The sequence below is a fragment of the Lathyrus oleraceus genome, chromosome 5 (assembly GCF_024323335.1).
Source record: "Lathyrus oleraceus cultivar Zhongwan6 chromosome 5, CAAS_Psat_ZW6_1.0, whole genome shotgun sequence".
NCBI classification, from domain to species: Eukaryota; Viridiplantae; Streptophyta; class Magnoliopsida; order Fabales; family Fabaceae; genus Lathyrus; species Lathyrus oleraceus.
This window is the reverse complement of record NC_066583.1, coordinates 361810926-361955104: the sequence shown is the minus strand read 5'-3', so window position 1 is coordinate 361955104 and position 144179 is coordinate 361810926. Positions and strand designations below refer to the sequence as shown.

At 33.3% G+C, this 144179-nt stretch overlaps 11 protein-coding genes and 9 pseudogenes across 11 annotated transcripts; 1 reads left to right on the top strand and 19 right to left on the bottom strand.

Annotated features, from left to right (window-relative positions):
- Nucleotides 1-9311: 9311 nt before the first annotated feature.
- On the top strand, nucleotides 9312-10465 carry LOC127080714 (F-box protein SKIP23-like; annotated as a pseudogene).
- A 6460-nt stretch (nucleotides 10466-16925) lies between these two features.
- Nucleotides 16926-19289, bottom strand: LOC127079147 (altered inheritance of mitochondria protein 3-like). The gene is made up of 3 exons (XM_051019566.1): nucleotides 19123-19289; nucleotides 18137-19021; nucleotides 16926-18052 (listed from the first exon to the last, which is right to left on the bottom strand). Exons 2-3 carry the CDS (start codon nucleotides 18209-18211, stop codon nucleotides 16979-16981), a joined length of 1149 nt encoding a protein of 382 aa, XP_050875523.1. The 5' UTR covers nucleotides 18212-19021; nucleotides 19123-19289; the 3' UTR covers nucleotides 16926-16978.
- A 12803-nt stretch (nucleotides 19290-32092) lies between these two features.
- Nucleotides 32093-33244, bottom strand: LOC127080713 (F-box protein SKIP23-like; annotated as a pseudogene).
- Nucleotides 33245-40443: 7199 nt separating this feature from the next.
- On the bottom strand, nucleotides 40444-48860 carry LOC127080712 (F-box protein At4g35733-like). Its single transcript, XM_051021014.1, has 2 exons — nucleotides 48837-48860; nucleotides 40444-41577 (listed from the first exon to the last, which is right to left on the bottom strand). The coding sequence occupies exons 1-2, from the start codon at nucleotides 48858-48860 to the stop codon at nucleotides 40444-40446; spliced, it is 1158 nt and encodes a 385-aa protein (XP_050876971.1).
- Nucleotides 48861-49275: 415 nt separating this feature from the next.
- Nucleotides 49276-50436, bottom strand: LOC127080711 (F-box protein SKIP23-like; the record flags this gene model as incomplete). Its single annotated transcript, XM_051021013.1, has 1 exon — nucleotides 49276-50436. A coding segment is annotated over one exon (1161 nt), but the record flags the coding sequence as incomplete, so codon positions are not given.
- A 2410-nt stretch (nucleotides 50437-52846) lies between these two features.
- On the bottom strand, nucleotides 52847-54007 carry LOC127080710 (F-box protein SKIP23-like; the record flags this gene model as incomplete). The annotated part of the gene is made up of 1 exon (XM_051021012.1): nucleotides 52847-54007. A coding segment is annotated over one exon (1161 nt), but the record flags the coding sequence as incomplete, so codon positions are not given.
- Nucleotides 54008-56418: 2411 nt separating this feature from the next.
- On the bottom strand, nucleotides 56419-57572 carry LOC127080709 (F-box protein SKIP23-like; annotated as a pseudogene).
- Nucleotides 57573-59987: 2415 nt separating this feature from the next.
- LOC127080708 (F-box protein SKIP23-like) lies at nucleotides 59988-61148 on the bottom strand (the record flags this gene model as incomplete). The annotated part of the gene is made up of 1 exon (XM_051021010.1): nucleotides 59988-61148. A coding segment is annotated over one exon (1161 nt), but the record flags the coding sequence as incomplete, so codon positions are not given.
- A 2410-nt stretch (nucleotides 61149-63558) lies between these two features.
- LOC127080707 (F-box protein SKIP23-like) lies at nucleotides 63559-76945 on the bottom strand (annotated as a pseudogene).
- A 2412-nt stretch (nucleotides 76946-79357) lies between these two features.
- On the bottom strand, nucleotides 79358-80512 carry LOC127080705 (F-box protein SKIP23-like; the record flags this gene model as incomplete). Its single annotated transcript, XM_051021008.1, has 1 exon — nucleotides 79358-80512. A coding segment is annotated over one exon (1155 nt), but the record flags the coding sequence as incomplete, so codon positions are not given.
- Nucleotides 80513-82930: 2418 nt separating this feature from the next.
- On the bottom strand, nucleotides 82931-84085 carry LOC127080704 (F-box protein SKIP23-like; the record flags this gene model as incomplete). Its single annotated transcript, XM_051021007.1, has 1 exon — nucleotides 82931-84085. A coding segment is annotated over one exon (1155 nt), but the record flags the coding sequence as incomplete, so codon positions are not given.
- Nucleotides 84086-86505: 2420 nt separating this feature from the next.
- Nucleotides 86506-87666, bottom strand: LOC127080703 (F-box protein SKIP23-like; the record flags this gene model as incomplete). Its single annotated transcript, XM_051021006.1, has 1 exon — nucleotides 86506-87666. A coding segment is annotated over one exon (1161 nt), but the record flags the coding sequence as incomplete, so codon positions are not given.
- A 2410-nt stretch (nucleotides 87667-90076) lies between these two features.
- On the bottom strand, nucleotides 90077-91230 carry LOC127080702 (F-box protein SKIP23-like; annotated as a pseudogene).
- A 2414-nt stretch (nucleotides 91231-93644) lies between these two features.
- LOC127080701 (F-box protein SKIP23-like) lies at nucleotides 93645-94798 on the bottom strand (annotated as a pseudogene).
- Nucleotides 94799-97243: 2445 nt separating this feature from the next.
- LOC127080700 (F-box protein SKIP23-like) lies at nucleotides 97244-98404 on the bottom strand (annotated as a pseudogene).
- Nucleotides 98405-100814: 2410 nt separating this feature from the next.
- LOC127080699 (F-box protein SKIP23-like) lies at nucleotides 100815-101975 on the bottom strand (the record flags this gene model as incomplete). The annotated part of the gene is made up of 1 exon (XM_051021005.1): nucleotides 100815-101975. A coding segment is annotated over one exon (1161 nt), but the record flags the coding sequence as incomplete, so codon positions are not given.
- A 2448-nt stretch (nucleotides 101976-104423) lies between these two features.
- Nucleotides 104424-105584, bottom strand: LOC127080698 (F-box protein SKIP23-like; the record flags this gene model as incomplete). Its single annotated transcript, XM_051021003.1, has 1 exon — nucleotides 104424-105584. A coding segment is annotated over one exon (1161 nt), but the record flags the coding sequence as incomplete, so codon positions are not given.
- A 2410-nt stretch (nucleotides 105585-107994) lies between these two features.
- On the bottom strand, nucleotides 107995-109151 carry LOC127080697 (F-box protein SKIP23-like; the record flags this gene model as incomplete). Its single annotated transcript, XM_051021002.1, is given in 2 exon segments — nucleotides 107995-108926; nucleotides 108929-109151. Coding segments are annotated over 2 exon segments (1155 nt in total), but the record flags the coding sequence as incomplete, so codon positions are not given.
- Nucleotides 109152-116732: 7581 nt separating this feature from the next.
- On the bottom strand, nucleotides 116733-117900 carry LOC127080696 (F-box protein SKIP23-like; annotated as a pseudogene).
- A 2419-nt stretch (nucleotides 117901-120319) lies between these two features.
- Nucleotides 120320-121479, bottom strand: LOC127080694 (F-box protein SKIP23-like; annotated as a pseudogene).
- Nucleotides 121480-144179: the final 22700 nt, after the last annotated feature.

Sequence of the window (144179 nt, the reverse complement as noted above, 5' to 3'; positions counted from 1 at the left end):
AAATAAGTGCATTAATAAAATTTAAAAATGACAAACAAAAGGTCATGTCAAATCTTAAAAAGGCAACAGGACTATAGACAATTGTTAATTTTTTTTATAAAAAATAATGGAATAAACTATTTAGACTAAACGACATGACTTTAAGGGACAACATTGTAACAATTTTTAATTAAAAGATTAAAGCGAAACAAGAAATTAACTTAAGAGATTAACAAATGAATTAAGTCTTTAATCAAATATTTCTCTCATGAATTCATAAGAATTTATTTCTACATAATTGTGTAAATAAGGTACAAAGTAAAACATATATGGCATAATTGTATGCCAAAAAGTGTCTAATTTATAAATTGATAAGAAATGTTTTTGTAAATATCTATCAATTTTTTTTGGCTTAAATACATTTTTTATTTTTACAGAGTGTAAATTTATGTTTGACTTTAATTTTTCTTTTTAAAAAAATTTAATTAATCAATTTTTTTAAAACAAACTAGACTTATTAGCCCATAGTCTTTCTAAATCATTTCAATTCTTTATCTTATACATGAATAAATTTTATAAACACTAAAGATTATTTTAAAAAAACGATGTGGGACTCTATCATTATGAAACTTTAGTATCACTGGAAATTTGCAAGATGTAGTTTTGTGAAATACTATGATATCAACACAACTTACTATGGCTATTGTAAAGAAGCAGTTGTTGAACTGTAATTCCTTGTGTCGAAGCAGGTTGCTCGACAGAACAAGGAAGTATCGAACCACCTAGTGTGTTAAGTTATGTTAGTGTATCGAAGTGTCGAAGCATGTTGCTTCACACATGATTTCGACTTATGCCTATTTTAGTAATGTTAGCTATTTTGAGCTTTTATAGTTTTGGGCTTTGCCTTGAGGTCCAAGTTAACCTAAATCTATAAATAGATGGAGTAACCCTTATTTTTATAATGAAGTGAATAAAGTATTCATAACACTTATAATTCACAGTGTTTTGCAGTTGCAAAGTGAATAAGAAGTTTTCCACAGTTTGTGGGCAGAGAGAAACTCTGCAGAATTCTAATTCTTCTCCTCCTTCATCGTTCTTTACACTCTTTCTTTATCCATTATTCTTTTCTTTTCATTGATATAGTATGGATGATGATAATCTTGTTCATCAAGATTGATTGAAATTCTCCATAGGTTTTGAGGGATTTCCAACATCTGGTATCAAGAGCTCCGGCTAATCGATTCGTTGGAAGAAAATCACCATGGCAATGAATCATCCAAACGGGCATTTTCCAGCAAATCTTCTGATTCTCAAGAATAACAATTATGAGAATTGGTGCAAGCAGATAAAGGTTGTGTTATGTTATCAAGATCTTTGGGGTCTTTTGAAGGAAGGAGTAGCAATGCTTGCAGAAGACGCGACAGATCAAGAAAAGGCTGCACATAGAGAATTGAAGAAGAAAGATTATAAATCTCTCTTTATAATCCATAAATGTGTTGATGCAGATAACTTTGAAAATGTTAGTGATTCAGAGTCAACGAAAAAAGCATGGAAAATTCTGGAGAAAACGTTTGGAGGCGCGGAGAAGGTGAAAGAGGTGAGCTTACAAACTTACAAAAGAACGTATGAATTACTTCAGATGGAAGACAATGAAAGCATAACTGATTTCTTCACCAAGGTTACGAAACTGGTGAATCAAATGAAGGTATGTGGAGAAGTGTTGACATCAAGATCTGTTGTTGGAAAGATCTTGAGGTCGTTGGCTCCAAAGTTCGACCACGTGGTAGTAGCCATAGAAGAGTCGAAAGATTTGTCAAAACTGACAAATGAAGAGCTTCAAGGGACACTTGAATCTCATGAACAAAGAATGGCTGAAAGAGTTGCAGGAAAGTCGAAGAGTGATATGGCTTTGCAGGCGCAATCAGTAAAAGAAAGAAAAGGAAAAGGAAGCTGGAATCGTAATAAAGGCAGAGGAGGCTATAATAGTTCGACTGGTCGAAATCAGTAAGAAGGAAACTGGTCGAATCCGAGAAAACCCTGGAACCAAGGCAACTAAAGAGGTGGTGTTGCAGGTAGAGGAAGATGTGGTGGTCAAAAGCCATGCAAGAGTCACATTCAGTGTTACGATTGTCAGAAGTATGGTCATATTCTAGTGATTATCTAGAAAGGCAGAAGAATCAAGAAACTTATGCAAAGCTGGCGAAACATGAAGAAGAAGAGACATTGTTGATGGTTACAACAAGAGATGAATAAAGATTCAATGATCAATGGTACCTGGACTCAGGATGCTCATCACACATGTCTGGAAGAAAAGATTGGTTTGTCAACATAAAGCCCTCAATGAAGAACATGGTGAAATTCACAAATGACAACATTCTAGCAGCTGAAGGTGTTGGTGATGTCCTGATTATGAGGAAAGATGGCAAGAGGTCAGTAATTTCAAATGTGTTGTACATACCAGGCATGAAGAGCAATTTTCTCAGCATAGGGCAGTTAGTCGAAAAGAACTACAAGGTGTCGATCGAAGACAAGATGATGAAAGTTCTCGACTCAAATGGAAGGTTGATCTTGAAGGCTCCAATGTCTCAGAATAGAACCTTCAAGATTAAACTAAATGTGATGGAGCATAAGTGCCTTGCAATAGGAGCCAGCAGAGATGAATGGATATGGAATTACAGACTTGGCCATCTAAATTTCAAAGACATCCTATATTTAAAGAGAAGAAATATGGTTTCAGGATTACCAGAAATTGACATTCCAAACGAAGTGTGTGAAGAATGTGTGCAGGCGAAGCAGCATAAGAACAACTTTAGTAAGGATGCAGGAAGCAGGTCGAAGGAAATTCTTTAAGTCATATACTCTGATGTACCTGGTCCTCTCCAGGTGGATTCGATTGGAGGTAACAAATACTTTGTTACATTCATAGATGATTTCAGTCGAAAACTGTGGTCTTACCTGATCCAGAAGAAAAGTGAAGTGATCGAGGTATTTTCAAAGTTTAAATCTATGGTCGAAAGACAGAGCGGTCGAAAGATCAAGATTTTGAGAACTGATGGTGGTGGAGAATATATGTTGAAAAACTTCGATGCATTATGTGTGAAAGAAGGGATTGTTCATGAGGTGGTGGAACCCTACACTCCACAGCATAATGGAATCGCAGAAAGGAAGATAGAACCATTATGAATATGGTTAGAAGTATATTAAAAGGCAAGCATCTATCCGAAGAATTACGGGGAGAAGCTGTGTCGATTGCGACATATATCCTAAACAGATGTCCGACGAAGAAGCTAGAAGGAATCACGCCAGAAGAATGTTGGTCTGGTGTCAAGCCTAGCTTGAGTCATCTGAAGCTGTTTGGATCTATAGCATATAGACATGTTCCAGATCAGTTGAGAAGAAAACTTGATGACAAGTCGAATCAGATGATCCTGATAGGATATCATTCGACTGGAGGATACAAGTTGTTTGACTCAGTGAATAAGCAAGTGGTGATCAGCAGGGACGTCATCATAGATGAGTCTAAAGAATGGGATTGGACTATGAATGTCAAGGAAGATTCAGTGAGAATCTTTTATGATGAACCAACTAGTGAAGTCGAAAGAGAAGTTCGACAGGAAGAAGTCAGAGGTGAACCGGGCCCAAGCAAACCTCAAAGGACAAGACACATGCCTACAAGGTTGCAAGAATGTGTGATTACATCATATGATATAGTCAATGAAGAAGGTGAGCTGGTACACTATGCTTTCTACATAGATGTCGAACCTGTCAATGTAAATGAGGCATTGAAAGATTCGAAGTGGATGAAAGAAATGGACGACGAGCTGAAGCCAATCGAAGTCAACAACACTTGGTCACTTGTCGAATTTCCCCAAGACAAGAAGGTAATCGATGTAAAATGGGTATACAAGGTGAAGTTGAATCCCATAGGATAAGTGACTCGACACAAGGCGAGACTTGTGGCGAAAGGATTTCTTCAAAAAGAAGGAATCGACTTCGATGAAGTTTTTGCACCTGTTACTAGGATCGAAACAATCAGGTTGATTGTTAGTCTAGCAAACATGAACAACTGGAAGATGTGTCAGATGGATGTGAAATGTGCATTCCTTAATGGCCCCTTAGAAGAAGAAGTTTATGTTGCACAACCAGCTGGGTTTGTGAAACATGACGAAGAAAGAAAGGTGTACATGCTGCATAAAGCCCTGTACGGACTTAAACAAGCTCCAAGAGCTTGGAACAAGAAGATAAATGACTTTCTAAGGGAGAAGGAATTTATGAAGTGCACAAGTGAACATGGAGTATATGTAAGAAGAAGCAAGAATGAATTGCTTATACTATGTATCTATGTCGATGACTTGTTGATAATAGGTAGCTGCAAGAAGGAGATCGAAGACTTCAAAGGTGATCTCAACAAGGAATTCGAAATGTCAAACCTGGGTGACATTTCATATTTCCTTGGCATCGAATTCTACAAGAGTGGTAGAGGTTTGATGATGCATCAAAGAAGGTATGCAAGCGAAATACTCAAGAAATTTGAGATGCAAGATTGCAACCCAACTTCGACTCCAACTGAGCCCAGATTACAACTGTCGAAAGATTCAGATGAAGATGATGTCGATCCAAACTAATATAGAAGACTTATTAGGTCACTTCGATACCTTTGTCATACAAGGCCCGACTTAGCATACAGTGTAGGTATGGTGAGTAGGTTCATGCAGAAGCCAAAGGTATCACATCTAGCAGCGGCAAAGAGGATACTAAGGTATCTGAAAGGAACTCTTGACTATGACATTTTATTTCCTGCAACTAATGAAGGAAAAAAATGCAAATTAGTGGGATACATAGACTCAAGTTTGTGTAGTGATGCTGAGGATCGAAAAACCACAATTGGCTATGTGTTTATGCTAGGTGGTGCACCAATTACTTGGAGTTTGAGAAAAGAGCCAGTAGTGGCATTATCATGGTGCGAAGCAGAATACATAGTTGTTTCTCTTTATGCATGTCAAACAACGTAGATGGTGAACCTGGTCGAAGACATAACATCAAAGAGTCATTGAGCAATTACCATGAAGATCGACAACATGTCAGCTATCAATTTGGCAAAGAATCTGATAGCACATGGTTGAAGCAAACACATCGAAATGAGGTTCCATTATCTTCGAGAGTATGTAGCAGATGAGAAGATGAATGTGGAATACTACAGAACTGAGAATCAGATTGCAGACATCATGACAAAAGGAGTGCAGGTGAAAGTGTTAAGAAGACTAAGAGCAATGATGAATGTAGATAACTTAGACCCAATGAATTAGGTGGTGTGTTGAACTGTAATTCCTTGTGTCGAAGTAGGTTGCTTGACAGAACAAGGAAGTGTTGAACCACCTAGTGTGCTAAGTTGTGTTAGTGTGTCGAAGTGTCGAAGCATGTTGCTTCACACAGGATTTCGACTTATGTCTATTTTAGTAGTGTTAGCTATTTTGGACTTGTAGAGTTTTGGGTTTTGCCTTGAGGTCCAAGTTAACCTAAATCTATAAATAGATGGAGTAACCCTTATTTTTGTAATGAAGTGAATAGAGTATTCATAGCACTTGTAATTCACAGTATTTTGCAGTTGCAAAGTGAATAAGAAGTTTTCCACTGTGGGCAGAGAGAAACTCTGCAAAATTCTAATTGTTCTTCTCCTTCATCGTTCTTTACACTCTTTCTTTCTCCATTGTTCTTTTCTTTTTATTGTTATAGTGTGGGTAATAACAATCTTGTTCATCAAGATTGATTCAAATTCTCCATAAATTTTGAGAGATTTCCAATAGCAGTTACGATGTTCAATAATATACTGAAATTAGGAGTGAATCAAAATATAACCATCTTTGTTGCCACTCTAAATGCTTGTAGTCACTCTGGCCTTGTTCATGAAGGGCTTCAGCTTTTTAAGTCCATGAATAACGAGCATGATGGATTGTAAACCAGGTACAATGTTTGGTATTCTTTTCTTGGTGTTTGTAGATTGAGTGGAAGTATACGACTCTGAATTCCTTATTAAATGACAACCACAATCATCTGCCACTTGTTCATGAAGGGTCTTTCTTTTTAATGATCTCGATGGAATGGATCAAATTGTTGAAACAATGAAGGCTCAGTTGGACTTACACAGAGAACCATGTCCACATCGTTTTCTATATAATTTTTAGACAAGCTTTTATAAATATGAAACAAACAACTTCTCCCACTTAAGTGAATTGGTATGATATTTTGGCTTTAGGCCCAAATGTAACATATTAACAAAGAATGCCACGTTTGCAAATTTGATTTGAAGGGTCAAAATTTCAAGCGAAATAAAATTAAAGGATAAAAAAAGTTGATTTTTAAAATGAAGAGAATAAAATTAAAAAACATTAAAATAAAGAAACTAAAAATCAAAATTGCATTTAAAAAAAATTGTTAGTTATAATGAATAAAAATTATGCAATTTTAATAGTTATTGGTTGTCCTCTATTATTAAAATTAGATTATGAAATTATTTTAATAAATTATTAATCATAACCTTAATACAATATTTCAATTTATAAATCATATTTTATTTAGTACAACTAAAATATAATTTTTAATCATATTATTTATTATTTATTTTACAAATAATTATTTCTTTAGTGAAATAAATAAAATACCTCTAAATATATCAATTTTCACACTTATTTTTATTTTTATTTTATGGCATCTTTCTTAATAACTTTCTTCTTAATAATAAAGTTATGTTTTTGTTACCTTGACTTGAATCAGCTTTAAAAAATTAATTCAAAATTCTCGGATATAGGTGATTTTCATAAAAGAGAGTTCAAATATATTTAATATTATTTGATTTTTGTGGTTTTCGATTTTTTTAAATATGTTTGCGGTTACTATTTAGATTAGTTTGAATTTAACCACTCTAATCTATATTATAAGAACTTTTTAAAAAAAAAATAATGATAAACTGATTGATATATAGATTAAATATATTAATTATTAAAAAACTTAAAAACTAAATTTTTTCTTATAATAAAAATTAAAAGAAAGATGCTTTTGAATCAATTTTAAATAAAATTTTAACTTAACTCAATTGTTTTTTTCTTGTCAGTTACCTTTGGATTCCTTAGCAGAAAAATAGAGTAAAATGACAAAAAAAAATCATTCTACAATTTTATTACAAAAAAGAAAAAAGAATCAGAAATAAAATACAAGTGAAAAAATCAGATTTTTTTATTCTATATTTTCTGCTTTATAAACGAAAACTAAAAGATAATTGTGTTCCACCATGATTTATCTTTTACTATAAAATTCTTAATATTTAACATATCATACGGCAGCAACAACTAGAATCTCTTTTATATATATTTTAAGAGAAAAAAATCATAATTAAATTTTAAAAATTAAAAATATTTGTTAATTAAATAACTGAAGTAAATAAATAATAATTGAATTCTATGAGTAGTTATTACTAAAGTCAAAATAAATTGTTTGAAGAATATTAAAATGATACTATCGATAATTATAAAAGAAAAGTAAACATCCGGTCATGTCACACATCCAAACTCAAAACCAAGAATCAAAAGCTAACTACTAACAACCATACGCAGCGACCACAACAGTCTATACCCCAAATGAGTCATACAATTCAGCGTCATGCCATCGTATCCTCCCACGAATGAACATCCAAACATCTCATTGCCACAATACCCAACCATTGTTTGATTATAGTACACCCCGAGAACCATTGTTTCGTTTCCAAACCGATTCAATATCTCAATTTAGGCAACCATACTGTCCACAATTCACTCAACCACAACGACCCAACTACCACGACATGGACATCAAACTCAATTAGGGAAGCGTCGTTGGCGACAATCCCCCAACTATTGGGGACAAATGATGACACATCTATCAAATACCGCTGGACCTTCCACCAGACCTTCACAACAGCCACCATTGGATCATATCAACACTCAATGACCCCAAACACCTAGAAAAATCGTGAGAGACCTCGAAGACAGACTAATGCATCTGGGTGTGGAACATTGAGCGTTTCAATTAGGGGTCATTGAATTTTTTGTCTATTCTATGTAATTTTTTATTATAATATAATATAATTGTTATTTTCAGTATTTCATTTAATTAATTAAAATTATAACATTTACAATTAAAATATATGAAAGGAGCATGCGTCACATGCATTGTCGCATACATTGTGTAGTATATGCATGCGCCAATGCATGTGGCATCAAGGCATGCATGTGGCGCTTACATGCATTGACTTTGGATGCATGCGCCCAGAGCCTTAGCGCCTCCTATGTATGTTAGTTTGATGCGTCAGTTCAACCGGAACATCAGTAGAAAAAAGTGGTTATTTTGATATATTTTTTTAAATTTTGATTATTTTAAGATTTTATTTAAAAAAATTGGTTATTTTTATAAAAAAAATTCTAATAATTGAATTCTACGAATAGTTATTGATAAAGTCAAAATAATTTTTTTGAAGAATATCTAAACAAAACTATTGATATTATTAATGAGTGAGGAAATATCTTTTTAATAAGAAAGTTACAAGTATATATATTATTATCTCTAATAATTTATATTTTTAATAGATTAAAGAAAAGGTGAAAATAAAGTTTAATTAAATTTTTTGTGAATAGTCATTATCAATTAAGTCAAAAAGAAGATTTATTACAGAATACTTAAATAAGAAAGAATGATAACAAAAATTTAAATATTAAAGAAAAAAATAAAGATGGTTGAATAAAAAAACTCGTGGCAATAAGTTATAGTTTTTTTAGAAATATTTGTTTTACAGCAGTTTTTTTCGAAATATATAGTACAGTAGTTTGACTATTTAGTTAAATATTGGGAGTAAGGCTTTCCTTTTGTTTAGGAAAGTTTGGCTTTTTAGAGGAGAAAGTTTTCTTTGATTACAAACAAATGTTAATAAAATAATAAAAATAAATAAATAAATAAATGATATAGCTAAATCTAAAACATAGTAGTGAATGGTTTAAAAAAGTATTTATTTTTTTATTTTTTAAACATAATTATATTTTGAAATGTTAAAAAATATATATTTTTCGTATCTTTAACTTTATAAGAAAATTTAAAACATAATTATATTTTGAGTATTTGATTTGATGTGATTGATCCAAGCATAGAAACCCCTAGGAATTGCAAAGATTTTCTCTTGATTTTAAGTCAGACTAAGATGATAAAAATTGGAATATTTTAATATAAATATATGAAACAGCAACAACAATGTACAATTTAATTTTCTACTCTTTTTTCTTATTTTCTAAAGATACTTGTTTTGAATATTGTCCATGAAGATAGATTGGAAGAACTTAGAAGCACTTCCTTTAAGTATAATTTTTGATAAGTTAGTAGAACGTATAGATCACATCTATTTTAGCGGCGTATGCAAGAATTGGTATTCTATTGCAAAGTTTAATTATCAAAATCGACAAATACATAATAATGTATTGCCCATGTTTATGGTTCCCACAAAAGGATGCAGAAAGAAGTGAAGTTTATATGGGATTTCATTAAAAAAAACTACAACTTCATACTACCAGTACCTTGTAAAAAAAGGTTTTGTGGTTCAAGTCATGGTTGGCTAGGCAAGGTGGATTATAGTTCTAAAGTTACCCTTATAACACTCATCAATCCTTTTAAAGATGCGATTTTCATCACTTTACCACCCATCTGTTTCATGGATAGGTATAGAAGAAGTGTTCATTCTGAATATGATGTGCATAAGGTTGTTTTATCTACTAATCCTATATTTAAGCCACACGATTATGTAGTTGTGGCCATTTATAGTATGCATCAATGTCTTGCATTCCTAAAAGCTGGACAAAAAACATGGATTTATATAGATGATATTCATTGTCTCTTCAACGATGTTATATTCTACAAAGGTTTAGTCTATGCCGTGGGACTATTGAATAACATTGTCTAGTTTGATTTATCTTATTTAAAGGATGAAAAGGTGATTCCTAAAGTTGTTTCTTTGGACGGGGATGATTATGCTGATCGGGTTTATCTTGTAAAATCATTGGAAGGAGACTTATGGCTCGTTAGAAAATTTATTGATTTTCCCGAAGGTGAAGATAATATTGATCCTAGTAGAGGTACAAAAAGATTCGAAGTATATAATTTAGAATTGGATTTTCAAACGGGTGAATTTATACAAATGTTAGAAATTGATAGTTTGGGAGATAATGTTTTATTTGTGGGTGATAGTGATTCTGTTGCTGTATCAGCTTCATATTTCTCTAATTATCTTCAAAAAGATTCAATTTATTATACAGATGATTTTTACGGAGATACACCACCATATCTTAATGGAGTGTTTGATATGAAAATCTACAATGTAAAAGAGAAAAAGTTTAGACAAGGCTGCCCTTATTACCATTGGTTTAAAGGAATGCCACCTGCATTATGGGTTATTCCGCCATTTCAATGGGATTGACAATTTCAACTTAAAATATATTGTTTTGTTTCATTTTAGTTTTTTTTTTCACTTCCAAATTTGTTTGTTTAGTTAAGTAAATAGAAAGTAATTTATTTAATTCCTTTACATTGCGATTAATATACATCTCTATTCCAATTTTGCAATTTTAATTTTCGGTATCGTATCAAATAGAAGGAATGAGTTATGCATGTTACAATTTTGAATCTGTTAGACTGTCATTCTAATTTCAGAAATTTTAGGTATGGTTTAAATTAGATTATACTTATAAATCTCAATCTTAAAATTTGAATTGTGAATATTAATTTTCTCTAGTTTTTGATGTTGATTATCACATACACAATTTGAGTATCTCTGCAACAATAGATGCCACCGCATAATTAGAATCACCATTAAAATCAAAGAATGTGAATTGATATGAATAAGGATTTAAAATTTAAGGTATTTTAAATTATAGTACTATAAAAAATATCAAATTATACAAATGTATCAAACTTAATAACATAACATCTTCAATAATTTTTTACCACATATCCGTATAATAAAATCTATCTTTGGATTGTAATGTATTATCATATAGAGTATCTCTATAAAATTTAGCTTCAATAGAAATTCATTTGATATGTTAAGAGAAATATTAAAATTATTTGTTAAAATTTGTAAGACGTTAATTTGTATGCATCAATTGACATATCAAATGATTTTCGATTGATATTCAATTTTATAGAAATGATCTCTATGATAAAAGTTTTCAATCCAACGGTGAATATTATTATACAGATGTGTGGTAAAGAGTTCTCAGAGATGTCATATTACTAAGCTGTACATCTTGATGTTATTTGATCTTGATTATATATATATATATATATATATATATATATATATATATATATATATATATATATATATATATATATATATATATATATATATATATATATATATATATATATATATATATATATATATATATATATATATATATATATATATATAAAAGAAAAAGGAGAAGGAGAGAAAGAGTAAGAAACTCAAGGAATAAGAAAAAAAAACTCATGGAATCATCATTAGCATCATAATCGTCAACTTCATCTTGGTCTCATCAAAGTGGGTTCTTAGTTAGTTTTAATTTTCGGATAAAATTGCATGAAATTGGATTTTAGGTTTTTATGATTTCTTGCTTTGGTTGTGAAATTGGTATTTAATATACGCTTCTTGCTATGTTTTATATTATTGTTGTTCCTAATCCATGAAATTATATTTTATTGATCTTGTATGGATGTTGTGTTGTTGATTGTATTCATGCTTTTGTCATAAACATTGTGTGTGTTCATGTTTTGTTTTTATGATGTGTGTGGATGTTATATTAGTAATTTTGTTAATTTTTTTTATATGTGTCTAATGATAGTGTAATATTACTATATTGTATTGTTAAACACTTTATGTTCTAATTGTGTTATGTGTTGTATAATAATGTGATGCATGTAAAGCAACTCTACTGTGAGTGTACACATTCATGTCGGTCTATCATATTGTCGGTCTCATGTGTTTTGTCATCCTAATGTGCAATGTTAGCCATGGTTTTATTATGATATTATATATTTGTCATATTTTATACAATATTTTTAGCTGATTTCATATTACCTGTGATTTGAATTATTCTATATGTATTCATGTTGTAATGGTTTTGTATATTTGTAACTAAATGTGTAGTATTGTCTATGTATATATTGACCATGTGTGTTATTATTCAATATGTGTAGCGTCAATTGTGAGTTGTTATAATTAACATCTTATGCATGTCATGTGTCATACATTTAGTGTGGTCGTGCTTTGGTGATATGGCATGCTAATGTGTTCATGGTTTAAGGTTTTATACGGTATGTGAAATTCATGTATAATGCAATATGTTATTGTTATTGTAGTTTATATGCAATGTATCGGACTTATACATGTATGTTTATGATTTGTTTTCTTGTTTCCACCATAAAATAGGATCTGTAACTCCGATTGACATGAGATCGGATATATTGAAAATGGAGTCCAATGCTTTATCTTTTGGTAAATAGACACCATGTTTATGTTTCAATTATTAGTTGGATATTTGATGAGGAACCTTTCTTTTAAAAGTCATATGTTGTGAGAACTTTTGTTCTGAAAGTCTTATTTGATGAGGAATCTTTGTTCTAAAAGTCCTATTAGTAATAACTATTATGTGTGCTATATGTATGATATTATGATGTGTATGTTATAAACTACACTATGATTTGTTTGCTTGTGTATATGTATTAAATCATTAAAATCTTGATGATGGTTCAGGTTAAACCTAGGGTTTGTAATTGGGTGAATGGACTAGTAAGAATAATCTAGGCTATGAAAAATGACTTAGATGACAATATTCGGACGTGAAGGTACCTCGATGTGTATCATGGAGGAGTAGTCACTAGAATTGTAGCTTAGTCACGAACTAATATGCTTTCTATGGAACATGAGTTGATGCTACGAGATTTGGTGAATATGATCACCTAGTGATTGACGAGTAAAATCATGTTGTGATTGATGAATTAGTCATGTATTTAAAGAAAACCAATGTCATGTCAGTCCCAAATTATGATGCTTATGAAAAGTAAGAATTTGGATATATATAATATTTCTTCGCATCTATAGAATATATTTTTTGTTACCGCCGTTTCTAAAGTTACACACCAAAAAACAAACTTTCAATTGAGAGTTAATCCAAACAAAAGAAGAAAGGAAGAAAAAATAGAGAGGAACAAGTGAGAGAAGAAGAGGATTATTGAGGTGGGAGAAAAGTAAGGACAACATGTAATTGATGGAGTCAATTGAGAAAGTAGTTGTTGTTTGTATATCATAGAGTGATGTGTTTTATGACATTTATATTGAAGTGTTTTTTTGTAAAATTCAAGTTCTAATATGTTATTTGATGCAATTTCTAGCATTATTCAAGTTTTTATTCTAATTGTAATTAAGATATTATTTATTTCATGTTTTAAAGAATAAAAATGTGTGTTTGATTTCTCACTATATACGTAGATATAATGCAGAGAGGTAACAATATAGTAATCAGGGCCGACTCTGTGCAAGTGCTGCAGTACAGGACCCCAAGTTTTAAAGGGCTCCAAAATTTAAAATTAATTTTTTTATAAGTATTAATAAAAATAATTAAAATGTTATTAAAAAAAAATCAATAATTAAAAAAAATTATGATAAAAACTCAATAAATACAAAAATTAAGGTTGATTAAAACTCAAATTAGTTATAATTAAATTAAATTTTTATTAATATATAATTATATTTTTGATATTTTATTTTTAAATTATTATAATTGTATTTTATTAAAAAATTTGGCCCCATTTTTGAAATTAGAACAGGTCTCCAAGATGATTCGGACGACCCTGATTTAAATAAGATTATATTTATAAATCTCTTTCTCTAGTTTTTGATGTTGATTATCACATACACAATTTGAATATTTAAAATTTAAGGTATTTTAAATCATAGTACTATAAAAAAAATATCAAATTATACAAAGGTATCAAACTTAATAATATAACATCTTCAATAATTTTTTTATAACATATCCGTATAATAAAATCTATTGTTGGATTGTAATGTATTATCATATAGAGTATCTCTATAAAATTTAATATTAATAGAAATTCATTTGATATGTTAAAAAAAATATTAAAATTATTTGTTAAAATTTGTAAGACGTTAACTTGTATGCATCAGTTGACATACCAAATGATCTTCGATTGATATTCAATTTTATAGAAATGATCTCTATAATAAAATATATTATTTTGTTTCATTTTAATTTATTTATTTTCATTTCCAAATTTGTTTGTTTAGTTAAGTAAATAGAAAGTAATTTATTTAATTCCTTTACATTTCTATTAATATATATCTCTATTCCAATTTTGCAATTTTAATTTTCAGAATCATATCAAATACGAGGAATGAGTTATGCATGTTACAATTTTGAATCGGTTAGATTGTCATTCTAATTTCAAAAAATTTAGGTATGGCTTAAATAAGATTATACTTGTGAATCTCAATCTTAAAATTTGAATCCATGAATATTAATTTTCTCTAATTTTTTATGCTGATTATCACATACACAATTTGAATCCGCTGCAATCTCTGGTTTGTAATTGGATGAATGGATTAGTAAGAATAATCTTGATGATGGATGACGTTAAACCCATGATTTGTAATTGGATGAATGGATTAGTAAGAATAATCTAGATTATGACAATGCATTTTGCTACTAGACTGAGTTTGCGGGTTCGATCTGCATCTGTGATTTTAATCTTTATTTTAATAAAATTTATAAAAGCACAAATAACCAACATAATAAAAATATTATTTTATATGTAATGATTTTATTCAATATCTTATATATAAAATTAAACTTTATTTTAATAAAATTTATAAAAATACAAATAACCAACATAGCTAAAAATATTCTTTTATATTTAATAATTTTATTCTATATTGTATATATAAAAATTGTTAAATCACTTAATAATTTTTGGCGTCAAAATGAATGATATATTTATAATTCTAATATATTTATTTATATTTATCTTGGCGTCAAAATGAAGGATATATTTGTAATTCTAATATATTTATTTATATTAATTTTTTTAATATATAATTTTTAAATATAAAAGTTGTTAATCTTATATATTATATTATTAATTAATAATATTGATCCAACTAACTCTTTATTTTATTTATTAACTAATTTAATAATTAATAATTAAATATAAATAAAATTTCATGCCACTAACTACTTATCCATATCACTATACAAATTTATTTTAAATCTCATGTTACCATGACGGATAGTTTCACTTTTCTCTCATTCAACTTTTTTTTTTTTAATTCTTATTGCCTTCTCCCATTATTCTCTGATTCATTTATTTGGATTTTTTACTAATATAACCCAACTTTTTAAATTATTTCCCAAAATAACCCAAGTTTCAAAAAATTTCCCAATCTACCCCACCTTTAATAGGGAGGCGCCAATTGGATTGGCGCCCCCTCTTAAAAATTACAAGGAGGCGCCAATTGGATTGGCTAGGGCAGGTGCCCTAGCCAATCCAATTGGTGCCTGTGTGTATTTTTTAAGAGGGGGCGCCAATCCAATTGGCGACTCCCTTAAAAAAGCCTCAAATGAAAAAACTTCCAACATGAAAGTTGTAGATCTTTTCAAAACAATGAATTTGGATATAAATTTTGCAACATTTGGATTTTTTTTGAGAAAGTTATGGGCAGTTGAAGTTGGACTTCTGAGTTTTTCAACTGTTATCTGACCTATAATGTTTTGTATTATTGCATGTGTTTCTTTTAGGAATATGAATTTTTGTCCAACATAACATTTGAAGTAGACATCTTAAATTTTGCAATGCACTTGGTCCCACCTCAAAATAATTAAAAATGAGTGAGTTATGTCCCTGCGAACTTGACCCAAAATTAGGGTTTCTGTCAAAACAAGTGTATGTGAACTTTGCCAAAAGGGACCAACTTCAAGCCCTTTAGTATGAATGATAAAAGCCTCAAATGACAAAACCTTTAACATAAAAGTTGTATATCTTTTCAAGATAATGAATTTGGACTAAAGGTTTGCATCATTTGCAGCTTTTATGAGAAAGGTATGGGCACCTGAACTTGGACTCTTTGACATTATAACTGTTATCTGACCTATAATGTTTTGTATTATTGCATGTGTTTCTTTTAGGAATATGAATTTTTGTCCAACATAACATTTTAAGTAGACATCTTAAATTTTGCAATGCACTTGGTCCCACCTAAAAATAATTAAAAATGAGTGAGTTATGTCCCTGCGAACTTGACCCAAAATTAGGGTTTCTGTCAAAACAAGTGTATGTGAACTTTGCCAAAAGGGACCAACTTCAAGCCCTTTAGTATGAATGATAGAAGCCTCAAATGACAAAACCTTTAACATAAAAGTTGTATATCTTTTCAAGATAATGAATTTGGACTAAAGGTTTGCATCATTTGCAGCTTTTATGAGAAAGGTATGGGCACCTGAACTTGGACTCTTTGACATTATAACTGTTATCTGAGTCATAATGTTTTGTATTATTGCATGTGTTTCTTTTAGGAATATGAATTTTTGTCCAACATAACATTTGAAGTAGACATCTTAAATTTTGCAATGCACTTGGTCCCACCTCAAAATAATTAAAAATGAGTGAGTTATGTCCCTGCGAACTTGACCCAAAATTAGGGTTTCTGTCAAAACAAGTGTATGTGAACTTTGCTAAAAGGGACCAACTTCAAGCCCTTCAACATAACAATAACAAGTCCTTGAATTAGGGTTTTTGACTTATAAATTTTTGTTTTATGATATGTGTTTATTTAAGAATTATGAAAGAAACTTAATGTTTGGAGAATACACAAAGATAAATTTGACATAATACGAATTGATATTAATAAAATTTGGATTTTACACAATGAATCCTAATGGTGATGACCGGGATCACCTAACCGACCTCCGGTCCCACATCCCCTAGCTATCCTAACCCTTGGCCCTAACCCACGTTGACGATTCTGAACCGGTGTTTGTTCATCTGATGGTCCAGGAGCGTCATTACCGCCTACAGGAGAAGATCCGTTGAGGTATTCAGCCAACTCAGCATAGTCTTCAGTATTCAATGATGGTGTACCGGCGTAGCTGAGCTCATGACCCATGCCAGAGAAGTTGGGGTGTGGTTGACTCATGGATGGGCGACCAGGACGGTTGAAGGGGGACATGGGTGACAATGATGGGTCTAGGAAAGGTTGGAAAGGTTGTTGGGGTGTTTGGAAGAGATATGGTTGTGGGATGTTTTGGTATTGTGATGTTTGGGGTTCTTGGCTACGGTAGGTGATGGGGCGGTTAGTGTTTTGGGTAAGGCGACTTTGGTAGGGTGATGGTGTGGGTGCGAAGCGATGTTCGGTCGAAGGTTGATGGTCCATTTGTTGGTGGTGGTATGGGGGATGTTCTTGGTTTTGGGGTTGGGTGAATGGCATGTTTTGGTTGTATGTTTGTGTGTTTGTGGAACGGAAAGTTTGTCGGATAGGTGGTTGTGAGTAATTGGGCTGAGAATGTTGTTGGGGGTTAGATGTTGAGGCTTCTTGTGTGTAAGTTGTCTGGCGTGGGTCGTAGAGGTACATATCATCGGCGATGAATTGAAATCCAACTGATCTATACCAAGCCATATAAGTACGACTTGGTTTTACCTCATTTGGCATGACTGCGTCAGTTAAGACATGGTCATGACGGTGCTTCCACTTGCGACACTCTGATCTTGCGAATTGTTGCCAAGGGTTGAAGTTCCATTGGTCGTTCACTTTACGCATATGCCATTCTCCTAGGCTAGCTGGGGGATCTGGGATATTCTGGACCATACCAAACTGCAGCTTCACACGATCGGTGTTGTGCAGCTCCACTGTTGTGAACCGTATTATTGGTGTGCATGTTGTCCATACGGCTGCGTCTTCAGGGTTGATCTGATGCTCATGATCCATATTAAGGTATGGACGCCAAATGAACTGAAATGTTAAAGACAATAGGATTTAAATGAATGTAGAAAAAGTGAATATAATATGAAGAAATAATGTAATTATTTTGCTTACGTCTGCCGGTCGAAGGTGATCCAACAGGTTGCGATATTGAGTAATACAGTGTCTCGGACATCTGCTGTAATTCATACCGCGTGCCGACCATCTACACCAAAAAGTTAAAATAAATTAGTTATGGGTAATAAACTGTAAGGAAGGAAGTAAAGATATAGCAATTTAAACAACTTACTTTTTTGCATATGGAAAAGTGAAGGGGTTGCTATTGACCGGTGCTAGAGACGGTAGTCTTGACCATCCCCATGCTTGTAGCAAAACAGCACATCCAGAAAATGTAGAAGTATCTTTGTGGCAGTTTTTGCACAAAGAACTATAGAGATAGGCTAGACATGCGGATCCCCAACTATAACTACCTATTCTATCTATTTGTCTAAGTAAAGGTAAGTACATAATATGCATGCTAGAACCACTACCTTCGGGAAATAAAAAGGATCCTAGTAACAACATAATGTAACACCTAGTTTTAATGATTCGAGCTTCTTCGGTAGAATGCTCATCTAAATAAAAACTATTATAATATGACTTTAGGCGTGAAAGTAGTATACCTTGTCCCCTAGCATTATCATCTAACAAATCAACGTTTAAAAGCTCCATGCAAATTGAATTTGGAAAGTTGGTCTTACCATTAACAGCTTTGCCTTCAATTCGTAGTCCTAAAAGCATGTAGACGTCTTCTAACGTCACGGTACACTCACCGGTTGGAAACCAAAATGTGTGTGTCTCTGGCCTCCATCTTTCGCATAAGGCGAGAATGAATTTGTTATCTATAGACCAAGACATAATTTTGCTAAGGTGACCAAAACCGGCAAGTTCAACATAAGGTTGAATCAACGGGTCCATGTGGACAAATTCGTGAACTCGAGTGCGAAACCTTGAGACATCCTATAATAGAAATAATGTAACATTTGACTAAGTCGGTATTTCAAAATAAAATGGGGTTGGTGGAGATGAAACATAAAAAAGAAGTATAAGAAAATACTTACGTATGTCGCGATGTTTGCAACTGTTCCTCTGTGTGCTTCGCCCATTGTGAGTAAAGACATATTGTTGGGGAGTTGGTGTAGATGAAAATGGAAGATTTTGTAGAAGATGAAATTGTAACAGAAGTAATGTAGATGAAGTAGTGAGAAATGTAGATGAAGTAGTGAGAATGTTGGTGTGGAAGAATTGGTGAAGGAGTGGATCAATTTATAGGCAAATGGATGAGTGCATGAAAAATTGTGTTTGCATGGTGTCTCCACCTCATTTGGCGACCATGTACATTATTTAGGAGGGGGCGCCATTCAAATTGGCGACACCCTAGGGCACATGCATGCAAGCCTAGTTCTGAATGCTTGGTTTCAAGGACTGACTAAGGGGGGCGCCATTCAAACTGGCGACCATGTGCAAGTCCTAAAGGTAGGCGCCAATCCAATTGGCGCCACCCTTTGCATGCTCAACACGTGGCATTGCTGTCTCCTGCATGCTGAACAATTCACTTATGGATGGCTTGCATGATTGACACATCATCTCTGACCATCTTAGGTGACCGACACGTGTCTGTCTTGTCTCCTGTATGCTGATGACTACCTTCTTGATAGCTTGCCTGGCTGACACATCAACTCACACTGTCTTGCAGGATTGACACATCATCTCTGACCGTCTTAGGTGTCCGACACGTGTCTGTCTTGTCTCCTGTATGCTGATGACTACCTTCTTACTAGCTAGCATGCTTGACACATCAAGTCACACTGTCTTGCAGGATTGACACCTCATCTCTGACCGTCTTAGGTGTCCGACACGTGTCTGTCTTGTCTCCTGTATGTTGATGACTACCTACTTGATAGCTTGCATGACAGACACATCAACTCTTGACTACCTATCATGCTTGACACATCAACTCACATTGTCTTGCATGACAGACACCTCATCTCTGAACTAGCTAGCATGCTTGACACATCAACTCACACTGTCTTGCATGACAGACACCTCATCTCTGAACTAGCTAGCATGCTTGACACATCAAGTCACACTGTCTTGCATGACAGACACATCATCTCTGAAATTACTTGCATGCTTGACACGGTATCTCAGACTAGCTTCAATGTGAGACATTAATACCATCTATTTAAGTGTCTTACTATCACATTCATCTGCACTTGCAAAATACTTTTCATCTCCAAAATACTTTTCATCTTCACTCACTTTCATCTGCACTTGCAAAATACTTTTCATCTCCAAAATGTCATCTTCATCATTATACAGTATCAACGTTCACTGCAACGGTGAAACTTTTGAGTCTGAGCTTCATGGTTTTTGTTTTAGAAACACTGATACCATTAGAGTTTCGATGAAGAGAAATGCAACCTTTTTGCATTTCAAAAAAAGAATACAATCCTTTATACAGGGAGGTATTGTGTCAAGGATGACATATCAGAATCCTATATTTTTTGAGAATGGTCAATGCAAGTTTTTCCCCCTAAAGATACGAGACGATGAAGATGTGCAAAGCATGTTTCTTAGTCATGAACATTCAGGCATGGATTCTATCGAGTTGTACATTACTCTACAACCATGTATACCGTCTCAACAGTCTCAAGTAACATATCAGGATCCAGCTGGTGGAGATGATGCAGATGATGCACAATGCTCAGATGAACTCAACCCAGAAGCAGAAGTAGAGGTCGACGTTGTTGATGAAGAAGAAGAGGAGACTGAGATACAGGTTGATCACATCCTGAATAACGACGATGAAGATGAGGCTCAACCACCACCAATACCTCCTACTCATGTCTATATTCCTCCTCAACATATGACAAATATGGATCTTCACGATGATGAAATGTCCGACAGTGTCTTCTACAATCCGTATCCGAGACCAGTAGGAGAATTAAAGGTGGGAGACATGTTTCGTACCAAAGAGGAATGTGTCTTGGCAATCAAAAAATACCACATGAACAACTTTGTTGACTTTACGGTTAAACGCACTGATTCAAGAAGGTATGTTATTGAATGTTGTAACATGCTATGTAAGTTTCGTTTGGCTGCATCTTACAAGAAGAGAAATGACTCTTGGGAGATCGCTTCAATAGACCCACCACACAGTTGCGTTGCAACAACCGTTGCACAAGATCACCGTCAACTGAGCACAGCATTGATTTGTCGAGACATTCTGCCATTGGTAAACAAAGACCCATCAGTGAAGGTGAGTATAATTATATCACATATCCGAACAACATATAATTATACTCCATCTTACAAGAAAGCATGGATTGCGAGGACAAAGGCTGTTGAGCAGGTTTTCGGCAACTGGGAGGACTCATTCAAAGAATTACCACGATTTTTATGGGCACTAAAAACTTATGTCCCAGGAACCGTGGCAATTCTGGAGACAGTGCCAGCAATGATGCCAGACGGAACCTGTGCTACAGGTAATAGAATATTCCACCGTCTCTTTTGGGCATTTGACCCTTGCATCAAAGGTTTCGCATTCTGCAAACCTCTCCTGCAAATTGATGGCACTTGGTTATACGGAAAATACAAGGGTACGTTGCTCATGGCAGTTGCACAAGACGGTAACAACAATGTATTTCCCGTTGCCTTTGCTCTTGTTGAAGGTGAAACAGCTGCTGGATGGGGTTTCTTTCTTCGACATCTCAGAACGCATGTCGCACCACAAGCCAATCTATGTCTGATTTCTGATAGACATGCTGCCATCGAAAGTGCCTACAACAACCATGAAAACGGATGGCATGATCCTCCTTCTACACATGTCTACTGTATCAGACACATAGCACAAAACTTCATGCATGCTATAAAAGATAAGAATCTTCGCAAGAAGGTGGTGAATGCTGGGTATGCTTTAACTCAACCGTCTTTTCAATATTATCGTGATGAGATTCGACTGTCTAATGAAGATGCGGGGAGATGGATAAATAACATCCCAGTAGAGCAGTGGACAAGAGCATTTGACGGTGGTTGTCGATGGGGCCACATGACAACAAACATTGTGGAATGCATGAACGGGGTTTTCAAAGGAATTCGAAACCTGCCGATAACCGCCTTGGTAAGATCAACCTATTATAGGTTGGCTTCTATGTTCGCAACCAGAGGCGAAAGATGGAGTGCAGTGTTAATGTCTGGACAAGTATTCAGTGAATGTTGCATGAAGGTCATGAAAGAGGAGAGCATCAAAGCTACGACACACGCTGTAACAGTGTTTGACCGTCATAGACAAAATTTCAGCGTCCAGGAAACAATGGGCAACAGCGAGGGGAGACCAAATTTAGCCTACGCTGTTAGACTAAACACAAGTTGGTGCGATTGTGGAAAATTTCAGGCCTTCCGCATACCTTGCTCCCATGTCATTGCAGCATGCGCTTATACTCGTCAAGACGCTAACACCTATTTATCTGATGTGTACAAGGCTAACACCATCATGAATGTATATAGTCGAGGCTTTTCAGTACTACCAATGGAGGATTACTGGCCTCCATATGAAGGAGATATTGTTTGGCACAATGAAGAGATGCGTAGAAAGAAGAAAGGAAGACCAAACAGCACACGTATAAGAACAGAGATGGATTCCACAGATAAAATGATAAGATTATGTAGTATCTGTCGTCAACCAGGACACAACAAAAACAACTGTCCCAATCTAGGAGCATCATCTAGATCTTAAGCTTATTGTAATATGATATCTAGATCTTAAGCTATTTGTAACATTGTATCTACATCTTATGCTTTTTGTAACATTGTATTTCTGTAACAATCAATCATTATATATCATTAAGTTCTTGTTACAACGAGTTTCATAACCAACATCAGTACAAAATATCTGAAAACATAAATAATTCTAACTGATTACAACAATCAAATTAATGTCGTCTCGACCGAACATCATTTCCCTAGCATCCTTATCAGTCCTCATTCGCACCCAACCAAAGATACTGTCAAGTCTCTCAATACTTCTGATTTTTTCCCCTTCTGGTATCTTCCCGTCTAACCATCGAACCAGCTCCCTCTTCAGTTGATCTAACGTGGTGATGTTCCAAAACAGCATCACCAATTGAGGTTTGTCTCTCGCATAAATCACCTTACCGTATCGGCGACGAACACCAAACATGATAGCCAAATGATTATTTGAGTTGTGGAACAATAGGTCACACAACGCATCTATTTATAATACAAAAAAGGCATTTTATGATGGACTCGGCAATTGAGTTGGCGCCTCCTTTTAAAACATACACATAGGCGCCAATTTGATTGGCTAGGGCACCTACCCTAAGCTAGGGCACCTGCCCTAGCCAATCCAATTGGCGCCCCCATTCAAGTTTTAACAAAAGTCGCCATATGAACAACTTTCATGTTCATCAAAAATCCATTTGAAACTTGGAAGCTCATCATTAATTTCAGAACATTATAGGTCATTCTGACAGAAACCCTAATTTTGGGTCAAGTTCGCAGATACCTAACTCACTCATTTTTAATTATTTTGAGGTGGGACCAAGTGCATTGCAAAATTTAAGATGTCTACTTCAAATGTTATGTTGGACAAAAATTCATATTCGTAAAAGAAACACATGCAATAATACAAAACATTATGGGTCAGATAACAGTTGAAAAACTCAGAAGTCCAACTTCAACTGCCCATAACTTTCTCAAAAAAATCCAAATGTTGCAAAATTTATATCCAAATTCATTGTTTTAAAAAGCTCTACAACTTTCATGTTGGAAGTTTTTTCATTTGAGGCTTTTTTAAGGGAGGCGCCAATTGGATTGGCGCCCCCTCTTAAAAAATACACACAGGCGCCAATTGGATTGGCTAGGGCACCTGCCCTAGCCAATCCAATTGGCGCCTCCTTGTAATTTTTAAGATGGGGCGCCAATCCAATTGGCGCCTCCCTATTAAAGGTGGGGTAGATTGGGAAATTTTTTGAAACTTGGGTTATTTTGGGAAATAATTTAAAAAGTTGGGTTATATTAGTAAAAAATCCCATTTATTTTGATATGACGTGGGAATTGATTAATTCTGCTTTATACATGTTATTCTCTCGCATAGCTTATTTCCTTCTTCCATTATTCTCTCCATGTGGTAATCGATTAGTTCTACTTTATATATATATATATATATATATATATATATATATATATATATATATATATATATATATATATATATATATATATATATATATATATATATATATATATATATATATATATATATATATTATTCTCTTTTTCTATGACACTTCTTTTTTATAATTATAAGCATCTCTCATTTACTTCTCAAATCATTTAGACATATTTATTCATTTATTTCTCAAATCATTTAAACATGTATTTTCTTTTAATTTTTATGTTTGACACTAATTTCATTCTTTGAATTTAACTATAAACATTTCTCAATTACTTCTCAACAGTGGCGGAGTCAGATAAAAAAGTTTGGGATGGCCGCTAACGTAAAATAAAGATTATAAATAAAATGCAAATAGTATTTTAAATAAAATATTAAAGTTAAAATAAATACAAAGTTAATTACTAAAAATTTAAATTACATGACTTAAAACTACCTTAAAGTAATGCTTTACGCGTTCCGAGTGACTTGAAATCGTCAATAATTGACTCCGAACTAATGCTTGCACTAATCTCCCTTTCAATATATACTCTCATGCTATCTCCAAGAAACCCATCATCCATCTTGTTTCTCAACTTAGTCTTAATAATTTTCATTGCTGAAAAAGACCTCTCAGTTGTGGTCGTAGAAACGGGAAGAGTCATGATAAGACAAAGTAGTCTATCAATCAAGAAGTAAGTTTCAGCCTGTCCAGATGCAACCAAACATGAACATAGTTCTTGAATAGTTGATAAATTATTCAAGTTTGATGCTTGAAGAGCAACAAATAGAAAATGTTGGAGTTAAAATTGCAAATTATTCTTCTCTTGATCACTAAAATCCATAGGATAATATTTTTCAACTAAAGAACAAATAATATCAATGCTAAAAGCTTTATATCCATCCTTAGGAGATAAAGAACAAGAAAGAGTTAACAAATCCATTGCCTGCTCACTAAATCTGCTATTCAACTCTTGTAACTACTTGTCAATGGTAGTGAAAAAGATTTCAACTTTAAAGTAATGTTGAATTGTGACTTGATTCTCTTCAAGACGGGAGCGTCCAAATCTTGTTGTTGAATGAACATCATTAAGATCAGGAATCTTAATACCATGCTTTTCACAAAAAGATACCACTTTAGTAAACAATATATCCCAACCATTTTCTCTCAAACCTTGAATAAGATGTTTTGTTGAACGAACCAAGTTCATAGCATTAACTACATCTTGATTTTTTTTTGTAAGGCTTGACAAAGCATATCTGTTATTCCCATGATTTCTTTCATCAAGTGCAAAATAAATATAAAATCAAATGCCTTCAAGTAATTATAACAACTATCTGCATCCCCACGTGTAGCATAACTCCCTCTATCTTTTGCAATTTTTTTAAAAACTAAACAAGTTGCTTCATACATGTTTATCAAGCTAGAAATTGAATCGTAATGTGATCCCCAACGAGTATCTCCAGCTCATTTCAATGTACCAGCTTGATTTGCACCTTTACCAGTTACAATCTCATCAATCTCTAACAAATAAGCAATTTCTTCTAATTGGGCAACTTGTAACTCATCATGATGCTTTGTAGAAGAACAAACAACATTCACAACAAAGATCGGCTTCTCAAAAAATTTATGAACAGGTTTGACTTCTCTTGATGATGTAACTAATGCAAGTTGCAATCAATGAGCAAAACAACGAACATAGTATGCATAAGAACAATCCTTCATAAAGAGGGCTTGTAAACCATTCCATTCTCCTCTCATATTGCTAGCATCATACCCTTGGCCATGAATGTTAGAAACATCAAGGTTATGTCGAGAAAGTATATCACATATTGCTTCCTTAAGAGTTAAAGATGTGGTGTCTTTAACATGTGCCACATCAAAAAATCTCTCTTGTATTAAACCAACTTTATCAACAAATCTTAATACAAGATCCATTTGTTCATTTTTTGACTCATCACGAGCTTCATCAACAATGATACAAAATTTGGAATCACCAATTTCCTCACGAATACTCTTTTTCACCCTACTAGAAAGAATTTGTAAGAGCTCTTTTTGAATTTGATGTGAAGTATACTTGCAATTTTGTGGAGTATTTTCCAACACAACTTTTGCAACTTCATCATTGTAGGATGCTAAAAGTTTCAATAACTCAAGAAAGTTACCTTGATTTCTTGATTTGCTACTTTTGTCGTGACCCCTAAAAGCACAAGCTTGTAGTGTTAACCAATGAACAATGTCAATTGAAGTCTTGAGTCGTAACCGATTATTCATTCTTTGACTTGAACTTTGCACTTGAATAACATTTCTAATATGACCATCTTGATTCAACGAGTCTTGACAAGCTTTCATTGCATTGTTGTGTGGTGAGCGAGGATCCTTCCCTATGTGTTTAAGAAAGGAACAATGTTTTCCATTCCTAACTTTCTTCCAATTTTTAAAACCCATAGAAATAAAGACAAGTGATCCGGGACGTCCACTTAGTTTTTTGCTAAAAAGGTAACATGGTAAGCAATATGCGGCATCTTCAGATGGTGAATATTCTAACCATGATGGAAATATGCTAAACCAAGTATGTTGAAACCTTCTCGGATGATCCTCATTAGCGACCAAAGGATAGTTTTCTAAATGAATTTGATATGGACCCCATTTTAGATAAGCTCTTCGTATTGCATCCACTTGATTTGGTGGATATTGCCAAATCGGAGGACGCTTTCCAAGATCGCGTTCCAAAGAATTTTCAAAACCATGATGCTCTTCAATTGTTGGATTCTCAAGAACTGTTTCAGATTCGGATGTCGGGATTATAATTTCTTCATCTGTCTCTTCTCTTTCAATTTCACATGCTTTCCTTTTGAAAAAAGAATCAATTTTCCTATTATTCATCTTTACTCTTCCTATAATATCATATCAGATCCAAAAATCAATTTAGAGAACATAAAAATTAAAAGAGAAAAAAATTAATAAACTTAATTAATCAACTTTAATCCGTTTTCAAATACCGGTAACTTCACTATTAGAAATTAGCAGCAACAATGATTAAATAAACCTTATTACAGTGTATAACTATATTTGTAAATTACAGTGTTATGAATTGGCTTAATAAACCTCATATAGATTATTTTAACACATCAAGAAAGAAGAACCCTAAAAATCTCAAAAACACAAATCAAACAATCACTTTAATTTGTTACTTTTTATAAAAGAAGAATGAATAAAGTTTTTTACCTGTTAGATACCGATCACTTTAATCTGTTCCGATTCCGGTGCCGGTAGAAAACCCATATGAGAAAGAAGGGAAAGGTATGAGCTTTTTACCTTATCTGTATTTTAACCTAACTTTGAATGAAAAATAAAAAATAAAAATTAATTTTAATTTAAAATAAGGATGTTTTAGTAATTTAATATATATGAATTAAAAAAAAAAAAAGTTGAGCGGTGGCCGTGGCCTTCCCACGTCCCCCTCTATTCCGCCAATGCTTCATAAATCATTTAGACATATTTATTCATTCATAAATTTTAGTATGTTTCATAAATTTTAACTATCATAATTGGCCTTTTGTTTGTTAAATTGGTCTTGAAAACACTTTTTCTTTAGTGTTCATTATTCCGACTTTGATAATAAATTACAAATTTAAAGTGAATATTTATCATCTTATTTTTAATTTTATATAATTATGCCCAAATAATATTCTTTTTAAAGAAATAAATATAAAAAAATATATCATAAAGGACACACTCGCGTTAGGACAATAAATAAGTGGATAGACGAGCACGTTCGTCTGAACGCTAGTATATAGTATATATAGTTTCTATACATAAAAATACGAAAAAACAACCTCAAATAATTTAGTTAAAAAATAGAGAATTTTTTTTTACTCTTACCTATAGACAATTATTAATTTCCACATCAAACATATAGAAATTCCCCAGTAAAAACAACCATTGTTTTTCTCATCAAGGATATTGTGTAGATATCTTTTTCTCTCTCAATCCCAAAAATAAAAGGAACAATTTTTTATAAGTTGGGTTATCAACTTCAGATCAATTAGACAACCTTGAGAGTACACTATATAAATTTGTTCATAAATTTACAAAGCAACAATAATTCTAACACGCTCATATCTAGTAAAATTACAAAGACTTATCATCCTTAAATAATATTAAAAAAAATGTAAAAAATAGAGTTATATAATTTGATAGTGTAAGATGACTACAACACAAAAGAATTACTTATTACCACATAGGTCTAAAGAACAAAGTCTAATGAAATGGATTTTTTTAATGAATAAAATCTAATGAAATATATAATTTCAAACATTTTCACGTTTTGATTGATTAGAAAAAAATTAAAATATACTTAATGGAAAACATGCAATTGAAAGAATATAAATGAGTTTGAGAAATGAATGAATAATTATGTCTAAATGATTTGAGAAGTAATTGAGAAATGTTTATAGTTAAATTCAAAGAATGGACTTAGTGTCAAACATAAAAATTAAAAGAATATACATGTTTAAATGATTTGAGAAATAAATGAATAAATATGTATAAATGATTTGAGAAGTAAATGAGAGATGCTTATAATTATAAGAAGAAGTGTCATAGAAAGAGAGAATAATATATATAAAGTAGAACTAATCAATTACCACATCATATCAAAACAAATGAAAGAGAGAATAATGGAAGAAAGAAATAAGCTATGCTTATAATTATATAAAGAAATTATTGTAGAAAGAGAGAATAACATGTATAAAGCAGAATTAATCAATTTCCACGTCATATCAAAATAAATGAATCAGAGAATAATGGGAGAAGGAAATAAGAATTTTAAAAAAAAAGAGAAGTTGAATGAGAGAGAAGTGAAAGAATCCGTGATGGTAACATGAGTTTTAAAATAAATTTGTATAGTGATATAGATAAGTAGTTAGTGACATCAAATTTTATTTATATTTAATTATTAATTATTAAATTAGTTAGTAAATAAAATAAAGAGTTAATTGGATCAATATCATTAATTAATAATATAATATATAAGATTAACAACTTTTATATTTATAAATTATATATTAAAAAATTAATATAAATAAATATATTAGAATTACAAATATATCCTTCATTTTGACGCCAAGATAAATATAAATAAATATATTAGAATTATAAATATATCCTTCATTTTGACGCCAAAAATTATTAGTTGATTTAACAATTTTTATATATAATAAAATTATTAAATATAAAATAATATTTTTAGCTATGTTGGTTATTTGTATTTTTATAAATTTTATTAAAATAAAGTTTAAATTTATATATAAGATATTGAATAAAATCATTACATATAAAAGAATATTTTTTATTATGTTGGTTATTTGTGCTTTTATAAATTTTATTAAAATAAAGATTAAAATCACAGATGCAGATCGAACCCGCAAACTCAGTCTAGTAGCAAAATGCATTGTCATAGTCTAGATTATTCTTACTAATCCATTCACCCAATTACAAACCATGGGTTTAACCTCATCCATCATCAAGATTTTAATCATTTAATACATATACACAAACAAACAAGTCATAGTGTAGTTTATAACATACACATCATAATATCATACATAAAGCACACATGATGGTTATTACCAATAGGAACTTTCAGAACAAAGGTTCTCACAACATATGAGTTTTAAAACAAAGGTTTCTCATCAAATACCTAATTAATAATTAGAACATAAACATGATGTCTATTTATCAAAAGGTAAAGTATTGGATTCACTTTCCAATATATCCGGTCTCATATCAATCGGAGTTACGAATTCTATTTTATGGTAGAAACAAGAAAACAAATCATAAACATACATGTATAAGTCCGACACATATCATACAAACTACAATAACAATAACATACTGTATAAAAGCTTAAACCATGAACACATTAGCATGCCATATCACCAAAGCACGCCCACACTAAATGTATAACACATGACAATCATAAGATGTTAATTATAACAACTCACAATTGACACTACACATATTGAATAATAACACACATGATCAATATATACATAGACAACACTACACATCTAATTACAAATATACAAAACCATTACAACATGAATACATATAGAATAATTCAAATCACAGGCAATACACAATCAATTAGAAATATTGTATAAAATATGACAAATATATAATATCATAATAAAACTACGGCTAACACTGCACATTACGACGACAACACACATTGATATGCACACATTACAATAACATCATACTCATTGAATCAACTAAGAGGTATATCAACATTAGCGACATGAATGTGTTCACTCGTAATATATATATATATATATATATATATATATATATATATATATATATATATATATATATATATATATATATATATATATATATATATATATATATATATATATATATATAATCAAGATCAAATGACATCAATATATCAAACTTAATAACATGACATTTTTGAGAACTCTTTACCACACATCTGTATAATAATATTCACCGTTGGAATGAAAGTTTTTATCATAGAAGTTATTTCTATAAAATTGAATATCAATCGAAAATCATTTGATATATCAACGTACTGCATAAAAATTATCGTCTTACAAAACTTTAATAAATAATTTTGATCTTTCTCTTAACATATCAAATGAATTTCGATTAATATTAAATTTTATGGAGATGATCTATATGATAATATATTTCAATCCAACGGTAGATTTTATTATATGGATACGCCGTAAAGAATTATTGAATGTGTCATATTATTAAATTTGATACATTTACATCATTTGATTTTTTTATAGTACTATGATTTGAAATACCTTAAACTTTAAATCCTTATTCATATCAATTCATATCCTTTGATTTGAATGGTGATTCTAATTATGCGGTGACATCTATTCTTGCAGAGATTGCAGCGGATTCAAATTGTGTATGTAGGGATAGCAATTTGACCTATCCCCAATGGGCACCCGCAAATTTACCCAAAACGGGTAGGGTAAAAACTCGCAAAAATGGATACGGGCATGGGCTCGGGTAATTACCCATAAAAAAAGCAGGTATGAGTGCGGGTATGGACACTTTGGTACCCAATCCACCCCATACCCGCACACTATATATTTATGTATTTTTACTTTGATTTATATATTTTAGTTTATATTGTTATATAAAAATGCATGTCTATCAATTATAAAGCGTATATCAATGTTAAACCATTACATATTTAATATAAGTGTTCGTTTATTTCAACAATAAATTGTTTGAATTTTTTTAATGTTTTAAAAATTTTAAAATTATATGATATTTTATAATTGATCTATTTATTTTTAATAGGAATGCGTGTCACGGGTACGGGTACGGGTATCGGTACTTACATACCCATAGGGCACGGGTACATGTGCTAACTTTGGCACCCAAGTGGGTAAGGACTCGGGCACGTGGATTTTTTAAATCGCGGGTATGGGGATGGGTACTATAGTACCCTGCCCATTGCCATCTGTATGTGTATGTGATAATCAACATAAAAAATTAGAAAAAATTAATATTCATGGATTCAAATTTTAAGATTGAGATTCATAAGTATAATCTTATTTAAGCCATACCTAAAATTTCTGGAATTAGAATGACAATCTAACCGATTCAAAATTGTAACATGCATAATTCATTCCTCCTATTTGATACGATTCCGAAAATTAAAATTGTAAAATTGGAATAGAGATATATATTAATCGCAATGTAAAGGAATTAAATAAATTACTTTCTATTTACTTAACTAAACAAACAAATTTGGAAAAAACTAAAATGAAACAAAACAATATATTTGAAGTTCAAATTGTCAATCCCATTGAAATGGTGGAATAACCCATACTGCAGGTGACATTCCTTTAAACCAATGGTAATAAGGGCAATGTTGTCTAAACTTTTTCTCTTTTACATTGTAGATTTTCATATCAAACACTCCATTAGGATATGGCGGTGTATCTCCGTAAAAATCATCTGTATAATAAATTGAATCTTTTTGAAGATAATTAGAGAAATATGAAGCTGATACAGCAACAGAATCACTATCACCAACAAATAAAACATTATCTCCCAAACTATCAATTTGTAACATTTGTATAAGTTCACCCGTTTGAAAATCCAATTCTAAATTATATACTTCGAATCTTTTTGTACCTCTACTAGGATCAATATTATCTTCACCTTCGGGAAAATCAATAAATTTTCTAACGAGCCATAAGTCTCCCTCCAATGATTTTACAAGATAAACCCGATCAGCATAATCATCCCCCTCCAAAGAAACAACTTTAGGAATCACCTTTTCATCCTTTAAAAAAGATAAATCAAACGAGACAATGTTATTAATAGTCCCACGGCATAGACTAAACCTTTGTAGAATATAACATCGTTGAAGAGACAATGAATATCATCTATATAAATCCATGTATTTTGTCCAGCTTTTAGGAATGCAAGACATTGACGCATACTATAAATGGCCACAACTACATAATCGTGTGGCTTTAATATAGGATTAGTAGATAAAACAACCTTATGCACATCATATTCAGAATGAACACTTCTTCTATACCTATCCATGAAACAGATGGGTGGTAAAGTGATGGAAACCGCATCTTTAAAAGGATTGATGAGTGTTATAAGGGTAACTTTAGAACTATAATCCACCTTGGCCAGCCAGCCATGACTTGAACCACAAAACCTTTTTTTACAAGGTACTGGTAGTATGAAGTTATAGTTTTTTTTTTAATGAAATCCCATATAAACTTCGCTTCTTTTTGCATCCTTTTGTGGGAACCATAAGCATGGGCAATACATTATTATGTATTTGTCGATTTTGATAATTAAACTTTGCAATGGAATACCAATTCTTGCATACGGCGCTGAAATAGATGTGATCTATACGTTCTACTAACTTATCAAAAATTATACTTAAAGGAAGTGCTTCTAAGTTCCTCCAATCTATCTTCATGGACTATATTCAAAACAAGTCTCTTTCGAAAGTAAGAAAAAATAGTAGAAAATTAAACTGTACATTGTTCTTGCTGTTTCATATATTTATATTAAAACATTCCAATTTTTATCATCTTAGTCTGACTTAAAATCAAGAGAAAATCTTTGCAATTGATAGGGGTTTCTATGTTTGGGTCAATCACATCAAATCAAATATTCAAAATATAATTATGTTTTAAGTTTTCTAATAAAGTTAAAGATACGAAAAATATATATTTTGTTAATATTTCAAAATATGATTATGTTTTATAAATAAAAAAATCAATACTTTTTTAAACCATTAACTACTATGTTTTAGATTTAGCAATATCATTTATTTATTTTATTAACATTTGTTTATAATCAACTAAAACTTTCTCCTCTAAAAAGCCAAATTTACCTAAACAAAAGGAAAGCTTTACTCCCAATATTTAACTAAATAGTCAAACTACAGTACTATATATTTCGAAAAAAACTGCTGTAAAAAAATATATTTCTAAAAAAAACTATAACTTATTGTCACGATTTTTTTTATTCAACAATCTTTATCTTTTTCTTTAATATTTAAATTTTTGTTAACATTCTTCCTTATTTAAGTATTCTTTAATAAATCTTCTTTTTGACATTGATAATGACTATTCACAAAAGTTCAATTAAACTTTATTTTCACATTTCTTTAATTATTAAAAGTATAGGTTATTACATATTAGTCATAATGAGATAATAGTATATATACTTGTAACTTTCATATTAAAAAGATACTTCCTCACTCATTGATAATATCAATAGTTTGATTTAAATATTCTTAAAAAAAAATTATTTTGACTTTATCAATAACTATTCATTGAATTCAATTATTTTTTTTTTTTAAAATAACCAATTTTTTAAAATAAAATCTCAAAATAATCAATATTTTAAAAAAATATCAAAATAACTACTTTTTTCTACTGATGTTCCGGTTGAACTGACGCATCAAACTAACATACATAGGAGGCGCTAAGGCTCTGGGCGCATGCATGCAAAGTCAATGCATGTAAGTGCCACATGCATGCCTTGATGCCACATGCATTGACGCATGCATACACTACATAATGTATGCGATAATGCATGTGGCGCATGCTCCTTTCATATATTTTAATTTTAAATGTTATAATTTTAATTAATTAAACGAAATACTGAAAATAAAAATTATATTATATTATAATAAAAAATTACATAGAATAGACAAAAAATTCAATGACCCGTCTAATTGAAACGCTCAATGTTCCACACCCAGGTGCATTAGTCTGTCTTCGAGGTCTCTCACGATTTTCCTAGGTGTTTGGGGTCATTGAGTGTTGACATGATCCAATGGTGGCTGATGTGTATTAGAATTAATTCATATTTAATTGTAATATTTTCTTAGCCCCTAAGTTTGTTAGAGGGTATTTTAGTATTTTATCCTATTCTAGTAACCCTAGTTTTAGCTTATAAATAGGGTGACAATCATTGTAACTTTTATCATGTTTTGTAGCTGTCATTCTCTTAATAGAATATTCATCTTTCATTCTACCTTTGCACCAACAATTGGTATCTAGAGCTCCGGTTCGGATTCATTGGGAAACACGGGAAACACGAGTGAACGTGAGGTCTTGTGTGTTTGATTTTGATTCTTAGATTGGTGTTGAATCTTGAACAAAATCTGATCAGAATTTTAATTCTGTGGGTTGGGAAACACTGTGTGAGAAATCTGAGTGTACTGTGCAAGGTAGAAAGATGAACGGAAACGGCAACATGAACACCAAACTTGCAGTATTTGACGGTAAAAACTGGAATCGTTGGATGATCCAAATGCATGTACTGTTCGGTGCTCAAGATGTTCTAGATCTTGTCACTGATGGTTATGTTCCGGTAGCAGCAGATGCGACGGATGAACAGAAAAACGCGCAGAAGGAAGTAAGGAAGAAGGATCAGAAAGCATTGTTCTTCATTCATCAATGTGTTGATGTAAATGTGTTTGAGAAGATTGCAGATTCAACGACAGCAAAGGCTGCGTGGGACACACTGGTTAGATGTTATGGTGGTGACGCATCAGTGAAGAAGGTGAAGCTTCAGTCCTTGAGAAAGCAATATGAGAATCTCAACATGAAGAATAATGAGAAAGTTTCTGAATACATCTCCAGAGTGATTCTGATCACTAATGAGATGAAAGCGTGTGGAGAAACTCTTTCTGAAGAAACAATCATGGAGAAGGTATTGAGATCCCTTACCTGTCAATTTGATTACATTGTGGTAGCAATAGAACATTCCAAAGATCTGAGCACCATGAGAATTGAAGAGCTGCAGAGCAGTCTAGAAGCGCAAGAGTTGCGTTTGATTGAGAGAACTTCTGAAAGGGAAGTAGAGCAGCAGGCTCTGAAAGCAACTTCTGATAGGAGGTATCAGAAGCAGTCAAAAGCCAGGAGAAGATCTGATGGTGGTCAGAAGTCAGAAAGCTCAACCTCTGATAGACAAAAGAATGCTCAGAAGGGAAAAGAGAAGTATGACAAGAAGAAAATCCAATGTTACTGTTGTAAGAAGTTTGGTCACTTTGCTAGAGACTGTTGGCCAAACAAGGAGAGAAAATCAGAAGAAGCAAATATAGCCAGAAGTTCTGATGACGAATCTGTGCTATTGATGGCCTCTGAATCTGATGATATGGATCTGATAGACTGGTGGTATATGGACACTGGCTGTTCAAATCATCTTACTGGAAACAAGAAATGGCTGGTTGACTTTGACTCTGAAAAGAGGACAAAGATCAGATGTGCTGATGACAAATATCTTAATGCAGAAGGTATGGGAAATGTCAGAGTGCTTCTGAACAATGGGAAAACAACATTGATTCAGAACGTGTGGTATGTACCTGGCATCAGAAGCAATCTGATGAGTGTGGGACAATTAATTGAGAAAGGTTTTTCAGTTACCATGAAGGACAATTTTCTGAAGCTGTATGACTGCAATCAGAAGTTGATTATGGAGTCAGAACAGGGAAGGAATAGAACATTCAAGGTGAATGTCAGAACTGCAGACTCAGAATGTCTTAGTGCAACAAGTGCTGAGAAGGAGAGTGAGCTGTGGCACAGAAGATTTGGTCATTTGAATTTCAGAAGCTTAAAACATCTGAATTCAAAGAAGTTGGTACATGGAATTCCTGCAATTAAGAATCCTGAAAAGTCATGCAAAGTTTGCATGGAAGGAAAACAACCACGATTGCCATTTGCGTCAGAAACTGCTCCAAGAGCAAAACATGCCTTGGGAGTTGTACATTCTGATGTGTGTGGTCCATTTCCAGTAGCATCGATTGGAGGGAATAAATACTTTGTGTTATTTGTTGATGAATTCACAAGAATGACATGGGTATCCCTTATTAAGTTTAAACACGAGGTGTTTGATGAATTCAAGAAGTTCAGAATGAAGGCTGAGAATCAGAGTGGTCAGAAGTTGAAGATTCTTAGAACTGACGGTGGAGGTGAGTATAACTCCAAAGAGTTCCAGAAGTTCTGTGAGGAGAATAGAATTGAGCATGAGGTTACTGCTCCTTATACCCCTCAACACAATGGTCTTGCTGAAAGAAGAAACCGCACTTTGCTTGATATGGTGAGAAGCATGCTAAAGGAGAAGAAACTTCCTCAGAAGCTCTGGGGAGAAGCTGTTGCCACTGCAACGTATGTACTCAACCGATGTCCTACGAAGAAGTTGAAGGAAATAGTTCCAATACAGAAGTGGACTGGAGATAAGCAAAGTGTTAGTCATCTGAAGGTGTTTGGTTCTGTTTGCTATAAACATGTTCCAGAAGCCAGAAGACAGAAGCTGGATGATAGAAGCAAAGTGATGATTTTGATAGGGTACCATAGTACAGGTGCATACAAGCTCTATTGTCCAGAAACCAATAAAATTGAATTCAGCAGAGATGTGATTGTGAAGGAATCAGAAGTTTGGAATTGGGATAAGTCTCAATCTGATTCTGATGTTAGAACTTCTGAAGAAAGGTCAGAGTTAAGAATTTCTGAAGTTGGAGTAAACTCTGACGTTGATTCTGATTCTGATAGTGATTCTGACTCTGGAGAAGACTCAGAAGATGAAGGTGACTCTGATGATCCAGACTCTGATGACCCAGACTCTGATGGTAATCCAGATTCTAGTGGCAATTCAGACTCTGGAAATATGCCAGACCCTGAAGATGATCAAAGCTCTGGAGGAAGTCAACCATCTGAAGCTAGAAATTCTGAAGCTCAAGACTCTGAACAAGTTCAGAGACCACAAAGAATCAGAAACATTCCCAGAAGATATGCAGAATTTGACATGCTGCAGGACACTGAAGTAGATTCTGAAGGAGAAGTTATTCAGTGTGCCATGTTAGTAGACTCTGAACCCATAAGTACTGAAGAGGCTCTTAAGCAGAAGCTCTGGCTGAAGGCCATGAAAGAAGAACTTGATGCTATAGCGAGAAACAAGACTTGGAAGCTGACAGAACTTCCAAAAGACAAGAAAGCCATCAGCGTCAGATGGGTTTTCAAGCAGAAGTTAAAGCCAGATGGTTCAATTGGCAAACATAAAGCAAGGTTGGTAGCCAGAGGATTTCTACAGAAACCTGGGCTGGATTACTCTGAAGTGTTTGCACCTGTAGCAAGACATGAAACAATCAGAATGGTGATTGCAATAGCTGCTAACAGGAATTGGCCTCTGATGCATTTAGATGTAAAATCTGCATTTCTGAACGGTCCATTAGAAGAAGAAGTTTACGTGTCACAACCTCCTGGATTTGTGAAAAAGAATCAGGAAGGGATGGTGTACAGATTATACAAAGCTCTATATGGATTGAAACAAGCGCCCAGAGCTTGGAATCTGAAGATTGATTCATTTTTCAAGAGGCAAGGCTTTCAGAAATGTGAGATGGAGTACGGTGTCTATGTTCAGCATACTTCTGAAGGAAATATGACTCTGGTATGTTTATATGTTGATGATATACTGCTGACTGGAAGTTCTGAACAGGAGATAGCCAAGTTCAAGAAAGTTCTGATGAATGAATTCGAAATGACTGATCTAGGCAAAATGACATACTTTCTAGGGATGGAATTCAGATACTCTGAGAAAGGTATTATTTTGCATCAGCTCAAGTATGAATTAGAACTTCTGAAGAGATTTAATCTGAAGAATTGTAAGATTGCTGTCACACCTTCTGATACAAATCAGAAACTGGATTCTGACTCTGATGGAAAGGATGTGGACGCTACAACCTTCAAACAGTTGGTTGGTTCTCTGAGGTATTTGTGCAATACCAGACCTGATATTTGTTATTCAGTTGGGATGGTTAGTAGGTTCATGAGTAAACCTAAGTGGTCCCATTACCAAGCTGCAGTCAGGATTCTGAGGTATATCAAGGGAACTCTGAAGTATGGAGTATTATTTCCTTCTGGAAGAAAGGATGAGTCAGAACTTCTGAGTTATTCAGATTCTGATTGGTGTGGAGACAGAGTTGACAGAAGAAGTACGTCTGGGTACTTATTCAAATTTCTGGGAGGTCCCATTTCTTGGTGTTCCAAGAAGCAACCTGTTGTGGCGTTGTCAACTTGTGAAGCTGAATACATTGCAGGTGCTGTTACTGCATGCCAAGCTGTGTGGATTCTGAATCTATTGCAGGATCTGAAGATTAAAGTAAACAAACCTCTAAAGCTGATGATTGACAACAAGTCTGCAATCAATCTTGCCAGAAACCCAGTGTTGCATGGGAGAAGCAAGCACATTGAGACCAAGTATCATTTTCTGAGACATCAAGTTCAGAGGGGAGTGTTAGAAGTTGTACACTGCAGCACTCAGAAGCAATTGGCAGATGTTCTGACGAAAGCTATCAAGACTGATCAATTTCTCAGATTAAGGGATGGAATTGGTGTTACAAGTCTTGATGGAATATGAATTAAGGGATGGTATTAGAATTAATTCATATTTAATTGTAATATTTTCTTAGCCCCTAAGTTTGTTAGAGGGTATTTTAGTATTTTATCCTATTCTAGTAACCCTAGTTTTAGCTTATAAATAGGGTGACAATCATTGTAACTTTTATCATGTTTTGTAGCCGTCATTCTCTTAATAGAATATTCATCTTTCATTCTACCTTTGCACCAACAATGTGAAGGTGTGGTGGAAGGTCCAACGGTATTTGATAGATGTATCATCATTTGTTCCCAAAAGTTGGGGGATTGTCGCCAACGACGTTTCCCTAATTGAGTTTGGTGTCCATGTTGTGGTAGTTGGGTCGTTGTGGTTGGGTGAATTGTGGACAGTATGGTTGTCTGAATTGGGATATTGAATGGGTTTGGAAACGAAACAATGGTTCTCGGGGTGTACTATAGTCAAATAATTGTTGGGTGTTACGGCAATGAGATGTTTGAATGTTCATTCGTGGGAGGATACGATGGCATGACGCTGAATTGTATAACTCATTTGGGGTATAGACTGTTGTGATCGCTGCGTATGGTTGTTGATAGTTAGCTTTTGATTCTTGATTTTGAGTTTGGATGTGTCGCATGACTGGGTGTTTACTTTTTTTTATAATTATCGATAGTTTCATTTAAATATTCTTCAAAATATTTATTTTGACCTTATTAATAACTACTCACATAATTCAATTATTACTTATTTACTTCAGTTATTTAATTAACAAATATTTTTAATTTTTAAAATTTAATTATCATTTTTTTATAGTACTATGATTTGAATTACCTTACATTTTAAATCCTTATTCATAGCAATTAGTATCCTTTGATTTTAATGGTGATTCTAATTATGCGGTGGCATCTATTGTTGCAGAGATTGCAGCGGATTCAAATTGTGTATGTGATAATCAACATCAAAATTAATATTCACGATTCAAATTTTAAGATTGAGATTTATAAGTATAATCTTATTTAAACCATACCTAAAATTTCTGAAATTAGAATGACAGTCTAACAGATTCAAATTTGTAACATGCATAACTCATTGCTCCTATTTGATACGATTCCGAAAACTAAAATTGCAAAATTGGAATAGAGATATATATTAATTGCAATGTAGAGGAATTAAATAAATTACTTTCTATTTACTTAACTAAACAAACAAATTTGGAAATGAAAAAAAAAACTAAAATGAAACAAAACAATATATTTTAAGTTGAAATTGTCAATCCCATTGAAATGGTGGAATAACCCATACTGCAGGTGGCATTCCTTTAAACCAATGGTAATAAGGGCAGTGTTGTCTAAACTTTTTCTCTTTTACATTGTAGATTTTCATATCAAACGCTCCATTAGGATATGGCAGTGTATCTCCGTAAAAATCATCTGTATAATAAATTGAATCTTTTTGAAGATAATTAGAGAAATATGAAGTTGATACAGCAACAGAATCACTATCACCAACAAATAAAACATTATCTCCCAAACTATCAATTTGTAACATTTGTATAAGTTCACCCGTTTGAAAATCCAATTCTAAATTATATACTTCGAATCTTTTTGTACCTCTACTAGGATCAATATTATCTTCACCTTCGGGAAAATCAATAAATTTTCTAACGAGCCATAAGTCTCCCTCCAATGATTTTACAAGATAAACCCGATCAGCATAATCATCCCCCTCCAAAGAAACAACTTTAGGAATCACCTTTTCATCCTTTAAAAAAGATAAATCAAACGAGACAATGTTATTCAATAGTTCCACGGCATAGACTAAACCTTTGTAGAATATAACATCGTTGAAGAGACGATGAATATCATCTATATAAATCCATGTTTTTTGTCCAGCTTTTAGGAATGCAAGAGATTGACGCATACTATAAATGGCCACAACTATATAATCGTGTGGCTTTAATATAGGATTAGTAGATAAAACAACCTTATGCACATCATATTCAGAATGAACACTTCTTCTATACCTATCCATGAAACAGATGGGTGGTAAAGTGATGGAAACCGCATCTTTAAAAGGATTGATGAGCGTTATAAGGGTAACTTTAGAACTATAATCCACCTTGGCCAGCCAACCATGACTTGAACCACAAAACCTTTTTTTACAAGGTACTGGTAGTATGAAGTTATAATTTTTTTTTAATGAAATCCCATATAAACTTCGCTTCTTTCTGCATCCTTTTGTGGGAACCATAAGCATGGGCAATACATTATTATGTATTTGTCGATTTTGATAATTAAACTTTGCAATGGAATACCAATTCTTGCATACGGCGCTGAAATAGATGTGATCTATACGTTCTACTAACTTATCAAAAATTATACTTAAAGGAAGTGCTTCTAAGTTCTATTAGATTTTATTAGATTTAATTCATATTTAAATTGTATTATTTTCTTAGCCCCTAAGTTTGTTAGAGGGTATTTTAGTATTTTATTATATTCTAGTAACCCTAGTTTTAGCTTATAAATAGGGTGACAATCATTGTAACTTTCATCATGTTTTGTAGCCGTCATTCTTAATAGAATATTCATCTTTTATTCTACCTTTGCACCAACAATTGGTATCTAGAGCTCCGGTTCGGATTCATTGGGAAACACGGGAAACACGAGTGAACGTGAGGTCTTGTGTGTTTGGTTTTGATTCTTAGATTCGTGTTGAATCTTGAACAAAATCTGATCAGAATTTTAATTCTGTGGGTTGGGAAACACTGTGTGAGAAATCTGAGTGTACTGTGCAAGGTAGAAAGATGAACGGAAACGGCAACATGAACACCAAACTTCCAGTATTTGACGGTAAAAACTGGAATCGTTGGATGATCCAAATGCATGTACTGTTCGGTGCTCAAGATGTTCTAGATCTTGTCACTGATGGTTATGTTCCGGTAGCAGCAAATGCGACGGATGAACAGAAAAACGCGCAGAAGGAAGTAAGGAAGAAGGATCAGAAAGCATTGTTCTTCATTCATCAATGTGTTGATGTAAATGTGTTTGAGAAGATTGCAGATTCAACGACAGCAAAGGCTGCGTGGGACACACTGGTTAGATGTTATGGTGGTGACGCATCAGTGAAGAAGGTGAAGCTTCAGTCCTTGAGAAAGCAATATGAGAATCTCAACATGAAGAATAATGAGAAAGTTTCTGAATACATCTCCAGAGTGATTCTGATCACTAATGAGATGAAAGCGTGTGGAGAAACTCTTTCTGAAGAAACAATCATGGAGAAGGTATTGAGATCCCTTACCTGTAACAGCCCAAACTGCTTTCAGGATTACCGACTGACCCCACAAACCAACACGGGTCTTTTCAGCATGTTTTATCCTCACTCACATGCTTCCCGGGAAACTTCCCAGAAGGTCACCCATCCCAATACTACTCCAAGTCAAGCACGCTTAACTATGGAGTTCTTATCTATTGGGCTACCGAAAAGAAGATGCATCTCGTTGGTATAGGTAGTACCAATTAATCCTTATAAGCCTTCACTCAACCATGCAGTCTCATACCTGCATAGCCTCAGGATCCCTCTCATTCCGATGTGAATTCGGTTTTTCCCCTAGAAGCTGCTAGGAGTGTCTCATTGTCATGCCTCATGCATAAACAACCACTCCCTCGCCCTCGGGTGTCACATGTAACCACTCTTCGGCCTCTCCGACATCGGGTGTTACATTACCTCTCAATTTGATTACATTGTGGTAGCAATAGAACATTCCAAGGATCTGAGCACAATGAGAATTGAAGAGCTGCAGAGCAGTCTAGAAGCGCAAGAGTTGCGTTTGACTGAAAGAACTTTTGAAAGGGAAGTAGAGCAGCAGGCTCTGAAAGCAACTTCTGATAGGAGGTATCAGAAGCAGTCAGAAGCCAGGAGAAGATCTGATGGTGGTCAGAAGTCAGAAAGCTCAACCTCTGATAGACAAAAGAATGCTCAGAAGGGAAAAGAGAAGTATGACAAGAAGAAAATCCAATGTTACTGTTGTAAGAAGTTTGGTCACTTTGCTAGAGACTGTTGGCCAAACAAGGAGAGAAAATCAGAAGAAGCAAATATAGCCAGAAGTTCTGATGACGAATCTGTGCTATTGATGGCCTCTGAATCTGATGATATGGATCTGATAGACTGGTGGTATATGGACACTGGCTGTTCAAATCATCTTACTGGAAACAAGAAATGGCTGGTTGACTTTGACTCTGAAAAGAGGACAAAGATCAGATGTGCTGATGACAAATATCTTAATGCAGAAGGTATGGGAAATGTCAGAGTGCTTCTGAACAATGGGAAAACAGCATTGATTCAGAACGTGTGGTATGTACCTGGCATCAGAAGCAATCTGATGAGTGTGGGACAATTAATTGAGAAAGGTTTTTCAGTTACCATGAAGGACAATTTTCTGAAGCTGTATGACTGCAATCAGAAGTTGATTATGGAGTCAGAACAGGGAAGGAATAGAACATTCAAGGTGAATGTCAGAACTGCAGACTCAGAATGTCTTAGTGCAACAAGTGCTGAGAAGGAGAGTGAGCTGTGGCACAGAAGATTTGGTCATTTGAATTTCAGAAGCTTAAAACATCTGAATTCAAAGAAGTTGGTACATGGAATTCCTGCAATTAAGAATCCTGAAAAGTCATGCAAAGTTTGCATGGAAGGAAAACAACCACGATTGCCATTTGCGTCAGAAACTGCTCCAAGAGCAAAACATGCCTTGGGAGTTGTACATTCTGATGTGTGTGGTCCATTTCCAGTAGCATCGATTGGAGGGAATAAATACTTTGTGTTATTTGTTGATGAATTCACAAGAATGACATGGGTATCCCTTATTAAGTTTAAACACGAGGTGTTTGATGAATTCAAGAAGTTCAGAATGAAGGCTGAGAATCAGAGTGGTCAGAAGTTGAAGATTCTTAGAACTGACGGTGGAGGTGAGTATAACTCCAAAGAATTCCAGAAATTCTGTGAGGAGAATGGAATTGAGCATGAGGTTACTGCTCCTTATACCCCTCAACACAATGGTCTTGCTGAAAGAAGAAACCGCACTTTGCTTGATATGGTGAGAAGCATGCTAAAGGAGAAGAAACTTCCTCAGAAGCTCTGGGGAGAAGCTGTTGCCACTGCAACGTATGTACTCAACTGATGTCCTACGAAGAAGTTGAAGGAAATAGTTCCAATACAGAAGTGGACTGGAGATAAGCAAAGTGTTAGTCATCTGAAGGTGTTTGGTTCTGTTTGCTATAAACATGTTCCAGAAGCCAGAAGACAGAAGCTGGATGATAGAAGCAAAGTGATGATTCTGATAGGGTACCACAGTACAGGTGCATACAAGCTCTATTGTCCAGAAACCAATAAAATTGAATTCAGCAGAGATGTGATTGTGAAGGAATCAGAAGTTTGGAATTGGGATAAGTCTCAATCTGATTCTGATGTTAGAACTTCTGAAGAAAGGTCAGAGTTCAGAATTTCTGAGGTTGGAGTAAATTTTGACGTTGATTCTGACTCTGATAGTGATCCAGAATCTGATGTTCCAGACTCTGATGTTCCAGACTCTGATGTTGCAGACTCTGATGTTTCAGACTCTGATGATCCTGACTCTGATGACCCAGACTCTGATGGTAATCCAGATTCTGGTGGCAATTCAGACTTTGGAAATATGCCAGAACCTTCAGATGGTCAAAGTTCTGGAGGAAGTCAACCATCTGAAGGTAGAAACTCTGAAGTTGAAGACTCTGAACAAGTTCAGAGACCACAAAGAGTCAGAAACATCCCCAGAAGATATGCAGAATTTGACATGCTGCAAGACACTGAAGTAGACTCTGAAGGAGAAGTTATTCAGTGTGCCATGTTAGTAGACTCTAAACTCATAAGTACAGAAGAGGCTCTTAAGCAGAAGCTCTGGCTGAAGGCCATGAAAGATAAACTTGATGCTATAGAGAGGAACAAGACTTGGAAGCTGACAGAACTTCCAAAAGACAAGAAAGCCATCAGCGTCAGATGGGTTTTCAAGCAGAAGTTAAAGCCAGATGGTTCAATTGGCAAACATAAAGCAAGGTTGGTAGCCAGAGGATTTCTACAGAAACCTGGGCTGGATTACTCTGAAGTGTTTGCACCTGTAGCAAGACATGAAACAATCAGAATGGTGATTGCAATAGCTGCTAACAGGAATTGGCCTCTGATGCATTTAGATGTAAAATCTGCATTTCTGAACGGTCCATTAGAAGAAGAAGTTTACGTGTCACAACCTCCTGGATTTGTGAAAAAGAATCAGGAAGGGATGGTGTACAGATTATACAAAGCTCTATATGGATTGAAACAAGCGCCCAGAGCTTGGAATCTGAAGATTGATTCATTTTTCAAGAGGCAAGGCTTTCAGAAATGTGAGATGGAGTACGGTGTCTATGTTCAGCATACTTCTGAAGGAAATATGACTCTGGTATGTTTATATGTTGATGATATACTGCTGACTGGAAGTTCTGAACAGGAGATAGCCAAGTTCAAGAAAGTTCTGATGAATGAATTCGAAATGACTGATCTAGGCAAAATGACATACTTTCTAGGGATGGAATTCAGATACTCTGAGAAAGGTATTATTTTGCATCAGCTCAAGTATGAATTAGAACTTCTGAAGAGATTTGAACTGGAGAATTGTAAGATTGTTGTCACACCTTCTGATACAAATCAGAAACTGGATTCTGACTCTGATGGAAAGGATGTGGACGCTACAACCTTCAAACAGTTGGTTGGTTCTCTGAGGTATTTGTGCAATACCAGACCTGATATTTGCTATTCAGTTGGGATGGTTAGTAGGTTCATGAGTAAACCTAAGTGGTCCCATTACCAAGCTGCAGTCAGGATTCTGAGGTATATCAAGGGAACTCTGAAGTATGGAGTATTATTTCCTTCTGGAAGAAAGGATGAGTCAGAACTTCTGAGTTATTCAGATTCTGATTGGTGTGGAGACAGAGTTGACAGAAGAAGTACGTCTGGGTACTTATTCAAATTTCTGGGAGGTCCCATTTCTTGGTGTTCCAAGAAGCAACCTGTTGTGGCGTTGTCAACTTGTGAAGCTGAATACATTGCAGGTGCTGTTACTGCATGCCAAGCTGTGTGGATTCTGAATCTATTGCAGGATCTGAAGATTAAAGTAAACAAACCTCTAAAGCTGATGATTGACAACAAGTCTGCAATCAATCTTGCCAGAAACCCAGTGTTGCATGGGAGAAGCAAGCACATTGAGACCAAGTATCATTTTCTGAGACATCAAGTTCAGAGGGGAGTGTTAGAAGTTGTACACTGCAGCACTCAGAAGCAGTTGGCAGATGTTCTGACGAAAGCTATCAAGACTGACCAATTTCTCATATTAAGGGATGGAATTGGTGTTACAAGTTTTGATGGAATATGAATTAAGGGATGGTATTAGATTTTATTAGATTTAATTCATATTTAAATTGTATTATTTTCTTAGCCCCTAAGTTTGTTAGAGGGTATTTTAGTATTTTATTATATTCTAGTAACCCTAGTTTTAGCTTATAAATAGGGTGACAATCATTGTAACTTTCATCATGTTTTGTAGCCGTCATTCTTAATAGAATATTCATCTTTTATTCTACCTTTGCACCAACAAGTTCCTCCAATCTATCTTCATGGACAATATTCAAAACAAGTATCTTTCGAAAGTAAGAAAAAATAGTAGAAAATTAAACTGTACATTGTTCTTGCTGTTTCATATATTTATATTAAAACATTCCAATTTTTATCATCTTAGTCTGACTTAAAATCAAGAGAAAATCTTTGCAATTGATAGGGGTTTCTATGTTTGGGTCAATCACATCAAATCAAATATTCAAAATATAATTATGTTTTAAGTTTTCTAATAAAGTTAAAGATACGAAAAATATATATTTTGTTAATATTTCAAAATATGATTATGTTTTAAAAATAAAAAAAATCAATACTTTTTTAAACCATTAACTACTATGTTTTAGATTTAGCAATATCATTTATTTATTTTATTAACATTTGTTTATAATCAACTAAAACTTTCTCCTCTAAAAAGCCAAACTTTCCTAAACAAAAGGAAAGCTTTCCTCCCAATATTTAACTAAATAGTCAAACTACAGTACTATATATTTCGAAAAAAACTGCTGTAAAAAAATATATTTCTAAAAAAAACTATAACTTATTGTCACGATTTTTTTTATTCAACAATCTTTTTCTTTTTCTTTAATATTTAAATTTTTGTTAACATTCTTCCTTATTTAAGTATTCTTTAATAAATCTTCTTTTTGACTTAATTGATAATGACTATTCACAAAAATTCAATTAAACTTTATTTTCACATTTCTTTAATTATTAAAAGTATAGGTTATTACATATTAGTCATAATGAGATAATAGTATATATACTTGTAACTTTCTTATTAAAAAGATACTTCCTCACTCATTGATAATATCAATAGTTTCATTTAAATATTCTTCAAAAAAATTTATTTTGACTTTATCAATAACTATTCATAGAATTCAATTATTAATTTTTTTTAAAATAACCAATTTTTTAAAATAAAATCTCAAAATAATCAAAATTTAAAAAAAAAATTTAAAATAACTACTTTTTTCTACTGATATTCCGGTTGAACTGACGCATCAAACTAACATACATAGAAGGCGCTAAGGCTCTGGGCGCATGCATGCAAAGTCAATGCATGTAAGTGCCACATGCATGCCTTGATGCCACATGCATTGACGCATGCATACACTACATAATGTATGCGATAATGCATGTGGCGCATGCTCCTTTCATATATTTTAATTTTAAATGTTATAATTTTAATTAATTAAATGAAATACTGAAAATAAATTTTATATTATATTATAATAAAAAATTACATAGAATAGACAAAAAATTCAATGACCCGTCTAATTGAAACGCTCAATGTTCCACACCCAGGTGCATTAGTCTGTCTTCGAGGTCTCTCACGATTTTCCTAGGTGTTTGGGGTCATTGAGTGTTGACATGATCCAATGGTGGCTGATGTGAAGGTGTGGTGGAAGGTCCAGCGGTATTTGATAGATGTGTCATCATTTGTTCCCAAAAGTTGGGGGATTGTCGCCAACGACGTTTCCCTAATTGAGTTTGGTGTCCATGTTGTGGTAGTTGGGTCGTTGTGGTTGGGTGAATTGTGGACAGTATGGTTGTCTGAATTGGGATATTGAATGGGTTTGGAAACGAAACAATGGTTCTCGGGGTGTACTATAGTCAAATAATGGTTGGGTGTTACGGCAATGAGATGTTTGAATGTTCATTCGTGGGAGGATACGATGGCATGACGCTGAACTGTATAACTCATTTGGGGTATAGACTGTTGTGATCGCTGCGTATGGTTGTTGATAGTTAGCTTTTGATTCTTGATTTTGAGTTTGGATGTGTCGCATGACTGGGTGTTTACTTTTCTTTTATAATTATCGATAGTTTCATTTAAATATTCTTCAAAATATTTATTTTGACCTTATTAATAACTACTCACATAATTCAATTATTACTTATTTACTTCAGTTATTTAATTAACAAATATTTTTAATTTTTAAAATTTAATTATCATTTTTTTATAGTAATATGATTTGAATTACCTTACATTTTAAATCCTTATTCATAGCAATTAGTATCCTTTGATTTTAATGGTGATTCTAATTATGCGGTGGCATCTATTGTTGCAGAGATTGCAGCGGATTCAAATTGTGTATGTGATAATCAACATCAAAATTAATATTCACGATTCAAATTTTAAGATTGAGATTTATAAGTATAATCTTATTTAAACCATACCTAAAATTTCTGAAATTAGAATGACAGTCTAACAGATTCAAAATTGTAACATGCATAACTCATTGCTCCTATTTGATACGATTCCGAAAACTAAAATTGCAAAATTGGAATAGAGATATATATTAATTGCAATGTAGAGGAATTAAATAAATTACTTTCTATTTACTTAACTAAACAAACAAATTTGGAAATGAAAAAAAAAAACTAAAATGAAACAAAACAATATATTTTAAGTTGAAATTGTCAATCCCATTGAAATGGTGGAATAACCCATACTGCAGGTGGCATTCCTTTAAACCAATGGTAATAAGGGCAGTGTTGTCTAAACTTTTTCTCTTTTACATTGTAGATTTTCATATCAAACGCTCCATTAGGATATGGCAGTGTATCTCCGTAAAAATCATCTGTATAATAAATTGAATTTTTGTGAAGATAATTAGAGAAATATGAAGCTGATACAGCAACAGAATCACTATCACCAACAAATAAAACATTATCTCCCAAACTATCAATTTGTAACATTTGTATAAGTTCACCCGTTTGAAAATCCAATTCTAAATTATATACTTCGAATCTTTTTGTACCTCTACTAGGATCAATATTATCTTCACCTTCGGGAAAATCAATAAATTTTCTAACGAGCCATAAGTCTCCCTCCAATGATTTTACAAGATAAACCCGATCAGCATAATCATCCCCCTCCAAAGAAACAACTTTAGGAATCACCTTTTCATCCTTTAAATAAGATAAATCAAACGAGACAATGTTATTCAATAGTCCCACGGCATAGACTAAACCTTTGTAGAATATAACATCGTTGAAGAGACGATGAATATCATCTATATAAATCCATGTTTTTTGTCCAGCTTTTAGGAATGCAAGACATTGACGCATACTATAAATGGCCACAACTACATAATCGTGTGGCTTAAATATAGGATTAGTAGATAAAACAACCTTATGCACATCATATTCAGAATGAACACTTCTTCTATACCTATCCATGAAACAGATGGGTGGTAAAGTGATGGAAACCGCATCTTTAAAAGGATTGATGAGCGTTATAAGGGTAACTTTAGAACTATAATCCACCTTGGCCAGCCAACCATGACTTGAACCACAAAACCTTTTTTTACAAGGTACTGGTAGTATGAAGTTATAATTTTTTTTTAATGAAATCCCATATAAACTTCGCTTCTTTCTGCATCCTTTTGTGGGAACCATAAGCATGGGCAATACATTATTATGTATTTGTCGATTTTGATAATTAAACTTTGCAATGGAATACCAATTCTTGCATACGGCGCTGAAATAGATGTGATCTATACGTTCTACTAACTTATCAAAAATTATACTTAAAGGAAGTGCTTCTAAGTTCCTCCAATCTATCTTCATGGACAATATTCAAAACAAGTATCTTTCGAAAGTAAGAAAAAATAGTAGAAAATTAAACTGTACATTGTTCTTGCTGTTTCATATATTTATATTAAAACATTCCAATTTTTATCATCTTAGTCTGACTTAAAATCAAGAGAAAATCTTTGCAATTGATAGGGGTTTCTATGTTTGGGTCAATCACATCAAATCAAATATTCAAAATATAATTATGTTTTAAGTTTTCTAATAAAGTTAAAGATACGAAAAATATATATTTTCTTAATATTTCAAAATATGATTATGTTTTAAAAATAAAAAAAATCAATACTTTTTTAAACCATTAACTACTATGTTTTAGATTTAGCAATATCATTTATTTATTTTATTAACATTTGTTTATAATCAACTAAAACTTTCTCCTCTAAAAAGCCAAACTTTCCTAAACAAAAGGAAAGCTTTACTCCCAATATTTAACTAAATAGTCAAACTACAGTACTATATATTTCGAAAAAAACTGCTGTAAAAAAATATATTTCTAAAAAAAACTATAACTTATTGTCACGATTTTTTTTATTCAACAATCTTTATCTTTTTCTTTAATATTTAAATTTTTGTTAACATTCTTCCTTATTTAAGTATTCTTTAATAAATCTTCTTTTTGACTTAATTGATAATGACTATTCACAAAAATTCAATTAAACTTTATTTTCACATTTCTTTAATTATTAAAAGTATAGGTTATTACATATTAGTCATAATGAGATAATAGTATATATACTTGTAACTTTCTTATTAAAAAGATACTTCCTCACTCATTGATAATATCAATAGTTTCATTTAAATATTCTTCAAAAAAATTTATTTTGACTTTATCAATAACTATTCATAGAATTCAATTATTAATTTATTTTTAAAATAACCAATTTTTAAAATAAAATCTCAAAATAATCAAAATTTAAAAAAAATATCAAAATAACTACTTTTTTCTACTGATGTTCCGGTTGAACTGACGCATCAAACTAACATACATAGGAGGCGCTAAGGCTCTGGGCGCATGCATGCAAAGTCAATGCATGTAAGTGCCACATGCATGCCTTGATGCCACATGCATTGACGCATGCATACACTACATAATGTATGCGATAATGCATGTGGCGCATGCTCCTTTCATATATTTTAATTTTAAATGTTATAATTTTAATTAATTAAATGAAATACTGAAAATAAATTTTATATTATATTATAATAAAAAATTACATAGAATAGACAAAAAATTCAATGACTCGTCTAATTGAAACGCTCAATGTTCCACACCCAGGTGCATTAGTCTGTCTTCGAGGTCTCTCACGATTTTCCTAGGTGTTTGGGGTCATTGAGTGTTGACATGATCCAATGGTGGCTGATGTGAAGGTGTGGTGGAAGGTCCAGCGGTATTTGATAGATGTGTCATCATTTGTTCCCAAAAGTTGGGGGATTGTCGCCAACGACGTTTCCCTAATTGAGTTTGGTGTCCATGTTGTGGTAGTTGGATCGTTGTGGTTGGGTGAATTGTGGACAGTATGGTTGTCTGAATTGGGATATTGAATGGGTTTGGAAACGAAACAATGGTTCTCGGGGTGTACTATAGTCAAATAATGGTTGGGTGTTACGACAATGAGATGTTTGAATGTTCATTCGTGGGAGGATACGATGGCATGACGCTGAATTGTATAACTCATTTGGGGTATAGACTGTTGTGATCGCTGCGTATGGTTGTTGATAGTTAGCTTTTGATTCTTGATTTTGAGTTTGGATGTGTCGCATGACTGGGTGTTTACTTTTCTTTTATAATTATCGATAGTTTCATTTAAATATTCTTCAAAATATTTATTTTGACCTTATTAATAACTACTCACATAATTCAATTATTACTTATTTACTTCAGTTATTTAATTAACAAATGTTTTTAATTTTTAAAATTTAATTATCATTTTTTTATAGTAATATGATTTGAATTACCTTACATTTTAAATCCTTATTCATAGCAATTAGTATCCTTTGATTTTAATGGTGATTCTAATTATGCGGTGGCATCTATTGTTGCAGAGATTGCAGCGGATTCAAATTGTGTATGTGATAATCAACATCAAAATTAATATTCACGATTCAAATTTTAAGATTGAGATTTATAAGTATAATCTTATTTAAACCATAACTAAAATTTCTGAAATTAGAATGACAGTCTAACAGATTCAAAATTGTAACATGCATAACTCATTGCTCCTATTTGATACGATTCCGAAAACTAAAATTGCAAAATTGGAATAGAGATATATATTAATTGCAATGTAGAGGAATTAAATAAATTACTTTCTATTTACTTAACTAAACAAACAAATTTGGAAATGAAAAAAAAAAACTAAAATGAAACAAAACAATATATTTTAAGTTGAAATTGTCAATCCCATTGAAATGGTGGAATAACCCATACTGCAGGTGGCATTCCTTTAAACCAATGGTAATAAGGGCAGTGTTGTCTAAACTTTTTCTCTTTTACATTGTAGATTTTCATATCAAACGCTCCATTAGGATATGGCAGTGTATCTCCGTAAAAATCATCTGTATAATAAATTGAATCTTTTTGAAGATAATTAGAGAAATATGAAGCTGATACAGCAACAGAATCACTATCACCAACAAATAAAACATTATCTCCCAAACTATCAATTTGTAACATTTGTATAAGTTCACCCGTTTGAAAATCCAATTCTAAATTATATACTTCGAATCTTTTTGTACCTCTACTAGGATCAATATTATCTTCACCTTCGGGAAAATCAATAAATTTTCTAACGAGCCATAAGTCTCCCTCCAATGATTTTACAAGATAAACCCGATCAGCATAATCATCCCCCTCCAAAGAAACAACTTTAGGAATCACCTTTTCATCCTTTAAATAAGATAAATCAAACGAGACAATGTTATTCAATAGTCCCACGGCATAGACTAAACCTTTGTAGAATATAACATCGTTGAAGAGACGATGAATATCATCTATATAAATCCATGTTTTTTGTCCAGCTTTTAGGAATGCAAGACATTGACGCATACTATAAATGGCCACAACTACATAATCGTGTGGCTTAAATATAGGATTAGTAGATAAAACAACCTTATGCACATCATATTCAGAATGAACACTTCTTCTATACCTATCCATGAAACAGATGGGTGGTAAAGTGATGGAAACCGCATCTTTAAAAGGATTGATGAGCGTTATAAGGGTAACTTTAGAACTATAATCCACCTTGGCCAGCCAACCATGACTTGAACCACAAAACCTTTTTTTACAAGGTACTGGTAGTATGAAGTTATAATTTTTTTTTAATGAAATCCCATATAAACTTCGCTTCTTTCTGCATCCTTTTGTGGGAACCATAAGCATGGGCAATACATTATTATGTATTTGTCGATTTTGATAATTAAACTTTGCAATGGAATACCAATTCTTGCATACGGCGCTGAAATAGATGTGATCTATACGTTCTACTAACTTATCAAAAATTATACTTAAAGGAAGTGCTTCTAAGTTCCTCCAATCTATCTTCATGGACAATATTCAAAACAAGTATCTTTCGAAAGTAAGAAAAAATAGTAGAAAATTAAACTGTACATTGTTCTTGCTGTTTCATATATTTATATTAAAACATTCCAATTTTTATCATCTTAGTCTGACTTAAAATCAAGAGAAAATCTTTGCAATTGATAGGGGTTTCTATGTTTGGGTCAATCACATCAAATCAAATATTCAAAATATAATTATGTTTTAAGTTTTCTAATAAAGTTAAAGATACGAAAAATATATATTTTGTTAATATTTCAAAATATGATTATGTTTTAAAAATAAAAAAAATCAATACTTTTTTAAACCATTAACTACTATGTTTTAGATTTAGCAATATCATTTATTTATTTTATTAACATTTGTTTATAATCAACTAAAACTTTCTCCTCTAAAAAGCCAAACTTTCCTAAACAAAAGGAAAGCTTTACTCCCAATATTTAACTAAATAGTCAAACTACAGTACTATATATTTCGAAAAAAACTGCTGTAAAAAAATATATTTCTAAAAAAAACTATAACTTATTGTCACGATTTTTTTTTATTCAACAATCTTTATCTTTTTCTTTAATATTTAAATTTTTGTTAACATTCTTCCTTATTTAAGTATTCTTTAATAAATCTTCTTTTTGACTTAATTGATAATGACTATTCACAAAAATTCAATTAAACTTTATTTTCACATTTCTTTAATTATTAAAAGTATAGGTTATTACATATTAGTCATAATGAGATAATAGTATATATACTTGTAACTTTCTTATTAAAAAGATACTTCCTCACTCATTGATAATATCAATAGTTTCATTTAAATATTCTTCAAAAAAATTTATTTTGACTTTATCAATAACTATTCATAGAATTCAATTATTAATTTATTTTTAAAATAACCAATTTTTTAAAATAAAATCTCAAAATAATCAAAATTTAAAAAAAATATCAAAATAACTACTTTTTTCTACTGATGTTCCGGTTGAACTGACGCATCAAACTAACATACATAGGAGGCGCTAAGGCTCTGGGCGCATGCATGCAAAGTCAATGCATGTAAGTGCCACATGCATGCCTTGATGCCACATGCATTGACGCATGCATACACTACATAATGTATGCGATAATGCATGTGGCGCATGCTCCTTTCATATATTTTAATTTTAAATGTTATAATTTTAATTAATTAAATGAAATACTGAAAATAAATTTTATATTATATTATAATAAAAAATTACATAGAATAGACAAAAAATTCAATGACTCGTCTAATTGAAACGCTCAATGTTCCACACCCAGGTGCATTAGTCTGTCTTCGAGGTCTCTCACGATTTTCCTAGGTGTTTGGGGTCATTGAGTGTTGACATGATCCAATGGTGGCTGATGTGAAGGTGTGGTGGAAGGTCCAGCGGTATTTGATAGATGTGTCATCATTTGTTCCCAAAAGTTGGGGGATTGTCGCCAACGACGTTTCCCTAATTGAGTTTGGTGTCCATGTTGTGGTAGTTGGATCGTTGTGGTTGGGTGAATTGTGGACAGTATGGTTGTCTGAATTGGGATATTGAATGGGTTTGGAAACGAAACAATGGTTCTCGGGGTGTACTATAGTCAAATAATGGTTGGGTGTTACGACAATGAGATGTTTGAATGTTCATTCGTGGGAGGATACGATGGCATGACGCTGAATTGTATAACTCATTTGGGGTATAGACTGTTGTGATCGCTGCGTATGGTTGTTGATAGTTAGCTTTTGATTCTTGATTTTGAGTTTGGATGTGTCGCATGACTGGGTGTTTACTTTTCTTTTATAATTATCGATAGTTTCATTTAAATATTCTTCAAAATATTTATTTTGACCTTATTAATAACTACTCACATAATTCAATTATTACTTATTTACTTCAGTTATTTAATTAACAAATGTTTTTAATTTTTAAAATTTAATTATCATTTTTTTATAGTAATATGATTTGAATTACCTTACATTTTAAATCCTTATTCATAGCAATTAGTATCCTTTGATTTTAATGGTGATTCTAATTATGCGGTGGCATCTATTGTTGCAGAGATTGCAGCGGATTCAAATTGTGTATGTGATAATCAACATCAAAATTAATATTCACGATTCAAATTTTAAGATTGAGATTTATAAGTATAATCTTATTTAAACCATAACTAAAATTTCTGAAATTAGAATGACAGTCTAACAGATTCAAAATTGTAACATGCATAACTCATTGCTCCTATTTGATACGATTCCGAAAACTAAAATTGCAAAATTGGAATAGAGATATATATTAATTGCAATGTAGAGGAATTAAATAAATTACTTTCTATTTACTTAACTAAACAAACAAATTTGGAAATGAAAAAAAAAACTAAAATGAAACAAAACAATATATTTTAAGTTGAAATTGTCAATCCCATTGAAATGGTGGAATAACCCATACTGCAGGTGGCATTCCTTTAAACCAATGGTAATAAGGGCAGTGTTGTCTAAACTTTTTCTCTTTTACATTGTAGATTTTCATATCAAACGCTCCATTAGGATATGGCAGTGTATCTCCGTAAAAATCATCTGTATAATAAATTGAATCTTTTTGAAGATAATTAGAGAAATATGAAGCTGATACAGCAACAGAATCACTATCACCAACAAATAAAACATTATCTCCCAAACTATCAATTTGTAACATTTGTATAAGTTCACCCGTTTGAAAATCCAATTCTAAATTATATACTTCGAATCTTTTTGTACCTCTACTAGGATCAATATTATCTTCACCTTCGGGAAAATCAATAAATTTTCTAACGAGCCATAAGTCTCCCTCCAATGATTTTACAAGATAAACCCGATCAGCATAATCATCCCCCTCCAAAGAAACAACTTTAGGAATCACCTTTTCATCCTTTAAATAAGATAAATCAAACGAGACAATGTTATTCAATAGTCCCACGGCATAGACTAAACCTTTGTAGAATATAACATCGTTGAAGAGACGATGAATATCATCTATATAAATCCATGTTTTTTGTCCAGCTTTTAGGAATGCAAGACATTGACGCATACTATAAATGGCCACAACTACATAATCGTGTGGCTTAAATATAGGATTAGTAGATAAAACAACCTTATGCACATCATATTCAGAATGAACACTTCTTCTATACCTATCCATGAAACAGATGGGTGGTAAAGTGATGGAAACCGCATCTTTAAAAGGATTGATGAGCGTTATAAGGGTAACTTTAGAACTATAATCCACCTTGGCCAGCCAACCATGACTTGAACCACAAAACCTTTTTTTACAAGGTACTGGTAGTATGAAGTTATAATTTTTTTTTAATGAAATCCCATATAAACTTCGCTTCTTTCTGCATCCTTTTGTGGGAACCATAAGCATGGGCAATACATTATTATGTATTTGTCGATTTTGATAATTAAACTTTGCAATGGAATACCAATTCTTGCATACGGCGCTGAAATAGATGTGATCTATACGTTCTACTAACTTATCAAAATTATACTTAAAGGAAGTGCTTCTAAGTTCCTCCAATCTATCTTCATGGACAATATTCAAAACAAGTATCTTTCGAAAGTAAGAAAAAATAGTAGAAAATTAAACTGTACATTGTTCTTGCTGTTTCATATATTTATATTAAAACATTCCAATTTTTATCATCTTAGTCTGACTTAAAATCAAGAGAAAATCTTTGCAATTGATAGGGGTTTCTATGTTTGGGTCAATCACATCAAATCAAATATTCAAAATATAATTATGTTTTAAGTTTTCTAATAAAGTTAAAGATACGAAAAATATATATTTTGTTAATATTTCAAAATATGATTATGTTTTAAAAATAAAAAAAATCAATACTTTTTTAAACCATTAACTACTATGTTTTAGATTTAGCAATATCATTTATTTATTTTATTAACATTTGTTTATAATCAACTAAAACTTTCTCCTCTAAAAAGCCAAACTTTCCTAAACAAAAGGAAAGCTTTACTCCCAATATTTAACTAAATAGTCAAACTACAGTACTATATATTTCGAAAAAAACTGCTGTAAAAAAATATATTTCTAAAAAAAACTATAACTTATTGTCACGATTTTTTTTTATTCAACAATCTTTATCTTTTTCTTTAATATTTAAATTTTTGTTAACATTCTTCCTTATTTAAGTATTCTTTAATAAATCTTCTTTTTGACTTAATTGATAATGACTATTCACAAAAATTCAATTAAACTTTATTTTCACATTTCTTTAATTATTAAAAGTATAGGTTATTACATATTAGTCATAATGAGATAATAGTATATATACTTGTAACTTTCTTATTAAAAAGATACTTCCTCACTCATTGATAATATCAATAGTTTCATTTAAATATTCTTCAAAAAAAATTATTTTGACTTTATCAATAACTATTCATAGAATTCAATTATTAATTTATTTTTAAAATAACCAATTTTTTAAAATAAAATCTCAAAATAATCAAAATTTAAAAAAAATATCAAAATAACTACTTTTTTCTACTGATGTTCCGGTTGAACTGACGCATCAAACTAACATACATAGGAGGCGCTAAGGCTCTGGGCGCATGCATGCAAAGTCAATGCATGTAAGTGCCACATGCATGCCTTGATGCCACATGCATTGACGCATGCATACACTACATAATGTATGCGATAATGCATGTGGCGCATGCTCCTTTCATATATTTTAATTTTAAATGTTATAATTTTAATTAATTAAATGAAATACTGAAAATAAATTTTATATTATATAATAAAAAATTACATAGAATAGACAAAAAATTCAATGACTCGTCTAATTGAAACGCTCAATGTTCCACACCCAGGTGCATTAGTCTGTCTTCGAGGTCTCTCACGATTTTCCTAGGTGTTTGGGGTCATTGAGTGTTGACATGATCCAATGGTGGCTGATGTGAAGGTGTGGTGGAAGGTCCAGCGGTATTTGATAGATGTGTCATCATTTGTTCCCAAAAGTTGGGGGATTGTCGCCAACGACGTTTCCCTAATTGAGTTTGGTGTCCATGTTGTGGTAGTTGGGTCGTTGTGGTTGGGTGAATTGTGGACAGTATGGTTGTCTGAATTGGGATATTGAATGGGTTTGGAAACGAAACAATGGTTCTCGGGGTGTACTATAGTCAAATAATGGTTGGGTGTTACGACAATGAGATGTTTGAATGTTCATTCGTGGGAGGATACGATGGCATGACGCTGAATTGTATAACTCATTTGGGGTATAGACTGTTGTGATCGCTGCGTATGGTTGTTGATAGTTAGCTTTTGATTCTTGATTTTGAGTTTGGATGTGTCGCATGACTGGGTGTTTACTTTTCTTTTATAATTATCGATAGTTTCATTTAAATATTCTTCAAAATATTTATTTTGACCTTATTAATAACTACTCACATAATTCAATTATTACTTATTTACTTCAGTTATTTAATTAACAAATGTTTTTAATTTTTAAAATTTAATTATCATTTTTTTATAGTAATATGATTTGAATTACCTTACATTTTAAATCCTTATTCATAGCAATTAGTATCCTTTGATTTTAATGGTGATTCTAATTATGCGGTGGCATCTATTGTTGCAGAGATTGCAGCGGATTCAAATTGTGTATGTGATAATCAACATCAAAATTAATATTCACGATTCAAATTTTAAGATTGAGATTTATAAGTATAATCTTATTTAAACCATAACTAAAATTTCTGAAATTAGAATGACAGTCTAACAGATTCAAAATTGTAACATGCATAACTCATTGCTCCTATTTGATACGATTCCGAAAACTAAAATTGCAAAATTGGAATAGAGATATATATTAATTGCAATGTAGAGGAATTAAATAAATTACTTTCTATTTACTTAACTAAACAAACAAATTTGGAAATGAAAAAAAAAAACTAAAATGAAACAAAACAATATATTTTAAGTTGAAATTGTCAATCCCATTGAAATGGTGGAATAACCCATACTGCAGGTGGCATTCCTTTAAACCAATGGTAATAAGGGCAGTGTTGTCTAAACTTTTTCTCTTTTACATTGTAGATTTTCATATCAAACGCTCCATTAGGATATGGCAGTGTATCTCCGTAAAAATCATCTGTATAATAAATTGAATCTTTTTGAAGATAATTAGAGAAATATGAAGCTGATACAGCAACAGAATCACTATCACCAACAAATAAAACATTATCTCCCAAACTATCAATTTGTAACATTTGTATAAGTTCACCCGTTTGAAAATCCAATTCTAAATTATATACTTCGAATCTTTTTGTACCTCTACTAGGATCAATATTATCTTCACCTTCGGGAAAATCAATAAATTTTCTAACGAGCCATAAGTCTCCCTCCAATGATTTTACAAGATAAACCCGATCAGCATAATCATCCCCCTCCAAAGAAACAACTTTAGGAATCACCTTTTCATCCTTTAAATAAGATAAATCAAACGAGACAATGTTATTCAATAGTCCCACGGCATAGACTAAACCTTTGTAGAATATAACATCGTTGAAGAGACGATGAATATCATCTATATAAATCCATGTTTTTTGTCCAGCTTTTAGGAATGCAAGACATTGACGCATACTATAAATGGCCACAACTACATAATCGTGTGGCTTAAATATAGGATTAGTAGATAAAACAACCTTATGCACATCATATTCAGAATGAACACTTCTTCTATACCTATCCATGAAACAGATGGGTGGTAAAGTGATGGAAACCGCATCTTTAAAAGGATTGATGAGCGTTATAAGGGTAACTTTAGAACTATAATCCACCTTGGCCAGCCAACCATGACTTGAACCACAAAACCTTTTTTTACAAGGTACTGGTAGTATGAAGTTATAATTTTTTTTTAATGAAATCCCATATAAACTTCGCTTCTTTCTGCATCCTTTTGTGGGAACCATAAGCATGGGCAATACATTATTATGTATTTGTCGATTTTGATAATTAAACTTTGCAATGGAATACCAATTCTTGCATACGGCGCTGAAATAGATGTGATCTATACGTTCTACTAACTTATCAAAAATTATACTTAAAGGAAGTGCTTCTAAGTTCCTCCAATCTATCTTCATGGACAATATTCAAAACAAGTATCTTTCGAAAGTAAGAAAAAATAGTAGAAAATTAAACTGTACATTGTTCTTGCTGTTTCATATATTTATATTAAAACATTCCAATTTTTATCATCTTAGTCTGACTTAAAATCAAGAGAAAATCTTTGCAATTGATAGGGGTTTCTATGTTTGGGTCAATCACATCAAATCAAATATTCAAAATATAATTATGTTTTAAGTTTTCTAATAAAGTTAAAGATACGAAAAATATATATTTTGTTAATATTTCAAAATATGATTATGTTTTAAAAATAAAAAAAATCAATACTTTTTTAAACCATTAACTACTATGTTTTAGATTTAGCAATATCATTTATTTATTTTATTAACATTTGTTTATAATCAACTAAAACTTTCTCCTCTAAAAAGCCAAACTTTCCTAAACAAAAGGAAAGCTTTACTCCCAATATTTAACTAAATAGTCAAACTACAGTACTATATATTTCGAAAAAAACTGCTGTAAAAAAATATATTTCTAAAAAAACTATAACTTATTGTCACGATTTTTTTTTATTCAACAATCTTTATCTTTTTCTTTAATATTTAAATTTTTGTTAACATTCTTCCTTATTTAAGTATTCTTTAATAAATCTTCTTTTTGACTTAATTGATAATGACTATTCACAAAAATTCAATTAAACTTTATTTTCACATTTCTTTAATTATTAAAAGTATAGGTTATTACATATTAGTCATAATGAGATAATAGTATATATACTTGTAACTTTCTTATTAAAAAGATACTTCCTCACTCATTGATAATATCAATAGTTTCATTTAAATATTCTTCAAAAAAATTTATTTTGACTTTATCAATAACTATTCATAGAATTCAATTATTAATTTATTTTTAAAATAACCAATTTTTTAAAATAAAATCTCAAAATAATCAAAATTTAAAAAAAATATCAAAATAACTACTTTTTTCTACTGATGTTCCGGTTGAACTGACGCATCAAACTAACATACATAGGAGGCGCTAAGGCTCTGGGCGCATGCATGCAAAGTCAATGCATGTAAGTGCCACATGCATGCCTTGATGCCACATGCATTGACGCATGCATACACTACATAATGTATGCGATAATGCATGTGGCGCATGCTCCTTTCATATATTTTAATTTTAAATGTTATAATTTTAATTAATTAAATGAAATACTGAAAATAAATTTTATATTATATTATAATAAAAAATTACATAGAATAGACAAAAATTCAATGACTCGTCTAATTGAAACGCTCAATGTTCCACACCCAGGTGCATTAGTCTGTCTTCGAGGTCTCTCACGATTTTCCTAGGTGTTTGGGGTCATTGAGTGTTGACATGATCCAATGGTGGCTGATGTGAAGGTGTGGTGGAAGGTCCAGCGGTATTTGATAGATGTGTCATCATTTGTTCCCAAAAGTTGGGGGATTGTCGCCAACGACGTTTCCCTAATTGAGTTTGGTGTCCATGTTGTGGTAGTTGGGTCGTTGTGGTTGGGTGAATTGTGGACAGTATGGTTGTCTGAATTGGGATATTGAATGGGTTTGGAAACGAAACAATGGTTCTCGGGGTGTACTATAGTCAAATAATGGTTGGGTGTTACGGCAATGAGATGTTTGAATGTTTTTTCGTGGGAGGATACGATGGCATGACGCTGAATTGTATAACTCATTTGGGGTATAGACTGTTGTGATCGCTGCGTATGGTTGTTGATAGTTAGCTTTTGATTCTTGATTTTGAGTTTGGATGTGTCGCATGACTGGGTGTTTACTTTTCTTTTATAATTATCGATAGTTTCATTTAAATATTCTTCAAAATATTTATTTTGACCTTATTAATAACTACTCACATAATTCAATTATTACTTATTTACTTCAGTTATTTAATTAACAAATATTTTTAATTTTTAAAATTTAATTATCATTTTTTTATAGTAATATGATTTGAATTACCTTACATTTTAAATCCTTATTCATAGCAATTAGTATCCTTTGATTTTAATGGTGATTCTAATTATGCGGTGGCATCTATTGTTGCAGAGATTGCAGCGGATTCAAATTGTGTATGTGATAATCAACATCAAAATTAATATTCACGATTCAAATTTTAAGATTGAGATTTATAAGTATAATCTTATTTAAACCATACCTAAATTTTCTGAAATTAGAATGACAGTCTAACAGATTCAAAATTGTAACATGCATACCTCATTGCTCCTATTTGATACGATTCCGAAAACTAAAATTGCAAAATTGGAATAGAGATATATATTAATTGCAATGTAGAGGAATTAAATAAATTACTTTCTATTTACTTAACTAAACAAACAAATTTTGAAATGAAAAAAAAAAACTAAAATGAAACAAAACAATATATTTTAAGTTGAAATTGTCAATCCCATTGAAATGGTGGAATAACCCATACTGCAGGTGGCATTCCTTTAAACCAATGGTAATAAGGGCAGTGTTGTCTAAATTTTTTCTCTTTTACATTGTAGATTTTCATATCAAACGCTCCATTAGGATATGGCAGTGTATCTCCGTAAAAAGTATCTGTATAATAAATTGAATCTTTTTGAAGATAATTAGAGAAATATGAAGCTGATACAGCAACAGAATCACTATCACCAACAAATAAAACATTATCTCCCAAACTATCAATGTAACATTTGTATAAGTTCACCCGTTTGAAAATCCAATTCTAAATTATATACTTCGAATCTTTTTGTACCTCTACTAGGATCAATATTATCTTCACCTTCGGGAAAATCAATAAATTTTCTAACGAGCCATAAGTCTCCCTGTTGAAAGTATATTTCGTGTCGGGTTTTTGTTATCGTATCCACAGGGATTGTAAGATATCACCGCCGTTCGATGGTTGTATTAATCTTAGCTCAATGTAACAATAGGGTTTTGGTTTTAATCAAGTTATCTTGCATAAAAAGTAATAAATTGCGGTAAAAGTTATGGTTTGATTAAATGAGAAATATTGTCAAAGTTAGGTTTCAATGATCACTTTGCATGTATTTGCTCGGTCAACAATCTTATAAACTCCTTTAGATGATAAATCATTTCACAAAGTCCTCTCCATTGTTTCTCTCGAACACAATCTATCAAAATGACAACTTTTTGGTTCAACCTTATGGTGAACAAAATCATTCGTTACTATCTCTAGCTAACAAACAAGTTTGGATGAAAACCTAGGTCAAGAGTCGGTAAACATCTCTCGATCATAAACCAACACAAAGAGTTTTAAATAGAAACAAAGTTTTCATCATATATTTACCGTTAAAGAGTTTACATATGAGGATCCTTACATTTACACACAAAGCTAGTAATCATCTACATCTAACCTTGACAAATGGATGACTTAGCTACTCATTTTCATGGTAGCTTGGTCGGCAAGTAAGGAAAGAAGGTTGATCAACATCCAAGTCGGATAATCGAAGTTGGATGGGAATCCACCTTCTTTTTGTGGAAGATGGTTGCTAGATGAAGAGAAATGAAAAACTAGGGCATAAAAGCTCCCAAAACAATGCTGTCAAAATATCTCTAAAAAGTACAGAAGTGGAAAAAGTTGGTAAAAATGAGGTATGGTGCTCAAAAGTGGCACCTGCTACTTATAGACCACTGCTGGGCAGTCATGTTCGCTAGGCGAGCAGAATGGCTCGCCTAGCGAGGGTCTAAAATGGGCACAAAAGGCCCCTGCACCCCGAGAAAACAGGGCCTGGTGAACTGTCATGTTCGCCTAGCGAACATACCTTCGCCTAGCGAAGGACACGCTTCAACCTTCGCCCCAGCGAGGTTGAGAGGTTTTGCTACTGGAATGCTCGCTGGGGACTCGCTAGAGCTTCGCCTAGCGAGTGAGTGCTGGCTGCGTTTTTCACCAAAACAGAACGAACTCGCTACCACCTTCGCCTTCAGCTCGCCTAGCGAATTAATTTGACAATTTACTGGAGCTTTTCGCCTGGAACTCGCCTAGCGAACCAATGCTTCGCCACAGCCTCGCCTAGCGAGCAGGCTGATGAAATGCTTGTATTCTTTGGTTCCTTTGCCAATTTTCTTTTGTCTTCATTTTCAATTAGTTCATGTCTTTCCTGCACAATAACACACAAATCAAAGGCACCAAGCTTGTTTATCAATGTAATGCATTCCATGTAAAACAAATGTGGTTTTGACAATTTTAGCAAGGAAAAAGAGTGAAAGATGCCCAAATATGATAGCTCAAATAATCACTTTTGGGCATCTAACAACTCTCCCCAACTAGATTCTTGCTTGTCCTCAAGCAAAGTATGCCTCTTGAAGGACAAGAGGATTTGCTTTAAGAAACTGGTTTCTCCGAAGTTGGATAAACGACTCAAACACAAGCGAAATCAGCAAATACAAGTTCCCAACGGTTCGAATAAAATAATACATAAGAACTAAAACTTAAATAGCAATGCAAAATATTTATCTATCTACAACAATACTATTCTGAATGAATCATCCTATCTCTCCTCTTCGAATAAGGAATGAAGATTTTACGCGTTTGCAACCGCGGGACTAATCTCACTCTCTAATAAATAATGAAGATATCAAATAGATTCATACAATGTCTAACAATTAAAAATGGTACTGTGGAAGCATAAAGATCACTAAGGGCTTTTCGGTTGAAGCTTGGTTAGGTTAACAAACAAGGGTCATTTCTAAGGCCATTGAAACAAAAGTGCCGATGCAAAAGAGACATTCACAGTATTATTCACACTACTCGACTTTGTTTCATTTGTTCCTTATTTGAAACCTTCACAACACATATTCCACAACTCAATTTTTATTTTTCACTATTTTTCTTCCAAGCAAGCATTCATTTTCATTTTTTCTATTTTTGTTCTTTTCTTTCACATCAAATATACAAAACAGATGTTTCTTTTCTATATTTTCTATACATATATTTTTCTATGCTTGCTCGGTTTTTCTTTTCTTTTTCAAGAGTTGTGGTACTTACCAATTCTTTTTCGTTCTCCCCAACTTATTTCTTCCACACCCTAAGTGAATGCTCTTAACTTTTTACGGCAAAAGAACAATAATCAAGATTTTCCGGGTTGTAAAAAAAAAGATTTTTGAGATCTCGCTTTATTTCAAGCCGAGATTCAACTGTTTAGGCTCAAAGGGGTTAACAAATACTCTCTCTGCTCACAGGTAAGTTGTTTTTTGATGTAGTTGTGCTCGAAAGAAAACAAGTGCCTTGATCATTTCTAATTGCTTCCACAATTTCACAATAATAAAAGACAAAGAATGAATCACATGAATCAACAAAACTTATTAGAATCCAGCATTTAAGTGAACAATGGAGGTTTCCTCACAATTTGTGGTTTTAAGTTCTAGATGAAGCATTCATTCAATTATGTTGCAAAAAGATAATATTCAATTTACCAAAAAGAGTAAAGTTCCTAATGCATTCTAAAATTCTAGCCGAAGGTAACCATGTACCTTAGCTTCATTCACTTGTTTATTCTTATCATTGCCATCCAAGCTCGGATGCACCTTCATTGGGTACTTCTTGAGGAGCAACCAATCTAGAAGGGTTTGCCACTCAATCAACCAAAAATTTATTAAACACACAAAATTAAAAACATAAATAAATAACATTAACTGAAAATATAAATTTGTTCATGGGGGACAAAACACCCCAATAGTACAACACCATGGTCAAAATACAAAATCCGAAGATACAAATAGAAATAACATAAAAACTGGAAAAATACAAAAACTTAACCCACTAAGGGCTCAGGACTCCTCCTCGCTACCGGCCTCAGAACCGGTAGCCTCATCATCAACATCATCATCATCAGCATCATCAGCATCAGCGCCCACCCCCTCACCATAGACTGGCCTGTCCACAGGCCAATTAGCGTTAAGCATAAACTGCTCACGCGCCAACAATGCTCGAGCACCGGAGGGGTCATTACCTTGCAGTTCCAACCTCTGCATACTGTTGTGCATATCAATCATAGCTCTCTGGGATGCCGCCATCCATTCAAAACTGTAGTCACACACCGCTCAGAGGTAGGGATCAAGTCCGGGAGTAGAAGCACTAGGACCATCAGAAGCCCGAGTACTTCCTGAGGCTCCACTGCCACCGGTAGTCTTTGCTCTACAATATTTAGCCACATACCAATCATCGATAGGTGACGGGATCCTTACCTGCCCACGAGACGGAAGTCTCACCCTTGCCTGAACGCATAAGCTCATGATCAAACACGGGAAAGCCAGGGGACAATTAACACGAGCCCCCGACTTAAGTCCGCTCTCGACCACGGACTTCAGCTCATTTGCGATTATCCTCGCCACATCTATCTCGACATTGGTGAGGATGGAATGGACCAAATGTGCCACTGGGATCGGCACAGTAGAGGTGTGTGATTTAGGCTGGATGTTGGTCAATACCAAGAGCAGTAACAGTTGAGCCATGGGAGTCATGTCCTCCCGGTGATACCTCACTGGAACCCCAGATGGGTTCGGCTCAACAGATCTCCCAGGTAAAAGCAGGGCGGCAGTAATGGCAGGAACATCTCGATGAAGCCTTAGGTCGGTGTGGTATTGGTCTCTCTGGTCAGCTCTCAGCTGGAGCGGTTCCTCAAGGATTCGGTTGATAGCATCCCGGTTAAATGGAATTGGACGCCCGGCAACTCTAGAAACCCAAGTAAAGGGCTCGTCGTCGTCGGGCAGTGCGTTAGCATAAAACTCCCGCACTGTCGCAATGTTGTAATGCTCTAAGGGACTAATCAACCTATCCCACTTCTTTGCGTCTATCAACCCGGCGAAATTTCTGTAAGTGCCCTGTGGGTTGATCAGAAAGCGCTTCTCTGGAAGTATCTTCCGCTTCTCCAGAGCGATGTATCTGGCGGCCTGTTTCGGGCCGACAAACTTGTCTTGGTCAAACTGGATAGGAACTGTCCGAGATGTAGTCGCTCCCTTTCTTTTCTTACCCGCTCCAGATCTAGACTCCATCTGCAAAATATACAAAGAAACAACACACACGAACAAACAGATTAGCCATCAAAGCATAATTCAAAAGACTGCCTTGCTCGCTGCTGCTTCGCCTAGCGAAGTGGCAGCGAACGCTCGCCCCAGGTTCGCCTAGCGAGTGCTAGCGAACCTTACGGGTTTTGGGGTTTTCTGCATTTTCAAAGATTTTTCCCCCAACACCCATACTCTAATGGTTCCCACATCAGAACCTAATGATTTCTCATGGCAATTAATCGTTCTATGCTATTGGGGATTGCCTAATTGCATGCAAAACCTAAAGTAAAACTAAATCCCCAATTTGAAAACCTAAATCTCCAAAAATTGCAAACTCCAAAATACCACATGCAACCTCAATGTTCCCATACCACACTCATCCTATTTGCCATTCACATTTGGAAATTAAGATTTCAAACAAAAAGAAAATGTAGTAGGGCAAACCTTAGTTACACGGATTTGGAAATGTGAGGTGAGAAGAGTTTGCAATCGACCGAAAAGAGCAAGTGTTGGTGATAAAGATGCAAATGAGAGAGTTGGAGAAGCGTAGCACAAATTCCTCAGCAGAGCCGTTCAGAATTTTTTTTGAAGGTTTGGGGCAAAATGGCCCTGCTGAGATTTAAATAGTAAACAGTACTGCAGCGCTCGCTGCTGCCTCGCCTAGCGAGCAGCTAGCGAGCGTGCTCGCTACTGCTTCGCCTAGCGAGCTGCTAGCGAGCGTGACAGCAAGTGCATTGGCAAATGTAGCACTTGCAAGTCATCCAGCATGGGTTTAGCACAGTGTACTCAATACAACATAAAACATAAAACAGTAAATACTTACAATGTTGGGGTGCCTCCCAACTAGCGCTTGTTTAACGTCGGCTAAGCTCGACGGTGCGATGCTCACAGAGGAGCATCGAGCGGCTGAGCACAACTCTCGCGATCCACATGACCGCCGAGATAAACTTTCAATCGTTGGCCATTCACGGTCCAACTATCTTTCTTGTCCATGTCTTCAATGACAATGGCCCCGTACTCTTTTACTTCTTTCACCCGAAATGGCCCGGACCATTTTGATTTCAACTTCCCGGGAAACAACTTCAACCGGGAGTTGAACAATAGGACCAATTGTCCGGGCACAAATTCTTTTTTACGGATCTTCTTGTCGTGATACTTCTTTGCTTTTTCCTTGTACAACCAACTTGAGTGGTATGCGGCATTGCGCATCTCCTCCAACTCAAGTAGTTGTACTTTCCTTTTGTTACCGGCCAACTCATGTTCAAAATTTAAAAACTTTAGGGCCCACAAGGCCTTGTGCTCCAATTCAACCGGCAAATGGCAAGTTTTACCAAATACCAATTGAAAGGGAGTTAGGCCAATTGGAGCTTTAAAGGCCGTACGGTAGGCCCATAATGCGTCGTCCAATTTTTGGGACTACTCTTTTTTAGAATTAGACACGGTTTTTTCTAGGATTCTCTTAATCTCTCGATTAGAGACCTCCGCTTGCCCGTTAGCCTGAGGGTGGTACGGAGTTGTCACCCTATGCGATACACCATAATGTTTTAGAATTGTTTCCAAAGGTGCATTGCAAAAGTGTGACCCTCCGTCACTTATCAACACTCGGGGGATTCCAAAACGGGAAAAAATGTTTTTCTTTAAAAATTTTATCACCGTTTTGGCATCCGCCCGAGGTGAGGCAATCGCCTCAACCCACTTAGAGACATAATCGACAGCAACAAGCATGTACTCATTCCCATAAGAGGGTGGGAAAGGTCCTACGAAATCTATGCCCCAACAATCAAACACTTCCACTTCTTGGATATTTTGGAGAGGCATCTCATCTCTCTTACCTATCCCACCGCTTCTTTGGCAGCTGTCACAACTTTGCGCATGGGTATGTGCGTCTTTGAAAATAGTTGGCCAATAAAATCCCGATTGAAGAATTTTAGTGGCCGTTCTAACCCCATTATAATGTTCGCCATAAGGCGAGTTGTGACAATGCCAAAGGATGCTCTGGGCTTCATCACCAGTTACGCATCTCCTTAACAGGTTATCGCTACCCAACTTAAACAAGTATGGGTCATCCCAAACATAATACTTCGCATCCGAAAGGAACTTCCTCTTTTGGTTCGAAGTTAGGTCGGCAGGCGCAAAACCACTAGCCTTGTGGTTTGCAAAGTCTGCAAACCACGGCCTAACTTGAACCTTAAACAATTTTTCATCAGGAAATTCTTCCCGGATTTCTTTTTCAGACGCGGTAACCTCCACGTTCACTAATCGGGATAAATGATCCGCTACCAAGTTTTCCGACCCCTTCTTGTCTTTGATTTCCACATCGAATTCTTGTAACAAGAGGATCCAACGGATGAGCCTTTGCTTCGAATCCGGTTTGGTTAGCAGATATTTAATCGCCGCGTGATCGGTATACACAACGACTTTAGACCCTATAAGATAAGACCTAAACTTTTCTAGCGCATACACTATTGCGAGTAGTTCTTTTTCCGTTGTGGCATAATTTATTTGAGCCTCGTTAAGAACCTTACTCGCATAATGTATCGCATGAAAAGTTTTGTCTTTTCTTTGGCCAAGTACCGCTCCAACAGCATAGTCACTCGCGTCACACATTAGTTCAAAATTTTCATTCCAATCGGGAGCGACTATTATTGGAGCGGTAACCAATTTTTCTTTTAAAACCTCAAAAGCTTGCAAACAATCTTCGGTGAAGAGAAATACCTGGTCCTTGGCGAGCAAATTGCTCAAAGGCTTAGCCACCTTTGAGAAGTCCTTGATGAAGCGCCGGTAGAACCCCGCGTGCCCCAAAAAGCTACGGATGCCCTTCACATTCACCGGAGGGGGTAATTTTTCAATTACTTCAACCTTAGCTCTATCCACTTCGAGCCCCCTTTTAGAGACTTTGTGGCCTAGCACGATCCCCTCGGTCACCATGAAGTGACACTTTTCCCAATTTAGCACCAAATTGGTCTTCACACACCTTTCCAACACCGTCTTCAAATTTGCCAAGCATAGACTAAACGTCCCACCAAATACCGAGAAGTCATCCATGAAGACTTCCATTGTTTTCTCTATCAGATCGGCAAAAATGGCTTGGACACATCGTTGGAAGGTCGCTGGTGCATTGCACAGCCCAAAGGGCATTTTTCTGTATGCGAACACTCCAAACGGACACGTGAAAGCCGTCTTCTCATGATCAACCGGGTCAACCGCAATTTGGTTGTACCCGGAGTAGCCGTCCAAAAAACAATAGTATTGTTGGCCCGATAGTCTTTCGAGCATTTGATCCATAAATGGGAGTGGAAAATGGTCCTTTCGAGTCGCGGTATTCAACCGTCTATAATCTATACACATTCTCCACCCCGTGGCAACTTTAGTCGGGATCAATTCGTCTTTGTCATTTCGGATTACGGTCATTCCACCCTTCTTCGGAACCACGTGCACGGGACTAACCCACGGACTATCCGAGATCGGGTAAATCATTCCCGCATCCAATAGCTTCACCACTTCCTTTCTTACAACCTCCTTCATCGTAGGATTTAAGCGGCGTTGTGGTTGAGCCACCGGCTTAAAATCTTCCTCCATCAAAATCTTGTGCATACAATAGGATGGACTAATTCCTTTTAGATCGGAAAGAGTCCAACCCATAGCTTCTTGATTGGTTTTTAGCACAATGATTAGACGGGCTTCTTCTTCTTTTGTCAAAAGGTTGCTTATGATGACCGGCTTTGCCTCGGTCTCATCTAGAAACACATATTTCAAAGTCGAAGGTAACTCTTTTAATTCAATTGGCGCTTTCTCGTCAATGACCTCCTTCTTCAAGTTTTCTTCCTCTACTTCCCACGGTTGTAGGTCTTCCAAACTATCAAGTTCCTTTAAGCATTCCTCAAGAGCTAGCTCCTCTTCAACAGTGAAAACCTCCAATGAGTCGTCAAGAGCTAACTCCATAGGAGATATCTCATGAATATGCTTTGAAACCTCCATAATAGCGTCTTCGATCACATCGATGCGAAAGCTATCATTTCGATCCTTGGAATGCTTCATCGCCTCGAATAGATCAAATGTGACTTCCTCATTTTGAACTCGCACCTTCATTAAACCGTCATCAACATCTATCATCATTCTTGCGGTCTTCATGAATGGTCGGCCCAAGATGAGCGGAGCATCATCATCTTCCTCCATATCAATTACAATAAAATCCACCGGGAAAAAGAATTTGTCGACCTTCACCAAAACATCTTGGGCTACGCCATGAGGATGGGTCGTCGACTTATCCGCCAATTGCAACGTCATTCGGATGGACTTAATCTCGATGTTGCCAAGCCTCTTGATAATTGACAAAGGTATAAGATTAATGCTCGACCCCAAGTCAATAAGTCCCTTCCCGACATAAACGTCACCAATTTTAACCGGCAATGTAACTCTTCCCGGATCAACCTCTTTCTTAGGAAGCGTCCTTTGAATAATGGCACTACAGCTCGCATCAAGGACGATGGTCTCCGGTTCCGTATACCTCCGCTTTTTGGTTAGTATGTCCTTCATGAATTTGGCATACTTTGGCATTTGTTCCAAGGCTTCAGCAAACGGAATGTTGATTTGCAACTGTTTAAAAATATCCATGAACCGGGCGTAATGCCGTTCATTCTCCCTTTTGGAAGGAGCATGAGGATAAGGAAGGTTTTGGATAGGAGTAGCGCTCACTACCTCCTTTCCCTTTGCAACTCAGCACTTTTCCATCTAGGCTTCTTCACTACCTCCCTTATTACCTCATCACTTGTATTTTTTTTCATCTCCACACCTTTCTCTTTTTCAACTTCACCATTATTTTTATTCTTTTCAACTTCTTCCTCATCACTCCACACTCCTACTTCACCATCAACATTTTCCTCCACCATTTCCTCCTCAATTTCTTTCTCTTTCTCTCTTTGTTCACTCTCAACTCTTTTTTCATTCTCACTACCCAACTCCCTCCCACTTCTCGTCATGATCGCCTTACAATGCTCCTTAGGATTTGTTTGCGTATTAGCCGAAAAAGAAGGACCGGTTTGTTGTTCAGCGAGTTGCTTGGCAAGTTGCCCAACCTGAGTCTCGAGATTTTTTATGGCCGCGTCATTAGTCTTTTGATTGGCCATTGACATTTGCATGAATTACGTCAATGTCTCTTCCAATTTAGAATTGACGACCGGCGGTTGTTGAGATTGATACGGATTTTGGGGAGGGTTTTGACGGCTAGAAGAACCACCTCCATAACCTTGGTTATGATAATAGTTGCTTCTAGGTTGGAACCCTTGGTTCCCTTGGAATTGTTGTTGTTGTTGTTGTTGAGGGTGCGGTTGATAAGGTTGTTGTTGTCTCGGTTGATAGTCCCGTTGATTGGCCATGTAGTTTACTTCGTCAAAACCGGGAGGTGGACAAAATCCGGTGTCATGTTCACCTTTACAAAGTTCACAACAAGCTATTTGTTTAGCTTTTGACGGTTCTCTTAACTCTTTGATTTGTTGCGTTAAGAGTTCCACTTGTTGTGAGATGAGCTTGTTTTGGGCAAGGATGGCATCATTCGTCCCTAACTCAAGCACTCCCGCCTTCTTCAAAGAATTTCCACGACTTTGACTCTGAAGATCATTTAGAGCCATTCGATTGATAATGTTTGTGGCTTCTTCGGCACTTTTTGACATCAACGAGCCACCCGAGGTGGCATCCAACAACGTCTTGCAGTTTGGTTGAAGTCCATTTCTGAAGATATGGATTTGAGTCAATTCATCAAATCCATGCCCTTTACATTTCCTAAGCATGGACTTGAATCTCTCCCACGCTTCATTTAAAGATTCACTGGTTCCTTGAGAAAACACCGAGATGGCCGTCTTTGATTCCATGAATCGGTTATGGGAGAAAAATATTTCAATGAATTTCTCTTCTAACACGTTCCAGTCTGTCATTACGGCTGGTGTTTGATCGAGATACCAATCCTTTGCTTTACCGAGCAAAGCGTGGGGAAATAATCGTCTGAACAACGGAAGCTCCTGAGCCTGATCCACTCCGGCAGCCAATGCTATCTCATAAAATTTTGTGAGAAAAGCAAATGGGTCTTCATGGTCCATTCCGGTGAATGGACTCCCATATAATAAATTCAGAGTTCCCGTCTTCATCTCAGCTTGCCTTCCTGTGTGGTTGGCAAACTGAGCGGTGTTCCTTGGACTATTGATACATGGAGTAGAAATAGGTGGTGGTGGTTGTGGCTCCATGTTTGGTATGAATGGGTGTGGATTTGTGGTTGAAGAACTTTCTCCTTGCTCTTGGCGTTGTCTAGCCTGTTGCCTCCTACGTCTCGTTTTGCTATTGAGCCTCCTTGCGGTTCTCTCGATCTCAGGATCAAAAAGAAGTTCGTCCACAGGGATTTGCCCTCGCATAAAACGTAAGCTGCACACTAAACCAAACAAATTACAAGCACAAGTCAAAAATTCACAAGCTAAAACTTAAACTACCATTGCGATGCTCGCAATATCAATTTACAATCCCCGGCAACGGCGCCATTTTGTTGAAAGTATATTTCGTGTCGGGTTTTTGTTATTGTATCCACAGGGATTGTAAGATATCACCGCCGTTCGATGGTTGTATTAATCTTAGCTCAATGTAACAATAGGGTTTTGGTTTTAATCAAGTTATCTTGCATAAAAAGTAATAAATTGCGGTAAAAGTTATGGTTTGATTAAATGAGAAATATTGTAAAAGTTAGGTTTCAATGATCACTTTGCATGTATTTGCTCGGTCAACAATCTTATAAACTCCTTTAGATGATAAATCATTTCACAAAGTCCTCTCAATATGTTTCTCTCGAACACATATTGTGAGTTTTGCCATTTTGATCCATTGTTTCTCTCGAACACAATCTATCAAAATGACAACTTTTTGGTTCAACCTTATGGTGAACAAAATCATTCGTTACTATCTCTAGCTAACAAACAAGTTTGGATGAAAACCTAGGTCAAGAGTCGGTAAACATCTCTCGATCATAAACCAACACAAAGAGTTTTAAATAGAAACAAAGTTTTCATCATATATTTACCGTTAAAGAGTTTACATATGAGGATCCTTACATTTACACACAAAGCTAGTAATCACCTACATCTAACCTTGACAAATGGATGACTTAGCTACTCATTTTCATGGTAGCTTGGTCGGCAAGTAAGGAAAGAAGGTTGATCAACATCCAAGTCGGATAATCGAAGTTGGATGGGAATACACCTTCTTTTTGTGGAAGATGGTTGCTAGATGAAGAGAAATGAAAAACTAGGGCATAAAAGCTCCCAAAACAATGCTGTCAAAATATCTCTAAAAAGTACAGAAGTGGAAAAAGTTGGTAAAAATGAGGTATGGTGCTCAAAAGTGGCACCTGCTACTTATAGACCACTGTTGGGCTGTCATGTTCGCTAGGCGAGCAGAATGGCTCGCCTAGCGAGGGTCTAAAATGGGCACAAAAGGCCCCTGCGCCCAGAGAAAACAGGGCCTGCTGAACTGTCATGTTCGCCTAGCGAACATACCTTCGCCTAGCGAAGGACACGCTTCAACCTTCGCCCCAGCGAGGTTGAGAGGTTTTGCTACTGGAATACTCGTTGGGGACTCGCTAGAGCTTCGCCTAGCGAGTGAGTGCTGGCTGCGTTTTTCACCAAAACAGAACGAACTCGCTACCACCTTCGCCTTCAGCTCGCCTAGCGAATTAATTTGACAATTTACTGGAGCTTTTCGCCTGGAACTCGCCTAGCGAACCAATGCTTCGCCACAGCCTCGCCTAGCGAGCAGGCTGATGAAATGCTTGTATTCTTTGGTTCCCTTGCCAATTTTCTTGTGTCTTCATTTTCAATTAGTTCATGTCTTTCCTGCACAATAACACACAAATCAAAGGCACCAAGCTTGTTTATCAATGTAATGCATTCCATGTAAAACAAATGTGGTTTTGACAATTTTAGCAAGGAAAAAGAGTGAAAGATGCCCACATATGATAGCTCAAATAAGCACTTTTGGGCATCTAACACTTCCTCCAATGATTTTACAAGATAAACCTGATCAGCATAATCATCCCCCTCCAAAGAAACAACTTTAGGAATCACCTTTTCATCCTTTAAATAAGATAAATCAAACGAGACAATGTTATTCAATAGTCCCACGGCATAGACTAAACCTTTGTAGAATATAACATCGTTGAAGAGACGATGAATATCATCTATATAAATCCATGTTTTTTGTCCAGCTTTTAGGAATGCAAGACATTGACGCATACTATAAATGGCCACAACTACATAATCGTGTGGCTTAAATATAGGATTAGTAGATAAAACAACCTTATGCACATCATATTCAGAATGAACACTTCTTCTATACCTATCCATGAAACAGATGGGTGGTAAAGTGATGGAAACCGCATCTTTAAAAGGATTGATGAGCGTTATAAGGGTAACTTTAGAACTATAATCCACCTTGGCCAGCCAACCATGACTTGAACCACAAAACCTTTTTTTACAAGGTACTGGTAGTATGAAGTTATAATTTTTTTTTAATGAAATCCCATATAAACTTCGTTTCTTTCTGCATCCTTTTGTGGGAACCATAAGCATGGGCAATACATTATTATGTATTTGTCGATTTTGATAATTAAACTTTGCAATGGAATACCAATTCTTGCATACGGCGCTGAAATAGATGTGATCTATACGTTCTACTAACTTATCAAAAATTATACTTAAAGGAAGTGCTTCTAAGTTCCTCCAATCTATCTTCATGGACAATATTCAAAACAAGTATCTTTCGAAAGTAAGAAAAAATAGTAGAAAATTAAACTGTACATTGTTCTTGCTGTTTCATATATTTATATTAAAACATTCCAATTTTTATCATCTTAGTCTGACTTAAAATCAAGAGAAAATCTTTGCAATTGATAGGGATTTCTATGTTTGGGTCAATCACATCAAATCAAATATTCAAAATATAATTATGTTTTAAGTTTTCTAATAAAGTTAAAGATACGAAAAATATATATTTTGTTAATATTTCAAAATATGATTATGTTTTAAAAATAAAAAAAAATCAATACTTTTTTAAACCATTAACTACTATGTTTTAGATTTAGCAATATCATTTATTTATTTTATTAACATTTGTTTATAATCAACTAAAACTTTCTCCTCTAAAAAGCCAAACTTTCCTAAACAAAAGGAAAGCTTTACTCCCAATATTTAACTAAATAGTCAAACTACAGTACTATATATTTCGAAAAAAACTGCTGTAAAAAAATATATTTCTAAAAAAAATATAACTTATTGTCACGATTTTTTTTTATTCAACAATCTTTATCTTTTTCTTTAATATTTAAATTTTTGTTAACATTCTTCCTTATTTAAGTATTCTTTAATAAATCTTCTTTTTGACTTAATTGATAATGACTATTCACAAAAATTCAATTAAACTTTATTTTCACATTTCTTTAATTATTAAAAGTATAGGTTATTACATATTAGTCATAATGAGATAATAGTATATATACTTGTAACTTTCTTATTAAAAAGATACTTCCTCACTCATTGATAATATCAATAGTTTCATTTAAATATTCTTCAAAAAAATTTATTTTGACTTTATCAATAACTATTCATAGAATTCAATTATTAATTTATTTTTAAAATAACCAATTTTTTAAAATAAAATCTCAAAATAATCAAAATTTAAAAAAAAATATCAAAATAACTACTTTTTTCTACTGATGTTCCAGTTGAACTGACGCATCAAACTAACATACATAGGAGGCGCTAAGGCTCTGGGCGCATGCATGCAAAGTCAATGCATGTAAGTGCCACATGCATGCCTTGATGCCACATGCATTGACGCATGCATACACTACATAATGTATGCGATAATGCATGTGGCGCATGCTCCTTTCATATATTTTAATTTTAAATGTTATAATTTTAATTAATTAAATGAAATACTGAAAATAAATTTTATATTATATTATAATAAAAAATTACATAGAATAGACAAAAAATTCAATGACTCGTCTAATTGAAACGCTCAATGTTCCACACCCAGGTGCATTAGTCTGTCTTCGAGGTCTCTCACGATTTTCCTAGGTGTTTGGGGTCATTGAGTGTTGACATGATCCAATGGTGGCTGATGTGAAGGTGTGGTGGAAGGTCCAGCGGTATTTGATAGATGTGTCATCATTTGATCCCAAAAGTTGGGGGATTGTCGCCAACGACGTTTCCCTAATTGAGTTTGGTGTCCATGTTATGGTAGTTGGGTCGTTGTGGTTGGGTGAATTGTGGACAGTATGGTTGTCTGAATTGGGATATTGAATGGGTTTGGAAACGAAACAATGGTTCTCGGGGTGTACTATAGTCAAATAATGGTTGGGTGTTACGGCAATGAGATGTTTGAATGTTCATTCGTGGGAGGATACGATGGCATGACGCTGAATTGTATAACTCATTTGGGGTATAGACTGTTGTGATCGCTGCGTATGGTTGTTGATAGTTAGCTTTTGATTCTTGATTTTGAGTTTGGATGTGTCGCATGACTGGGTGTTTACTTTTCTTTTATAATTATCGATAGTTTCATTTAAATATTCTTCAAAATATTTATTTTGACCTTATTAATAACTACTCACATAATTCAATTATTACTTATTTACTTCAGTTATTTAATTAACAAATATTTTTAATTTTTAAAATTTAATTATCATTTTTTTATAGTAATATGATTTGAATTACCTTACATTTTAAATCCTTATTCATAGCAATTAGTATCCTTTGATTTTAATGGTGATTCTAATTATGCGGTGGCATCTATTGTTGCAGAGATTGCAGCGGATTCAAATTGTGTATGTGATAATCAACATCAAAATTAATATTCACGATTCAAATTTTAAGATTGAGATTTATAAGTATAATCTTATTTAAACCATACCTAAATTTTCTGAAATTAGAATGACAGTCTAACAGATTCAAAGTTGTAACATGCATAACTCATTGCTCCTATTTGATACGATTCCGAAAACTAAAATTGCAAAATTGGAATAGAGATATATATTAATTGCAATGTAGAGGAATTAAATAAATTACTTTCTATTTACTTAACTAAACAAACAAATTTTGAAATGAAAAAAAAAACTAAAATGAAACAAAACAATATATTTTAAGTTGAAATTGTCAATCCCATTGAAATGGTGGAATAACCCATACTGCAGGTGGCATTCCTTTAAACCAATGGTAATAAGGGCAGTGTTGTCTAAACTTTTTCTCTTTTACATTGTAGATTTTCATATCAAACGCTCCATTAGGATATGGCAGTGTATCTCCGTAAAAATCATCTGTATAATAAATTGAATCTTTTTGAAGATAATTAGAGAAATATGAAGCTGATACAGCAACAGAATCACTATCACCAACAAATAAAACATTATCTCCCAAACTATCAATTTGTAACATTTGTATAAGTTCACCCGTTTGAAAATCCAATTCTAAATTATATACTTCGAATCTTTTTGTACCTCTACTAGGATCAATATTATCTTCACCTTCGGGAAAATCAATAAATTTTCTAACGAGCCATAAGTCTCCCTCCAATGATTTTACAAGATAAACCCGATCAGCATAATCATCCCCCTCCAAAGAAACAACTTTAGGAATCACCTTTTCATCCTTTAAATAAGATAAATCAAACGAGACAATGTTATTCAATAGTCCCACGGCATAGACTAAACCTTTGTAGAATATAACATCGTTGAAGAGACGATGAATATCATCTATATAAATCCATGTTTTTTGTCCAGCTTTTAGGAATGCAAGACATTGACGCATACTATAAATGGCCACAACTACATAATCGTGTGGCTTAAATATAGGATTAGTAGATAAAACAACCTTATGCACATCATATTCAGAATGAACACTTCTTCTATACCTATCCATGAAACAGATGGGTGGTAAAGTGATGGAAACCGCATCTTTAAAAGGATTGATGAGCGTTATAAGGGTAACTTTAGAACTATAATCCACCTTGGCCAGCCAACCATGACTTGAACCACAAAACCTTTTTTTACAAGGTACTGGTAGTATGAAGTTATAATTTTTTTTTAATGAAATCCCATATAAACTTCGCTTCTTTTTGCATCCTTTTGTGGGAACCATAAGCATGGGCAATACATTATTATGTATTTGTCGATTTTGATAATTAAACTTTGCAATGGAATACCAATTCTTGCATACGGCACTGAAATAGATGTGATCTATACGTTCTACTAACTTATCAAAAATTATACTTAAAGGAAGTGCTTCTAAGTTCCTCCAATCTATCTTCATGGACAATATTCAAAACAAGTATCTTTCGAAAGTAAGAAAAAATAGTAGAAAATTAAACTGTACATTGTTCTTGCTGTTTCATATATTTATATTAAAACATTCCAATTTTTATCATCTTAGTCTGACTTAAAATCAAGAGAAAATCTTTGCAATTGATAGGGGTTTCTATGTTTGGGTCAATCACATCAAATCAAATATTCAAAATATAATTATGTTTTAAGTTTTCTAATAAAGTTAAAGATACGAAAAATATATATTTTGTTAATATTTCAAAATATGATTATGTTTTAAAAATAAAAAAAAAATCAATACTTTTTTAAACCATTAACTACTATGTTTTAGATTTAGCAATATCATTTATTTATTTTATTAACATTTGTTTATAATCAACTAAAACTTTCTCCTCTAAAAAGCCAAACTTTCCTAAACAAAAGGAAAGCTTTACTCCCAATATTTAACTAAATAGTCAAACTACAGTACTATATATTTCGAAAAAAACTGCTGTAAAAAAATATATTTCTAAAAAAAACTATAACTTATTGTCACGATTTTTTTTTATTCAACAATCTTTATCTTTTTCTTTAATATTTAAATTTTTGTTAACATTCTTCCTTATTTAAGTATTCTTTAATAAATCTTCTTTTTGACTTAATTGATAATGACTATTCACAAAAATTCAATTAAACTTTATTTTCACATTTCTTTAATTATTAAAAGTATAGGTTATTACATATTAGTCATAATGAGATAATAGTATATATACTTGTAACTTTCTTATTAAAAAGATACTTCCTCACTCATTGATAATATCAATAGTTTCATTTAAATATTCTTCAAAAAAATTATTTTGACTTTATCAATAACTATTCATAGAATTCAATTATTAATTTATTTTTAAAATAACCAATTTTTTAAAATAAAATCTCAAAATAATCAAAATTAAAAAAAAATATCAAAATAACTACTTTTTTCTACTGATGTTCCAGTTGAACTGACGCATCAAACTAACATACATAGGAGGCGCTAAGGCTCTGGGCGCATGCATGCAAAGTCAATGCATGTAAGTGCCACATGCATGCCTTGATGCCACATGCATTGACGCATGCATACACTACATAATGTATGCGATAATGCATGTGGCGCATGCTCCTTTCATATATTTTAATTTTAAATGTTATAATTTTAATTAATTAAATGAAATACTGAAAATAAATTTTATATTATATTATAATAAAAAATTACATAGAATAGACAAAAAATTCAATGACTCGTCTAATTGAAACGCTCAATGTTCCACACCCAGGTGCATTAGTCTGTCTTCGAGGTCTCTCACGATTTTCCTAGGTGTTTGGGGTCATTGAGTGTTGACATGATCCAATGGTGGCTGATGTGAAGGTGTGGTGGAAGGTCCAGCGGTATTTGATAGATGTGTCATCATTTGTTCCCAAAAGTTGGGGGATTGTCGCCAACGACGTTTCCCTAATTGAGTTTGGTGTCCATGTTGTGGTAGTTGGGTCGTTGTGATTGGGTGAATTGTGGACAGTATGGTTGTCTGAATTGGGATATTGAATGGGTTTGGAAACGAAACAATGGTTCTCGGGGTGTACTATAGTCAAATAATGGTTGGGTGTTACGGCAATGAGATGTTTGAATGTTCATTCGTGGGAGGATACGATGGCATGACGCTGAATTGTATAACTCATTTGGGGTATAGACTGTTGTGATCGCTGCGTATGGTTGTTGATAGTTAGCTTTTGATTCTTGATTTTGAGTTTGGATGTGTCGCATGACTGGGTGTTTACTTTTCTTTTATAATTATCGATAGTTTCATTTAAATATTCTTCAAAATATTTATTTTGACCTTATTAATAACTACTCACATAATTCAATTATTACTTATTTACTTCAGTTATTTAATTAACAAATATTTTTAATTTTTAAAATTTAATTATCATTTTTTTATAGTAATATGATTTGAATTACCTTACATTTTAAATCCTTATTCATAGCAATTAGTATCCTTTGATTTTAATGGTGATTCTAATTATGCGGTGGCATCTATTGTTGCAGAGATTGCAGCGGATTCAAATTGTGTATGTGATAATCAACATCAAAATTAATATTCACGATTCAAATTTTAAGATTGAGATTTATAAGTATAATCTTATTTAAACCATACCTAAATTTTCTGAAATTAGAATGACAGTCTAACAGATTCAAAGTTGTAACATGCATAACTCATTGCTCCTATTTGATACGATTCCGAAAACTAAAATTGCAAAATTGGAATAGAGATATATATTAATTGCAATGTAGAGGAATTAAATAAATTACTTTCTATTTACTTAACTAAACAAACAAATTTTGAAATGAAAAAAAAAACTAAAATGAAACAAAACAATATATTTTAAGTTGAAATTGTCAATCCCATTGAAATGGTGGAATAACCCATACTGCAGGTGGCATTCCTTTAAACCAATGGTAATAAGGGCAGTGTTGTCTAAACTTTTTCTCTTTTACATTGTAGATTTTCATATCAAACGCTCCATTAGGATATGGCAGTGTATCTCCGTAAAAATCATCTGTATAATAAATTGAATCTTTTTGAAGATAATTAGAGAAATATGAAGCTGATACAGCAACAGAATCACTATCACCAACAAATAAAACATTATCTCCCAAACTATCAATTTGTAACATTTGTATAAGTTCACCCGTTTGAAAATCCAATTCTAAATTATATACTTCGAATCTTTTTGTACCTCTACTAGGATCAATATTATCTTCACCTTCGGGAAAATCAATAAATTTTCTAACGAGCCATAAGTCTCCCTCCAATGATTTTACAAGATAAACCCGATCAGCATAATCATCCCCCTCCAAAGAAACAACTTTAGGAATCACCTTTTCATCCTTTAAATAAGATAAATCAAACGAGACAATGTTATTCAATAGTCCCACGGCATAGACTAAACCTTTGTAGAATATAACATCGTTGAAGAGACGATGAATATCATCTATATAAATCCATGTTTTTTGTCCAGCTTTTAGGAATGCAAGACATTGACGCATACTATAAATGGCCACAACTACATAATCGTGTGGCTTAAATATAGGATTAGTAGATAAAACAACCTTATGCACATCATATTCAGAATGAACACTTCTTCTATACCTATCCATGAAACAGATGGGTGGTAAAGTGATGGAAACCGCATCTTTAAAAGGATTGATGAGCGTTATAAGGGTAACTTTAGAACTATAATCCACCTTGGCCAGCCAACCATGACTTGAACCACAAAACCTTTTTTTACAAGGTACTGGTAGTATGAAGTTATAATTTTTTTTTAATGAAATCCCATATAAACTTCGCTTCTTTTTGCATCCTTTTGTGGGAACCATAAGCATGGGCAATACATTATTATGTATTTGTCGATTTTGATAATTAAACTTTGCAATGGAATACCAATTCTTGCATACGGCACTGAAATAGATGTGATCTATACGTTCTACTAACTTATCAAAAATTATACTTAAAGGAAGTGCTTCTAAGTTCCTCCAATCTATCTTCATGGACAATATTCAAAACAAGTATCTTTCGAAAGTAAGAAAAAATAGTAGAAAATTAAACTGTACATTGTTCTTGCTGTTTCATATATTTATATTAAAACATTCCAATTTTTATCATCTTAGTCTGACTTAAAATCAAGAGAAAATCTTTGCAATTGATAGGGGTTTCTATGTTTGGGTCAATCACATCAAATCAAATATTCAAAATATAATTATGTTTTAAGTTTTCTAATAAAGTTAAAGATACGAAAAATATATATTTTGTTAATATTTCAAAATATGATTATGTTTTAAAAATAAAAAAAAAATCAATACTTTTTTAAACCATTAACTACTATGTTTTAGATTTAGCAATATCATTTATTTATTTTATTAACATTTGTTTATAATCAACTAAAACTTTCTCCTCTAAAAAGCCAAACTTTCCTAAACAAAAGGAAAGCTTTACTCCCAATATTTAACTAAATAGTCAAACTACAGTACTATATATTTCGAAAAAAACTGCTGTAAAAAAATATATTTCTAAAAAAAACTATAACTTATTGTCACGATTTTTTTTTATTCAACAATCTTTATCTTTTTCTTTAATATTTAAATTTTTGTTAACATTCTTCCTTATTTAAGTATTCTTTAATAAATCTTCTTTTTGACTTAATTGATAATGACTATTCACAAAAATTCAATTAAACTTTATTTTCACATTTCTTTAATTATTAAAAGTATAGGTTATTACATATTAGTCATAATGAGATAATAGTATATATACTTGTAACTTTCTTATTAAAAAGATACTTCCTCACTCATTGATAATATCAATAGTTTCATTTAAATATTCTTCAAAAAAATTTATTTTGACTTTATCAATAACTATTCATAGAATTCAATTATTAATTTATTTTTAAAATAACCAATTTTTTAAAATAAAATCTCAAAATAATCAAAATTTAAAAAAAAATATCAAAATAACTACTTTTTTCTACTGATGTTCCAGTTGAACTGACGCATCAAACTAACATACATAGGAGGCGCTAAGGCTCTGGGCGCATGCATGCAAAGTCAATGCATGTAAGTGCCACATGCATGCCTTGATGCCACATGCATTGACGCATGCATACACTACATAATGTATGCGATAATGCATGTGGCGCATGCTCCTTTCATATATTTTAATTTTAAATGTTATAATTTTAATTAATTAAATGAAATACTGAAAATAAATTTTATATTATATTATAATAAAAAATTACATAGAATAGACAAAAAATTCAATGACTCGTCTAATTGAAACGCTCAATGTTCCACACCCAGGTGCATTAGTCTGTCTTCGAGGTCTCTCACGATTTTCCTAGGTGTTTGGGGTCATTGAGTGTTGACATGATCCAATGGTGGCTGATGTGAAGGTGTGGTGGAAGGTCCAGCGGTATTTGATAGATGTGTCATCATTTGTTCCCAAAAGTTGGGGGATTGTCGCCAACGACGTTTCCCTAATTGAGTTTGGTGTCCATGTTGTGGTAGTTGGGTCGTTGTGATTGGGTGAATTGTGGACAGTATGGTTGTCTGAATTGGGATATTGAATGGGTTTGGAAACGAAACAATGGTTCTCGGGGTGTACTATAGTCAAATAATGGTTGGGTGTTACGGCAATGAGATGTTTGAATGTTCATTCGTGGGAGGATACGATGGCATGACGCTGAATTGTATAACTCATTTGGGGTATAGACTGTTGTGATCGCTGCGTATGGTTGTTGATAGTTAGCTTTTGATTCTTGATTTTGAGTTTGGATGTGTCGCATGACTGGGTGTTTACTTTTCTTTTATAATTATCGATAGTTTCATTTAAATATTCTTCAAAATATTTATTTTGACCTTATTAATAACTACTCACATAATTCAATTATTACTTATTTACTTCAGTTATTTAATTAACAAATATTTTTAATTTTTAAAATTTAATTATCATTTTTTTATAGTAATATGATTTGAATTACCTTACATTTTAAATCCTTATTCATAGCAATTAGTATCCTTTGATTTTAATGGTGATTCTAATTATGCGGTGGCATCTATTGTTGCAGAGATTGCAGCGGATTCAAATTGTGTATGTGATAATCAACATCAAAATTAATATTCACGATTCAAATTTTAAGATTGAGATTTATAAGTATAATCTTATTTAAACCATACCTAAATTTTCTGAAATTAGAATGACAGTCTAACAGATTCAAAGTTGTAACATGCATAACTCATTGCTCCTATTTGATACGATTCCGAAAACTAAAATTGCAAAATTGGAATAGAGATATATATTAATTGCAATGTAGAGGAATTAAATAAATTACTTTCTATTTACTTAACTAAACAAACAAATTTTGAAATGAAAAAAAAAACTAAAATGAAACAAAACAATATATTTTAAGTTGAAATTGTCAATCCCATTGAAATGGTGGAATAACCCATACTGCAGGTGGCATTCCTTTAAACCAATGGTAATAAGGGCAGTGTTGTCTAAACTTTTTCTCTTTTACATTGTAGATTTTCATATCAAACGCTCCATTAGGATATGGCAGTGTATCTCCGTAAAAATCATCTGTATAATAAATTGAATCTTTTTGAAGATAATTAGAGAAATATGAAGCTGATACAGCAACAGAATCACTATCACCAACAAATAAAACATTATCTCCCAAACTATCAATTTGTAACATTTGTATAAGTTCACCCGTTTGAAAATCCAATTCTAAATTATATACTTCGAATCTTTTTGTACCTCTACTAGGATCAATATTATCTTCACCTTCGGGAAAATCAATAAATTTTCTAACGAGCCATAAGTCTCCCTCCAATGATTTTACAAGATAAACCCGATCAGCATAATCATCCCCCTCCAAAGAAACAACTTTAGGAATCACCTTTTCATCCTTTAAATAAGATAAATCAAACGAGACAATGTTATTCAATAGTCCCACGGCATAGACTAAACCTTTGTAGAATATAACATCGTTGAAGAGACGATGAATATCATCTATATAAATCCATGTTTTTTGTCCAGCTTTTAGGAATGCAAGACATTGACGCATACTATAAATGGCCACAACTACATAATCGTGTGGCTTAAATATAGGATTAGTAGATAAAACAACCTTATGCACATCATATTCAGAATGAACACTTCTTCTATACCTATCCATGAAACAGATGGGTGGTAAAGTGATGGAAACCGCATCTTTAAAAGGATTGATGAGCGTTATAAGGGTAACTTTAGAACTATAATCCACCTTGGCCAGCCAACCATGACTTGAACCACAAAACCTTTTTTTACAAGGTACTGGTAGTATGAAGTTATAATTTTTTTTTAATGAAATCCCATATAAACTTCGCTTCTTTCTGCATCCTTTTGTGGGAACCATAAGCATGGGCAATACATTATTATGTATTTGTCGATTTTGATAATTAAACTTTGCAATGGAATACCAATTCTTGCATACGGCGCTGAAATAGATGTGATCTATACGTTCTACTAACTTATCAAAAATTATACTTAAAGGAAGTGCTTCTAAGTTCCTCCAATCTATCTTCATGGACAATATTCAAAACAAGTATCTTTCGAAAGTAAGAAAAAATAGTAGAAAATTAAACTGTACATTGTTCTTGCTGTTTCATATATTATATTAAAACATTCCAATTTTTATCATCTTAGTCTGACTTAAAATCAAGAGAAAATCTTTGCAATTGATAGGGGTTTCTATGTTTGGGTCAATCACATCAAATCAAATATTCAAAATATAATTATGTTTTAAGTTTTCTAATAAAGTTAAAGATACGAAAAATATATATTTTGTTAATATTTCAAAATATGATTATGTTTTAAAAATAAAAAAAAAAAATCAATACTTTTTTAAACCATTAACTACTATGTTTTAGATTTAGCAATATCATTTATTTATTTTATTAACATTTGTTTATAATCAACTAAAACTTTCTCCTCTAAAAAGCCAAACTTTCCTAAACAAAAGGAAAGCTTTACTCCCAATATTTAACTAAATAGTCAAACTACAGTACTATATATTTCGAAAAAAACTGCTGTAAAAAAATATATTTCTAAAAAAAATATAACTTATTGTCACGATTTTTTTTATTCAACAATCTTTATCTTTTTCTTTAATATTTAAATTTTTGTTAACATTCTTCCTTATTTAAGTATTCTTTAATAAATCTTCTTTTTGACTTAATTGATAATGACTATTCACAAAAATTCAATTAAACTTTATTTTCACATTTCTTTAATTATTAAAAGTATAGGTTATTACATATTAGTCATAATGAGATAATAGTATATATACTTGTAACTTTCTTATTAAAAAGATACTTCCTCACTCATTGATAATATCAATAGTTTCATTTAAATATTCTTCAAAAAAATTATTTTGACTTTATCAATAACTATTCATAGAATTCAATTATTAATTTATTTTTAAAATAACCAATTTTTTAAAATAAAATCTCAAAATAATCAAAATTAAAAAAAAATATCAAAATAACTACTTTTTTCTACTGATGTTCCGGTTGAACTGACGCATCAAACTAACATACATAGGAGGCGCTAAGGCTCTGGGCGCATGCATGCAAAGTCAATGCATGTAAGTGCCACATGCATGCCTTGATGCCACATGCATTGACGCATGCATACACTACATAATGTATGCGATAATGCATGTGGCGCATGCTCCTTTCATATATTTTAATTTTAAATGTTATAATTTTAATTAATTAAATGAAATACTGAAAATAAATTTTATATTATATTATAATAAAAAATTACATAGAATAGACAAAAAATTCAATGACTCGTCTAATTGAAACGCTCAATGTTCCACACCCAGGTGCATTAGTCTGTCTTCGAGGTCTCTCACGATTTTCCTAGGTGTTTGGGGTCATTGAGTGTTGACATGATCCAATGGTGGCTGATGTGAAGGTGTGGTGGAAGGTCCAGCGGTATTTGATAGATGTGTCATCATTTGTTCCCAAAAGTTGGGGGATTGTCGCCAACGACGTTTCCCTAATTGAGTTTGGTGTCCATGTTGTGGTAGTTGGGTCGTTGTGGTTGGGTGAATTGTGGACAGTATGGTTGTCTGAATTGGGATATTGAATGGGTTTGGAAACGAAACAATGGTTCTCGGGGTGTACTATAGTCAAATAATGGTTGGGTGTTACGGCAATGAGATGTTTGAATGTTCATTCGTGGGAGGATACGATGGCATGACGCTGAATTGTATAACTCATTTGGGGTATAGACTGTTGTGATCGCTGCGTATGGTTGTTGATAGTTAGCTTTTGATTCTTGATTTTGAGTTTGGATGTGTCGCATGACTGGGTGTTTACTTTTCTTTTATAATTATCGATAGTTTCATTTAAATATTCTTCAAAATATTTATTTTGACCTTATTAATAACTACTCACATAATTCAATTATTACTTATTTACTTCAGTTATTTAATTAACAAATATTTTTAATTTTTAAAATTTAATTATCATTTTTTTATAGTAATATGATTTGAATTACCTTACATTTTAAATCCTTATTCATAGCAATTAGTATCCTTTGATTTTAATGGTGATTCTAATTATGCGGTGGCATCTATTGTTGCAGAGATTGCAGCGGATTCAAATTGTGTATGTGATAATCAACATCAAAATTAATATTCACGATTCAAATTTTAAGATTGAGATTTATAAGTATAATCTTATTTAAACCATACCTAAATTTTCTGAAATTAGAATGACAGTCTAACAGATTCAAAGTTGTAACATGCATAACTCATTGCTCCTATTTGATACGATTCCGAAAACTAAAATTGCAAAATTGGAATAGAGATATATATTAATTGCAATGTAGAGGAATTAAATAAATTACTTTCTATTTACTTAACTAAACAAACAAATTTGAAATGAAAAAAAAAACTAAAATGAAACAAAACAATATATTTTAAGTTGAAATTGTCAATCCCATTGAAATGGTGGAATAACCCATACTGCAGGTGGCATTCCTTTAAACCAATGGTAATAAGGGCAGTGTTGTCTAAACTTTTTCTCTTTTACATTGTAGATTTTCATATCAAACGCTCCATTAGGATATGGCAGTGTATCTCCGTAAAAATCATCTGTATAATAAATTGAATCTTTTTGAAGATAATTAGAGAAATATGAAGCTGATACAGCAACAGAATCACTATCACCAACAAATAAAACATTATCTCCCAAACTATCAATTTGTAACATTTGTATAAGTTCACCCGTTTGAAAATCCAATTCTAAATTATATACTTCGAATCTTTTTGTACCTCTACTAGGATCAATATTATCTTCACCTTCGGGAAAATCAATAAATTTTCTAACGAGCCATAAGTCTCCCTCCAATGATTTTACAAGATAAACCCGATCAGCATAATCATCCCCCTCCAAAGAAACAACTTTAGGAATCACCTTTTCATCCTTTAAATAAGATAAATCAAACGAGACAATGTTATTCAATAGTCCCACGGCATAGACTAAACCTTTGTAGAATATAACATCGTTGAAGAGACGATGAATATCATCTATATAAATCCATGTTTTTTGTCCAGCTTTTAGGAATGCAAGACATTGACGCATACTATAAATGGCCACAACTACATAATCGTGTGGCTTAAATATAGGATTAGTAGATAAAACAACCTTATGCACATCATATTCAGAATGAACACTTCTTCTATACCTATCCATGAAACAGATGGGTGGTAAAGTGATGGAAACCGCATCTTTAAAAGGATTGATGAGCGTTATAAGGGTAACTTTAGAACTATAATCCACCTTGGCCAGCCAACCATGACTTGAACCACAAAACCTTTTTTTACAAGGTACTGGTAGTATGAAGTTATAATTTTTTTTAATGAAATCCCATATAAACTTCGCTTCTTTCTGCATCCTTTTGTGGGAACCATAAGCATGGGCAATACATTATTATGTATTTGTCGATTTTGATAATTAAACTTTGCAATGGAATACCAATTCTTGCATACGGCACTGAAATAGATGTGATCTATACGTTCTACTAACTTATCAAAAATTATACTTAAAGGAAGTGCTTCTAAGTTCCTCCAATCTATCTTCATGGACAATATTCAAAACAAGTATCTTTCGAAAGTAAGAAAAAATAGTAGAAAATTAAACTGTACATTGTTCTTGCTGTTTCATATATTTATATTAAAACATTCCAATTTTTATCATCTTAGTCTGACTTAAAATCAAGAGAAAATCTTTGCAATTGATAGGGGTTTCTATGTTTGGGTCAATCACATCAAATCAAATATTCAAAATATAATTATGTTTTAAGTTTTCTAATAAAGTTAAAGATACGAAAAATATATATTTTGTTAATATTTCAAAATATGATTATGTTTTAAAAATAAAAAAAATCAATACTTTTTTAAACCATTAACTACTATGTTTTAGATTTAGCAATATCATTTATTTATTTTATTAACATTTGTTTATAATCAACTAAAACTTTCTCCTCTAAAAAGCCAAACTTTCCTAAACAAAAGGAAAGCTTTACTCCCAATATTTAACTAAATAGTCAAACTACAGTACTATATATTTCGAAAAAAACTGCTGTAAAAAAATATATTTCTAAAAAAAATATAACTTATTGTCACGATTTTTTTTATTCAACAATCTTTATCTTTTTCTTTAATATTTAAATTTTGTTAACATTCTTCCTTATTTAAGTATTCTTTAATAAATCTTCTTTTTGACTTAATTGATAATGACTATTCACAAAAATTCAATTAAACTTTATTTTCACATTTCTTTAATTATTAAAAGTATAGGTTATTACATATTAGTCATAATGAGATAATAGTATATATACTTGTAACTTTCTTATTAAAAAGATACTTCCTCACTCATTGATAATATCAATAGTTTCATTTAAATATTCTTCAAAAAAATTTATTTTGACTTTATCAATAACTATTCATAGAATTCAATTATTAATTTATTTTTAAAATAACCAATTTTTTAAAATAAAATCTCAAAATAATCAAAATTTAAAAAAAAATATCAAAATAACTACTTTTTTCTACTGATGTTCCGGTTGAACTGACGCATCAAACTAACATACATAGGAGGCGCTAAGGCTCTGGGCGCATGCATGCAAAGTCAATGCATGTAAGTGCCACATGCATGCCTTGATGCCACATGCATTGACGCATGCATACACTACATAATGTATGCGATAATGCATGTGGCGCATGCTCCTTTCATATATTTTAATTTTAAATGTTATAATTTTAATTAATTAAATGAAATACTGAAAATAAATTTTATATTATATTATAATAAAAAATTACATAGAATAGACAAAAAATTCAATGACTCGTCTAATTGAAACGCTCAATGTTCCACACCCAGGTGCATTAGTCTGTCTTCGAGGTCTCTCACGATTTTCCTAGGTGTTTGGGGTCATTGAGTGTTGACATGATCCAATGGTGGCTGATGTGAAGGTGTGGTGGAAGGTCCAGCGGTATTTGATAGATGTGTCATCATTTGTTCCCAAAAGTTGGGGGATTGTCGCCAACGACGTTTCCCTAATTGAGTTTGGTGTCCATGTTGTGGTAGTTGGGTCGTTGTGGTTGGGTGAATTGTGGACAGTATGGTTGTCTGAATTGGGATATTGAATGGGTTTGGAAACGAAACAATGGTTCTCGGGGTGTACTATAGTCAAATAATGGTTGGGTGTTACGGCAATGAGATGTTTGAATGTTCATTCGTGGGAGGATACGATGGCATGACGCTGAATTGTATAACTCATTTGGGGTATAGACTGTTGTGATCGCTGCGTATGGTTGTTGATAGTTAGCTTTTGATTCTTGATTTTGAGTTTGGATGTGTCGCATGACTGGGTGTTTACTTTTCTTTTATAATTATCGATAGTTTCATTTAAATATTCTTCAAAATATTTATTTTGACCTTATTAATAACTACTCACATAATTCAATTATTACTTATTTACTTCAGTTATTTAATTAACAAATATTTTAATTTTTAAAATTTAATTATCATTTTTTTATAGTAATATGATTTGAATTACCTTACATTTTAAATCCTTATTCATAGCAATTAGTATCCTTTGATTTTAATGGTGATTCTAATTATGCGGTGGCATCTATTGTTGCAGAGATTGCAGCGGATTCAAATTGTGTATGTGATAATCAACATCAAAATTAATATTCACGATTCAAATTTTAAGATTGAGATTTATAAGTATAATCTTATTTAAACCATACCTAAATTTTCTGAAATTAGAATGACAGTCTAACAGATTCAAAGTTGTAACATGCATAACTCATTGCTCCTATTTGATACGATTCCGAAAACTAAAATTGCAAAATTGGAATAGAGATATATATTAATTGCAATGTAGAGGAATTAAATAAATTACTTTCTATTTACTTAACTAAACAAACAAATTTTGAAATGAAAAAAAAAACTAAAATGAAACAAAACAATATATTTTAAGTTGAAATTGTCAATCCCATTGAAATGGTGGAATAACCCATACTGCAGGTGGCATTCCTTTAAACCAATGGTAATAAGGGCAGTGTTGTCTAAACTTTTTCTCTTTTACATTGTAGATTTTCATATCAAACGCTCCATTAGGATATGGCAGTGTATCTCCGTAAAAATCATCTGTATAATAAATTGAATCTTTTTGAAGATAATTAGAGAAATATGAAGCTGATACAGCAACAGAATCACTATCACCAACAAATAAAACATTATCTCCCAAACTATCAATTTGTAACATTTGTATAAGTTCACCCGTTTGAAAATCCAATTCTAAATTATATACTTCGAATCTTTTTGTACCTCTACTAGGATCAATATTATCTTCACCTTCGGGAAAATCAATAAATTTTCTAACGAGCCATAAGTCTCCCTCCAATGATTTTACAAGATAAACCCGATCAGCATAATCATCCCCCTCCAAAGAAACAACTTTAGGAATCACCTTTTCATCCTTTAAATAAGATAAATCAAACGAGACAATGTTATTCAATAGTCCCACGGCATAGACTAAACCTTTGTAGAATATAACATCGTTGAAGAGACGATGAATATCATCTATATAAATCCATGTTTTTTGTCCAGCTTTTAGGAATGCAAGACATTGACGCATACTATAAATGGCCACAACTACATAATCGTGTGGCTTAAATATAGGATTAGTAGATAAAACAACCTTATGCACATCATATTCAGAATGAACACTTCTTCTATACCTATCCATGAAACAGATGGGTGGTAAAGTGATGGAAACCGCATCTTTAAAAGGATTGATGAGCGTTATAAGGGTAACTTTAGAACTATAATCCACCTTGGCCAGCCAACCATGACTTGAACCACAAAACCTTTTTTTACAAGGTACTGGTAGTATGAAGTTATAATTTTTTTTAATGAAATCCCATATAAACTTCGCTTCTTTCTGCATCCTTTTGTGGGAACCATAAGCATGGGCAATACATTATTATGTATTTGTCGATTTTGATAATTAAACTTTGCAATGGAATACCAATTCTTGCATACGGCACTGAAATAGATGTGATCTATACGTTCTACTAACTTATCAAAAATTATACTTAAAGGAAGTGCTTCTAAGTTCCTCCAATCTATCTTCATGGACAATATTCAAAACAAGTATCTTTCGAAAGTAAGAAAAAATAGTAGAAAATTAAACTGTACATTGTTCTTGCTGTTTCATATATTTATATTAAAACATTCCAATTTTTATCATCTTAGTCTGACTTAAAATCAAGAGAAAATCTTTGCAATTGATAGGGGTTTCTATGTTTGGGTCAATCACATCAAATCAAATATTCAAAATATATTATGTTTTAAGTTTTCTAATAAAGTTAAAGATACGAAAAATATATATTTTGTTAATATTTCAAAATATGATTATGTTTGTGCAAAGGTAGAATAAAAGAAGAATATTCTTTTAAGAGAATGACGGCTACAAAAAGGATTAAAAACTTACAATGATTGACACCCTATTTATAAGCTAAAACTAGGGTTACTATAATAGGATAAAATACTAAAATACCCTCTAACAAACTTAGGGGCTAAGAAAGTAATACAATTTAAATATGAATTAAATCTAATAAAATCTAATAAAACTACAGTACTATATATTTCGAAAAAAACTGCTGTAAAAAAATATATTTCTAAAAAAAACTATAACTTATTGTCACGATTTTTTTTATTCAACAATCTTTATCTTTTTCTTTAATATTTAAATTTTTGTTAACATTCTTCCTTATTTAAGTATTCTTTAATAAATCTTCTTTTTGACTTAATTGATAATGACTATTCACAAAAATTCAATTAAACTTTATTTTCACATTTCTTTAATTATTAAAAGTATAGGTTATTACATATTAGTCATAATGAGATAATAGTATATATACTTGTAACTTTCTTATTAAAAAGATACTTCCTCACTCATTGATAATATCAATAGTTTCATTTAAATATTCTTCAAAAAAATTTATTTTGACTTTATCAATAACTATTCATAGAATTCAATTATTAATTTTTTTTAAAATAACCAATTTTTTAAAATAAAATCTCAAAATAATCAAAATTTAAAAAAAATAATTAAAATAACTACTTTTTTCTACTGATGTTCCGGTTGAACTGACGCATCAAACTAACATACATAGGAGGCGCTAAGGCTCTGGGCGCATGCATGCAAAGTCAATGCATGTAAGTGCCACATGCATGCCTTGATGCCACATGCATTGACGCATGCATACACTACATAATGTATGCGATAATGCATGTGGCGCATGCTCCTTTCATATATTTTAATTTTAAATGATATAATTTTAATTAATTAAATGAAATACTGAAAATAAATTTTATATTATATTATAATAAAAAATCACATAGAATAGACAAAAAATTCAATGACCCGTCTAATTGAAACGCTCAATGTTCCACACCCAGGTGCATTAGTCTGTCTTCGAGGTCTCTCACGATTTTCCTAGGTGTTTGGGGTCATTGAGTGTTGACATGATCCAATGGTGGCTGATGTGAAGGTGTGGTGGAAGGTCCAGCGGTATTTGATAGATGTGTCATCATTTGTTCCCAAAAGTTGGGGGATTGTCGCCAACGACGTTTCCCTAATTGAGTTTGGTGTCCATGTTGTGGTAGTTGGGTCGTTGTGGTTGGGTGAATTGTGGACAGTATGGTTGTCTGAATTGGGATATTGAATGGGTTTGGAAACGAAACAATGGTTCTCGGGGTGTACTATAGTCAAATAATGGTTGGGTGTTACGGCAATGAGATGTTTGAATGTTCATTCGTGGGAGGATACGATGGCATGACGCTGAATTGTATAACTCATTTGGGGTATAGACTGTTGTGATCGCTGCGTATGGTTGTTGATAGTTAGCTTTTGATTCTTGATTTTGAGTTTGGATGTGTCGCATGAGTGGGTGTTTACTTTTCTTTTATAATTATCGATAGTTTCATTTAAATATTCTTCAAAATATTTATTTTGACCTTATTAATAACTACTCACATAATTCAATTATTACTTATTTACTTCAGTTATTTAATTAACAAATATTTTTAATTTTTAAAATTTAATTATCATTTTTTTATAGTAATATGATTTGAATTACCTTACATTTTAAATCCTTATTCATAGCAATTAGTATACTTTGATTTTAATGGTGATTCTAATTATGCGGTGGCATCTATTGTTGCAGAGATTGCAGCGGATTCAAATTGTGTATGTGATAATCAACATCAAAATTAATATTCACGATTCAAATTTTAAGATTGAGATTTATAAGTATAATCTTATTTAAACCATACCTAAATTTTCTGAAATTAGAATGACAGTCTAACAGATTCAAAGTTGTAACATGCATAACTCATTGCTCCTATTTGATACGATTCCGAAAACTAAAATTGCAAAATTGGAATAGAGATATATATTAATTGCAATGTAGAGGAATTAAATAAATTACTTTCTATTTACTTAACTAAACAAACAAATTTTGAAATGAAAAAAAAAAACTAAAATGAAACAAAACAATATATTTTAAGTTGAAATTGTCAATCCCATTGAAATGGTGGAATAACCCATACTGCAGGTGGCATTCCTTTAAACCAATGGTAATAAGGGCAGTGTTGTCTAAACTTTTTCTCTTTTACATTGTAGATTTTCATATCAAACGCTCCATTAGGATATGGCAGTGTATCTCCGTAAAAATCATCTGTATAATAAATTGAATCTTTTTGAAGATAATTAGAGAAATATGAAGCTGATACAACAACAGAATCACTATCACCAACAAATAAAACATTATCTCCCAAACTATCAATTTGTAACATTTGTATAAGTTCACCCGTTTGAAAATCCAATTCTAAATTATATACTTCGAATCTTTTTGTACCTCTACTAGGATCAATATTATCTTCACCTTCGGGAAAATCAATAAATTTTCTAACGAGCCATAAGTCTCCCTCCAATGATTTTACAAGATAAACCCGATCAGCATAATCATCCCCCTCCAAAGAAACAACTTTAGGAATCACCTTTTCATCCTTTAAATAAGATAAATCAAACGAGACAATGTTATTCAATAGTCCCACGGCATAGACTAAACCTTTGTAGAATATAACATCGTTGAAGAGACGATGAATATCATCTATATAAATCCATGTTTTTTGTCCAGCTTTTAGGAATGCAAGACATTGACGCATACTATAAATGGCCACAACTACATAATCGTGTGGCTTAAATATAGGATTAGTAGATAAAACAACCTTATGCACATCATATTCAGAATGAACACTTCTTCTATACCTATCCATGAAACAGATGGGTGGTAAAGTGATGGAAACCGCATCTTTAAAAGGATTGATGAGCGTTATAAGGGTAACTTTAGAACTATAATCCACCTTGGCCAGCCAACCATGACTTGAACCACAAAACCTTTTTTTACAAGGTACTGGTAGTATGAAGTTATAATTTTTTTTTAATGAAATCCCATATTAACTTCGCTTCTTTCTGCATCCTTTTGTGGGAACCATAAGCATGGGCAATACATTATTATGTATTTGTCGATTTTGATAATTAAACTTTGCAATGGAATACCAATTCTTGCATACGGCGCTGAAATAGATGTGATCTATACGTTCTACTAACTTATCAAAAATTATACTTAAAGGAAGTGCTTCTAAGTTCCTCCAATCTATCTTCATGGACAATATTCAAAACAAGTATCTTTCGAAAGTAAGAAAAGATAGTAGAAAATTAAACTGTACATTGTTCTTGCTGTTTCATATATTTATATTAAAACATTCCAATTTTTATCATCTTAGTCTGACTTAAAATCAAGAGAAAATCTTTGCAATTGATAGGGGTTTCTATGTTTGGGTCAATCACATCAAATCAAATATTCAAAATATAATTATGTTTTAAGTTTTCTAATAAAGTTAAAGATACGAAAAATATATATATTGTTAATATTTCAAAATATGATTATGTTTTAAAAATAAAAAAAAAATCAATACTTTTTTAAACCATTAACTACTATGTTTTAGATTTAGCAATATCATTTATTTATTTTATTAACATTTGTTTATAATCAACTAAAACTTTCTCCTCTAAAAAGCCAAACTTTCCTAAACAAAAGGAAAGCTTTACTCCCAATATTTAACTAAATAGTCAAACTACAGTACTATATATTTCGAAAAAAACTGCTGTAAAAAAATATATTTCTAAAAAAAACTATAACTTATTGTCACGATTTTTTTTATTCAACAATCTTTATCTTTTTCTTTAATATTTAAATTTTTGTTAACATTCTTCCTTATTTAAGTATTCTTTAATAAATCTTCTTTTTGACTTAATTGATAATGACTATTCACAAAAATTCAATTAAACTTTATTTTCACATTTCTTTAATTATTAAAAGTATAGGTTATTACATATTAGTCATAATGAGATAATAGTATATATACTTGTAACTTTCTTATTAAAAAGATACTTCCTCACTCATTGATAATATCAATAGTTTCATTTAAATATTCTTCAAAAAAATTGATTTGACTTTATCAATAACTATTCATAGAATTCAATTATTAATTTTTTTTAAAATAACCAATTTTTAAAATAAAATCTCAAAATAATCAAAATTTAAAAAAAAAAATCAAAATAACTACTTTTTTCTACTGATGTTCCGGTTGAACTGACGCATCAAACTAACATACATAGGAGGCGCTAAGGCTCTGGGCGCATGCATGCAAAGTCAATGCATGTAAGTGCCACATGCATGCCTTGATGCCACATGCATTGACGCATGCATACACTACATAATGTATGCGATAATGCATGTGGCGCATGCTCCTTTCATATATTTTAATTTTAAATGTTATAATTTTAATTAATTAAATGAAATACTGAAAATAAATTTTATATTATATTATAATAAAAAATTACATAGAATAGACAAAAAATTCAATGACCCGTCTAATTGAAACGCTCAATGTTCCACACCCAGGTGCATTAGTCTGTCTTCGAGGTCTCTCACGATTTTCCTAGGTGTTTGGGGTCATTGAGTGTTGACATGATCCAATGGTGGCTGATGTGAAGGTTGGTGGAAGGTCCAGCGGTATTTGATAGATGTGTCATCATTTGTTCCCAAAAGTTGGGGGATTGTCGCCAACGACGTTTCCCTAATTGAGTTTGGTGTCCATGTTGTGGTAGTTGGGTCGTTGTGGTTGGGTGAATTGTGGACAGTATGGTTGTCTGAATTGGGATATTGAATGGGTTTGGAAACGAAACAATTGTTCTCGGGGTGTACTATAGTCAAATAATGGTTGGGTGTTACGGCAATGAGATGTTTGAATGTTCATTCGTGGGAGGATACGATGGCATGACGCTGAATTGTATAACTCATTTGGGGTATAGACTGTTGTGATCGCTGCGTATGGTTGTTGATAGTTAGCTTTTGATTCTTGATTTTGAGTTTGGATGTGTCGCATGACTGGGTGTTTACTTTTCTTTTATAATTATCGATAGTTTCATTTAAATATTCTTCAAAATATTTATTTTGACCTTATTAATAACTACTCACATAATTCAATTATTACTTATTTACTTCAGTTATTTAATTAACAAATATTTTTAATTTTTAAAATTTAATTATCATTTTTTTATAGTAATATGATTTGAATTACCTTACATTTTAAATCCTTATTCATAGCAATTAGTATCCTTTGATTTTAATGGTGATTCTAATTATGCGGTGGCATCTATTGTTGCAGAGATTGCAGCGGATTCAAATTGTGTATGTGATAATCAACATCAAAATTAATATTCACGATTCAAATTTTAAGATTGAGATTTATAAGTATAATCTTATTTAAACCATACCTAAAATTTCTGAAATTAGAATGACAGTCTAACAGATTCAAAATTGTAACATGCATAACTCATTGCTCCTATTTGATACGATTCCGAAAACTAAAATTTCAAAATTGGAATAGAGATATATATTAATTGCAATGTAGAGGAATTAAATAAATTACTTTCTATTTACTTAACTAAACAAACAAATTTTGAAATGAAAAAAAAAAACTAAAATGAAACAAAACAATATATTTTAAGTTGAAATTGTCAATCCCATTGAAATGGTGGAATAACCCATACTGCAGGTGGCATTCCTTTAAACCAATGGTAATAAGGGCAGTGTTGTCTAAACTTTTTCTCTTTTACATTGTAGATTTTCATATCAAACGCTCCATTAGGATATGGCAGTGTATCTCCGTAAAAATCATCTGTATAATAAATTGAATCTTTTTGAAGATAATTAGAGAAATATGAAGCTGATACAGCAACAGAATCACTATCACCAACAAATAAAACATTATCTCCCAAACTATCAATTTGTAACATTTGTATAAGTTCACCCGTTTGAAAATCCAATTCTAAATTATATACTTCGAATCTTTTTGTACCTCTACTAGGATCAATATTATCTTCACCTTCGGGAAAATCAATAAATTTTCTAACGAGCCATAAGTCTCCCTCCAATGATTTTACAAGATAAACCCGATCAGCATAATCATCCCCCTCCAAAGAAACAACTTTAGGAATCACCTTTTCATCCTTTAAATAAGATAAATCAAACGAGACAATGTTATTCAATAGTCCCACGGCATAGACTAAACCTTTGTAGAATATAACATCGTTGAAGAGACGATGAATATCATCTATATAAATCCATGTTTTTTGTCCAGCTTTTAGGAATGCAAGACATTGACGCATACTATAAATGGCCACAACTACATAATCGTGTGGCTTAAATATAGGATTAGTAGATAAAACAACCTTATGCACATCATATTCAGAATGAACACTTCTTCTATACCTATCCATGAAACAGATGGGTGGTAAAGTGATGGAAACCGCATCTTTAAAAGGATTGATGAGCGTTATAAGGGTAACTTTAGAACTATAATCCACCTTGGCCAGCCAACCATGACTTGAACCACAAAACCTTTTTTTACAAGGTACTGGTAGTATGAAGTTATAATTTTTTTTTAATGAAATCCCATATAAACTTCGCTTCTTTCTGCATCCTTTTGTGGGAACCATAAGCATGGGCAATACATTATTATGTATTTGTTGATTTTGATAATTAAACTTTGCAATGGAATACCAATTCTTGCATACGGCGCTGAAATAGATGTGATCTATACGTTCTACTAACTTATCAAAAATTATACTTAAAGGAAGTGCTTCTAAGTTCCTCCAATCTATCTTCATGGACAATATTCAAAACAAGTATCTTTCGAAAGTAAGAAAAGATAGTAGAAAATTAAACTGTACATTGTTCTTGCTGTTTCATATATTTATATTAAAACATTCCAATTTTTATCATCTTAGTCTGACTTAAAATCAAGAGAAAATCTTTGCAATTGATAGGGGTTTCTATGTTTGGGTCAATCACATCAAATCAAATATTCAAAATATAATTATGTTTTAAGTTTTCTAATAAAGTTAAAGATACGAAAAATATATATATTGTTAATATTTCAAAATATGATTATGTTTTAAAAAAAAAAAAAAAATCAATACTTTTTTAAACCATTAACTACTATGTTTTAGATTTAGCAATATCATTTATTTATTTTATTAACATTTGTTTATAATCAACTAAAACTTTCTCCTCTAAAAAGCCAAACTTTCCTAAACAAAAGGAAAGCTTTACTCCCAATATTTAACTAAATAGTCAAACTACAGTACTATATATTTCGAAAAAAACTGCTGTAAAAAAATATATTTCTAAAAAAAACTATAACTTATTGTCACGATTTTTTTTATTCAACAATCTTTATCTTTTTCTTTAATATTTAAATTTTTGTTAACATTCTTCCTTATTTAAGTATTCTTTAATAAATCTTCTTTTTGACTTAATTGATAATGACTATTCACAAAAATTCAATTAAACTTTATTTTCACATTTCTTTAATTATTAAAAGTATAGGTTATTACATATTAGTCATAATTATTAAAAGTATAGGTTATTACATATTAGTCATAATGAGATAATAGTATATATACTTGTAACTTTCTTATTAAAAAGATACTTCCTCACTCATTGATAATATCAATAGTTTCATTTAAATATTCTTCAAAAAAATTGATTTGACTTTATCAATAACTATTCATAGAATTCAATTATTAATTTTTTTTAAAATAACCAATTTTTTAAAATAAAATCTCAAAATAATCAAAATTTAAAAAAAAAAATCAAAATAACTACTTTTTTCTACTGATGTTCCGGTTGAACTGACGCATCAAACTAACATACATAGGAGGCGCTAAGGCTCTGGGCGCATGCATGCAAAGTCAATGCATGTAAGTGCCACATGCATGCCTTGATGCCACATGCATTGACGTATGCATACACTACATAATGTATGCGATAATGCATGTGGCGCATGCTCCTTTCATATATTTTAATTTTAAATGTTATAATTTTAATTAATTAAATGAAATACTGAAAATAAATTTTATATTATATTATAATAAAAAATTACATAGAATAGACAAAAAATTCAATGACCCGTCTAATTGAAACGCTCAATGTTCCACACCCAGGTGCATTAGTCTGTCTTCGAGGTCTCTCACGATTTTCCTAGGTGTTTGGGGTCATTGAGTGTTGACATGATCCAATGGTGGCTGATGTGAAGGTTTGGTGGAAGGTCCAGCGGTATTTGATAGATGTGTCATCATTTGTTCCCAAAAGTTGGGGGATTGTCGCCAACGACGTTTCCCTAATTGAGTTTGGTGTCCATGTTGTGGTAGTTGGGTCGTTGTGGTTGGGTGAATTGTGGACAGTATGGTTGTCTGAATTGGGATATTGAATGGGTTTGGAAACGAAACAATTGTTCTCGGGGTGTACTATAGTCAAATAATGGTTGGGTGTTACGGCAATGAGATGTTTGAATGTTCATTCGTGGGAGGATACGATGGCATGACGCTGAATTGTATAACTCATTTGGGGTATAGACTGTTGTGATCGCTGCGTATGGTTGTTGATAGTTAGCTTTTGATTCTTGATTTTGAGTTTGGATGTGTCGCATAACTGGGTGTTTACTTTTCTTTTATAATTATCGATAGTTTCATTTAAATATTCTTCAAAATATTTATTTTGACCTTATTAATAACTACTCACATAATTCAATTATTACTTATTTACTTCAGTTATTTAATTAACAAATATTTTTAATTTTTAAAATTTAATTATCATTTTTTTATAGTAATATGATTTGAATTACCTTACATTTTAAATCCTTATTCATAGCAATTAGTATCCTTTGATTTTAATGGTGATTCTAATTATGCGGTGGCATCTATTGTTGCAGAGATTGCAGCGGATTCAAATTGTGTATGTGATAATCAACATCAAAATTAATATTCACGATTCAAATTTTAAGATTGAGATTTATAAGTATAATCTTATTTAAACCATACCTAAAATTTCTGAAATTAGAATGACAGTCTAACAGATTCAAAATTGTAACATGCATAACTCATTGCTCCTATTTGATACGATTCCGAAAACTAAAATTGCAAAATTGGAATAGAGATATATATTAATTGCAATGTAGAGGAATTAAATAAATTACTTTCTATTTACTTAACTAAACAAACAAATTTTGAAATGAAAAAAAAAAACTAAAATGAAACAAAACAATATATTTTAAGTTGAAATTGTCAATCCCATTGAAATGGTGGAATAACCCATACTGCAGGTGGCATTCCTTTAAACCAATGGTAATAAGGGCAGTGTTGTCTAAACTTTTTCTCTTTTACATTGTAGATTTTCATATCAAACGCTCCATTAGGATATGGCAGTGTATCTCCGTAAAAATCATCTGTATAATAAATTGAATCTTTTTGAAGATAATTAGAGAAATATGAAGCTGATACAGCAACAGAATCACTATCACCAACAAATAAAACATTATCTCCCAAACTATCAATTTGTAACATTTGTATAAGTTCACCCGTTTGAAAATCCAATTCTAAATTATATACTTCGAATCTTTTTGTACCTCTACTAGGATCAATATTATCTTCACCTTCGGGAAAATCAATAAATTTTCTAACGAGCCATAAGTCTCCCTCCAATGATTTTACAAGATAAACCCGATCAGCATAATCATCCCCCTCCAAAGAAACAACTTTAGGAATCACCTTTTCATCCTTTAAATAAGATAAATCAAACGAGACAATGTTATTCAATAGTCCCACGGCATAGACTAAACCTTTGTAGAATATAACATCGTTGAAGAGACGATGAATATCATCTATATAAATCCATGTTTTTTGTCCAGCTTTTAGGAATGCAAGACATTGACGCATACTATAAATGGCCACAACTACATAATCGTGTGGCTTAAATATAGGATTAGTAGATAAAACAACCTTATGCACATCATATTCAGAATGAACACTTCTTCTATACCTATCCATGAAACAGATGGGTGGTAAAGTGATGGAAACCGCATCTTTAAAAGGATTGATGAGCGTTATAAGGGTAACTTTAGAACTATAATCCACCTTGGCCAGCCAACCATGACTTGAACCACAAAACCTTTTTTTACAAGGTACTGGTAGTATGAAGTTATAATTTTTTTTTAATGAAATCCCATATAAACTTCGCTTCTTTCTGCATCCTTTTGTGGGAACCATAAGCATGGGCAATACATTATTATGTATTTGTTGATTTTGATAATTAAACTTTGCAATGGAATACCAATTCTTGCATACGGCGCTGAAATAGATGTGATCTATACGTTCTACTAACTTATCAAAAATTATACTTAAAGGAAGTGCTTCTAAGTTCCTCCAATCTATCTTCATGGACAATATTCAAAACAAGTATCTTTCGAAAGTAAGAAAAGATAGTAGAAAATTAAACTGTACATTGTTCTTGCTGTTTCATATATTTATATTAAAACATTCCAATTTTTATCATCTTAGTCTGACTTAAAATCAAGAGAAAATCTTTGCAATTGATAGGGGTTTCTATGTTTGGGTCAATCACATCAAATCAAATATTCAAAATATAATTATGTTTTAAGTTTTCTAATAAAGTTAAAGATACGAAAAATATATATATTGTTAATATTTCAAAATATGATTATGTTTTTAAAAAAAAAAAAAATCAATACTTTTTTAAACCATTAACTACTATGTTTTAGATTTAGCAATATCATTTATTTATTTTATTAACATTTGTTTATAATCAACTAAAACTTTCTCCTCTAAAAAGCCAAACTTTCCTAAACAAAAGGAAAGCTTTACTCCCAATATTTAACTAAATAGTCAAACTACAGTACTATATATTTCGAAAAAAACTGCTGTAAAAAAATATATTTCTAAAAAAACTATAACTTATTGTCACGATTTTTTTTATTCAACAATCTTTATCTTTTTCTTTAATATTTAAATTTTTGTTAACATTCTTCCTTATTTAAGTATTCTTTAATAAATCTTCTTTTTGACTTAATTGATAATGACTATTCACAAAAATTCAATTAAACTTTATTTTCACATTTCTTTAATTATTAAAAGTATAGGTTATTACATATTAGTCATAATGAGATAATAGTATATATACTTGTAACTTTCTTATTAAAAAGATACTTCCTCACTCATTGATAATATCAATAGTTTCATTTAAATATTCTTCAAAAAAATTGATTTGACTTTATCAATAACTATTCATAGAATTCAATTATTAATTTTTTTTAAAATAACCAATTTTTTAAAATAAAATCTCAAAATAATCAAAATTTAAAAAAATAAATCAAAATAACTACTTTTTTCTACTGATGTTCCGGTTGAACTGACGCATCAAACTAACATACATAGGAGGCGCTAAGGCTCTGGGCGCATGCATGCAAAGTCAATGCATGTAAGTGCCACATGCATGCCTTGATGCCACATGTATTGACGCATGCATACACTACATAATGTATGCGATAATGCATGTGGCGCATGCTCCTTTCATATATTTTAATTTTAAATGTTATAATTTTAATTAATTAAATGAAATACTGAAAATAAATTTTATATTATATTATAATAAAAAATTACATAGAATAGACAAAAAATTCAATGACCCGTCTAATTGAAACGCTCAATGTTCCACACCCAGGTGCATTAGTCTGTCTTCGAGGTCTCTCACGATTTTCCTAGGTGTTTGGGGTCATTGAGTGTTGACATGATCCAATGGTGGCTGATGTGAAGGTTTGGTGGAAGGTCCAGCGGTATTTGATAGATGTGTCATCATTTGTTCCCAAAAGTTGGGGGATTGTCGCCAACGACGTTTCCCTAATTGAGTTTGGTGTCCATGTTGTGGTAGTTGGGTCGTTGCGGTTGGGTGAATTGTGGACAGTATGGTTGTCTGAATTGGGATATTGAATGGGTTTGGAAACAAAACAATGGTTCTCGGGGTGTACTATAGTCAAATAATGGTTGGGTGTTACGGCAATGAGATGTTTGAATGTTCATTCGTGGGAGGATACGATGGCATGACGCTGAATTGTATAACTCATTTGGGGTATAGACTGTTGTGATCGCTGCGTATGGTTGTTGATAGTTAGCTTTTGATTCTTGATTTTGAGTTTGGATGTGTCGCATAACTGGGTGTTTACTTTTCTTTTATAATTATCGATAGTTTCATTTAAATATTCTTCAAAATATTTATTTTGACCTTATTAATAACTACTCACATAATTCAATTATTACTTATTTACTTCAGTTATTTAATTAACAAATATTTTTAATTTTTAAAATTTAATTATCATTTTTTTATAGTAATATGATTTGAATTACCTTACATTTTAAATCCTTATTCATAGCAATTAGTATCCTTTGATTTTAATGGTGATTCTAATTATGCGGTGGCATCTATTGTTGCAGAGATTGCAGCGGATTCAAATTGTGTATGTGATAATCAACATCAAAATTAATATTCACGATTCAAATTTTAAGATTGAGATTTATAAGTATAATCTTATTTAAACCATACCTAAAATTTCTGAAATTAGAATGACAGTCTAACATATTCAAAATTGTAACATGCATAACTCATTGCTCCTATTTGATACGATTCCGAAAACTAAAATTGCAAAATTGGAATAGAGATATATATTAATTGCAATGTAGAGGAATTAAATAAATTACTTTCTATTTACTTAACTAAACAAACAAATTTTGAAATGAAAAAAAAAAACTAAAATGAAACAAAACAATATATTTTAAGTTGAAATTGTCAATCCCATTGAAATGGTGGAATAACCCATACTGCAGGTGGCATTCCTTTAAACCAATGGTAATAAGGGCAGTGTTGTCTAAACTTTTTCTCTTTTACATTGTAGATTTTCATATCAAACGCTCCATTAGGATATGGCAGTGTATCTCCGTAAAAATCATCTGTATAATAAATTGAATCTTTTTGAAGATAATTAGAGAAATATGAAGCTGATACAGCAACAGAATCACTATCACCAACAAATAAAACATTATCTCCCAAACTATCAATTTGTAACATTTGTATAAGTTCACCCGTTTGAAAATCCAATTCTAAATTATATACTTCGAATCTTTTTGTACCTCTACTAGGATCAATATTATCTTCACCTTCGGGAAAATCAATAAATTTTCTAACGAGCCATAAGTCTCCCTCCAATGATTTTACAAGATAAACCCGATCAGCATAATCATCCCCCTCCAAAGAAACAACTTTAGGAATCACCTTTTCATCCTTTAAATAAGATAAATCAAACGAGACAATGTTATTCAATAGTCCCACGGCATAGACTAAACCTTTGTAGAATATAACATCGTTGAAGAGACGATGAATATCATCTATATAAATCCATGTTTTTTGTCCAGCTTTTAGGAATGCAAGACATATACTCATACTATAAATGGCCACAACTACATAATCGTGTGGCTTAAATATAGGATTAGTAGATAAAACAACCTTATGCACATCATATTCAGAATGAACACTTCTTCTATACCTATCCATGAAATTACAGATGGGTGGTAAAGTGATGGAAACCGCATCTTTAAAAGGATTGATGAGCGTTATAAGGGTAACTTTAGAACTATAATCCACCTTGGCCAGCCAACCATGACTTGAACCACAAAACCTTTTTTTACAAGGTACTGGTAGTATGAAGTTATAATTTTTTTTAATGAAATCCCATATAAACTTCACTTCTTTCTGCATCCTTTTGTGGGAACCATAAGCATGGGCAATACATTATTATGTATTTGTCGATTTTGATAATTAAACTTTGCAATGGAATACCAATTATTGCATACGGCGCTGAAATAGATGTGATCTATACGTTCTACTAACTTATAAAAAATTATACTTAAAGGAAGTGCTTCTAAGTTCCTCCAATCTATCTTCATGGACAATATTCAAAACAAGTATCTTTCGAAAGTAAGAAAAGATAGTAGAAAATTAAACTGTACATTGTTCTTGCTGTTTCATATATTTATATTAAAACATTCCAATTTTTATCATCTTAGTCTGACTTAAAATCAAGAGAAAATCTTTGCAATTGATAGGGGTTTCTATGTTTGGGTCAATCACATCAAATCAAATATTCAAAATATAATTATGTTTTAAGTTTTCTAATAAAGTTAAAGATACGAAAAAATATATATTGTTAATATTTCAAAATATGATTATGTTTTAAAAAAAAAAAAAAATCAATACTTTTTTAAACCATTAACTACTATGTTTTAGATTTAGCAATATCATTTATTTATTTTATTAACATTTGTTTATAATCAACTAAAACTTTCTCCTCTAAAAAGCCAAACTTTCCTAAACAAAAGGAAAGCTTTACTCCCAATATTTAACTAAATAGTCAAACTACAGTACTATATATTTCGAAAAAAACTGCTGTAAAAAAATATATTTCTAAAAAAAACTATAACTTATTGTCACGATTTTTTTTATTCAACAATCTTTATCTTTTTCTTTAATATTTAAATTTTTGTTAACATTCTTCCTTATTTAAGTATTCTTTAATAAATCTTCTTTTTGACTTAATTGATAATGACTATTCACAAAAATTCAATTAAACTTTATTTTCACATTTCTTTAATTATTAAAAGTATAGGTTATTACATATTAGTCATAATGAGATAATAGTATATATACTTGTAACTTTCTTATTAAAAAGATACTTCCTCACTCATTGATAATATCAATAGTTTCATTTAAATATTCTTCAAAAAAATTGATTTGACTTTATCAATAACTATTCATAGAATTCAATTATTAATTTTTTTTAAAATAACCAATTTTTTAAAATAAAATCTCAAAATAATCAAAATTTAAAAAAATAAATCAAAATAACTACTTTTTTCTACTGATGTTCCGGTTGAACTGACGCATCAAACTAACATACATAGGAGGCGCTAAGGCTCTGGGCGCATGCATGCAAAGTCAATGCATGTAAGTGCCACATGCATGCCTTGATGCCACATGCATTGACGCATGGATACACTACATAATGTATGCGATAATGCATGTGGCGCATGCTCCTTTCATATATTTTAATTTTAAATGTTATAATTTTAATTAATTAAATGAAATACTGAAAATAAATTTTATATTATATTATAATAAAAAATTACATAGAATAGACAAAAAATTCAATGACCCGTCTAATTGAAACGCTCAATGTTCCACACCCAGGTGCATTAGTCTGTCTTCGAGGTCTCTCACGATTTTCCTAGGTGTTTGGGGTCATTGAGTGTTGACATGATCCAATGGTGGCTGATGTGAAGGTTTGGTGGAAGGTCCAGCGGTATTTGATAGATGTGTCATCATTTGTTCCCAAAAGTTGGGGGATTGTCGCCAACGACGTTTCCCTAATTGAGTTTGGTGTCCATGTTGTGGTAGTTGGGTCGTTGTGGTTGGGTGAATTGTGGACAGTATGGTTGTCTGAATTGGGATATTGAATGGGTTTGGAAACGAAACAATGGTTCTCGGGGTGTACTATAGTCAAATAATGGTTGGGTGTTACGGCAATGAGATGTTTGAATGTTCATTCGTGGGAGGATACGATGGCATGACGCTGAATTGTATAACTCATTTGGGGTATAGACTGTTGTGATCGCTGCGTATGGTTGTTGATAGTTAGCTTTTGATTCTTGATTTTGAGTTTGGATGTGTCGCATAACTGGGTGTTTACTTTTCTTTTATAATTATCGATAGTTTCATTTAAATATTCTTCAAAATATTTATTTTGACCTTATTAATAACTACTCACATAATTCAATTATTACTTATTTACTTCAGTTATTTAATTAACAAATATTTTTAATTTTTAAAATTTAATTATCATTTTTTTATAGTAATATGATTTGAATTACCTTACATTTTAAATCCTTATTCATAGCAATTAGTATCCTTTGATTTTAATGGTGATTCTAATTATGCGGTGGCATCTATTGTTGCAGAGATTGCAGCGGATTCAAATTGTGTATGTGATAATCAACATCAAAATTAATATTCACGATTCAAATTTTAAGATTGAGATTTATAAGTATAATCTTATTTAAACCATACCTAAAATTTCTGAAATTAGAATGACAGTCTAACAGATTCAAAATTGTAACATGCATAACTCATTGCTCCTATTTGATACGATTCCGAAAACTAAAATTGCAAAATTGGAATAGAGATATATATTAATTGCAATGTAGAGGAATTAAATAAATTACTTTCTATTTACTTAACTAAACAAACAAATTTTGAAATGAAAAAAAAAAACTAAAATGAAACAAAACAATATATTTTAAGTTGAAATTGTCAATCCCATTCACTACGCCAAATAAGGGAAAAGAGGGCGCTTATTTTGGCCTATAACAGCGTTTTTAAGCGCCCTCTAAAGTGGCGTTGGCGTAGGTAAAGACAGCGCTTTGTTTTCCTGGAGAAAGCGCTGTCTAAAGTGGCCCTTTAAGGGCCACATTATAGTGCGCTTTCAGAAAAAAGCGCCCTCTGGAGTGGTCCATAAAGGGACACCTTAGAGGGCGCTTTCTGGAAAAAGCGTCCTCTAAAATTGTCAATGTAAAGTGTTTAGAGGGCGCTTTCTGGACAAAGCGCCCTCTAAAGTTGTCAATGTAAAGTGTTTAGAGGGCGCTTCCTACAGAAAGCGCCCTCTAAAGTGTTAGTTATTTTAAAAAAATTTGTTTGAAAAACAGTGGATATTTAATTGGTAACCTGTTCGCATGCTGCAAAAGTGTAAAATTCATATTGATTTCATCCTTTAATCCCATGTTATACACCATTAATCCATTGATATATACAACATGAATCCATTTATATACAACATTAATCCTCCATATATACAACATTAATATATGATTCTTTGATCAACAATATACAACAACATATTCATGATTTAGTAAAAGTACAACAACAATATACAACATATATACAACAACAGCATACAACAACAACATTCCATACATATATGTACAACAATATACAACCTAGCTATATGATTCTTTGATCAACAATGAATTGACACAATTCATCCTTCATTTCATCCAAATGAGCTCTTGAGTAAGATTTGTATTCCTCAAAGTACTACAATTAAGAGAATAAAACATATTCATGATTTAGTAACAAATTAGATGAAATATCCGATAATATTAAAATAAACCCTAAGTTATTATTCCATACCATTTTTGGGATGTCTATACGATTCAACGCAATGATATCTCTCATAAATCTCAATACAAAAAATCCGCAATCGACCGAATTGTTTTGCTGAGGACACTACACAGAAAAACAAATAATATATATATAGTTAATTTCTTACAAACACTATTATAAGCAAAAAAACAAACACTATTATAAGCAAAAATAAGATACTTAATATATACCTGAACTCTGACCCAGGCAATGTCCTTCCTATTACGGTAATTCTTTTTCGATCTAAATTTTAGTATTGCCCTAACAAAATAAAAACGTATATTGAGATCAATCTGACAGACATAATTAAATATACAAATACACACGAATATTTAGGGGAATTTCACTTACGCGTCGACCGTCTTCTTCATACTCGGATATTTACTCCAATCACCCGATAACGAATCGAGATAATACACCATTAGTCTCGAAAGATCCATAGCAACCAACACCCAGTGACCACTGTAAAATAAAACAAAAATTTAGATGCATGAAAATTTTCTACGTAAAAGATATACATAGATTAGAATGAAATTATTAGAAAGGAAATCTAACCCGTTGCCAGAATTAAACGGTAAAAAATACAAACTGGGTGTAGTATTATCGCCGGCCGCCATGAATCTATCGACTAGTTCATTCTTTACGGATGTTGGATTTTTCGTTATAAACGTTGTGTTGATACGGGAAGCAGCAATAAAATTGAATCGGTTACACAATTCAGTTCCCCGCATCAATGTTACATACATATACCTTAAATAGAAACATAATAAACATTAGACTACTCATTGAAATGTGTAAATAAATTGTTCAACTAAGTAAATAATAGATTGATCGGAGTACCATATGTATGTATGAATGACAGCGATGCCCAATTCTTCGTGTTCAAAAAGTTGTTGCATGTCCTCCTTTGCAATTATTTCGGAACGAGCAATTCCGAAAACACCTTCATCAAAATCTACACTACGGATGGCGCCGTGCATAATATCCGACTCTTCCACCATTTTCTCAAGACGCATCATAATTTGAGATTTTGTCCCGGACGTCGTTGGAATATCGTTACCAGCTTTTTTCAACTTTCGACCGGGAACCTAAAAATTCATATAAATTAAATCATGACTTTTTGTAATGCAACAGAATCGTTGCGTATATAATTCAATGGGTATATATATTTGTACCTCTTTTTGAGATGCAACCGACTCGATGCGTCTTGAAATCCCTTTACCAGCTTTATGTGTGGGTCTTGTAGGAGTCTAACATTACCATGTAATAAGGATTGATTAAATATCATAATTGTAGCTGAATTGAAATGTGAATACTAAATATTCATAATCATTTAGAACATATATACCTCGGCATCTGGGAAAATTAGATCTGACGGCCATCCAACAAAGGATCCGACTGCATCTCGCATCAACGTTGTCTCTGAAACAACGTCAGGTAATGGTAGAAGCGCGTCGATATCTAATACAAGGTCAACCGAAACTTTCATATATCCCACCGGGAGGGGATTATGGTGAAGTAATTCACCCGAAGTGTTGTGCACTTTTCCCTTGCCAACTATACGATAAGTTGGTGATGATAGATACAGCTGACAAGGTGTAATGCCCTAAACCAATAATAAATGTTATTGTTAACGTGTATATGTGTCAAGTAAAAAAGTGCTATTTTAATTTCATAATAACATATATAATTACCTCGGGAAATTTCGGTTGACAATTGATACTAGCTCGGTCACTAGTATCTTTTGCCTCGGAACCGCACCTTTCCTCTCTATACCTTGCATTCTCCTTTTGCAGTTCGAGTACTTGTGCCCTTAACTCCGCCAAGGTCTCCATCACCTCTTTGTTGGTCGGATTTTTTGTTTTTGGTTTTTTATAAAATGACGACGGAGTCACACCAAAACCCTTACCCCTCACACGACCGGAATACTCAGGAACATTTAGTACTCGACTAAGTACGCTCCTGCAATCCTGGACCTCGGTTGAAGGTAAGGTTTGGGATAAAGTCTCCTGAAATATTATTAGAGGAGATTAAAAATGAATTATATGTCTAACAAAATTTTCTATATAATTAAAGAAATAATGTTACATATACTTACACATTCGTCATAAACATTTTGAACCGCTTCAACGACAGCCCCATCCTTCCCAACCCGAGCAGCCTTCCACAATACGTGCTCCGGAAGAGATGTTGCGTCACTTTTCTCCTCGGCTAGCTACAAATTGAATCAGATTATAAGATCATAAATTATAACATATTGTGACAATGTATAAGCTCATAGCATTTGAATATACTCACAATTCTTTGTTGTAACCGTGCATATCCCGTACGCCTTTTTTTGTACAGATACGCGGGTTTTGATGCCCTTTTCCGATTTTTGTCGCTTACTTCCTGGATAAAAAAGTTTAAGGCATATTAGAACCAAGTAACTTAACAATTGTATAATACCATAATTAATAGACATTACATGGAATTTTTCGTTTCTTCGTTTGGCGACAAAGTTATCCCATTCTTCGGCTGAAATAATCTCTGCATACTTCATTGGCCGTTCTGCTACAACAAAGTTTCCTTCCTCATCCTTGAGAAATTTGTTGGACAAAAAGGATCGAAATCCTCGGAGTCTTTTTCTGGCCAATTGAATACAATATTTTTGCCGGCTTTCATCGATGTGAAAGGATCTCTAAAAAACATACAAATGGAGTGTGTTATTATAAGTAATATTATAACAATATATGGTCAACAAATAGTCAACAAAAAAAACATATAATAATATATGGTAAGTACCTGTATCTCGGACCATATTTTTTCTTTGCCAACCTTCAATTCCGGACTTCTCCAATTATCACATGTAATCGGAATATGTTGTCGAACAAGGGAACCAATGTAACTTGCCAACATTGAACCGTTAGGCTCAATTAGTTGGTCTTCAGCACTCCAATGTACTTTGAATTTTTCACCCTTGTCTCTTGCACGAATGATTGACTTCATAACAGTCAATCCTCGTTTGATTTCTTTTTCAACATTGTTACGTGATCCACTCGCGTCATGGGTATCGTCTTGGTTAGCCATTTTATCTGTAATATAGAAATGATTCAATAAGACCCAAGTAAGACAAAGACCATATTCGTGAAGCTACACAAAAAACACATTCATATACCTTTCATTTCTCTCATGTTACAACAATCTAAACTCTCTTTTTTTCATCATTATTGAATACAAACTCACACACACCTACTGCATACAAAAGACCAATGCAAACTTATGGTGTTTGGAACATGAACAAACTTGCATCCATAATCATCAAACTTCCAAGCACAAGCTCAAACACACTCCAAATGACATCAGTTTTCAATCAGAAATAAAAAACCTTACAACAAGGTGCTCATGAACACCATATAGTGCTCGTTTGCCCTAAACAACATTAATCAACATAATGCACAAAATGTAAAACTCGGTTTAGAAAATGCCCTAATCAAACACCTGAAGAAAGTGAACGGTAACGATGGAGAAGAGAAATACCTTCAAGGTGACGGTAACGATGGAGAAGAAAGTGAACAGCGACGGTGGACGCAGATAACTCAATGAACGTGAACGCAGCAGTAGAAAAAGGCGACGACGACGATGACGGTGAGGGAGGGAGAACGAACGGAGGACGAGAGTAATCGTAGTAGAGAGAAAACCCAGTTACGTAAACGAAATAGCATATAGAGAGGGAAAATAAAGAGACATGCAATATATATGTTATAATTTTAATGTTTAATAAAGGGGACCTTAGAGGGCGCTTGTGTAAAAAAAGCGCCCTCTAAAGGGGGCCTAAGAGGGCGCTTCTAAAAGCGCTCTCTAAGGCTTTCCAAAAGCGCTTTATAAACTGGAAATGTACATGGACTTAGAGAGCGCTTTTTTAAAAGCGCCCTCTAAGGGTACCCTTAGAGGGCGCTTTCATAAACGCGCCCTCTATTGGTGTCCCTCTAAAGAGGGCCTAAGAGGGTGCTTCTAAAAGCGCTCTCTAAGGCTTTCCAAAAGCGCTTTATAAACTGGAAATGTACATGGACTTAGAGAGCGCTTTTTTAAAAGTGCCCTCTAAGGGTACCCTTAGAGGGCGCTTTCATAAACGCGCCCTCTATTGGTGTCCCTCCATTTCCTCATTATTTTTTTGTTCACTTTAGAGGGCGCTTTGTTACAAAAGCGCCCTCTAAAATGCGTTGTCTATTCCTCCTTATTTTTCTCTTCACTTTAGAGTGCGCTTCTTTAAGAAAGCGCCCTCTAAGGTGCGCTGTCTATTCCAGTTTTAGGCGTAGTGATTGAAATGGTGGAATAACCCATACTGCAGGTGGCATTCCTTTAAACCAATGGTAATAAGGGCAGTGTTGTCTAAACTTTTTCTCTTTTACATTGTAGATTTTCATATCAAACGCTCTATTAGGATATGGCAGTGTATCTCCGTAAAAATCATCTGTATAATAAATTGAATCTTTTTGAAGATAATTAGAGAAATATGAAGCTGATACAGCAACAGAATCACTATCACCCACAAATAAAACAATATCTCCCAAACTATCAATTTCTAACATTTGTATAAGTTCACCCGTTTGAAAATCCAATTCTAAATTATATACTTCGAATCTTTTTGTACCTCTACTAGGATCAATATTATCTTCACCTTCGGGAAAATCAATAAATTTTCTAACGAGCCATAAGTCTCCTTCCAATGATTTTACAAGATAAACCCGATCAACATAATCATCCCCCTCCAAAGAAACAATTTTAGGAATCACCTTTTCATCCTTTAAATAAGATAAATCAAACGAGACAATGGTATTCAATAGTCCCACGGCATAGACTAAACCTTTGTAGAATATAACATTGTTGAAGAGACGATGAATATCATCTATATAAATCCATGTTTTTTGTCCAGCTTTTAGGAATGCAAGACATTGACGCATACTATAAATGGCCATAACTACATAATCGTGTGGCTTAAATATAGGATTAGTAGATACAACAACCTTATGCACATCATATTCAGAATGAACACTTCTTCTATACCTATCCATGAAACAGATGGGTGGTAAAGTGATGGAAACCGCATCTTTAAAAGGATTGATGAGCGTTATAAGGGTAACTTTAGAACTATAATCCACCTTGGCCAGCCAACCATGACTTGAACCACAAAACCTTTTTTTACAAGGTACTGGTAGTATGAAGTTATAGTTTTTTTAATGAAATCCCATATAAACTTCGCTTCTTTCTGCATCCTTTTGTGGGAACCATTAGCATGGGCAATACATTATTATGTATTTGTCGATTTTGATAATTAAACTTTGCAATGGAATACCAATTCTTGCATACAGCGCTGAAATAGATGTGATCTATACGTTCTACTAACTTATCAAAAATTATACTTAAAGGAAGTGCTTCTAAGTTCCTCCAATCTATCTTCATGGACAATATTCAAAACAAGTATCTTTCGAAAGTAAGAAAAAATAGTAGAAAATTAAACTGTACATTGTTCTTGCTGTTTCATATATTTATATTAAAACATTCCAATTTTTATCATCTTAGCCTGACTTAAAATCAAGAGAAAATCTTTGCAATTGATAGGGGTTTCTATGTTTGGGTCAATCACATCAAATCAAATATTCAAAATATAATTATATTTTAAGTTTTCTAATAAAGTTAAAGATACGAAAAATATATATTTTGTTAATATTTCAAAATATGAATATGTTTTAAAATAAAAAAAAATCAATACTTTTTTAAACCATTAACTACTATGTTTTAGATTTAGCAATATCATTTATTTATTTTATTAACATTTGTTTATAATCAACTAAAACTTTCTCCTCTAAAAAGCCAAATTTTCCTAAACAAAAGGAAAGCTTTACTCCCAATATTTAACTAAATAGTCAAACTACAGTACTATATATTTCGAAAAAAACTGCTGTAAAAAACTATATTTCTAAAAAAAACTATAACTTATTGTCACGATTTTTTTTATTCCACAATCTTTATCTTTTTCTTTAATATTTAAATTTTTGTTAACATTCTTCCTTATTTAAGTATTCTTTAATAAATCTTCTTTTTGACTTAATTGATAATGACTATTCACAAAAATTCAATTAAACTTTATTTTCACATTTCTTTAATTATTAAAAGTATAGGTTATTACATATTAGTCATAATGAGATAATAGTATATATACTTATAACTTTCTTATTAAAAAGATACTTCCTCACTCATTGATAATATCAATAGTTTCATTTAAATATTCTTCAAAAAAATTTATTTTGACTTTATCAATAACTATTCATAGAATTCAATTATTAATTTTTTTTTGAAAATAACCAATTTTTTAAAATAAAATCTCAAAATAATCAAAATTTAAAAAAAAAAAATCAAAATAACTACTTTTTTCTACTGATGTTCCGGTTGAACTGACGCATCAAACTAACATACATAGGAGGCGCTAAGGCTCTGGGCGCATGCATGCAAAGTCAATGCATGTAAGTGCCACATGCATGCCTTGATGCCACATGCATTGACGCATGCATACACTACATAATGTATGCGATAATGCATGTGGCGCATGCTCCTTTCATATATTTTAATTTTAAATGTTATAATTTTAATTAATTAAATGAAATACTGAAAATAAATTTTATATTATATTATAATAAAAAATTACATAGAATAGACAAAAAATTCAATGACCCGTCTAATTGAAACGCTCAATGTTCCACACCCAGGTGCATTAGTCTGTCTTCGAGGTCTCTCACGATTTTCCTAGGTGTTTGGGGTCATTGAGTGTTGACATGATCCAATGGTGGCTGATGTGAATGTGTGGTGGAAGGTCCAGCGGTATTTGATAGATGTGTCATCATTTGTTCCCAAAAGTTGGGGGATTGTCGCCAACGACGTTTCCCTAATTGAGTTTGGTGTCCATGTTGTGGTAGTTGGGTCGTTGTGGTTGGGTGAATTGTGGACAGTATAGTTATCTGAATTGGGATATTGAATGGGTTTGGAAACGAAACAATGCTTCTCGGGGTGTGCTATAGTCAAATAATGGTTGGGTGTTACGGCAATGAGATGTTTGAATGTTCATTCGTGGGAGGATACGATGGCATGACGCTGAATTGTATAACTCATTTGGGGTATAGACTGTTGTGATCGCTGCGTATGGTTGTTGATAGTTAGCTTTTGATTCTTGATTTTGAGTGTGGATGTGTCGCATGACTGGGTGTTTACTTTTCTTTTATAATTATCGATAGTTTCATTTAAATATTCTTCAAAATATTTATTTTGACTTTATTAATAACTACTCACATAATTCAATTATTACTTATTTACTTCAGTTATTTAATTAACAAATATTTTTAATTTTTAAAATTTAATTATCATTTTTTTATAGTACTATGATTTGAATTACCTTACATTTTAAATCCTTATTCATAGCAATTAGTATCCTTTGATTTTAATGGTGATTCTAATTATGCGGTGGCATCTATTGTTGCAGAGATTGCAGCGGATTCAAATTGTGTATGTGATAATCAACATCAAAATTAATATTCACGATTCAAATTTTAAGATTGAGATTTATAAGTATAATCTTATTTAAACCATACCTAAAATTTCTAAAATTAGAATGACAGTCTAACAGATTCATAATTGTAACATGCATAACTCATTGCTCCTATTTGATACGATTCCGAAAACTAAAATTGCAAAATTGGAATAGAGATATATATTAATTGCAATGTAGAGGAATTAAATAAAATACTTTCTATTTACTTAACTAAACAAACAAATTTGGAAATGAAAAAAAAAACTAAAATGAAACAAAACAATATATTTTAAGTTGAAATTGTTAATCCCATTGAAATGGTGGAATAACCCATACTGCAGGTGGCATTCCTTTAAACCAATGGTAATAAGGGCAGTGTTGTCTAAACTTTTTCTCTTTTCCATTGTAGATTTTCATATCAAACGCTCCATTAGGATATGGCAGTGTATCTCCGTAAAAATCATCTGTATAATAAATTGAATCTTTTTGAAGATAATTAGAGAAATATGAAGCTGATACAGCAACAGAATCACTATCACCCACAAATAAAACATTATCTCCCAAACTATCAATTTCTAACATTTGTATAAGTTCACCCGTTTGAAAATCCAATTCTAAATTATATACTTCGAATCTTTTTGTACCTCTACTAGGATCAATATTATCTTCACCTTCGGGAAAATCAATAAATTTTCTAACGAGCCATAAGTCTCCTTCCAATGATTTTACAAGATAAACCCGATCAGCATAATCATCCCCCTCCAAAGAAACAACTTTAGGAATCACCTTTTCATCCTTTAAATAAGATAAATCAAACGAGACAATGTTATTCAATAGTCCCACGGCATAGACTAAACCTTTGTAGAATATAACATCGTTGAAGAGACAATGAATATCATCTATATAAATCCATGTTTTTTGTCCAACTTTTAGGAATGCAAGACATTGATGCATACTATAAATGGCCATAACTACATAATCGTGTGGCTTAAATATAGGATTAGTAGATAAAACAACCTTATGCACATCATATTCAGAATGAACACTTCTTCTATACCTATCCATGAAACAGATGGGTGGTAAAGTGATGGAAACTGCATCTTTAAAAGGATTGATGAGCGTTATAAGGGTAACTTTAGAACTATAATCCACCTTGGCCAGCCAGCCATGACTTGAACCACAAAACCTTTTTTTACAAGGTACTGGTAGTATGAAGTTATAGTTTTTTTTAATGAAATCCCATATAAACTTCGCTTCTTTCTGCATCCTTTTGTGGGAACCATAAGCATGGGCAATACATTATTATGTATTTGTCGATTTTGATAATTAAACTTTGCAATGGAATACCAATTCTTGCATACGGCGCTGAAATAGATGTGATCTATACGTTCTACTAACTTATCAAAAATTATACTTAAAGGAAGTGCTTCTAAGTTCCTCCAATCTATCTTCATGGACAATATTCAAAACAAGTATCTTTCGAAAGTAAGAAAAAATAGTAGAAAATTAAACTGTACATTGTTCTTGCTGTTTCATATATTTATATTAAAACATTCCAATTTTTATCATCTTAGTCTGACTTAAAATCAAGAGAAAATCTTTGCAATTGATAGGGGTTTCAATGTTTGGGTCAATCACATCAAATCAAATATTCAAAATATAATTATGTTTTAAGTTTTCTAATAAAGTTAAAGATACGAAAAATATATATTTTGTTAATATTTCAAAATATGATTATGTTTTAAAAATAAAAAAATCAATACCTTTTTAAACCATTAACTACTATGTTTTAGATTTAGCAATATCATTTATTTATTTTATTAACATTTATTTATAATCAACTAAAACTTTTTCCTCTAAAAAGCCAAATTTTCCTAAACAAAAGGAAAGCTTTACTCCCAATATTTAACTAAATAGTCAAACTACAGTACTATATATTTCGAAAAAAACTGCTGTAAAAAAATATATTTCCAAAAAAAATTATAACTTATTGTCACGATTTTTTTTATTCAACAATCTTTATCTTTTTCTTTAATATTTAAATTTTTGTTAACATTCTTCCTTATTTAAGTATTCTTTAATAAATCTTCTTTTTGACTTAATTGATAATGACTATTCACAAAAATTCAATTAAACTTTATTTTCACATTTCTTTAATCTATTAAAAGTATAGGTTATTACATATTAGTCATAATGAGATAATTGTATATATACTTGTAACTTTCTTATTAAAAAGATACTTTTCACATAGTTTCATTTAAATATTCTTTAAAAAAAATTATTTTGACTTTATCATTAACTATTAATGGAATTCAATTATTAGATTTTTTTCTAAAATAATTATTTTTTTTTAAATAAAATGTCAAAATAATCATTTTTTTAAAATAAAATGGCATGACGCTAAATCGTATGAATCATCTGGGCTATAGACTGTTGTGGTGGCTACGTATGGTTGTTGGTGGTTAGAGTTTTATTATTAATTTTGAGTTTGAGTGTGTGGCGTGAATGGGTTGCGAGGTTGGGTGTTTGGTTGTTGGGTGTATATGGTAGGGTGTTGGTGTGAGGTTGATCATTGGGTTTGGATGGGTTGACATTGTTCTTGGACGGGGATTTGTTGTTGGGCGTATGATGACGAAGCTCATTGGCGTGGATCAATCAAATACCTTGACTCAGACACAAATTGTGGCGTTGTAACCGACCTAAACCATGTCATATAATGTTGAGTTTGTTGGTGCAAAGGTAGAATGAAAGATGAATATTCTATTCAGAGAATGACGGCTACAAAACATGATTAAAGTTACAATGATTGTCACCCTTTTTATAAGCTAAAACTAGGGTTACTAGAATATAATAAAATACTAAAATACCCTCTAACAAACTTAGGGGCTAAGAAAATAATACAATTTAAATATGAATTAAATCTAATAAAATCTAATACCATCCCTTAATTCATATTCCATCAAAACTTGTAACACCAATTCCATCCCTTAATATGAGAAATTGGTCAGTCTTGATAGCTTTCGTCAGAACATCTGCCAACTGCTTCTGAGTGCTGCAGTGTACAACTTCTAACACTCCCCTCTGAACTTGATGTCTCAGAAAATGATACTTGGTCTCAATGTGCTTGCTTCTCCCATGCAACACTGGGTTTCTGGCAAGATTGATTGCAGACTTGTTGTCAATCATCAGCTTCAGAGGTTTGTTTACTTTAATCTTCAGATCCTGCAATAGATTCAGAATCCACACAGCTTGGCATGCAGTAACAGCACCTGCAATATATTCAGCTTCACAAGTTGACAACGCCACAACAGGTTGCTTCTTGGAACACCAAGAAATGGGACCTCCCAGAAATTTGAATAAGTACCCAGACGTACTTCTTCTGTCAACTCTGTCTCCACACCAATCAGAATCTGAATAACTCAGAAGTTCTGACTCATCCTTTCTTCCAGAAGGAAATAATACTCCATACTTCAGAGTTCCCTTGATATACCTCAGAATCCTGACTGCAGCTTGGTAATGGGACCACTTAGGTTTACTCATGAACCTACTAACCATCCCAACTGAATAGCAAATATCAGGTCTGGTATTGCACAAATACCTCAGAGAACCAACTAACTGTTTGAAGGTTGTAGCGTCCACATCCTTTCCATCAGAGTCAGAATCCAGCTTCTGATTTGTATCAGAAGGTGTGACAGCAATCTTACAATTCTCTAATTCAAATCTCTTCAGAAGTTCTAATTCATACTTGAGCTGATGCAAAATAATACCTTTCTCAGAGTATCTGAACTCCATCCCTAGAAAGTATGTCATTTTGCCTAAATCAGTCATTTCGAATTCATTCATCAGAACTTTCTTGAACTTAGCTATCTCCTGTTCAGAACTTCCAGTCAGCAGTATATCATCAACATATAAACATACCAGAGTCATATTTCCTTCAGAAGTATGCTGAACATAGACACCATACTCCATCTCACATTTCTGAAAGCCTTGCTTCTTGAAAAAAGAATCAATCTTCTTATTCCAAGCTCTGGGCGCTTGTTTCAATCCATATAGAGCTTTGTATAATCTGTACACCATCCCTTCCTGATTTTTTTTCACAAATCCAGGAGGTTGTGACACGTAAACTTCTTCTTCTAATGGACCGTTCAGAAATGCAGATTTTACATCTAAATGCATCAGAGGCCAATTCCTGTTAGCAGCTATTGCAATCACCATTCTGATTGTTTCATGTCTTGCTACAGGTGCAAACACTTCAGAGTAATCCAGCCCAGGTTTCTGTAGAAATCCTCTGGCTACCAACCTTGCTTTATGTTTGCCAATTGAACCATCTGGCTTTAACTTCTGCTTGAAAACCCATCTGACGTTGATGGCTTTCTTGTCTTTTGGAAGTTCTGTCAGCTTCCAAGTCTTGTTTCTCTCTATAGCATCAAGTTCTTCTTTCATGGCCTTCAGCCAGAGCTTCTGCTTAAGAGCCTCTTCTGTACTTATGGGTTCAGAGTCTACTAACATGGCACACTGAATAACTTCTCCTTCAGAGTCTACTTCAGTGTCTTGCAGCATGTCAAATTCTGCATATCTTCTGGGGATGTTTCTGACTCTTTGTGGTCTCTGAACTTGTTCAGAGTCTTCAACTTCAGAGTTTCTACCTTCAGATGGTTGACTTCCTCCAGAGCTTTGACCATCTGAAGGTTCTGGCATATTTCCAAAGTCTGAATTGCCACCAGAATCTGGATTATCATCAGAGTCTGGGTCATCAGAGTCTGGATCATCAGAGTCTGAAACATCAGAGTCTGGAACATCAGAGTCTGGAACACTATCAGAGTCAGAATCAACGTCAGAGTTTACTCCAACCTCAGAAATTCTGAACTCTGACCTTTCTTCAGAAGTTCTAACATCAGAATCAGATTGAGACTTATCCCAATTCCAAACTTCTGATTCCTTCACAATCACATCTCTGCTGAATTCAATTTTATTGGTTTCTGGACAATAGAGCTTGTATGCACCTGTACTGTGGTACCCTATCAGAATCATCACTTTGCTTCTATCATCCAGCTTCTGTCTTCTGGCTTCTGGAACATGTTTATAGCAAACAGAACCAAACACCTTCAGATGACTAACACTTTGCTTATCTCCAGTCCACTTCTGTATTGGAACTATTTCCTTCAGCTTCTTCGTAGGACATCGGTTGAGTACATACGTTGCGGTGGCAACAGCTTCTCCCCAGAGCTTCTGAGGAAGCTTCTTCTCCTTTAGCATGCTTCTCACCATATCAAGCAAAGTGCGGTTTCTTCTTTCAGCAAGACCATTGTGTTGAGGGGTATAAGGAGCAGTAACCTCATGCTCAATTCCATTCTCCTCACAGAACTTCTGGAACTCTTTGGAGTTATACTCACCTCCACCGTCAATTCTAAGAATCTTCAACTTCTGACCACTCTGATTCTCAGCCTTCATTCTGAACTTCTTGAATTCATCAAACACCTCGTGTTTAAACTTAATAAGGGATACCCATGTCATTCTTGTGAATTCATCAACAAATAACACAAAGTATTTATTCCCTCCAATCGATGCTACTGGAAATGGACCACACACATCAGAATGTACAACTCCCAATGCATGTTTTGCTCTTGGAGCAGTTTCTGACGCAAATGGCAATCGTGGTTGTTTTCCTTCCATGCAAACTTTGCATGACTTTTCAGGCTTCTTAATTGCAGGAATTCCATGTACCAACTTCTTTGAATTCAGATGTTTTAAGCTTCTGAAATTCAAATGACCAAATCTTCTGTGCCACAGCTCACTCTCCTTCTCAGCACTTGTTGCACTAAGACATTCTGAGTCTGCAGTTCTGACATTCACCTTGAATGTTCTATTCCTTCCCTGTTCTGACTCCATAATCAACTTCTGATTGCAGTCATACAGCTTCAGAAGATTGTCCTTCATGGTAACTGAAAAACCTTTCTCAATTAATTGTCCCACACTCATCAGATTGCTTCTGATGCCAGGTACATACCACACGTTCTGAATCAATGTTGTTTTCCCATTGTTCAGAATCACTCTGACATTTCCCATACCTTCTGCATTAAGATATTTGTCATCAGCACATCTGATCTTTGTCCTCTTTTCAGAGTCAAAGTCAACCAGCCATTTCTTGTTTCCAGTAAGATGATTTGAACAGCCAGTGTCCATATACCACCAGTCTATCAGATCCATATCATCAGATTCAGAGGCCATCAATAGCACAGATTCGTCATCAGAACTTCTGGCTATATTTGCTTCTTCTGATTTTCTCTCCTTGTTTGACCAACAGTCTCTAGCAAAATGACCAAACTTCTTACAACAGTAACATTGGATCTTCTTCTTGTCATACTTCTCTTTTCCCTTCTGAGCATTCTTTTGTCTATCAGAGGTTAAGCTTTCTGACTTCTGACCACCATCAGATCTTCTCCTGGCTTCTGACTGCTTCTGATACCTCCTATCAGAAGTTGCTTTCAGAGCCTGCTGCTCTACTTCCCTTTCAGAAGTTCTCTCAGTCAAACGCAACTCTTGCGCTTCTAGACTGCTCTGCAGCTCTTCAATTCTCATGGTGCTCAGATCTTTGGAATGTTCTATTGCTACCACAATGTAATCAAATTGAGAGGTAAGGGATCTCAATACCTTCTCCATGATTGTTTCTTCAGAAAGAGTTTCTCCACACGCTTTCATCTCATTAGTGATCAGAATCACTCTGGAGATGTATTCAGAAACTTTCTCATTATTCTTCATGTTGAGATTCTCATATTGCTTTCTTAAGGACTGAAGCTTCACCTTCTTCACTGATGCGTCACCACCATAACATCTAACCAGTGTGTCCCACGCAGCCTTTGCTGTCGTTGAATCTGCAATCTTCTCAAACACATTTACATCAACACATTGATGAATGAAGAACAATGCTTTCTGATCCTTCTTCCTTACTTCCTTCTGCGCGTTTTTCTGTTCATCCGTCGCATCTGCTGCTACCGGAACATAACCATCAGTGACAAGATCTAGAACATCTTGAGCACCGAACAGTACACGCATTTGGATCATCCAACGATTCCAGTTTTTACCGTCAAATACTGGAAGTTTGGTGTTCATGTTGCCGTTTCCGTTCATCTTTCTACCTTGCACAGTACACTCAGATTTCTCACACAGTGTTTCCCAACCCACAGAATTAAAATTCTGATCAGATTTTGTTCAAGATTCAACACGAATCTAAGAATCAAAATCAAACACACAAGACCTCACGTTCACTCGTGTTTCCCGTGTTTCCCAATGAATCCGAACCGGAGCTCTAGATACCAATTGTTGGTGCAAAGGTAGAATGAAAGATGAATATTCTATTCAGAGAATGACGGCTACAAAACATGATTAAAGTTACAATGATTGTCACCCTATTTATAAGCTAAAACTAGGGTTACTAGAATATAATAAAATACTAAAATACCCTCTAACAAACTTAGGGGCTAAGAAAATAATACAATTTAAATATGAATTAAATCTAATAAAATCTAATAGAGTTGGTCTAGCATCTTGTATGACTGGTTCGTTTAAGATGTGTTGTCGTTGATTCCTTCAATGATGACACATCTCTTTTGCAAAGTCTCTCCAATCAGAATAATCTCATTGGACATCGACTCTTTGTTGATGTCAATCTCCCAAACACATCGGAGGTTCAGGAATTTGTTGCTGCATGCTGAATTGCAGTTTTACACGATCACTCTGGTGCATCTCCACAGTAGTGAACCAAATAATTCGTACTTTTGCTGTCCAAACTGCATCATCATCATGGTTAACTTGATGATCAAGATCCAGATATGACCTCCAGATAAACTGTATAAGAATATGACATGATTAGATGATATATAATTGGATCATTTTTTAAAAATTAAATGTAGAGTTGTGTAGTAGTATTACATCATTTGGTCCAATGTGGTCTAATAGATTGCGATAAACTACTACAACGTGTTTCAGACATCTGTTGTAATTCATCCCTTTAAATGACCACCTAGATCGAAAAAATTTGAAAAATATTATTTATAGTTAGTTGTAATATAAAGTCTAATAAATTAGATGGTAAAATTTTAAACTTACTTTGTTGCAAATGGGAATATGAATGACTTATCGTGTACCGAGGCGAGTGACAACATTCTTGACCAACCTCATGCTTGTAGCAAGTACGCGCATAATTAAAACGTACAAATATTTTTTTTGGCATTTTTACATAACACACTATATAGATGGGTCAAAACAGCTGAACCCCAACTATATGTGCTTACCTTATTTATGTTTCGTAACAAAGTCAAATACATAATATTTACCTTATTACCAGTACTTTCAGGAAATAAAAAATTATCAAATATAATCATAATATAACACCGAACTTTAATTATCTTTTCATACTCGGTAGATTACAACCATCAAAATAATTTTGAACATATTATACATCATCCTGTGAACGTCTCTGTCAGTCTTAATATCCACACATACACGAACTTCTCCATTTTGGTTGAACGTGGACTCAAGCCATTGAATTCGTCTAATCCTTTCACCCTCTGCAATTTCTTCATCTAACCAATGGTTTAACGTTCGATTAAGACGTTCGAACGATTCTATATTTTAAAGTCGAATCTTTATCGGGGGTTGCATTGCTGAAAAGATTAAATCGACATTTCTTTTGTGAATGTAATCAAACATGATTAATGAAAACAAAATTGAAGAAGATTGAAGAAATTAAAGGAAAATTGAAGGAGGATAAGAAATTGTGTGAAAAAATATAGGATATGTGTGTAATATTTATAGAAGAACCAAAGCATGCATGCACCAATGCACTAGGCTCCACACACACATAACACGTGCATGTCGATGCATATGACGCACACACGCATGCGCCAATGCATGTGACGCCTACATGCATTTGCTTTGTTTCATATTTATAAAAACTTATCTAAAGTATATAGAAAACGATGCGGGACATGGTTCTCTGTGTAAGTCCAGCTGAGCCTTCATTGTTTCAACACCTTCACGTCTTCCGCCTTCATTGTTTCAACAATTTGATCCATTCCATCAATATCATTAGAAAGACCCTTCATGAACAAGTGACAGATGATTGTGGTTGCCATTTAATAAGGAATTCAGAGTCGTATACTTCCATTCAATCTACAAACACCAAGAAAAGAAACCAAACATTGTACCTGGTTTACAATCCATCATGAACAGATCCTTCAGGGACAACACCAACCATGCTCGTTATTCATGGACTTAAGAAAGTGAAGCCCTTCATGAACAAGGCCAGAGTGACTACAAGCATTTAGAGTGGCAACAAAGATGGTTCTATTTTGCTTCACTCCTAATTTCAGCATATCACCGAACATCATAACTGCTTCTTTACGATAGCCATAGTAAGTTGTGTTGATATCATAGTATTGCATAAAACTACATAATGGTAGAGTCCCACATCGTTTCATTTAAAGAAAATTTTAGTATTTATAAAATTATTCATGTGTAGAATAAGCAGTTGAGATGATTTACTAAGACTATGGGTCAATAAGTCTTTTTGTTTTAAAAATTCTGATTAATTAATTTCTTAGAATTGTAAAAGTTTTAAATTTAAAGTAAATAAAGTTGAGAGACCAAAAAATTATTTTTAAATTATAAAGACTAAAAATAAAATTTGTATTTAAGCCTAATTTTTTATATTTAGAAAAGCATTTCTTATCAATTTATAAATTAGACATATTTTTGGCATATACAATTATGCCATATATGTTTTACTTTGTACCTTATTTACACAATTATGTAGAAATAAATTCTTATCAATTCGTGAGAAATACATGTAACTTATTTAGAGAAATGTTTGATTAAAGATTTAATTTATCTATTAGTCTTTTAACTTAATTTATTATTTTGTTTTTTATTCTTTAATTAAAAATTGTTACAATATTATCCCTTAAAGTCATGTCGTGTAGCCTAAATAGTCTATTCCATTAATTTTATTTTTAAAAAATTAATAATTGTCTTATTGTGGTAGTGTTGTTGCCTTTTTAAAATTTGACATGACCTTTTGTTTTTCATTTTTAAATTTTATTAATGCACTTATTTTCATTTTTAATATATTTCACATTTTATGTATTTATTTACATTTATAATATATTTCACATTTTATTATTTAGAACAAATTCTAGAGCCACCACTTTCTTTCTCTTTCTCCCTTCTTTCTTCCCTTTCTCCTTTCTCTTTGTCTGTAACTCTTTCTCTGACTATGTCACTTTTCTTATCAGATCAAATTTTTAGGCTTTTAGAGAGATGACCAAACAAAATTTAGGCTTAAATAAAGAGGGCCAAATCAAATTTTGGCTTTATGGAGATGACCAAACAAATTTTGGGCTTATTGGATATGGCTAAACAAATTTTAGGCTTAAGGGAGATGGACAAACAAAGTTTGGGCTTAATGGAGATGACCCAAACAATGTTCTGGCTTAATAGGGATGACTAAACAAAGTTTAGGCTTTAGGGGAGATGGCCAAATAAAGTTTGAGCTTTATGGAGATGACCAAACAAAATTTGGACTTTAATGGAAATGGCCAAACAAGATTTGGACTTTAATGGAAATGGCCAAACAAAGTTTGGACTTAATGGGATGGTCAAATAAAATTTGGGCGCCAAGTATGATTAGGCTTTATGAACGTGCCAAGTAAGTTGGACTTTGGGAAGTGTCAAACGAGGTTGGGCTTTATCTTTGTTTGTGGGAAAGCTTGACTTCCCGACATCTTGTAACAACATTTTGCGCTCAATCCTTGATAAGGAAAAATTGTCTGGGACAAATTTTCTGGGTTGACACCGAAATCTGAGGATTATCCTCAAACATGATAGAAAGCTGTATGTCTTGGAGAAACCTGTTCATGAAGAGGAACCTTCTAGTTCTGCACCTGTTATTATGTACCTGCAATTAGCAGGAATATTATTTATGTTTCTTGTTTGACAAGTTTGGTTTTTCATTTATAATAAAGAACAATTGTTGCTCCATTTATTTGAATGATATATTCTATGCTACTGCACAAATGAACAATGGACTATATGTCCTTGATCTTGAAATGCCTATTTATAATATTAATACTAAAAGGATGAAACTAATGAGTTAAATCCAACTTACCTTTGGCATTGTCGATTAGGCCACATAAATGAGAAATGCATTTCCAAACTCCATAAAGATGGACTCTTGGACTCTTTTGATTATGAATCATATGAGACATGCAAATCTTGTTTAATTGGAAAGATGACAAAGTCTCCATTCACAGGAAAAAGGTGAAAGAGCTAATGATCTTTTAGACCTCATACATACTGATGTATGTGGACCATTGAACATATCATCCAGAGGAGGTTTTCAGTACTTCATCATATTTACTAATGATTTCAGTAGATATGGTTATGTGTATTTAGTGAAACACAAATCAAAGTCCTTTGAAAAGTTCAAGGAATTCAAGAATGAAGTACAAAACCAACTAGGTAAGAATATTAAAACTCTTCGATCAGCTCGAGGTGGTGGAGATTTGAGCCTAGAGTTTGATGACCATCTGAAAGAGTGTGGGATTTTATTCCAACTTACTCCTCCTGGAACACCCTAATGGAACGGTGTATCTGAGAGAATAAATCGAACCTTGTTAGACATGGTCCGATACATGATGAGTCATGCCGATCTTCCAGACTCCTTTTGGGGACATGTACTATTGACAGCAACTTACACACTTAACCGTGTTCCATCCAAAAAGGTTGAGAAGACACCCTATGAGATATGGAGTGGTAAGAAACCACATATGTCTTACATGAAGATTTGGGGTTGTGAAGTTTATATGAAACGATAAATTTCAACTAAGCTTGAGCCCAAATCTGACAAATGCTTATTTGTGGGATATCCTAAAGAAACAAGAGGGTATTAGTTCTACAATCCTTCTAAGGGAAAAATGTTTGTCGTTCGAACTGGAGTTTTCCTAGAAAAGGATTTTATTTCCAAAGGAATCAGTGGGAAGAAATTAGAGCTTGAAGAAATTCAAGAATCACAAAGCATTGATACACCTATGGAGGAATTAGAGCAGGAAACACAAGTAGTTGTGGAAGATCAACCTGGTTAAGTAGAACAAGACCAACGTAGGTCAAGTAGGATACATCGCCTACCTGAGAGATATGGATATCTCATAACTGATCAAGGTGGTGTATTACTCATGGATCAAGATGAGCCTCTGACCTACCAAGAGGCCATAATTGGTCCCGAGTCTAAGAAGTGGCTAGAAGCCATGAAATCTGAAATGGATTCCCATGTACACAAACTAGGTTTGGACCTTGGTAGAGCCTCCTGTAGGAGTTAACCCTATAGGATGCAAGTGGGTCTTCAAAAACAAGACTAACATGGATGGTAAGGTACATACCTATAAGGCAAGACTGGTTGCAAAATGATATAAAAAAACTCATAGGGTTGACTATGATGAAACCTGTTCACTAGTTGCAATGCTTAAATTTGTTCGGATTTTACTTACTATCGCTGCATATCATGATTATGAAATATGGAAGATGGATGTCAAAACCGCTTTCCTTAATGGGAATCTTCTTGAGGATGTGTACATGACACAACCTGAAGGATTTGACATACCAGAAGAAGCCCAAAAGATATGTAAGTTACAAAGATCAATCTATGGATTGAAGCAAGCTTCCAAAAGCTGGAATCTTCGTTTTGATGAAACAGTAAAATAATATGGATTCATCAAGAATGAAGATGGACCTTGTGTCTACAAGAAGGTTAATGGGAGCATGATCGCCTTCCTGGTATTATATGTATATGACATATTACTCATTGGAAGCGATGTCCCTACCCTGCAACAAGTAAAGTCTTGGTTGGGGAAATGCTTTTCTATGAAGGACCTGGGTGAAGCAGCCTATATATTAGGAATCAGGATCTATAGAGATAGATCACAAAAACTGCTTGGCCTAAGTCAGAGTACATACATAGACAAAATGCTGAGATGCTTTAATATGCATGATTCAAACAAAGGATTCATACCTATGCAACATGGCATGTGTCTGTCAAAAACACAATCCCCTTAAACTAAGGAAGAAATGGATTGCATGATTAAGATGAAGGAGAATTGCCATCCAAGGTGTAGTGGAATTTAAAATTTTCTCCTTTAATGATCCTTACGAATGGGCATGTTCAGTGATAGAATCGTTACCTCTTGTGGCGATTCAAACCTTTGGTGCAGATCTCTTGTAACGATCAAAACCTTTGATACAGATCCACGGAGTGATCACGAACGTTGAACGATGACAACGTCTCTACTCAGTCCACACGAACGGATTCCTTCAATCTCAGTGCTAGCTGGTAGGAATGAAGGCTTTGAGTGAGAGAGAGAGAGAGAAATGAAATTCCAACTTTTCACTTGAGTTGAGTCTCTATGGAGTGTCAATTCTTCTACCCAAGGGGTTCTATTTATATAACCACTTGTGTGGGCTTCAAGCTAAAAATCCCACTTAAGTATATTTTGGCCCATATCTCATAATATGCCAAAATCACTTAAGTATTTGGTACCTTACCATATTTCGTATTCCACTTAAGTGCACCGTACCTTATGGTGTTCCTTAATTACTCTATTTCTCATCAATCCGTCCTTTGTGTGTGACCCTGTAGGTTTTCGCGACATTGGCAATTATATTAAATCACGCATTTAACATAATAAACAGTGAGCGGTATCTAGCAACACATCACTGCTACCCAAGTCACGAAAATGTCATGTGATCTGACAAAACCTCCTGTGATAATAATTATGTGTATAATTACTCCTTTGCCCTTATGTCTATATTGAACACAAGGTATAGACCGTGTCACCCTTGTCCAGTTCAATATTGGGCCTATAGACATTTATCCTGTTACGCAGGATGGGCAAATTCCATATAGGACACTCATGTCCCTCAGCATGCTTTGTGGAGTATCCATCAACTGTCTTTATGGTTATCTAGTTACGGACAATGTTGGATCAGCAATAAAGCACCCGACTCTACATCTAGGATCCATAGTGGTTTCAGGTCGAAGAGTGGTATACACTATTATCACCATGAGAATAACTTATGACACTTTGCATAACTTTCTATATAGTATTCTCATAGCGGGTCAATCCGGTATAAATATTACTCTTAATATTCATACCTATGTTTAAGACTTGATAACTCTTTATCCATGATCCATGAGATGTGATCATCACTCTACAAACATAATAGTCTTAATGCTTTAATGTTATCCCACTTCACAATAAAGCTCGACTACGAATGCTTTTAGAATAGTTTCCTTATGTTTAATGTGTTCTCATGATCAAGTCACACTTGATACATTAAACGGACTATCTATTCCAGGGACTTTATTAAACAACCATAATAAAGAGAATGCCTTTTATTATTAATAAATAATTCGATACAAGTACCAAAAGGTATTGGCCTCTAGGGCTTACACCAACATAAGATTCCATATGTATCTGCAATAGGATCTATCATGTATGCCATGTTATGTACTCGACCAGATGTCTCGTATGCTTTAAGTGCAATGAGTAGGTACTAATCTGATCTCGGTGATGCTCATTGGGTAGCTATCAAGAATATCCTTAAGTATTTGAGAAGGACTAAGGACTCATTCTTAATATATGGAGGTCAGGACGAGCTTGTTATAATTGGATACATCGATGCTAGCTTCCATACAGATAAGCATGACTTTAGATCGCAATCTGGTTACGTGTTCTGCTTAAACGGTGGCGCTGTGACCTGGAAAAGTTCAAAGCAAGATACAGTTGCTGATTTTACAATATAGGCCGAGTATATTGCTGCCTCAAGTGCAACAAAGGAAGTTGTTTAGATCAAAAAGTTCATTAGTGAACTTGGCATAGTTCCTAGCATTGTGGATCCCATTGATATCTATTGTGATAACAATGGTGCTATCGCACAAGCTAAGGAGCCTAGATCTCACCAACGACCCAAACACATACTTAGGCGTTATCACCTCATTCGAGAGATAATAGATAGAGAAGATGTGAAAATATGCAGAGTATCTACACTTGACAATATTGCTGACCTACTGACAAAGCCTCTTGCATAGCAGAAGCATGATGGCTCTAGAGGCTAATACTTTTTGTACTTGTATCGAATTATTTATTAATAATAAAAGGCTTTTTTCTTTATTATGTTTGTTTAATAAAGTCCCTAGAATAGCTAGTCCGTTTAATGTATCAAGTGTGACTTAATCATGAGATCCCATTAAACATAAGGACATTATTCTTAAAGTATCCATAGTCGAGCTTTATTGTGAAGTGGGATAACATTAAAGCATTAAGAATATTATGTATATAGACTGATGATAACATCTCATGGATCATGGATAAGGAGTTATCACATCTTAAAAATAGGTATGAATATTAAGAGTAATATTTATACTGGATTGACCCGCTATGAGAATACAATATAGAATGTTATGTAAAGTGTTATAAGTTATTCTCATGCTGATAGTGGTGTATACCACCCTTCGACCTGAAACAACTATGGACCCTAGATGTAGAGTCGAGTGCCTTATTGCTGATCAAACGTTATCCGTAACTGGATGACCATAAATACAGTTGATGGGTACTCCACGAAGCATACTGAGGGACATGAGGGACTTAGATGGAATTTACCCATCCTGCATAATAGGATAAATGTCTAAGGGCCCAATATTGAACTGGACAAGGATGACACGGTCTATTCCTTGTGTTCAATATAGACATAAGGGAAAAAGGTAATTGTACACATACGTATTATCATAAAAGGATTTGTCAGATCACATGACATTTTCGTTTCTTGGGTAGCAGTGATGTGTTGCTAGATACCACTCATTGTTTATTATGTTAAATACGTGATTTAATATAATTACCAATGTAGCGAGAACCTACAGGGTCACATACAAAAGGAAGGATTGATGAGAGATAGAGTAAATAAGGAACACCGTAAGGTACGGTGCACTTAAGTGAATTGTAGAACATCGTAAGGTATGGTGCACTTAAGTAGAATAAGAAATATGGTAAGGTACCACGCGCTTAAGTGATTTTTGTATATCATAAGATATGGGCCACATACACTTAGTGGGCTTTTTAGCTTGCAGCCCACACAAGTGGTTCTATAAATAGAACCCTTGTGCAGAAGCATTGCATTAGATGAATTCTCTCTCTCTCTCTCTCTCTCTCTCTCTCTCTCTCTCTCTCTCTCTCTCACTCACTCAAAGCCTTCATTCGTAGTAGCTAGCACTGAGATTGAAGAAATCTATTCATGTGGACTGAGTAGAGGCGTTGTCACCATTCAACGTTCATGAGCACTCTTTAGATCTGCATCAAAGGTTTCAATCGCCACAAGAGGTAATGATTTCTATCACTGATCATGCCCATTCGTAAGGATCACTAAAGGAGAAAATTTTAAATTCCGCTGCGTTTTGGATTGCTATTCTCCTTCAAAAGGTCAAGGTGGTGTCGGGACGTTCAAGGGAGTTGGTGGTATATGCACTTTATCTGCATAGGTATGGCATTTATGGCACGTTTGCACGTGGAAATAACAATCACATTCCATTGTCAACCAGTAGTAACCTGCCCTCAAGATCTTTTTGGCCGTCGTGTGCCAACTGGAATGAGTCCCAGAGGAGCCTTCATGGATTTTTGTTATGTTCCAGTTTGCTTCGTGTCTATCCATGTATCTGAGCAAGACTGAGTCATAATTCTTTTTATAGAGCACACCCCCACTAAAAAAGAGTTTGGATGAGAGCTTTCTTAAGGTCTTATTATCTATAATGGATGTATTTTCAGGATACTCCTATTTCTCAAGGTACCTCTTGATATCGTAGAACCAAGGTTTATCATCAGATTCTTCCTCAAATGCTAGACAATATGCAGGTTCATCCAGGTGTTCCATTGTTATAGATGGTGCTTTGTTGGCCCACTTAACCTTGAACATAAATGCCAGGGTAGCAAGAGCATCTGCTAGTTGATTCTCTTCCCTCGGGATATGATGAAAAGTGATTTCATCAAAGTAGAGAATCAAATTCAAGACATGTTCTTTGTAGGAGATCAACTTGTGATCACGACTTTCCCAATCTCCTTTGACCTGACTGGTAACCAGAGCCAAATCTCTGTATACTTCAAGGATTTTGATCCTTAAATCAATGTCTGCTTCGATACCGGAGATACATGCTTCATACTCTTACAGTGAAAGGAAGATGAAATCCATGTGGAAATGTGATTATTGCTACAATCCCATGTACTTGAGCATTTGAAGCATCGTCGAACATGAGCGTCCATCACGATCCTAGTTCGGGTCCTTCATCAGAGTCTGGATTGAACAATCTCTGATAAATATGATATCCTCATCTAGAAAATAAAATTGTATTGGATGATAATCTTCTGTAGGTTGGTGTGCGAGATGATCTGATGCACAATCCCCTTGATGTCCTTCTGGGTGACATATTGGATGTCGTATTCTATTAATACCATTTTCCAATGGATAACTCTTCCGATGAGAGAAGGCTTCTTAAATATATATTTGATCGAATCCATCTTTGATATCAATAGCGTTGTATGGGTTAACATGTATTGTCTCAGGCGTTTGGCAGCCCAGGCAAGTTCACAACATGTTTTCTCGAGTAGTGAATACCTTTTTTCACAATCAATTAACTTCTTGCTTTAATAGTAAATGGCGTGCTCTTTTCTACCTGACTCATCATGTTGCCCAAGTACACATCCCATAGATTCCTCAAGAACCGTCAGATACACGATGAGGGGTATACCCAACACTTGAGGCATTAAGATCGGTGGCTCTTGCAGATACTGCTTTATTCTTTCAAATGCTTTCTGACAGTTATCATTTCACTCGATGACATGATCTTTATGGAGTAGCTTGAATATAGGTTCACACATGGATGTATGGTGCGATATGAATCTAGCAATGTAGTTCAATCTTCCTAGGAAACCATGAACCTCTTTCTCTATTCTTGATGCTGGCATACTCTATATGGCTTTAACCTTATCAGGATCGACCTAAATTCTGTTAGTTCTATGTGTTGGCAGCAATTTTGGTAAAACCTAGAGTGTTCACAAGTTGTCACAAGTGTTGTCTTGACATAAGATAACATGTACCTGTAGGGTGTTTAAAATGTGAATATGCAGGATTTTATTGAGATGTCAGACCCGATGTCATGACATCTGTATACAGAACATTCAGTCAGAATGTTATGTATTGTGTGATTGCGTTTTTTATGCTAATCTATGTGTGATTGATGTAATGATTGAACACGCCCTCAATCAGTAATTACAACCAGATTGACTTATTTTCCAATGAGATATAATCAGCTATCATGAGAAGATATGAATGGAAAATAGTTTTAGGGTTTTATGATTTCCAAGCCCAACCAAACGATTCTATAAGTAGGGCATGGAAAACCTGGTTTTATACACAAGAAATAACGAACGAAATATTGAGAGAGAATTGAAGGTGAGAAAAACAAGAAAGGGGGGTTTGAATTGTTTTGGAAAATAAACGCTTTTGCAAAGTAAGAACACGTGGGATTTTATACTGGTTCGCTTATAACACAAAGCTACTCCAGTCCACCCGGCCAAGGTGATTTCTCCTTCAAAAAGGACTTAATCCAGTAATCTTGAAAGATTATTACAACCAACGTCTAAGAGAAAGATCTCTTAGTCCTCCCAAGTATACAGACTACGCAGAGTCACTTGAGGAACAAAATCAATTTTATCAAAAGGAATAGTAATCTAAAGTGCTTCTACGAATAAGCAAATATTACAGCAAATAGAGCAAGCAAGTGTTTTCACGTATGAGCAACAACTCATGAAAAACTGAGAGAGAAGGTAGAAAATTTTCCGTGCGTTCAGGTGTGTCTCTCACTGAAGTATGTTGTCCTTTATATAGTGGTGAAAGGACCGTTGGAGTGATGACAGAATATTTGTCTTTGATGAGTATTTAATGCCATTACTTTTGTGTTTCTTGCCATAACCAATTTGTCTCCCTGAATAACTTCTTTCCAAATATAATTTCTTTCCATTTGAAGTTGTTGTTTCCGTTACTTCTTCTGGATTTGGAGAACCTTCGTCAGAATCTTCGTTATCTCTGTCAATCGGAGATTGAGCTGAAGTTACATCAGAGCTTCTAAGAGTCCTGGTCTTTTAGATCATCAGAGTTGATTCCAGAGGAAGTTTAGAGCTTCTGGTATCTTGTTGTCCTATTTTGCTCAGAGTCAGAACTTCTACAGCGCACTTCTTCTTCAGATGCTTCTGATCTTCTAGTTCTTTGTATCTGATCAGAGTTTGTATCTGATCAAGCGATCAGATTCCTTCGATCTTATTCAGAGTTCTGCACACTTAGAGAAATTTCGTTAGGGTGCCATTTTTGGTTTCATCCTTTTTTATCATCAAAATCTAGGAATCTATTGTAGAATTAATTTTGTTCTTACAATCTCCCCCTTTTTGATGATGACAAAACAATCTTAATTAATAGATGAAACATTCAGAGATAAGAATTTATCAGATCAGATAGAAGTGAGCTCCCCCTGAGATAAGCCTGGGAGTTCAGAAGTTCTTACCAGAGCTTCCATGCAATGATGTTTCTAGATACTCTTCTGCAAATATCTGAGTCAAAGAGGGTTAGATAGATTTTTATTGAATAACATGTTTGCAGAGTACTGAAGGATTTAGATATGTTTTCATCAGAGCTATTTTTATTTCTCCCCCTTTTTGTCAGAATCAAAAAGACTTAGCAAAAATAAAGGAAAGGAAAATATATATTCAGATATTGAGCATAAATAGCAGAAAGCCAAAACAGGCAGAAATAGATAGCAACAAGCAAAGAAAAAATTCTAGGTGCCTAAGGGTTGGGAGGTGGAGGCATCCTCTGAAGTAGTTGGGTCAGGAGATTCTGGATGTTGACGTTGACTGTGTCCTGTTGATCCAATCTTGCTCGGACTTCCTTCTGCTCCTTCTAAAGCTCTTCAAGAGTCTTGAGAACCGGAGGGACAAAGGTGGAAGACTCCCCCTGAGTCAGAGCATTCGGTTCTTCAGCACGGCGAGCTTCAACTTCAGTAGCGGCTTTAGCTTCAGCTTCAGCAACAGCTTTTGCTTCAGCTTCAGCAGCAGCAGCGTCAGCTAGAGCTTTGGCTTCAGCTTCCTTAAGCCTTTGAATTTCTTCTTGCCTAACTTTTTCTTCTGCTTCTTTTCTGGCTTGCTCCTTAGCTTCTCTGGCTAAGCGCTCCTGTAGTCTTGCTTCAGCATCTCTGATGAAGTCGTTTCTGACTTGCTTAGAGAGGTTCTTCAGCTTAAAGGCCTCAGAGGTCATCCAACCAATAACTCTGTTCCAGTGTGTCTTAACAGCTGAAGGATCATCACTGATACCAGAGTTGATGGTCAGAGACTTGACCTTGTCAACTGAGGCTCTTGCAAACAACATTATTGCTTCCTCTAGGGTAGGCAGGGTGTTGTGTGGTTCAGATGGTGGCGGTGAAGAAGTGGGAGGGCTTAGGTTGAGAGTTTGTGGTTCAGCGGAAGTGTTTGGTGGGGGTGTGTCAGAGGTGTTTGGTTCAGAAGGTTGAAAGTCAGATGGTGTTGGGTTTGGTTGTTCTGTGGGTGGTGAGGTGACTTCAGGTTCAGGTGGGTTTTGTTGTGGTTGTTGTGAGGCAAGGTTCTGAGTCTGAAGTTGGGCTAGAGTGGGAGAAGAGGGGTCAGAGGGTTCTGTGTTAGATGAGATGGTGAAGTAAGGGGGTGATTCTGGGGAAGAGGATGAAGAGGTGGTTTCATTCAGCCTTTCAGCTTCAGATAGGGGTATGGTGGTGGTGGCAAGGTTGAATTTCTGGGAAGGTTGATGAGATGCTCTGGTGGTTGAGGGAGGGGATTCAGATTGAGTGTATATGGGTGTTGGTTAAGGGATAGAAGAAACAATTGGTTGTGTTTGTGCAGAGGGAGCAAGAGAGACAGACTTACCAGAAGGCTCATGCAGAGGTGCTGGAGGTCTTGATTCGAAGGATTCTCCTAGATTTTCTTTCTTCGCTTGCGTTGTCTTCTCAGAGGGACCTCTTTTATGCTTCATGAGGTTTGGAGGCTTATCTGGTAGATCGCTTAAATGGAAGTCTGAGATGTCCACTCCTTCGTCCTTCAGACCTTGTAGATAATAGAGGATTACATCTCAGGGGTCTTCCCTTGAGAACAGATATAGACCATGGGGGATTTCCCTCTGATCTTTTAAGGCATCCCATGAAGTGTCCAGAGTAGGTTTAACTTTGACCTGATCCAGAATCCCCATGCTCTTCAGATTCTTGGCGTTGAGGGGTTTTCCAACGTCGATCGCCACATCCTCCATGAGTCTGAACTTTAACAGATGGTCCACTAGGCGACTTTCAATCAGAAAGTCAGAGATTAGCCTTCCAAGAGGGATGTAGGTTCTGGGCTTCATGTGATTTCTGGTATCCCGCACAGAGTCTCTGAGGTACTTGAAAAGAAGTGCTGGAAGGCAGAGCTTTAGACCCTTGTGGATGCAGTACAGAATGCATTTCTGATCTGTGTTGATGTAGTCTGAGGAGTTTGACGCTGGGCGATGATGGATGGTACCCAGAATGATCTTCAGCCAAACCCGGAGGTTCTGAAGTAGCTCCTTGTTCTTGGAGGGATTGCCTTCTGCGTTCTGCTTGAAGATTGTTGGGTTAATCTCTTGGGACATGTATTTTTCCCTAGGATTGATGTTGTAGATTCTTCCGCCTCCATCCTTTTCCATACCCAGAAGAGCAGTAATAGCCTTCTCAGTTATCACAATCTTGACTCCCAGAACATAGGAGACAATGAAGTGATCATCAGCGTCTGCGAATCTCTAGAATTCCTTCACAAGATTTGGGTAAACTGGACCATAGAGACGTTGGAAGTAGTTTCCCCAACCTTGTTTGTTGAGTTCTTCAGTGAGGTCTATGCCATTCCTTTTCATATTGTCAAAATCCACCAAGGATTCACATAAGACTTCCAGTTTTTCAAATGGCGTTGCAAGATGAATATGAGGCTCACGATCGAGAATATGAGGCTCCTTGTAGATTGGTGTTGTGGCGACGCCTGCAACTGTTGGGTAGCTTGAGCTTTGAACTTGTTCGCTTGAACCCATTTGTTGAGAGAAGTTATACACAGCTTGTTGTTGAGCATCCATGAAGTTGTTGAAGAACTGAGATGAAGATGAAAACTGCTTGCAGAGATGCCTGAGAGAACTTGAGGTTTTAAGGGTGCGTGAGAGTGAAAAGTGTGCAATGTGTGAAATGAATGTGTTTAAATACCCAAATTAGGGCACATGCAAAACGACACACAAATCAGAGTTTAGCACAAAAACCAAGTTAGCACGTTTAGAGGAGAAATGATTACAGCTCATAAATGATGTCTAATCCCAACAGCTAATACACTGCTCGAGGAGATCTCAAGAGACTGTTCCTTGATTACTGCTAGATAACTGTCTAGAAGTTCCAAGGTCAGACGCAAGGCACTCCACGTGTTTGCTTTATCTGATCTTCAAGAATACCAAAGGATTGGTTCCTGGAGAATTCTAACTCAGATAACTTCTAACTTGGTAGAAGTATCAGAGTTAGAGGAAGAATCCATTGTGTTTACATCAGAGTCTCATTTAACAATGTCAGAGGCACATTTTATTCAGGGCAGTTTTGAATGTTCAGATTTTCTAAGATAAAGAGGAATCTATCTTCAGCTAAGGGCTTAGTAAAGATATCGGCCCATTGATGATCTGTATCAATGAATTTCAATGTTATTACCCCTTTCTGAACATAGTCTCTGATAAAATGATGTTTTATTTCAATGTGCTTAGCTCTGGAGTGTAAAATGGGATTCTTACTTAAACAAATGGCAGCAATATTATCACAAAAGATAGGAATGTTACTCTCGAAGATTTGCAGATCCTCTAACTGATTCTTCATCCAGAGCATCTGAGTAATGCACAATGATGTTGAGATGTATTCTTCTTCTGCCGTGGACAGGGCTATGGTTGATTGTCTTTTGCTGGCCCAGGATATCAGATTGTTTCCCAAGAGCTGACAATTTCCATATGTGCTTTTTCGTTCCAATCTATCTCCTGTGTAATCTGCGTCACAAAAACCAGATAGTCTATACTCTGATGTTTTCTCATACATCAGGCTCAAGTTAGGAGTTCCTTTCAGATATTTGAAAATTCTCTTAACTGCTGTTAAATGAGTTTCTCTAGGATCTGATTGAAATCTGGCACAGAGACAAACACTAAATAGAATATTAGGGTGAGTAGCAGTCAGATAGAGAAGGGAGCCTATCATACCACGATAGAGCTTCTGACAAACCTTTTTACTGACTTCTTCCTTTTCAAGAATGCAGGTTGGATGCATGAGAGTCTTTGCAAAATTGCATTCAGCCATATCAAATTTTTTCAGAACATTTTTTATGTATTTTCTTTGATGAACGTACGTGACTTCTGAAGTTTGGTTTATTTGAATTCCTAGAAAGAACTCCAGTTCTTGCATTAAGCTTATTTCAAATTCTGCCTGCATTAGCTCAGAGAATTCTTGACATACAGAGGCGTTAGCTGAACCAAAAATGATATCATCAACGTATATCTGGCATATCATGAGATCATTATTGAGGTTTTTACAGAAGAGTGTGGAGTCAACTTTCCCTCTGATAAAATTATGTTCCTGAAGAAAATTACTTAATCGTTCATACCAAGCTCTGGGAGCTTGTTTAAGTCCATATAAAGATTTCTTAAGTTTAAAAACATGTTATGGATAATTTGGATTTTCAAAACCTGGAGGTTGGTTGACATACACTTCTTCTGATATATAACCATTAAGGAATGCGCTCTTGACATCCATTTGGTACAGTTTGATAGAATGATTTATAACGAAAGATACAAGTAAGCGAATAGATTCTAACCTGGCGACTGGAGCAAAGGTTTCATTGTAGTCAATACCTTCTTGTTGACTGTAACCTTGAGCCACCAGTCGAGCTTTGTTTCTGACGACTTCTCCTTTCTCATTCAGCTTGTTTCTGAACACCCATCTGGTTCCGATAACGTGAGTGCCTCTGGGCTTAGGAAC

What these genes read in the sequence shown, in the direction of transcription:
- LOC127080712 (XM_051021014.1), bottom strand. Translation starts at nt 48,860, where the DNA reads ATGAATAAGGATTTAAAATGTAAG. An exon ending in ATAAGGATTTAAAATGTAAG is followed by an intron (nt 41,578 to 48,836) that starts GTAATTCAAATC and finishes AAAATCTAATAG; the next exon opens with AACTTAGAAGCACTTCCTTT.
- LOC127079147 (XM_051019566.1), bottom strand. Translation starts at nt 18,211, where the DNA reads ATGAATTACAGCAGATGTCCGAGACACTGTATTACTCAATATCGCAAC. An exon ending in ATCACCTTCGACCGGCAGAC is followed by an intron (nt 18,053 to 18,136) that starts GTAAGCAAAATA and finishes TTAACATTTCAG; the next exon opens with TTCATTTGGCGTCCATACCT.